This window comes from Cynocephalus volans, chromosome 5, assembly GCF_027409185.1.
Source record: "Cynocephalus volans isolate mCynVol1 chromosome 5, mCynVol1.pri, whole genome shotgun sequence".
NCBI lineage: Eukaryota > Metazoa > Chordata > Mammalia > Dermoptera > Cynocephalidae > Cynocephalus > Cynocephalus volans.
In genome coordinates, this window is record NC_084464.1 from 18,613,130 (window position 1) to 18,757,308 (window position 144,179).

At 42.4% G+C, this 144,179-nt stretch overlaps 3 protein-coding genes and 1 long non-coding RNA gene across 4 annotated transcripts; 1 reads left to right on the top strand and 3 right to left on the bottom strand.

Moving 5' to 3' along the window:
- The first annotated feature begins 24,952 nt into the window (after positions 1-24,952).
- LOC134377576 (tubulin beta-2A chain) lies at positions 24,953-28,964 on the top strand. The gene is made up of 4 exons (XM_063096072.1): positions 24,953-25,096; positions 26,348-26,456; positions 26,802-26,912; positions 27,713-28,964. Exons 1-4 carry the CDS (start codon positions 25,040-25,042, stop codon positions 28,771-28,773), a joined length of 1,338 nt encoding a protein of 445 aa, XP_062952142.1. The 5' UTR covers positions 24,953-25,039; the 3' UTR covers positions 28,774-28,964.
- A 464-nt stretch (positions 28,965-29,428) lies between these two features.
- On the bottom strand, positions 29,429-58,958 carry BPHL (biphenyl hydrolase like). Its single transcript, XM_063097635.1, has 7 exons — positions 58,833-58,958; positions 52,198-52,301; positions 49,387-49,553; positions 47,798-47,951; positions 41,231-41,362; positions 38,577-38,700; positions 29,429-29,800 (listed from the first exon to the last, which is right to left on the bottom strand). Exons 1-7 carry the CDS (start codon positions 58,937-58,939, stop codon positions 29,713-29,715), a joined length of 876 nt encoding a protein of 291 aa, XP_062953705.1. The 5' UTR covers positions 58,940-58,958; the 3' UTR covers positions 29,429-29,712.
- Positions 58,959-60,165: 1,207 nt separating this feature from the next.
- On the bottom strand, positions 60,166-89,601 carry RIPK1 (receptor interacting serine/threonine kinase 1). The gene is made up of 11 exons (XM_063098202.1): positions 89,513-89,601; positions 86,933-87,097; positions 86,050-86,206; positions 83,714-83,851; positions 81,911-82,139; positions 79,990-80,139; positions 74,546-74,622; positions 69,533-69,623; positions 68,064-68,633; positions 63,951-64,100; positions 60,166-62,240 (listed from the first exon to the last, which is right to left on the bottom strand). Exons 1-11 carry the CDS (start codon positions 89,599-89,601, stop codon positions 61,954-61,956), a joined length of 2,103 nt encoding a protein of 700 aa, XP_062954272.1. The 3' UTR covers positions 60,166-61,953.
- A 15,504-nt stretch (positions 89,602-105,105) lies between these two features.
- On the bottom strand, positions 105,106-107,964 carry LOC134378495 (uncharacterized). The gene is made up of 2 exons (XR_010023649.1): positions 107,697-107,964; positions 105,106-107,387 (listed from the first exon to the last, which is right to left on the bottom strand). It is a non-coding gene; the product is annotated as an uncharacterized LOC134378495 (long non-coding RNA).
- Between the last annotated feature and the right edge of the window lie 36,215 nt (positions 107,965-144,179).

Below are 144,179 nucleotides of genomic sequence, written 5' to 3' on the forward strand. Positions count from 1 at the left end.
GTGCTTTATACTTTATGGCAAGAATCAGCAGATTTTTCTTTTATTTTTTTTTGTAAAGGGCCAGATAGTAAATATTTTCCACTTTGTAGGCCATATGGTCCCTGACACAACTGCTCAACTCTGCAGGTGAAGCACAAAAGCAGCCACAGGCCACACATGAACAAACGGCTGTGGCTGTGTTCCAGCAAAACTTTATTTACAAAATCTTTTTTTGTGATAATTTTTTCTATAAATAAATGGGGACCTCTGATCTATTATATTAAAGTCCATTGTTCTATCTTGCACATGGAATGGATGATTTTGATCATAGAGATCCCTTGAAAGGGATCCCCAAGGGTCACTAGACCACACTTTGACAACTATTGCTGTAATGTTTTCATTATATGAGACAATTAGTCCCTCATTATTAAAGCCACTTTTAATCTGGTCTTCTGTTACTTGCAGCCAGAAGCATCCTAGCTGATAAACTCCTGGGCAGTCAGGCAGAGATCTGCATACTGGTTTCTCTCTTGTATCCTGTGAAATGGAACCCCCTCACCCCCCGTCTCCCTCCACACACACACACACACACACACACTCAGCCCCACCAACTTGGTGTGCGAGCTGTGGAGTAGAAATAGCAGGACGCATGTCCAGGCTGAGAGGTCCTGAGGCAGCTCCGGGAGCCGCACTGGGTCCCAGGCATTGCAGGAGAACTTTGCAAAGTTTCCCATGTTTTCACTTGGAAGAGCACAGAGTTGGCAGAGAGAGGAGAGAGGGCCGGCACAACCAAAGAACCTCATTATCTGGACAACAGGACAAGGCAGGATACGTCAGCACGACCTTTCCAATGGGAGACTCTAGGGGAGTGCAGGCATCTCCTCAGGCGCTGGCATGGACAGGTGACAGTGAAGCGAGGCGCAAACCACCCTCCCTCTACAGTTGCCCTGGTGTCACACACACTTTCTCTAACTCAGCATCAGCCTCAGGGAGAAGCTGAACCAAGGGTCTCCTGAACCGACAAAGATTAATCTGCATTGACTAAGTTGAAGTTGCTGTTTCTGCCAGACAGAATGGGGGATCTTGAGATAGAAATTAAGGTCAATTTTAGGAGAGCTTTGAAAATTTTTCATTCACCTGTGTTTTATATACTAAAAGTTCATATTTTCCTACAAGGGCCATCATCATATTTAAAAATTTTGCCAATCTGATAAAAGAGGATAGCTCATTATGAACTTTATATTTCTTAGTTACCAATGAGGGTGAGCCTCATTCGTACGTTATTGGAGGATATTCATTTTAAACTCACCACAGTGCTTTTGAATTCAGTGTAACTAACATTTACAGTTTAGGATACTCTGGAGTCTGCAGAGGAACCCATGTGCACAGAAACATCTGCTGCCACGTTTACCTTTGAAAAGAGCAGATTTACAACATGTCCAGCATTAAGTAGACCGCTTAAAAGGCATATTCCTCTAATCAGGTCGACCTCCTACCTTTCTTGCATGTTTATGCTGTTTATCATGGAAGTTATACTCTCCTTTCACCCGTGCACCTGCCTGCCCAAGCCTCCTGCTCACACAGGTGACTGGCTGCTGGAAAGAAAGCCAAGGCATGAGGCTCATTCCAGATCTTGCTACTTCCAGCATCTCTCTTCTCCTTCCCAACAAGCTAATGAAGTCAATGCATACTTCTCTCAACCTAGACTCCATGTGAACAGAGGCAAGCCATTCTCCATGCTTTGCTATTCCTTTTATGTATTCAAACAGCCTCTGTGTGCTTGCCTGCAGAGGTAACACCATTTATAAATTACCTTCATTAAAAACAAAATAATACACAGGATAAAGAAAGCTATCCCAAATCCCAGCGCTCTAACACAACTGTTAGTTTCATGTTGTATATCATCATCAACTACATAGATATTTTACATACATATATATCTGTATCAACAAAGCACCTCTCCCCAGCACTGGACATCAATCTGCTGTATTTAGTCTACAAACATCATACATCATAAAAATAATGACTTGACTGCTGTAGAATTCAAATATCATCATATTTCTATTTTCTACTTTTGTCATTTATTTATGTATTAATTCGTTCATTTATTTAACAAATATTTATCGTGCTAGGCACTGGGGTAAAAATATAAATAAGACACTGTTCCCGACCTTAAGGATCTTATTTTATGCCTGCGCGTGGAGATGAACATCATTATGTAATTTTCATGCACTTACCCATTTGGACGTGTATTCATATTATATTTGCACAATCATCACAATACAGGATACCTATTTTTTCATGCTAATCATGCACAAGTGCCCAGATGTGTGTGTTTTGGTGGATGGAGTGATTCCCTGCAGGCTATGCAAGGATCTGGAACACTCACGTCCATATCTGTGGTGTAATCTCTAGACGAAACGGGCTTGCACTTCCAGCCACAGTGCGGGTTGTCAGATGAAACATTCTCTTGAATGAGAAAAACAAGCAAGCATTGAAAATGTGAGAATGAGAAAACACAAGCTAAAAATAGAACTCACCAGCCTGCTTTATGGAACATATTTTTCACAGGTGGACTTAAAGGTAGCATTTTTACCATATTCCATCCTGTCGGGAGGATGAGAAAGCCAGCAAAATTGTAACTAACTATACACCACCAGCTCTAGTTTTGAACTCTAGCCAGTCATGGGGAAAGCTGTTTTATGTTTCAGGCTAGAACCAATCACTACCCCTTTTAGAAAAACTTCAAAAAAATTAATTTAAAAAAACCCTAAAAAACCTACAAGTTGAAAATAGTGCAGCCAGCCCTCGCGCCCTTTCTCCAACTTCAACACATATTAACATTTTGTCCACTTTGCCACATTTGCATGTATGCTTTTTTTTTGCTGAATTATTTGAAAAAAGATTATAGACATTATGGCACATTGCCCCTAAATGTTAGCACACACCTGCTAAGGACAAAGATATTACCTTATGTAACCACAATGCTGTTACCATACCCAAGAAAAGCATCGTCTGTATTCCACAGGATCCACACTATCCAGCTGTCCTTGTGAGGTCCTGGGATTGTGTGTCAGCCCCGCCCTGCTGCTTGGGCACTGAGCCTGTTCCTGCCCTGTCCCTGCCCTGTCCCTGTGTTTCTACTGTCCCTCTCCTGTCCCTGCCCTGTCCAGAACTAAAAGCCTGACTCTGTGCACTGCCATGTCCAGACTGTGCCAGGCACCTTTACTCACCAGCTCAGACCCCTGGATGCTGATGCCTCCCCACACCCCATACCCAGGCCCAGTCAGTATTCCCCACCCCTGTGGCCAACTCCTCAGCTAGGATGACGCCTCTGCCCTTGGCCTGTGACCATGCTCCAGCTGACCGTTGATATTTGAAATGGCAAGTGAAGATATTAACCATACGTTATAGGACTGGCCACAGACATTTCCAGCTTGTTCCTTGCACTTAACGCTACCAAGAAAAATGGCTTTCAGCAACACTCATGAACTTGAATTTCATAAATACTGGTATCAGAAGAGAGCTACTTATAAAAGCAAAGTATATTTCAGCTTCTCAGTAAAGGGCAAAGAAAACACTTTGGATCGACGAAGATCAAATTGTGAAAGGCATGGGAGGTGGACTGCTTTCTGCAACCCCTGGCCCCCTCACTTACTTGGTCCTGCAGCCTGAGCCCGTCTCCTGTAACAGGGCAGGGAGAGCAAGTTCTCTGAGTCCCAGTGGCCATCTGCAGTGACCATCACAGGATGAACACAATGAGCAAAGCCCCCGCACCAGGATGAACAGGTCACATGATACATGCCATCTCTGGTCTGCACCCTGGCCACCCTGCAGAGCCTTTGCCCATGGGGTGGGGACTGGGGGGCAGAGATCCTGGCATTTCTCAGGGGGCACAGGCTTATGTGAGTAAGGGGGACTCACTCCCTGCTGCAAGGACAAAAAGCCTGAGAGAAAAGGAAAAGGCAGGGAAGTGGATAAAAATAGAAACAGGTTCCACACTCTGACAGGCAAGATTCTCAGTGACTCTGGCCCCTCAGTGAGTGGAAGCAGAATCCCACGGACAAGATCTTGGGCTTTCCGTTTTCACCACAATAACACCCTGACAAAGGGCTGCGGCATCACTAAGGCAGGAGGGGGGAACGAGTAGCCAGGGTTGGACCCCCCTTCCTCCGTGTTCATGCAGGCAGTCCTGGGGCTGTGTGCTGTTACCTAGGAAACAGCCGATGTGAAACTCCAGAAAATGCTCTGTCAGGTGGCAAGAGGCCCAGTAGCTGGGTTTTCACCGGCACTGTGTGATACCGGGCCATTTTCTTAACCCCTCCGAACCGGCTTCCTTACATGTGAGGAAGAGATAATACCTATTTCATGTGCGTGCGCATGTGCATGCGTGCATGTGTGTGCATGTGTGTGTGTGTATCTGTGTAGCACTGCAGCTGTTGTAGAACCCAGGAGGCACTCAGTGTGGATTTCCTCCCTTCTTTACTACCCACCTCACAAGCATGCTCCATTTAATAGGCACCACTGAATACACAGAATATAGATATGATATAGAAACAGTTTGGGGAATGAATGAGAAATTAATTCAATTTTTGTAACTGGAATGCTATTTAAAACTTAAGAAAGTTCATTACATTGTGTTAGATGACCAACTTTTATGAGAAATCATTTAAGATGCAAATACTTCTAATTCATCACTTACGTAAATTTGAAAAAAATTTAATTGAATGTTATAGATTCTTTCTGCATAAGCACAGTCACATATTGAGGGTGGAGAGGCCACATAAAGAGCATTCCCTTTTTCTCTGCTTGGTACAGACCCAAAGGAGAGATGGATGTGGAATCAGATGCAGCAAGAACAAAGTGGCAGCACTATTACTGATAAAATCCATGTCACTGACCTGTGCAGCAGCGATAGGATTTTTAATGCCACACCCCGGACTTGGAGAGACTCCCCACTCGTATCATGGGCAGCCCTGGGCAACACATCCACTCCCCACTGTGCACCCACATCAGGGCTCAGTCCCACCCCCCACCCCCACCCCCCGCCAGGCTTGCTGCAGGTGTGGGCAGCGAGAGCGCGCTCTCTGCAAGCAAACCCCTGCCAGAGTCACGCAGTGTAATCACAAGTTGTTGACCAGGTGTGCATTAAAGACTTCAAAGGAGTTAAAACTAGTCGTTTCCAGTTTAATTAACGAAGTAGATGCCATGTGGACGGCCAGACTCCCCCACGAGCGAGGCACTCATTGACCCGCTCCTGGAAGTGCGAGCTGCTGCCCTCGGGGAGCCCTTTTGAGAGTTGCGTTCAGCTAAAGAGAGCGGCCTCACCAAAGTCACAGCCCCTTCCTCGGGAAGGCTCACATGCAAGGGCTGGGCAGTGGGGGAGGGTACAAAGGTTTAGTCCCCTTGCTTCAATTTGGGACATCTCTGAAGGGTCATTTGAGCTTCACAGCATCCCTTGGAATTGACTGAGACCATTATGGGACTGCAGGACTCAACTCCTGACTCCCCAGTGCTCTTTCCCTCAGTCTCGCACACGTGCTTCATATGCAAATCTCCCTCTGAGTGTTTTTCCCAAGGCACCAATGACATATCCCGCACTCCCCATCTGCGAACTCAACCAACCATGGATTGAAAATATTCGTAAAAAAAAAAAAAAAAAAAAAAATACAACAATAAAAAATAACAAGTATTTTTACATAGCATTATTTACATTGTATTAGGTATTATAAGTGGTCTAGAGATGATCTAAAATATGCGGGAGTGCATAGGTTATATGCAACTACTGCACTATTTTATATCAGAGACAAACGTCCGTGGATTTTGGCATCCGTCAGGGTCCCAGAACCAATTCCCCATGGACACTGAGGGAGGACTGTAACTGCATCATTTAGATTATAAGAAAGTGATGGACTCCACCATATAAAATAATATCTGGAAACTCATGCTCTTTTGTCATTTTTCTTGATATGTTTATACAATCATGTTTCTCCCTGGGTTTTTTGTTTTGTTTTTAATTATTTTCTTCAGAGTTTCTGTCCCTCTGATTTTGGACCTTCCAGGACACTCGTTTAACTTTCTAATAAGTTTTTCCTGTATTCCACCTTCTTCTCTTCCTACTGTGCTTTCTAGGAGATTTTCTTGACTTATCTTCCAATGTCTCAATTAAGCTTTCATTTGTCCTCTTATATTTTGTAGTTCCTAAGAACTTTTTTTATTCTCTAAGTTTTATTTTTCCTATCATTCTATTCTTAATTGATGGATTCATTATCGTCTATTATCTGAAAAGATTCTTCGTGGAATTTTTAAAGACATTTTCTTCTCCCTACACAATGTCCTCCATGTTTCTTTTTTTCTCTTTGCTTGTTTGGCTGTCTGTCTTCCACGAGAGAGGCTTTCTTCAGTGTCTGGTAATCGCTGGTTGTCTGTTCATTTTTAAGAGAGAGACACTAAGAAGCTAACTGTAAGTAGGGCTTTTTGACTATGGGGTTCACTGGATGAATCCTGAGTGATCCATCTAGCTGTTTCCTTGCGGAGCCATCAATGCCAGTGTACACCTTGAATGACAGCCACCAATTCCTCCCACCCCTGAATACCCACTCTGCCATGGTTAAATTTTATGTGTCAACTTGGCTAGGCTATGGGGCCCAGCTGCTTGGTTGGAAAAAAGTCTATATGTTGCTGTGAAGGTATTTTGTAGACATGATTGACATTTGCAATCAATTTGCTTTAAATAAAACAGATTGCTCCCCATAATATACATGAAACCCATCCAATCAGTTGATGACCTTAAGAATAAAACCTGAGGTTTCCTGGAGAAGAATTCCTTCAAGACGATAACATAGAAATCCTGCCTCAGTTTCCAGTCTGCTGGCCTGCCCTACAGATTTCAGGCTCTATTGGTTCTGTTTTCAAGAACCCTGGCTGATACATACTCCTTTGCCAGGTGACTCTGCCACTCCAGCCATCAAGAGGTGGAGTCTATTTTTCTCTGTCTTGAATCTGGGATTGGCCATGTGATTTGCATTAGTAAATGGGAAATTAACAAATATGGTACAAACAAGGGCAAGGAAAGCCCTTGTGAATGGGGGCCTGCCCTCTCCTGCAGCTGGAGACCCTTTTGCCACCATAAAAGCACATCCTGATGGATGACAAAAGACATGCGGCTGTTGTTCCAACTCACATCAAGCCAACCTCCAGACATGACAGCGAGGCTATCCTAGAACAGCAAGCCTCCAATGAACTGGCCTAGAACAGAAAAACCACTCAGCCAAGCTGCAAAGCTGTGAATAACATTCTTTTCTGAAACTGCCAAATTGTGGGGTGTTTTGTTACACAGCAAATGCTACCATTAGGTCTTTCTCCTGAGCTGATCATACTCCCCAGAAAAGAATAAACCAATGTCCTGCTCCTTATGCCTGGCTGCCAGTATTCTCAGAGCTGGGTAGAAGGCTGGGCATCCAGTATGTACATATTCACTTAATCCCCTCAATGGGTCAGGCCAACTATGAAGATTTAGAGGGCACACGGTGTCCACATAGAAGACTGCCCTCACTGCTGACATCACGTGCAAGTTTGGTGGATTCCCAAAACCACCCTCAGGTTCAATAATTTGCTAGAACTCACAGAACTTACCAAAAGCTGTTATACTCACAGTTATGGTTTATTACAGGGAAAGTATATGCACATCAGAATCAGCCAAGGGAGGAGACACGTGAGGTGGAGCCCAGAAGGAGTCCACATGCAGAGGTTCCAGTTGTCCTTTGCCTGTGGAGTCCTGGACAGAGTCAACTCCACAGGAAGGTGCATGTGTAAGCTGGCCCTTTGTACCTTTGTCACCTCCTGTTTTAGACAACAAATGTTTCAATTGCCTGTTTCAATTATCTATCAAACTTTTATCATAAGGGTGAAAGTGTTCCTTGGCCCAAAGAAATGTGATGCAGTGGTCCAAATAGGTAAGATATCTTTTATTCTAGTTCCTCTGTAATACGTGATATTGATGAACTATGTGAACATTTGCACCTTCCACCAGTCAGCACCCAGTCCAGAGTGTCTACTCTTGACAGGACCCATCTGCAACCTCTAGTATCAGACCAACTCAACAGTTTTGTGCAGGGCCTCTCCCTGGAGAACCTGCCTCACAGCGTCTGCAGAGTCTGGCCCTCTTACTGAAAGACTGAATGGCTGGTATTTTGTGCCTCAGAGGGTGCAAGAAGAGTATATCTAGGTCCAGCCCAGCCCCGCACTGCTGCAGGGCCCACGTGCTCACTTATTTCAGGGACACAGTGGCCATCTCAAGAAAGGGCTGCAGGATACTCACTTCTCAATTCCAACCACTTTCTGATCCTGGAAGGGGGTTCTTCTGATCGACATGGACATGTCCTACTTTAATGTGCCCTCAAATTCTCACATGATTTCCACAGAGCTCTGCCCCCTATGAACATCCCTTTCATAGGCCAATTTTCTATTGCCCTTGTGCCTGATCCTATTGTCAGGTCATTGGCCACTGCCCATGAGTCAGCAAAAACCCAAACACAGGGGCAAACAGCATGAGCCAATTTGTTTTTACCTCCTTCCATCAGAGTGGCAACCTTCCAAACAGGGTGCTATCTGTTCTCCTCGGAACTGCCGTCCACAAAGCAGCAGCTCTTTGTTGATCAACAGATAGTTGTCTCAAATGGCTACAGAGTCCAGCAGGTCCTCGGGTGGTTCCAAAGTCAGTGCTGGGGAGAAGACGCTCCCTGCTCACGAGCATCTCTTCTCTGCATCCCGCATGCCATGATCCTGTATAAACCATTTCCTTTTTGTTATGAAGCTCTTCTGAACACTCTCCTCCCCATTAGACTGTTTCTCTGACATTGCGCAAGACATTATGGGTATTTCAGGCTTCAAGATTATTCTATTTCATGTCCTTCAGTCATACGGCAGTTTCACATAGTGCAGTAGAAGGCTCGTAACTGCCTCTCAAATGGAAATTTTGTGGTCCAGAATCCCAGTGGTCATCGCTGGATGGCACTCACAATTTTTGTCGTAAGCTCATCTGCACTCCGCACAGGGATATTTTACAGAGATAATCTTTATGTTCCATCACTCCAGTCAAATTAACAACCTGTGTGGGCTCAGGTAATCTTATTGATTCCCATTTAGCATGTGCAACCAACACTGACTAAAGGGTAGATTTACATGCCTTTTGTTTTATAATACTAAGTAAGGGAAGTATTCCCCAGTCAGACTCAATATCCATTCCCTTCATAAATGCAGGTAAATGCACAAGTCTGAATAAATGCAGACTTATATAAAGTCTGTTCAAACACTCCAACTTCTATGCAAACTTTCCCTTAATCCCTTCAACAGGCCAGCTAGCTCAGCTGGTTAGAGCACGGTGCTGATGACCAGGGTTTGATCTCTGTTACCAACCAGCTGCCAAAAAATAAAATACAACAAAATAAATATATTAAAAATAAAAATAAATTAAAAAATAAATAAATAAAAATCAATCAATCAATCAATCAAAACAACCCCTTCAACCATTTTATTCCCATATCCTACCAATCTGTCACTCCTGCTAGGACCTCAATACGTTTTGAAATCACAGTGCCTGTGTCAAGATGCCTGTGTCAAGGAGTCCCAGAAATGTCTCTTCTCCACCCATTGACCATCTTACCCTCACATGTGGTTCCCAGCTGGGGACTGGGCCAAGGGACCTAGGTCCTTCTGTCAATCCTTACCCTGATTAGATTGTGGAACCATTGCCTCAGGTGATTTCAAATCAGGTTTCTCATTGCCGTCTTTGCTTTCTGGCTTTTAAAATTTTTCCAAACAAGAACGAATAAAGCAGATTTATTTAAAGCCCTTCAATGTTAAGGGATCAGCTGGGGCTCCCATCAGTCCACACAGTTTCTGAGAGTGCTGCATTAAGACCTTTATTTTGACTCCATCCATGTCTGCTTTATTTATCCCACTAATAACCACGGAAAGATTTCTACCCCACAGAGAGGCTCAAGTCCTGGCCTAACTCCACCCAGTCCACAGACAGTCATGTCTCTGATCACTCTTTCCACAGCTCAGAGATCAATGTCAGCCTGCAGAGGGCTAGGATGTGTCTCTCGACTCTCCTCTCTGTCTTTCCCTCCTCCTCTTGCAAATCATAATTATCTGCTGCTTCAGCTTAACTATTCCCTTTGGTAGTGGCACTGAGGCTAGTGGTTGTTGTTTGGACCAGCCTGAGTCCAAGTTTAGCTCAGCTTCAGTATCCATCCCAATACTCTCTTACTTTCATTTTGGCAATTACAGATAACAATAACCAAAGGAATGGTATTAGATTGTTGTTACTTTTCATTTCGTTATGTATTCAGTGAGCCAACTCCTCAGCATTTGGACCCATCATTCCTTTGGTAACTTTTGCCTCCAGTAACTTATTGTAGCACAGCTCCATCATCACCCCCACCCTGTTATCCTTCCTATTCTCAAACCACATTTCAGTCAGTCACAGTGGGTCTAGTGAATCCCACTTCTGACACCAACTGTGAAGCATTTGGGCCAACTATGAAGTTAGAGGGAATGGTCCTCAAGACCATCCTTATTTCTGACACCAACTGCAAGACCCAGGATCCCCAAGATATCCTTGGGTTTGATAATTCACTATAAGGATTCACAGAACTTAATGAAAGCTGTTATACTCACAATTATAATTTTTTTTACAAGGAAAGGATACAGATCAAAATTAGTCAAGGGAGGAGTGCATAAGGTGGAGTTCAAGGGAGTGATAAATGTGGAGTTTCTGTTGTCTTTTATTGGAGTCAGGACACATTACTTTCCCCATATCAATGTGTGACAATATGCATGGAGTATTACTAACCACATAAGCTCACGTGAGCTTTGATGTCCAGAGTTTTTATTGTGCCTTAGGCGTACATTTGTGGATGTCCCAGTCCACACATCCAAACTTCTACATTTCCTTGCCACCTCTTGGTTCACTAGGGGTGCACACTGCAGGCATGGCCTACCTTCAGGAGGACAGACTGGGGGAGAGGCCCATATAGGCCTTAAAAGTGGGTTCAGGGCAGTTTGAGCAGGAAATTCAGGCACCTTGGGATTTGGGACATGGTCTAGAAGAGTGGTGCAAACTTTGGGTGAAGACAACCTCTTGGAGCCACAAATTGTCTCCCATGGGGAGGGGACTAAACAGAAGAAAGAAAAGCATGCCTTATAGTCGGAATAGATCTTGTTATTTAGCTTATCTTATTAGCACTTATTAAATCTTTAACCAGGCTGCCTTCTTTTTTCACCTTAACTATTCTATTACCACTTATCTAAGTTTTTCAGGCACTAGATGATCCAAAAGGTCTATAAAAACTTTACATCTACAAGCCAAGGCACAGAATCCCAGCACCAGAAAGAGGCTGTGACCTTCCTTCCTCATCAGATTCTCAAGAAGCCATAGAATATACCAAGAAATTCTCACATGGGTTTTTAAAAAAAAAGATTAGAGGAAACTGAAAAGACTTAATGCTGCAGCAGATCATGGATGGACAAGCTTTGTGCCTGGAGCTGCTGTGTGTGGGCCACTCAGTAAACTCACCAGAACTTCCACATTTTCCAAGCTCTGCTTTGGGAAATAACCAGACCTGTGAACAATCTTACCAGAGACACTAACATCATTGCCAGAGGACTAAGGAACTCCAGTGAATAGTCCTCAACAGTTGTTGGCGTTGGACATGATCCTGGCTTTCCAAAGGGCACTTGTGGCTGTGCATTCAGAAGTGACTGCTATGCATGTGCTTCCATGTGCCTCTCTGATATCTGTGCCATCACCAAAAATACTCAGACTGCAACCCAGAAATCCACCTGATAGCACCATCATCCTCCCTCTGTTTAAGGATGCTCCAGGTCCAATATCTCAGGGTCTTCTCTGCTGGCTCCCTTCAAACCTCAAACCTTGGCTTTACACTCTAATTTACCCTTTAATAATTATTCCTTTCATTATTTTCTAGGTATACTTTTCTTTAAATGCCTGATCTTTAAAACCTTCTAAAACCTGTCAGTTTGACAACATGCTCAGCAAACAATACAGCCAGCTCATCAGGGTCAACAAGAAGCGGAAGGCCCACCCACCCCGGAGACCTAATTGAACCAACCTCAACCTCACCATGAAGAATGTTCCATCCTTCAGAGCATTTAATGACAGATTTTGTCGGTCTGCAAGATGAAGGAAAGGCTAAGTGCTCATAGTTGCCAACTTCTTACCCACCACTTTGGTTTGGCTACATTATCAGGCTTTTATCCTCCCCATGGGCCCCTGCTATGGTGTGAATGTGTCCCCCCAAATTTAATGTGTTGAAAACTTAATCTCCAAATTTGTACATTGATTAGATAAGGTCATCAGGGTGGGGCCCCCATGATGAGACTGCTGGCTTTATAAGGAGAGGAAGAGAGACCTGAGCTCACACGCTCCTCTCGCCATGTGGTGCCCTCTTTCATGTTATGATGCAGCAGGAAGGCCCTCCCCAGATGCATCCCCTTGACCTTGGATTTCCCAGCCTACAGAACAGTAAGAGGTGAATCTCTGATCTTTTTAAATCACCCAGTCTGTGGTATTCTGTTAAAGCAACACAAAATACACTAAGACAGCCCCTTCATTTCAGCTTGTCCCCAAGCACTCAGGTGCACATTGTCCCCCTTAGCAGCTCAGTCTCAGAATCTGCTGACCATAGAGAAAAATATTTCCTGTTGAAGTGACCTGATCTAGCCACCTGCTTACCCCACCCAATTGCCCTCCTCCCCCGACAAAGTTCCTGGAATCCTGCTAACTCCTCCTTATCAAAGAAAATTCTTTTATGTTTGACTTTGGAAGATTGCAGATTACTGAGACCAGAGCATTCTCCCTATTGCAATTGTCTGTTTGATTTGTTTCTACTTATCTAAGTCTCAATTTGTTTGTATTTGACCTTAGAGTTATACAGATAAAGGTGTTAGATAAATTCCCTTACACAGTTACTCTCTAGACGCGATGACAGGTAGCACGAAAGTCTTGTTTCCCCTCTGCAAGGCAGCAGGTGACTGAACTGGGTGGGACTCTCATTACTCACCACAGTACGGGAAGCAGCACTGGCATGGTACATGGGTGTGGGTGGGCGCCTCTGCAAGGACATGGTCTCTTTCAAAACTGCCATATTGCCTCCCCAACCCCCCCAACCCCTTTCTTGCTGCAAATTCACAATGGAGTCTGCGCCCTCCTGGTGGATGGCTCCTTCACTCGGGCTCCCGCCCGCCCTTCTCTGCTGTGGTTAGTGCCCGGAGGCCAATGTGTAGGTCAGTGACATAAATGTGCACCGTCGGAGGGCTGCCCAGGACCTGTGCCAGGAGACATGGATCCCTGCCGGCAACCTCAGACTGGTGTCCACCTGGTCCTCAGTCCTGCCAGGACCCATCCATCAGCTGGGATGCAGCGACATCAAGCCATGCCTCGGGTGACAGAGCCCCCCTGCATCCCTTGCTTCCCCTAGAAGGGGGTCGGCTGTGCCCCCCCTACTCCAGGGCCCCTCCAGCTTTTCAGTCTAGCGCCATAACATGGCGATGCTCTGTGGATTTCCAAGCCCCTCAGCAGCAGCTGCTGCAGGAGACAGGGCTGCACAGCTCTTTGGTCTCTTCTAGGACTCATTAACTGTCTGACCACATGGCTGCTGTTCCAAGGACATGCAAAAAAGAAAAGGCCTTCCTTAGTAACATTTGGGATGCCATGCCACGATGGGATTCTTTTTTTCATTTCAGTTCTGGGAGGTCATCAGCGATGAGCATGGCATCGACCCCACCGGCAGTTACCATGGAGACAGTGACTTGCAACTGGAGAGGATCAACGTGTACTACAATGAAGCCGCTGGTGAGTACCTGGTCATTCTACCCCAGGCAACCTTGCTTTCCATACTGTGCCAGACAGAATGTCCTGGGAACACACAAATGACAAAGAAATACTACTGCATTTCATTTTAAATGCCAGCTGCTAGAAAATGCTTCCTATGGGTCCTTAAGACTCCTGCATGTTTGCATGGCTAAGCATGCTCAGTATATCCTTTTTCTTAGAAGCAGAAAACCCCTTGTTCTGCCCCTTTGTCTCAGATGCTGGAATTTTCTCTAATGAACACTGCTGTGAGAGCCGTGTAGAGCACAACCCTACCTGTGATTCCTTTGCCAACCGCAGGTCTAAGTCAGCTCTTGTTCCCTGCAGGTAACAAATATGTACCTCGAGCCATCCTGGTGGACCTGGAGCCAGGCACCATGGACTCGGTCAGGTCTGGACCATTCGTCCAGATCTTCAGGCCAGACAACTTTGTGTTCGGTATGTAGTCATGATCAGCAGGAACTTGCCCCGATGACTCACCTTCTTCCTAACAACCAGGCAGATCACAGTTCTTCCCCTCCAATGCTGAGGTCAGACTGTGTCCACAGAAAGCCCCGAGTCCTGGTCTAACTCCACCCTGTCCATGGGTGGCCGCTTCTCTGGTCAGTCTCTGGACAGCTCAGAGATCAATGTCAGCCCACAGACGGCTGTTCTTGCCCTCCCTTTACAGAGTAGTCTCTGACGGGAAAGAAGAAAGAGCAGGAAAAACTTCAAACAGGGCTTAATAGGATACAGGTAATTTCAAAGGACTAGTGACAACAGGTAACCACTTCAAGGAGCCGATGGCCAATGCCTGCTGACCAGAGGTTTAGACAACTGCTTAGAGCCTGTCTCTCTCGTGACCACATTGTGTCTTCACCCTGGCCTGTTTAATTGTACTGAATCTGAGTATTTATAGGATTATCTGTTTTTAATTCTTCTTTGGCAGCTGGCCAGTACAGGGATCCAAACCCTTGACCTTGGTGTCATAAGGCTGCACTCTAACCAACTGAGCTAACTGGCCAGCCCTTATCTCTGTTCTTAATTTTAAAAGCAGTTGGATTTTTAAAAATCTATCCTCTTCCTCAACTTGCTTTCTACTTTATTATAATTTCCAGTGTTTCTGAGGGTCACTTACGCATAGAAAGATTTTTTGTTAAGTGAAAAGTTGGTGTCTAAAAGACAAGAACCTGCCACTCTAAGACTAGTGCTACCTTTTCTCTGTTTTGGTGTCTAATATTCTCCTTTCCCTCTGGCAGGCCAGAGTGGTGCAGGAAACAACTGGGCAAAGGGCCACTAACGGAGGGCGCTGAACTGGTAGACTCGGTCCTGGACGTGGTGAGGAAGGAGTCAGAGAGCTGTGACTGTCTCCAGGGCTTCCAGCTGACCCACTCTCTGGGGGGCGGCACGGGGTCCGGGATGGGCACTCTGCTCATCAGCAAGATCCGTGAGGAGTACCCCGACCGCATCATGAACACCTTCAGCGTCATGCCCTCGCCCAAGGTGTCGGACACGGTGGTGGAGCCCTACAACGCCACCCTCTCTGTCCACCAGCTGGTGGAGAACACGGACGAGACCTACTCCATTGACAATGAGGCCCTGTATGACATCTGCTTCCGTACCCTGAAGCTGACCACGCCCACCTACGGGGACCTCAACCACCTGGTGTCGGCCACCATGAGCGGGGTCACCACGTGCCTGCGCTTCCCGGGCCAGCTGAACGCTGACCTGCGCAAGCTGGCTGTGAACATGGTGCCCTTCCCCCGCCTGCAGTTCTTCGCGCCCCTCACCAGCCGCGGCAGCCAGCAGTACCGTGTGCTCACCGTGCCCGAGCTCACGCAGCAGATGACATGCCGTGCTCTAGAATCGCAATACTAACAGCAGAAGGGCTGAGAGAGGAGGTGCTTCTTAGCAGCTGTACCGAGGCCCAGGACAGCTTCGATGAGTTGCCGTGTGATGAGGCTGCCCAGCACTGGTGAAGTCAGACCTGCATCATTACAGCCTTCACACAAGGACCGGACTAGGCAGTGAGAACTTCTTTGGCCTTTTCATTCATTTTTGAATCCAGTGTCTCCCTACTTTATAAAGGATTGAAAATGCTGTTGCATTGAGGGTTTGGGGAGGAACTGGAAACGTTTAGCTGGTGAAGAGAGCACCCAGGCTGCATGAAAACTGCTGGTATGTGAAAAGCTGCAGGGAGAAGAAAGACGTGAGCAGCTTAGGGGCCACACCAGGACCATGGCTGAAGGCCACATGTCAGTAGATCTGGAGGAACTTTTTAACACTCCCTTTTATAGTGGACACAGCTACACCCACCTCCATGCCTTTCGCTTTGGCTCTTCCTAGACTTGCTTCTGCAAACAGCCGTGACCTGCCTGAGGTCTCCTTGTGCAGCCTTTGGAAGGAGGCACCATGCAATGTGGGTTGGAGGCTGAATAGCCCAGCTTCCCTGCCCCTTGAGTGGGACAGCTCCCAGCTTTGTCCTCCCTGGTCTCCTACAGATCCCCCTGGGTTGGTTTATGGCTGCTCACAGCAGTAACCTGGTCTCTGATGCAGCCTGTTGGCTTCCTTCCCTTTCCTGGCTCCATTTCCCACGACCCTTCTGGTGATTTCCAGGATGGAGACTGCCCTTAACTCCCACTTAAATCCTCATCTCAGCGCCTGCTTCCGGGGCCTAACCTAAGACACTCACCAAAGAAGAAATTGTGTACTAGTTTTCTATTGAGGTGTAACAAGTTATCACAAACTCAGCAGCTTAAAGCAACATGACTATCTTTCGGTTTCTGTGGGTCCAGAGTCTGGCAGGGGTGATGGGTTCTCCACTCAGTGTCTCATGCACTGACTAGCCAGACTGCGCTCCCATCCAGAACTCAGAGGTCCCTTCCATGTATGTTTCTGTGCTTGGCAGGATTCAGTTCCTTGCAGTGGGAAGCCTGAGCTCCCTGTGTTCTTGCTGGCTGTTGACCAGAGGCCATTCCTGGAGGCTCCCTGCTGTTCCCTCTACTTGGCCCTCTCCACAGCAGGGTAGCCATTCCTTCAGGGCCATCAGCAGAGGGTCTCTACTACTTCCAAACTCTGGCATCCTCTTTTGCCACCAGCTGGAGAAAATCTTCTGCTTTAAAAGGGCTCATGTAATTAGGGGAGGCCCACCCAGATAATCTCCCTAACTTAAGGTTAAATGACTTGGAAACTTAATTTCATCTACAAAATCCCGTCAGGACAGTACCTAGATTAGTGTTTGATTGAACAAGCAGGAAAAGGTATGTGTACACTAGGAGCCAGGAAATCTTGGGGCCCTCTTGTAATTCGGCCTGCCACACACAGACCATTGTGGGGTGGAAGCAGCACAGTCTTTGGAACCAGATGAACCTGTGTTCAAAGAGTAACTGATTTTTCTACATACTAGCTATATGGCCCCAGGCAAGTACTTCAATTTCTCTGAGCCTTAGCTTCTCTATCCAGAAAATAGTGATTGTAGTACCCACTTTCAGAGGGTTATTGTGAGTTTTAAATGAAATACATTTTTAAGGGACTGTCACATAAGAGTGCAATATTTGGTTCTGTACTGAGCTCCTTGTTTAAGGGTAGACAATAGGACTTCTTGTCAGGGATTCTGCAAAGGGACACCAAGATAGAGTAATCTTGGAATATCTTTTAATAGTTGAATATATGATTTTAAAGTTGTTTTTTTTTTTTAAAAAAGAAAAGCCTATGGCTTTTTGTAAACATTCTTGGAAGAGTTAATATACTTACACATTAGAATAAGGCCTTAATTAATTGGTATTAACTTATTTTCTAGTACAGATTTTAAGAGGGTGGAGCCTATGTGCTCAAAATAGGGGAATGGCAGAGGTGGGAAAAAATCAAAAAGGGAGACACAACCATCCTAACAGTCTCACTGAGGACTGCGGGTGGCTTGTACATCACAGGTTTGAACTACGCAGGTCCATTCATACACAGATTTTTTTTAACCAATTGCAGATTGAAAATACAGTATTTGTGGGATGCAGAACCCACATACACAGAGGGTGGAATTTTCATGTACAGGGGTTCCACAGGGACAACTATAGGAGTTGAGTATCTCTGGATTTTGACATACATGGAGGGTCCTGGAACCAATCCCCCTTGCATACTGAGGGACGACTGTAGTTCTGATTAAGTAAATTAAATTTGCAACTGCAGGTATCTACAATGGAAATTTCTGTCTTAAGTTGAGCTTGGAGTAGAAACCTAAGTTTTTCTGAGCCAGCCCTGCAGGGCAGAGGTCCTGTTCTAACTTACTTCGTACATATGCATCCTGGTTTCCTTGTCCTGCTTTCCTATGAAGGCTTTTCAGCCAGATCTAAGATTGTATCACAGATTCTGATTCTTGCCTTAATCTCTGGTCAGACTTAACAGCTCATTTGTTGACTCAGAGCCTGAGCCAGCTTGTCCTCTGTCCTCCCTCACTCTTCCCATCCTCAGCTTGTGCTCTCCACACTATGGATGGCCCCAGTCTGTGCACTGCTTTCAGCTTCATTTCTCCAACATCAGTAATGGCATCCCAATGGGATCCATAAAGCCTCATTAATTACAAAACTATCCAACCTTAACAATCATCTGCATGTCAGCTCAGTGTACATGAGTTAGCACATTTTTTATTTTCAAACACTTAGCACATAAAAATATCTGGTTGCACACATTACTTCTGTATTCCACCATTCACCAAAATGACGACCTTGCCCACCTTCCCCCCAACACACACACAGCAACCAAGCTGCCCTTGCCCAGCGAGCCATCTACTGGCCAATGCCGGGAATGACTGCCCAAGACCTCTCCTCACCATCTCCTCTGACTCCCTCCAAGGTCACCGGGCACACCACTAGCTCCTCCCTGCCTCCTTTCAGCATTCACAGATCCATTATATCTCTCACAAATGATTTCTCTCCCACATGTTTGTTTCCATCTACTTTCATCTTTTTTCTTCTTTGTTGTATTGGATTGAATTATGTCCCCCCAAAACATACTGAAGCTTGAATTGTGTCTCCCAAGTTTTACATATTAGAAAATTAGCCCCCACTGTGATTGTTAAGAGGGTGGGAAATCCTATTATGGTAATTGAACGATGGAGCCTTGAAGAGGTGATTAGATTGTAGGACTGTGCAGTAGTGAATGGATTAAAATGGTGGTCAGGGGCATGATTCTGAGGGCTTTGAAAGAAGAGGAGAGTCTGTCTCTCTCTGTTCTCTCTGCTCCCACCATCTTGCAACATGAGACTCCCGGGTTACTGTCGCCACCACCAGATGGACTTTGGACTTCTCAGCCTCAGAAACTGTAAGCAATAAATTTCATTTTCTTTATAAATCACCCAGTTCAGTGTACTTTGTGATAAGCAACAAAAACGGACTAATGCACTTATTAAAAAACAATTCTACTCAATTCTTCCTAAACAGAAGATGACACTAATCATGAGTGAGGAATAGAGCCAGCTTGAGATCTTTGTGGGTCCTAGCTGCTCTCACTTTTGGAGGAACTACCCTACGTCACATCAAATAGATTTAAATTCCTATTTTGTTAACTTTTACATTAATTATAATTTATATGTTATGACATAAAAGTTGAGTTGCCTTTGACTGATTGACATATGTTGTGTACATTTATTCATTTTACCATTGCAGTTTTCATATTTTGGAGTCATCACTCCCCCCCACCTCCCCATCCCAAGCGTTTTCTTAGATCTATAAAACTAGTAAGCACTGTGCTTATAGTGCCTAATGGTAAAATTGACCTTGCCGATGATCTTTAAAGGGTGAAACTAACAAGTGTTCCTTCTAGTTAACAAAATATATGTATACTGGCAGCATATTACATTAGCATCAAACTAGGAGTGTTCAACAAAATTTGGTGGAATCAAATAATAAATTTAACAAAATCAATTTATCATATATTAAAACAATTCTTACTATTATTTTTGTACTACATGACAATCCAGCATAAATAAAAACCGATTAGAAATAATATTAATAAGCAGCATTGTCGCTGCACAGTCAAATCAAGTACTTCTGAGATTTAGCTGGGAAATAAAGGAGGGAACTGTAAAAACCAGGAATGATTTGGAGTTTCTCTGAAGTTTCCTGGCCACACAATGGAGGAGGCCCCAGGAGACTGGATTTTCCTATAACTTAAATGTTCTAGGCCCAATAAATACTCTTTTAAAATGTACCTCAATATTCTTTTATAGCAAAAAAAAAAAAAAAAAAAAAAAATTAGAAAGAAAAGCACTTCCTATTTCGAGTGCACTTTCCCCCAGAAGAGCAGAGCTGGAGTCGTGCCTCCCCCACCCTGCCTGTGGCTCCTCGCCTCCTCCTTGCCTCCTCGGGCAAGTGTCTTCCCAGCACACTCTGAGCAGAAGGCAAAGTGATTAGGCTCTGCACAGGGGAGGAAAATGCTGACGTCAGCCTTTCCATAACTGCTGTTTGCTTTGAGAGTGAAACAGAACAGACCTAGAGGCTGGAGCTTCTGAGAGAAGTGACCAGCGCCCTTTCTGCACAGGCTTGGCCCGGTGGAAGTCAGCGTGGCCCGTCCCACCCACATTCCCTGGCAACCCAGACCTTGGAGAAGTGTGAAAAAAGCCTGTGTTCAGAAGCAGGTAGTGAGAAAGCCAGAAAGTTGGAAAGTGTGGGGAACAGGCTCTCCTGGACTCCTTGAGCCTCCCATGCAGGGCTCTGGGGGGTGCTTGGGCCAGACCTGCCCCGTGCAGTGCAGGGGCCCTTAGCGACTGCAGACCCTCGGGGTTTATGGTGGGGGAAAGAGCATTCAAATGGTGCCTCCACTCACTGCTCAGGATCCTGCAGTTTGTTCCTTTCTTCAGCACAGGCCCCCCTTGGTATCCCAGGTATTGGATGCTGGTTCCGGGAACCACCACCCCGCTCTGTGGATACCAAACTCCAGGGATGATCAAGTCCCGTACATAAACTGCAGTACTTGCGTATAACCTAGCACATCCTCCTGTGGACTATAAATCTCTAAATTACTTATAACATCTAATACAATGTAAATACGATGTGAATAGTGGTTATACTGTATGTTATTAATACTTGTATTATTGTTCATTGTTCTGTTGTTTTTTATTTTTCTCCCCTCCCCGGCCCCATGTGAATCTGTAGATTGGAGCAGGTGGATATGGAGGGCCTACTGTCCCACTTCTCCTTGCCAAGAACAACCTCACGGGATAGGGGTGAAGATTATTGCAGGGAGGTGTGATGCCTGACAGTGTCACAGAGAAAGTGACGTTGGGGTTGAGTCCTGATTTGTGAAGAAGAGCTCCAGGGAAGGAAAGGAAGAAGGGAGGAAGAAAGGAAGGAAACAATAATACCAACTGTAACAGCTAAGATTTATGTAACACTTACTATGGTGTCGGTGGTACTGCGAGGGCTTTCACATACTAATTCATTCAGTGCTTGCACAACCCCGGGAGCCAGGCACTCTGATCGTTCCCACTTTATAGATGAGGCAACAGAGGCACAGGCAGGTGAAGTAACTTGCCCCAGGTCATAGCATTCTAGAGGATAGCTGAAAAACATGATTATATATTTACTCTAAATTATTGTTACCTGATGCAAAAATTTGCAAACTTTGGTGGAGCTGACATTTTAAAAGTAAATTAACTTGAGGTTCAGACCATTTATGATTTAACCTTTTAAAAAAGGAAGCACCTTAAATGCTTTAAACAAAATTTCTCCATCATCATAAAGAGAGGCTTTTATTAAAAAGTAACAGGCAGGGCTGCTTTAGATGAAGTTGGTGGTGCCAAGTTCCCTGGTGCTGAGTTCTCTGAGGGCACAAATAGGATATGAGATTGTTTCATAAAAATTGAGACAATTTTATTGCTGGAATGGTTCTTGGGTTTTCATTGTTCTGCAGAGGAAACTGGTGTTTTCAAAATTTCAAGACCCCATTACTTGAACTAAATCTATTTCACCTAGATCATATTTGTCACCTGTAGAGATGACATCAATTAACAGTAATCACAAGTAATCACAGTAATCACCACATATTCACAGGGCACTTGTCACTAGAACATTCTCACTAGAATCCCTCCATTTGGGCCCTCTGAAGGCAGGAGAGGGGAACAGCAGGCAGAAAAAGCAAGATCCTACGTCCTTTTGAAAAAGACACAGCTAAGCTGTCTACAGGGAACACATTCTCTGGTCTGAATTTTGTCATCATCGCCCCACAGCACCTTCAGGGCAGGTGTGACGGAGCTCAAACCCTGTTGGTGAAACGTCAGGTCTATAGCAGGACGTAACCTGTGGCTGAAGAATGTCAGTCTCCCTTCCCTGCCAGCTTGTCCAACAGCCAGGAGAGCTGCTCCTTTTTAGCCACCAAGAAAAATAGATAAGGGGGGGGTGGACATTTTTTTCCCAAAGCTCCTCAAAACCCTAATCTAGGGGGGCAGAGAACGAGTTGGCTCCATTACCTCCTGTTACCTCTGCATTGTTGCTATACAAAATAGCATGGCTTTGTGACAGTCTGATGGGGTTTGGGATAGCTACACCGGGGGAGGACAGCAGAAACTCCCATCGCTCAGATGCGTCACCTTAGGTAGAGCAGGTGTTATTTTAAAATCTGCGTGTTTTTCTCTGACTATGTATCAATAGACAGCAGGGGCCGGTGCTAGGGTGGGGAGCGCCAGGGAGCAAGAAGCAGGGGTGGGGGGTGGGGGGTATGCTGGGTGGCAGGAGGAGGCAGACTTAGCAAGAACATTTGCTGCCAGTAGTCCACAAAGCAGACAGTCCTCAGCCCTAGTAAATGCTGTCATTTACTTATATATTCACAAATGTCCCGTTCACAAATGTTCCTCTCATCTTCACAACGTCACAAAAACACATTTCCATTTTCCGGATATGGTCATAGAGGCTCAGAGAGGTTAGGGGACTTGCTGGAGGACAAGCTAGGAAGCAGCAGAGTGGGCACACTCCTCGGGGGCTATCCAAGTGCTCCTCAAGTAGGGAAATGCCCAGTTGTTAGGGGTCTCCATGTCCCCAGCATTGTTCCTTCCAGGTCTCATCCTCTGCTCCTACTTGGCCCAAAATTTCCATCTTGAATTAAACAACAAAGGCCAAGAGGCAATTATCTTCAAAAACTCTTTGGGGAACCATGTAATCTGTGAAATTACTCAGAGCAGGGCCATTATCAGAGAGGTTCTGGAAGGCTCTGGCTGGTTGTGAAGAGCCAAAATGTGGGAGTTGGGGGTAGGGGTGGGGAGAGGGTGGAGGCCACACCTTGGGTATCTGGGAATAGCATCAGTGGGACAGGCTGTCCAGTGGGCCCCAGCAGCGTGGGGAGGGGACAGAGGAAGAGAATGTCTAGGAAATCCATCCCCAGCCTGACAGGAGGTGCCAGGCACCGGCCTGTATGCTGGGAGCACCTGGGAGGACCAGCTTCCTAAAGCAGGGGTGACAAAGACATGACTTGGCCCAAGAGGCTACTCACAGGGGACGTCTTTCACGTCACACCTCTAATATTAAAGGAGAAGTAGGACTCATATTTACAATGGCATCATCACCTCGGGTTTTATGGAGGCATTTTTGCTCCATAAACTCACTCTGCTTTCATATAGAGCTTCTCATTTCCTGCTCACAAAGCCAGCTCGGGGGGACTTATAATTATCCTCATTTTATAGTTGGAGAAACTGGCCCCAGAGAGGAAAAGGTGGATGTGCTGGCACAGAGCAGTCCCCAGGCCCGTGCTCCCCTTGCCAGTGTCCAGGACCACCTCTGAGAATAATTCAGGCTGGTCCTTACTACATCGTGCCCACTCCTTTAAAACTCACCTGAGCTTTGTAGGTTCCGTCACTTCCTAGCTTTGCGGCTTGTCAGGTCTTTCAGCCTCTCTTTCTGAGCTGTGAAATCGGGGTAGTCATGATGCTCACCCTGGACCAGCGCTGGTCAACAGGAATATGAGGTCAGCATCGCATGTGACCCACGTACGTAATTTTAAATTTTCTAGTAGTCACCTTTTTAAAAGTTAAAAGAAACAAGTGAAATTCACTTCAAAAAATATTTTATTTAACACGAGATACCCAAAACATTACCCTTTTGATGTGTAGTCAATATTCAAAACATAGTAATAGAATATTTTACCTCATTTAACATACTGAGCCTATGAAACCCTGTGTTTTACTCTCAGGCACATCGCAGTTCAGACTCACTTCAAGTGCTCAGCAGCCACATGTGGCCAGTGACTGCCCAGCCGCACGGCGCGGCGGCCTGCGGGGCGGGAGGACTCGGTGACCCTCCGCGGTGACCGCGTCCTCCTCGCTTTCCTCTGTGTCTCTCTCACACACACAGGCAGGATTTTCCACATTTAAGAGGCCTTTTCAAGAGCTCGAAGCTGCCATGTGACAGTCCAGCCGGAGCACGTCTCCGAGTCCCTCCCAAGCCGACCGGCCTTCTCACACGCACAGGTGAAGGGCCGCCGGCCGCGCCATCCTGGCGTTCCTTGACCACAGCTGCCAGAGGTCCCGGGGTCCCGCTCGTCCCCACGCCTCCCCGCCCCCGGCGTTCATCCTCGCGGCACAGAGTCCCAGGGCCCTGCCCGGACGCAGGAAGCCTCCGCGCACAGCCAGAGGGAGACCCCCCGCAGAGGCGCCTTCAGTTCCGGGCTTCCTGCTCCACCTGGGGTGTCGCCGTCTCTCCCCCGCCCCGGGAGCCGAGGACCCCGTTTGGAGGCAGCCCCTCCCCTCCTTCTGGGACAGGGTCTCTAGCTTCTCTCGGGGGTCCAGAGTGGGTGGTGTGGGGACCGCGACGTGACTGAAGGACCCAGCGCAGGAGTGCGGCCCCACCCGTGGCTCGGGGAGAGCGCGGGCGGCTGGCTGGGCCCGGGGCATCGGCTCCGCCTTCGGCCGCTGGATGCAGGGGCTGGGGGCCCACCTGGGGCCCTGAGGCCGCGGCGACGGGCCAGAACGCCCCCGCACTTCGCACCGCGCCCCGGCTCCCCCTCGCGGTGCCGCAGTCTCCGCCACGCTGAGCCCGCGGCCCCGCCCACCATGACGTCAGCGCGGGCGGGGGCAAGCCCCCCGGTATAAAAGGCGGCGCTGGGGGGGTGGCGGCAGGTCTCCCCGCTGCTCTGCTGAGTCCGGCCAGGCACGCCGCGCGCGCAGCTCCGAGGGCCAGCGCCTCCACCCGCTCCGCAGCCGGCACCATGCGCGAGATCGTGCACATCCAGGCGGGCCAGTGCGGCAACCAGATCGGCGCCAAGGTGGGCGCGCCGCCGGCGAACGGGCCGGGTGGGGTTGCGGGCGGGACCGCGGAACCTTTAGGTTTGGGCTGAGGCTGGGGGCCCAGAGGGTGCTGGCCGGGGCGGGGGCCGGGGCCCGGGGGAGGCTGCGGCGCCCCGGGCAGCTCGAATGGCGATTTCCGCAGCGAGGCCGCCGGGCGGGGCCCAGGAAGCCTCCCAACCTGCCAGGATGCGCGCGGCGACGCAGCTGTGCGTGCCTTTAATCAGGCCCTTTAAATTTCCTTGGACCGCAGCCCTTCTGTGGGACGCCGTTGGCATTCCCCTGGGTGTGTTAGTTTCTGAAATGTGGATCGGGGCTCTGGTCATATTTCTTCAGAAGCTTCATGTGAAATTGTATATTTTTGTATACCATTTGAATGAAATAATGCAATGTCATTGGACTGGCAGATGTTATCGAGGCTTCTCTTCGGGTTATACAGACGAGGGTGTTTAAATTCCCTTACACGGTTACTCGCTAGACGCGATGACAGGTAGCATGAAGGTCTTGTTTCCCCTCTGCGAGGCAGCAGGTGACTGCCCTGGGTGGGACTGTCATGACCCAACGCAGTCGGACACGCAGCACTGGCATGGTGCGTGGGTGTGGGCGGGCGCCTCTACAAGGACGTGGTCTCTTTTAAAACCGCCATATTGCCCCCCAGCCCCCCGCCCCCTTTCCGGCTGCAAATTCACAATGGAGCCTGATGGACGGCTCCTTCACACGGGCTCCCGCCCACCCTTCCCTGCTGTGGTTAGTACCCGGAGGCAAATACGTAGGTCAGTGGCATAAACCCGCACCATCGGAGGGCTGCCCAGGATCTGTGCCAGGAGACATGGATCCCTGCCGGCAGCCTCAGACTGGTGTCCACCTGGTCCTCAGTCCTGCCAGGACCCATCCATCAGCCGGGATGCAGTGACATCAAGCCCTGCCTCAGGTGACAGAGCCCCCCTGCGTCCCTGGCTTCCCCTAGAAGGGCGTCTGCTGTGCCCCCCCTTCTCCAGGGCCCCTCCAGTTTTTCAGTCTAGCGCCATAACATGGCGATGCTCTGTGGATTTCCAAGCCCCTCAGCAGCAGCTGCTGCAGGAGACAGGGCTGCACAGCTCTTTGGTCTTTTCTAGGACTCGTTAACTGTCTGACCACATGGCCGCTGTTCCAAGGACATGCAAAAAAGAAAAGGCCGTCCTTAGTGACATTTGGGATGCCATGCCACAATGGGATTCTTTTTTTCATTTCAGTTCTGGGAGGTCATCAGCGATGAGCATGGAATTGACCCCACCGGCAGTTACCATGGAGACAGTGACTTGCAACTGGAGCGGATCAACGTGTACTACAATGAAGCCGCTGGTGAGTACCTGGTCATTCTAGCCCAGGCAACCTTGCTTTCCATACTGTGCCAAACAGAATGTCCTGGGAACGCACAAATGACAAAGAAATACTACTGCATTTCATTTTAAATGCCAGCTGCTAGAAAATGCTTCCTATGGGTCCTTAAGACTCCTGCATGTTTGCATGGCTAAGCATGCTCAATATCTCCTTTTTCTTAGAAGCAGAAAACCCCTTGTTCTGCCCCTTTGTCTCAGATGCTGGAATTTTCTCTAATGAACTCTGCTGTGAGAGCAGTGTAGAGCACAACCCTGCCTGTGATTCCTTTGCCAACCACAGGTCTAAGTCAGCTCTTGTTCCCTGCAGGTAACAAATATGTACCTCGAGCCATCCTGGTGGACCTGGAGCCAGGCACCATGGACTCGGTCAGGTCCGGACCATTCGGCCAGATCTTCAGGCCAGACAACTTTGTGTTCGGTATGTAGTCATGATCAGCAGGAACTTGCCCCGATGACTCACCTTCTTCCTAACAACCAGGCAGATCACAGTTCTTCCCGTCCAATGCTGAGGTCAGACTGTGTCCACAGAAAGCCCCGAGTCCTGGTCTAACTCCACCCTGTCCATGGGTGGCCGCTTCTCTGGTCAGTCTCTGGACAGCTCAGAGATCAATGTCAGCCCACAGATGGCTGTTCTTGCCCTCCCTTTACAGAGTAGTCTCTGACGGGAAAGAAGAAAGAGCAGGAAAAACTTCAAACAGGGCTTAATAGGATACAGGTAATTTCAAAGGACTAGTGACAACAGGTAACCACTTCAAGGAGCTGATGGCCAATGCCTGCTGACCAGAGGTTTAGACAACTGCTTAGAGCCTGTCTCTCTCGTGACCACATTGTATCTTCACCCTGGCCTGTTTAATTGTACCGATTCTGAGTATGTATAGGATTATCTGTTTTTAATTCTTCTTTGGCAGCTGGCCAGTACAGGGATCCAAACCCTTGACCTTGGTGTCGTAAGGCTGCACTCTAACCAACTGAGCTAACTGGCCAGCCCTTATCTCTGTTCTTAATTTTAAAAGCAGTTGGGTTTTTAAAAATCTATCCTCTTCCTCAACTTGCTTTCTACTTTATTATAATTTCCAGTGTTTCTGAGGGTCACTAACACATAGAAAGATTTTTTATTAGGTAAAAAGTTGGTGTCTAAAAGACAAGAACCTGCCACTCTAAGACTAGTGCTACCTTTTCTCTGTTTTGGTGTCTAATATTCTCCTTTCCCTCTGGCAGGCCAGAGTGGTGCAGGAAACAACTGGGCAAAGGGCCACTACACGGAGGGCGCTGAACTGGTAGACTCGGTCCTGGATGTGGTGAGGAAGGAGTCAGAGAGCTGTGACTGTCTCCAGGGCTTCCAGCTGACCCACTCTCTGGGGGGCGGCACGGGGTCCGGGATGGGCACCCTGCTCATCAGCAAGATCCGTGAGGAGTACCCCGACCGCATCATGAACACCTTCAGCGTCATGCCCTCGCCCAAGGTGTCGGACACGGTGGTGGAGCCCTACAACGCCACCCTCTCTGTCCACCAGCTGGTGGAGAACACGGACGAGACCTACTCCATCGACAACGAGGCCCTGTACGACATCTGCTTCCGTACCCTGAAGCTGACCACGCCCACCTACGGGGACCTCAACCACCTGGTGTCGGCCACCATGAGCGGGGTCACCACGTGCCTGCGCTTCCCGGGCCAGCTGAACGCCGACCTGCGCAAGCTGGCCGTGAACATGGTGCCCTTCCCCCGCCTGCACTTCTTCATGCCCGGCTTCGCGCCCCTCACCAGCCGCGGCAGCCAGCAGTACCGCGCGCTCACGGTGCCCGAGCTCACGCAGCAGATGTTCGACTCCAAGAACATGATGGCCGCCTGCGACCCGCGCCACGGCCGCTACCTGACGGTGGCCGCCATCTTCCGAGGCCGTATGTCCATGAAGGAGGTGGACGAGCAGATGCTCAACGTGCAGAACAAGAACAGCAGCTACTTCGTGGAGTGGATCCCCAACAACGTGAAGACGGCCGTGTGCGACATCCCGCCGCGCGGCCTCAAGATGTCGGCCACCTTCATCGGCAACAGCACGGCCATCCAGGAGCTGTTCAAGCGCATCTCGGAGCAGTTCACCGCCATGTTCCGGCGCAAGGCCTTCCTGCACTGGTACACGGGCGAGGGCATGGACGAGATGGAGTTCACCGAGGCCGAGAGCAACATGAACGACCTGGTGTCCGAGTACCAGCAGTACCAGGACGCCACGGCCGACGAGCAGGGGGAGTTCGAGGAGGAGGAGGGTGAAGACGAGGCTTGAGCTCCTGGCCCATAAGTCGTGTGCACTTAGTGACCTTCTGTTGTCCCCAGCATGGTCTTTCTATGTGTATACTATGGTGCTCAGTTTTGCCTCCGTCAGAAATACACACTGTTGATGTAATAATGTGGAACTCACTTCTGAATTACAGTATTGTCTGTTAATATATCTACACTAATAAAAAAGCATGTGTATAAAACCGTGACGGCTTTATTCTCACTTCAAATCATTTTTATTCTTTCACTAAATGTTTTACGTATAAAGTTTCAGGGTTTAATTTTAAGTGGCATAGAATTCCTGCTTTAGTGGTTTTAATTAATAGCATCCCTACCCTTTTAGTAGGAGAGAAGAACATACACTTTTTTTCATCTTCAGGGCCCCAAAGCATGAAATTAAGGGATCTCTGAAAAGTGATCCAGGAGTGGAGACTGTCCTTGGGATAAGGCAAAGCTTCTTACCTTATTTGCTGCTGTTCCAGATACTCTATGCATCTGTACAACTGAAGACCTTTGGTTAGGACTGTCTTCTGTTTCTCCACTTCTCTTTGAGCAATGTGATAAATAGAAATAGAAAGGTAAATGAAGCTCATACCTCTCAGATAACAGGTACAGTGTAAATTCAAGATGTCCTAAAATGGCAAACATCAACACTACAAATGTTCTACCTAAAATTTATTTGAAAGTAAATTATGGCAGGAATTTATTTTTTAAGATAATGGTAGAAATTCACAATTTAATGTTCAGAAATCAGATTTAATTTTTGTAGATAGTGAAGCTAGAGCTCTTTTCAATATGTCAGATTATAGGGAGGGGCAGAAAGCATGGGAAGGAGGTTAGCTGAGGTGTGACACAGGGAGGGAGGTTTAAAGGCATCAAGGTAACACAGTACCATGATCAAGCCCATGGTAAGGAGCCACCAAGACTAGATGCTTCCGGGATACTTTCACCGTAGGAAGTCTTCTGCTAACTTGTTGAATTCATCTGCAAAGCGTAAATGCAGGTTATGTTTGCCTTCTGGCATCAGATGCAACCTAAAAAAGAAAAAAGTGTTTGATCAATGACACATTTAAAAACCTCTTACCTTCCCCAATATTTCATAAAACTCTAAAATGAAAAACTGCCTCATTTTTTCCCATGACTGCTACTGGGAGGAAAATGTAAGGTAACAGCACCAACCTTCCATGAGTACAGACACGCATGAAACCCCTCAGAGGTGATGAGCACCCTGGAGGCGACTGTGAGGCACCAACCTCACAGCAACAGACGCGCATTACAGTTACAATCACGTCAGGAAACAAATGGTTTGACGGGAAAACTGACAGTGGGTCAGGTGATCTGGTGGTTACTTTTAAAAAGTCCATTTTAATGAAGCTGATTTGAAAAGAGAAGGTTGGGAAGATAAGAAAGGGCAGAACTCATGGGGTGGGGCAGGTGAGTTTCTTGGGGCATCTGTGTAGTGGGAAAGTGAAGATTGCAATTTGCAGCCACCACCAGTTTGCTGGCCTCAGTTCTGGGTCGCTCTATCACATTGGGAACACTGAACAAGTGAGTCTGAACATGAGCCACCAGCCAAATGGGGAAGCCCGTAGTCCTTTGGGGACGGCGTTGGCAGTTCTGTGCCCGGCGGGCACTTCTGCAGCTGCCACAGTTGCACACCTCACAGTCCTTGCAAGGCTTCTTCCTTTCCATAGGATTTTGGTCAAATGGGACTGGTTTGCAATTTATCTATCAAAGGCAGCCTTCTCTCAGTTCTATATTTTATTGGTTAGCTATAAAAGTATAGATATAGTAAAAGTTTTAAACAAAGCTTCCAGGATGTGAGCACAAGTTCAAGCCATTTTGTCTACAATGAAATTGGACATTAAAATGACTGCACTGGGGCATGCCAGTTACCACACTGCCTAATTTTCTGATCTTTCAACACCGGGCGTAAGAGCTCTCATGTGCTGGGCACTTGGGAGGACTGTGGGGAAGGGGGATGTCCCTGCAGGACGCTGACTCTCGTGACTCAGCCATGTCGGGCGCGGGGATGGGGCAATAAGATCATCACCTTGAAAGGAAGAGATACAGTTGGCATCTTTCTGAGGTGCTTGGAAAGTTAATAACGCTATTAAGGATAACTAGAACATTCTAAATTCAATTTTAATGTTGTTCAGAAAAGGAGGATTAGCTGCATCAACCCCAAAGGTAGGATCCCAGTTGCCCGACAGAAGGAACAGGCTTGCAGAGATGCTGAAGGCCTCCATTTTTAGGAGGCAGAAAAAAAGCAACTACCAAGGATGCTAAGGGTCATGGGAGGGCATGCCTAGGTAAAATGCATCCCCCAATCTGCACTAAGCTGGATTTTCAGGCAGGGAAACCCGGACCTGCCAAACTTGAAGTCCTCTACCTTGTTTTCACAATATACTCGTTCTGATAAGGAAGGAAAGACACCAGCTGTGAATCCCTTCTTTTTAGCCATTCAGTGCTGTCCGTACTCTTCCTATAGGAATCTCTAGATCTTGGGGAAGTAAAAACTAGGTTTCCTTTATTAAAAATATGGGATAAAGAAAACTGTTCTTGACACCTTTCTGGAGTCATTTCAAGGTCCTTTGTACACCTTCCTCCTACAGGTCTGACATAGGATTTATTATATCTAAAACCTACTTGTGTTCCTTCTTGGGATAAGCAGCATAATGATCAGATGTAAATATCAGCTGTCAAGGCAATGCAGCCACCATGTCTGCCCTGGATTCTCACCCAAATAAGCAAAGGATCTAATCACTTGTTCCATGGAGAGTGGTTTTCAAACAACCACATTCTCCAGGAAAATTAGTAGGAAGCCCCTCACTGCTAAACATATGGCACAGGTGGGAATGAGGGGGCTTCTGAGAGGGTAAACACAGGTTCCTATTTGCTAGGGCAGATTCCTCATTCCATCTGGCTCCTTCACAAAAAGAGATCTTTTGAGGCATGCAAAGCTGTCTAATCCCATGGTATAAATTCAGTGGTTACTTTACCTCTGCTTGATAAAGTCCTGCTGGGTCAAGGTGGCACAAGTGAGACGCTGGCCTCATGATGCTGGTCTCTTTCCTCATGTGAACCTTTTCCAGCTTTCACAGTAAAAGGCCATGAGTGAGGTGCCGCAGCACACTTGCACTTTGGATCAACGTGATAAAACTCTAAATTATTTATGAACCCATAAAGTAAAGCTGCCAGTAAGTCTGTGAGCACTTTTGTTTCAAGTGGAAGCCAAAGCAGGCTGGTTGCTGCTACCAGAATCTCTTCCATTATGAAACTGGAGCAATGAGGCTGATGGGGAGGCTTTCAGGCATTCCTTTTGAGGCCATTCTAACCTGGTTGTCATCAACAGCCCCTTTATATTCAGAAATTAAACGTTTTATTTTTTCTTTCTGCTCCTTCTAGAAAATGCCACCTAGGAAAGAGGTAACAATGGGTGAACCACAGGCTCCTTCCAGAGGTAAAGCCTGGGGGAGCAGGCCCTCAGCCCATGCCCTGGCCAGCGGGCTCTCCCCTCTCAGCCTGATGGCCGGCCGCCCAGGCACTTGAGAATGGGGGACAGACTTCTCATAGAAAAGCTCCTTTTCTCAAATGCAACCATGTCTCAAGCATAGAAAGAAAGAAAACTGCCTCAGAGGCTGCTTTTTTGGCAATGCTACAGATTGGAGCAGGATACTGCTGGGAAGTCAGGTTCTGCTGAATTGATGCTTTAAATGGTACGTGCAGGATGAAGCCCTTCCGAGCCTGCTGGGACTACAGGAACGTGGCCAGGGCCTCTGACCGCAGTGAGCATCTCCTTCCTGTGGTGGCTGGATGTAGGTTGGAGGTGCCATCACAGGGTGAAACGCAAGGGCTTCATGGAGTCAGGACATGTCTGGTCTAACCAGTGTGGGATCTACCCTGGCAAGTTATATCATCTCCCTAAGCCACAGTTCCTCACCTGGAAAATGGGGATAGTAATAGTATTTCCCTATGGGATTATTCTGAGGATGAAATGAGATCATGCTTTTAAGGTACGCAGCACAAGGTCTGTGTGCACACAGTAAGCACTTAATAAATGTCTGCTATTATTTTATTCTTCTATTGTATTGCACTTCATGGTGTGCAAAAGTCTTTAGGAAGGTTCTACTTATGTGCAGCATATTAAAGGAATGCTCCAACTTGGGAGCAGTTTCTTTATACTTGTTGGCTAACATAATACCTCCAATCGAAAGATCTGTCCCTTCTGAGAGTTTCTACAAAATGTGGTGGGAAAGATTTGTCTAGAATGGGTCAGATCCCTCTCGTTTTGAACTGCAAAAGACTTGACTTTGTAAACACTGGCTAATTCTATTTGCCGTTAATCCTGTAATATGACCACAAGCAGAGTCTGGAGCTGTTTTCCCCTCTGCCTGAGCAGCCAGTGGGCAGAGAGGAGGCTCTAAAGTGGCACCGGGAGGGCGGATGGTGAGTGGTGGGGCAGGGCCCTGGGGCATTAGGAGAGAGGGGCACTCACTGCCGGCCAGGCTGGAAGTGTCCAGAAGTGGAAGCTGCAGCGCCGCCCTCCTTCTACCCTAATGCCCTGGCCTCACTTTTCTAGAGCTGAAAACGAATCTTTGTCACTAGTATGAATCCTGTTCACCTAGGTCAACTGATGTCACTCCAGCTAGTGGACAGCTCCTACTGGCTGGCCTAGTGGCCAGACCTGAAAAGCCAAGGAAGCCACAGAAAAGGCCCTTTCCTCCTCCTGTCATCAGACAGAGGACAGTATCCAGTCCATTACCTAGATGGCTCGGTCTCCCCCTCACAGCTGGCCTGCCTGCACACTCTCTGCAAGCCCACCACAAGGCCAAGACCCTTGTGGACAGAAGCAGGCACCCAGTGTGATGGTTAATTTTATATATAAAATTAAAACTTGACTGGGCCATGGGGAGCTCAGTATTTGGTCAAACATTATTCTGGATGTGTCCGTAAGTGTGTTTATGGATGACAGTAACATTTGAATCAGTAAGCTGAGTAAAGCAGACTGTCCTCCCTAATGTGGGTGGGCCTCGTTCAATCTGTTGAAGGCCTGAATAGAACAAAAAGGCTGAGTAAGAGGGTCTCTCTCCTGCCTGATGGCCTTCAAACTCGGATATCAGCTTTTTCCACCTTTGAACTCCAGCTGAAGCATCACCTCTTCATGGGTCTCAAGCGTGCTGGCTTTCAGACTAGAACTAACTATACCATCGCCTCTCGTGGGTCTCAGGCAGCTGGACTTAGACTGGAATTACACCATCGCCTCTCCTAGGTCTCCAGCTTGTTGATTCACCCTGCGGATCTTGAGACTTGTCAGCCTCCATAATTGTGTGAACCAATTCCTTATAATAAATCTCTTTCTACACACACACATTCCGTTTCTCTGGAGACCCCTGATCTGCCCTACACTAGTACTACTATGATACTAATAATGCTACACTAATACTGCTAATTCTACACCTACAGTAATAATGGTCCTGAAAGCTGGGGCAGAGGGCAATCTGCCCTACTTAATATCAAGCTATACCCTGATGCCTCCTGGGGGCCCTTCTCACCTGAACCCACACTGGCATTCCATCCACAAAAGCAGCAGCTACCATGTGTTGAGCTCTTACTAAGTCTTAAATGTACAAATACCTCCTCATTCATTCCTCAAAAAAATTCTTTGAGATGATAGGTATCATCATTTCCATTTTACACATGAGGAAACAGTACAGAAATATCATGTGCAGTGCTCAATGGCACAGTTAGGGACCAAGCCAACCCTCGAACCTGGGTCTGTCTGAGTCCCCTGCTGGTGCCCTTAACCTCACTGCTATGAATGTTGCTCAGGAACCCAAAATACCAACGCTGGTCTCCAGGCAAGATGCCGTTCCCCACCTCTCCCTTTTAGCTGACACAAACCCAAGGTGCCAACTCTTTGCACACACAGCCTTCACCCCTGGGTTCTTTCCTGCCTGGCCTGGCCCCAGTGCCTCGGCCCATCCCTAGAGACTCGCCCTCTGCATGCCTCCTGCTCTCGCCTTCTCTTTCTTTGAGCACGCACCGGGCACTTGAAGATGTTCTGGACTACTTCCTGGGATTGGGCTAAAGCGTCCAACAGGAAGAGTGTTAGATTCACTTGCTGGCAGCTGTAAAAAGGCATGGACAAGGAGCCACGTGACCTCAGAAAGATGAGTGACTGTAGGGTGAGGTGGAGTCAAGGAAGTCTCACTGAGGAGCAGTCCTCTGAGCTGAACTGAAGGAGCGGTGCATTGGGCCAGGCCACAGAAGGAAGGGATGAAGGGATCGGGGGGGAGTCCAGCAAGGGCCCAGTCCTCTGCACCTGGTCTGAAATCGGACACGGAACTCTGCTGGGCCTCTAATTCCTGAGAGCTGAGCACCTCCTCGGAAATACGTTATGGGCTGAATTGTGTCCCCCCAGATTAATATGGTGAAGTCCTAACTCCCAGTACCTGAGAGTGTGACCTTATTTGGATATGGAGTCCTTAAAGAGGTAATTAAGGTAAAATGAGGTCATAAGGATGGGCCCTCATCCATTATGACTAGTGTCTTCAAAAGAGGAGGAGATCTAGACACAGGTTCAGAGAGATGTGTGAAGATACAGGGAGAAGACACAATCTACAAGCCGAGGAGAGAGGCCTTAGGAGAATAACCCTGCCAACTCCTTGATTTTAGACTTCCAGAACTGTGAGTAAATACACCTCTGTCTTAGATAAGCCCCCCAGTCTGTGTACTTTGTGACAGCAGCCCTAACTCACTAATAAACACCGTAGCGCACATGCAGCTTGACCCAGCCATGCAGTAACATTCTCTCCTATCTCCCAGGGCCCACCCATCTCGACTCCAGAGTCCAAGGGGTGCAACCTGTGCTCAGCAAGAACTTTCTAGATGCAGCTGGGGTTGGCCTCGTGGGTGATGCCATGCCTGGGACCAGGGACACCCACACAAAGTCTGGCAAGTCAGGCAGGGGGAGGGCTGGGCCAGGGCAGCAGGGCCCGAGGGCAGGGTCTGCTTCCCACCCTGCTGTCATCAGAGCAGCTCATATTTTGTATTTCATATCTCAGACTTCTGCATAAGAGTTTGTTAGGAGAGGGGTTCAACTGCCTAAAAACAAATTTTTAAAACAGTGAAATTGAATGATCTCTAAGGCCTCTTTGATTCCAAGAGATTCTATTATTCTCCTACAAAGAAAGGAAAGAGAAAGAGACAAAATAACTCCTGAGACAGGAAAGGCAGTTTGGTATCTGTATTACACACAGTACGTATTTCTTGGTAAAAATCTGTGAAGGGACAGATTGTGCCTTTAAGTCTAATTAAAAATGCACCTGGCAAGACAAGGAAATGCCTGCTGATCGGAAGCCTGTGCACTGAGTTGCTTCCCTGTGTTCAGACAGCCTGGTGCACAGAACCATAGGAGACTGTGGTACTCAAGGAATCTGCCTTCCTTTTGCGAAGCCCAAATAAACTAACCAGCCCAACATAAAGGGCTTCTTTAGCAGAGGAAGGCAGTGAGTGGAAAATACCAGCCAGTTTTGGACAAGCATTGCTTACAACACTTTACCTTCAACCTATCTGTTCCAGAGAATATTCCTCTAAGAAAATGTCCTTCCAGAAAACAGTCTACTGAAAGAATTAACATCTGCATGGTAATGGTATGTTTTTCTCCCATATTGATGCATTTTGTTGCTAGGAGATGGGTCTGGAACAGAATTCCTAAATTAAACTTTCCTGCAGACTGGCTTTTATTGAACCTGGCTCTTCAGGGGAACACACTGCATTTACCGTGCCTGTCGGTGTGAAAAAACCTGATGTTTCTGAAGCTGGGAGACAATTAACCAGGTCACCTAGAATATTATTCCAGGCATCTTACCATCATAGTAAGAGTATGTTTATGAGAGGCAGCTGTGATGTGGTGGAAACACACTATATTAGGAGAAAAACAATCTAGGATTTGTCATTTTACTAGCTATGCAACCTTGAAAAATTGCTTAATACCCTCTCAGCTTTGATTTCTCATATCTTTAAAATGGATAATTTTTTTCATTGTTTGTCATGAAGTATAATTAGACATTGTATGTAAAATAATTTTTAAAATATAAAATGCTATATGGAAACATCACCTTGTACACTGTAAATGCTAAGATTGTATAGATTATATAGAAAACTTTCAGAAGGATTAATAAAAAAGTATACTACTTGAATTTTAGTATTATAATTTTATTAAACTTGAGTATAAAAATACCTTTTATTGGCTACTAAATCAATTTAAGCTTTATGTCCATCCACAGTGTAATCCTAACCTAACTTCTACCTTTATTCCTCACTTTATGTTCCAGCCAAACGGATTATTCATTATACATGATCATGTATATTTTTTGGATTCATGATGGAAATGATACAGGAGGAAATATGTGGAGTAAAAAGATGCCTTTTAATTTTAAAAAATGCTATATGGGTACAGGAATTATAAATGTTTATGGTAATTGTATTTATTATAGAATAAGAAACATTTTCCCCACATTTAAAAATTCTCAGAGGAATCTGTTGTTTAATACAGCATGTTAGAGAGTCTGACTGGGAGGCAGTGGAGCTGCTTCTGTGCCTGCTGTCCCTGCTGGGTGGCAAGGCTTTGAGGACAGGGACCACTAACAACCATGTTGAGCAGTGCTGGCCCTCAGGAGGCATCAGAAATTGGCTTCTGGAGGGAAAGTGGTGAGGGAGGGAAGATTTTCTTAGGTCACTAATAAAATCCAATTTCAAAAGAACTTCATAGAATTCTGAAGACATACTGAGTAATTCAGAGATGTCCAAAATGCATATATAGTCTCCGAAGGGGTCCATACTCACTTGAATATTTTCTATACGTTTGTTTAAGGGTCACACCCCATTCTCACCTCCAGGATATGCATCTGCTGCATGTAAAGGAGGTGATGAATTTATTCAACTCTGAATTTCCATCCTGATAAAAGTACTGGCAAAAGCTGGCCCTTGTGTCAGCCAAAGTATCTAAAATATAAATTTCTATTACATACAAAAATTGATGGGATTGAGTAACAGAATTTCTGCTGGCATATCTTATAAGGTTTTCTGACGTCTAAGGTCAGTTGGCAGAAATAAAGATAAAAAGAACAAGTGATATATGCCTGCATTTTAATTGATGGAGCCACCAACATGGCTTGGTATACGTTGGTGTTTTGTGCTTCGGAATATGGGTTTCTCATTATGGTGTGACATATTTAAGGCTGAAATAACATGAAAAGTTTACAAAATAATTTTAAGTGGGAAAAAAAGGATTCAGAGTTGAATATAGAATGATATCTATGTACAAAAGTGCTAATAATGATAGTAACTAAATGGGTTGCAAGCAATGGGTAATTCATTTTCTTTTTTCGGTTTTCCAAATTTTTTTACTGAGTAGACAGTGCTTTCATATAACAAAAAACTGAACTGGAAATTTTCAAATTATATGAAATCATTTCAGTTTACAGTGGTTGATATAAATCTAAACTGTCACCAATGTTAGAGAATTTAGTACCTATTAGCACATTTGTCATTTGCTATGACGAGAGACATTTATCTGAGAGCACCTTCCCTTCCTATTATTGGTCACCCACAGTTCAGGGCTCCTGTCCTGCAGGAGTCCATGGTATCCAAAATATAGCAGTACTATTTACCGACATTAGCAAAATGGGGCAGGGATGTGCACCCTAAAATCCCAACTCGTACTGCTCCTTGTTCTTCCTGTAGCTTCTCCCATTTACTTGATGCTTCCAGGGCAGGGAATGCCGATGTGGTGCCTGCACTCACCGTGACCCTCGCACATGCTTGTGTATGAAGTCGGCATGAAAACGCGGGACCAGAAGATCCTTCTCACCATGCAAGATCAAGGTGGGGCACTGGACCAGGGGCAGCAAGTGCCGACAGATGCCACCTGAAAGACAGCAGCACGAGGACCTGCTTTAGTGCAGCCGTGCTCCAGGCGAGGAGACAGAGAACTTGGCAAGTCATGTCCCCCACCGGACCTCAGTTTCCCTGTCTGTGAAAACAGTGTTCTGGATTTGACCATGCCTGGTCTTACTTCCAGCTCTAATGTTCTTTGGATTTCCTTTTCCCTTTCTCTGCTGTTTTTTGTTTGTTTGTTTTTAAACTCGAGTAGTAAACAAGCAGCTTTGCCCAATTTAAATTCATATTGCATGTAAAATAGTGGGAAAATCAAAGACCCCATAACTCTTTATATTGCATGGGGCGGTTCTTGACAGCTGGATATTATGTCTCCGAGCCCTCAAAGCTTATGTGCCTCGCAAGAAGTACAATTCACAGGTGGTGGAGAAGCTTCTCTTCATCACTTGTGCCTCTGTGACACTCCTGACTTACATACTTTTGAGAGACTGACTGACTTTAGGCCCTAATCCCGTTTATAACATTGTTTCTAAGGCTATCATCACAGCACCATCTGGGCTCCAGTCCCTGCACTGCACTTCCTGCCTCTGTGAAATCCTGGTGTTTCCGTAACCACTTTGAGCTTCAGTCTCACACAGGGGCAGTTGTCCCCTAGGGCTGTCGTGAGGCTAAAGAGAGAGCCTGTCTAAGGTTCCTGGCTTCCTCATCCTCCCTTCCTTCTCTGCCTGGGTGGAGAGGAGAGTGCGGCAGCTCACTGAGAACGCTGGGGGCCTGAGCCCAGGCCGCTCCCCTGCTCTTCAGTGGAGGATCGCTGCCTGCTAAAGGAGAAGGGGACCTGTTGACTGTTAATTACTTCTCTGGGTCTCTGAAGCTTCCCTCTCCTGTCCCTGGGAGGACACACACCCGCCAATTATAGAATCAAATGATGGTGATTAAAGCCAACGTTACTGAGTGCTCGCTATGTGTCAGGAGGTGTTTCAACATTTCACACCTGTGAAACACTTAGCGTAGTTACATGTTTTAACTCATTTAATACATAAACTTACTTGAAAATTAAGAACTTTTATAACAACGGTAATAACAACCTTTTATTAGACACTTTGTACTTAGTTCTATACCAAAGCAGAACATATATTATCTCATTTAATCCCCACAACAACTTTATGAGGTAGTTATTAGTATTTCCAGGTCACAGACAGGAAACTGAAGCTTAGAGAAACCAAGTCATCTGCCCGAATCCATTCTAACAGCAAGCCAAGCGGCAAAGCCAGAATTCAAACCCAGGCCTGTCTCACTCCAAAGCTGGGCAATTAAGCACTATGCTAAACTGAGTGTCCATCAGTGTGAGGGCACAGTAGTGAACAGAAAGCTCTGCCAAACTGGCACAGAAGCAAGACAAGCTATTAACAGTCCCGCTGTGAGATGATTTACACACTGTTAGGTCCTCTGTACCATGATGTATTTTTGAATTGCCGATTTAACTCTATTTCTGTCTTTGAATCTTCCAATCTTTCCACTGATCTCTTTGATAAAACATAAAAGTTTACATTTCACAAACGTGCGCTCTTTAATGGAGAACTATCTCAAACACTACTCTATGGTATCTTTGTTTTAATAGCAGAGGGAAACACATTTCAAGGACCTGTTCCTACGGGTGCACACTGCCTTTGAACAAGATCATTATAAGGCATGCATTTGCTGTTTTGAACTTAAACCAGAAAAGTAACATTTCCAAAAGAATTTTTCATTGTGCAAGTTTTGATAGATGACTCATGCTGGAAATGATTACCTAACAGATCAAATTGGTCCTTCGATCACAACCAATTTATGACAATGTGCTCCAAGATCAGATCATAGCTACTCTATTCTTTCAGCAATTAAAAGGATGTTTGAGAGATTACAAACATAAACAGCTGTACAAAAATAGACTTTAAGTTAGAATTTTTCTTAAAGATGTCAGTTTCTTAAGGTTAATGGAAATCTTGTTAAGTTTTCAGATAAAGGGAGGGAGACTTCTGTTCATGGCTGAGGTCATATAACTTAGCTCTGAAGATGGAAAAATAACTGAGCCCTCTCTTCTTCATATGGATTCTGCTGGTGTTGAGGATCATAACAGACTTCCTCCTTTCTTCTACTAACAGAGGATGTAGAGGGATGACACATTTAAATGTGTAAAAAAGGAAAAAATATTGTCTATATTGTGGCTTGTTTTTGAATGACCCATTCTGGAATTAGAAAACAAACTATTCGAAGCTCATGGAGAATTATTTTGTCATCACACAAAGGATTAGAAGGAAAAAGAACAATTTGCTATTACAGACTCAATAATACATGCAGGAATACATGCTCCTTTACACATGCAGTCCTGTCTCTAGTTTAGGCAGGTTTATTATACAAGACTTTGTATTGTATACAATAACTAGTATTCCCTGTGCACACATCAGTGTGGAAGGATAACGGGTGGATTCATTAATCATGAAGGAATTCTGGAACATCAGGGGAGGAATTCAAACATTCTCTCTAATAGACAAAGGAACCATTAAATAGTCCATGCAACCTACCATCTGGTAGATGTGTGAACTGTCTTATGCCATCCACCCACTTATCACAGGTTTTGGCAAAGTAGTCATACCCATACAGGGCTTCTAGTGGCTTCCTTGTCCTCTCACTCCATTTAGAAACATCTCGAATGCCTGAAAAACAGAAGTGTAGATGAGGATAGGTTTGGTCTCATACTAAAGTACTATCTTTAAATATTCCAAGCACAGGCCACTTGCAAGTCCTTATACTCACTGTTCCATCTGCCTGGAATGCCCCCTGGCCCCTGGCCCTGGGTGTTCACGTGGTTCACTCTTTAGGCATCCAGGTCTCTGCTCAAATGTCGGTGACCTTCCTGACCTCTGCTCAGCACTCATCACTGCTTTGCAGGGTCTTCTGTGTCCACGGCTGACTGTCTCCTCCCACCAGGATGCGCCCCTGTGTAAGGGGCGTGGCTCGGCTTCCCACTGTGCTCCAAGGCCTAGACCGGTGTCTCCCACAACACAGGCCCACAAGAAATACTTACTGAGTGAATGAAATGAGACCTGCACTTAATGCTTTCTGTTAAAGGTACAAAAGAAAATATTCCTTTAATTAGGGCTGCCTGAGTAAGAGTGACATCATTTATAAAGCAGTTTTTTCCTAAATTGCATTTTTATGTACATTGAGAAATGCATACAGATTATTCATTCTAATTTCTGCTACTGAAGAAACGGGTATAAAAGACTATCTGCTAATTTCAAACTGTATTATAAATGACTCACTGGTAGGAAAGAAAGACTAGCTAGAAACTGCTTTTAAAATGAATCAACAAATGCAATTACTTAGCCCCATCTTTTCTGTATTTCTTTCAACACACTGTGATAATTTAAAGATTCTAATGCTCTTGAGCATATTAAATATTGTTTATTGAGATCTTGTAATACAGCACTTCTGCTAAACCATACACCTGAAAGACAACATGACACTAATGACATGAACTCATATAGAATAATAACCTACACAAGGCTCTGGATAGTGCCAGGCGCTTGGAAGGCACTAAGTATGTACTCAGTGAACTGACATAGCTAAATGGAGGAAAAACTGCTATTTATGACTACGAATGCCTTCTGAGGAGGGTGGATCCCCTCACAGGAAGGTGACTGCCTCTGTTGCTGCTGATTGGTTTAAATATGCAGAGGTAAGCCTGAGTGCAACACTGGAAATGAACCTACTGTCCACCAGTAAAAGAATGGGTAAATAAAACCTGACATATCTGCCCAATGGAATACAACAATGAAAAGCAATGAACTGCAGCTCAGAAATGAATGAGTCTCAGAAATATAAAGTGCAGGGGCCGGCCTGTGGCTCACTCGGGAGAGTGTGGTGCTGATAACACCAAGTCAAGGGTTAAGATCCCCTTACCGGTCATCTTTAAAAGAAAAAAAAAAAAAAAAGAAATATAAAGTGCATAGAAGATGATACACGGTATGAAATCATTTCTGTAAAGCTCAAAAACAAACTATACATTGTTTAGGGACATAAGCATATAACAAAACTGTTTTCGAAAAGACACAAGGCTGATTTGCAGGGCTCAGGCTGGGGTTGGGGTGGGCTGGGGAGAAAGAACACAGATACAAATGTGTCAGCAGCAATCGATCCTGAGTAACCTGGTGGGTTCATGGGTGTCATAATTCAGACATGTCACAGGGGTTGCATTATACATGTTACATATTATTAATAAAAAACTTAAAAATCAATTAGGAAAAAAAAGTTGCTTGTGATGTGAAGGCCCAGACCTTTTAAAAACTAAGTTGGCTGATGTTCAACAAGAAGATATTTTTCTTGCTAAAACAAAGTCTTTGTCATGGGACAGGCAAGAGATCCTTTAAATGAATTAACTCAGTAAAAGCGGGCATTTGGAGCAAGAGGTATCTATGGGAATGTCAAATCTGGGGGAAGGCTTTGGACTCCCACAGGAAATAGTATTTAAATCTCAAGGGGCAAAAGAATCCAGCTGTAGCTGGGGTAAGCCAAATGTTCATATCAAACACAGGCTTAGAAGTCAGAATGCCTGGGTTTGAATCCCAGCCCCAGCACTTAATAGTTCTATGACACTGAGAAAGTTGCTTAACCTCTCCAGGTCACAGTTTCCTCAACAGAAAAATGAGAATTAAAACACCACTCTGGAATAAAAAGTAAGTTAACACATGAAATATGAAATATGCTAACAACAGTGCCTGACATATAACAAGCATTCAAAAATATTCTTTGTATTTATATATTTACTTCTGCTAATTTACTTTAAGAGGAAACCAGTTTTGCCCCAAAGCTCAGTTATGACCACCAAAAATTTAGAATATTTTATAGCTAAGTTCCCAAAAGAACCATTTGTATCAAACTGTTTGCTGATCCAAAGCAGAACTAACCTGTACCTCAAAAAGAAACTGATATATATTTTTTGAGCATATAATTTTGCTAAACATTGGAACGGTAATGAAGGAAACTCATTTGTTCATCATTAATTAGTGAATTAATCCAGTCAACATTATTTGAAGTCTGCTGTGTGTTCGTTACCGCATATATAAACTTGAATGAGATACGGTCTCTGCCTTTTAGGGCCTTATGGTCCCTGTCTTTTAGGGCCTTATGGTCCAGTCGAGAACCTGCAGACAGCAGCGGTAGTACAGTGTACTAAGTGTCGTGGGAGACGCTGGAAGCGGACAGAGGAGGCTCAGTGGGTGAGCTCAAAGGGCAATGGGAAGGGAGTGGCTGAGGGGGGCGCTTGAGCTCAGGCTGAGTCTGGGAACCCGAGTCAGAAGCAGGCGTGGGGGCGGGCAGGGCGCCTACTGTGGGTGCAGGGCAGAGAGCCAGTCCGCCCGCTGCAGCCGCGCAGGTGGCTGAGGCGAAGGGGGACGTGTGGGGTGAGGCCGAAGTGCTGGGAGGAGCACCAGGACAGGCAGGTCCTGGGCCACCTGCTCGCTGGGCGTGAAGCTGAGGAGTTTGAACAATTTATCCAGCAAGTTATGGGAAGTCCTGAAAGGATTTTTTGTTTGTTTGTTTGTTTTGTTTTGTTTTTTTCTGACTGGTAAGGGGATCGCAACCCTCGGCGCGGTGTGGTCCGCACCACGCTCAGCCAGTGACCGCACCGGCCATCCCTATATAGGATCCGAACCGGCGGCCTCGGCACTACCAGCGCCGCACTCTCCCGAGTGAGCCACGGGCCGGCCCCTGCAAGGATTTTTAAGAGAGAAACAATGAGATTCACAGTGTACCAAATAGCTATCAGAGCAGTGTGGAAAGCAGACGAATGAGGGTAAGGACGTGGGTAAGGACGGGACCGGCGGGAGAGGCGCGGGGTCAATGCACGCACGGAGAACGCAGAGGGTGGAGGCTGCGGCGGGACATAAAGCGGAGGCTGCACGGTGCCACAGTGCTACCCCTGCCACGCCATCACAGTACGTATCCATACCCCTGTGAGCCTGCTTCCTCACGGGAGAGGCAGGTTGAGCAGCAGTTACCTTCAGGGGCTCTATAGGGTTAAAAACCTTAGCCCACAGCAGGTATTCAATATATAGTAATTAAAAATATTATCTTGTGAAAGAAACAGCATAGTCCAGTATATCATTTACCAAGACAAGAAATTGAGCAGGAGACACAGGTTTAGAGGAAAAATGACCAGGTGAAATGTAAGGTACATGTAGAGCAACTGGGTAAGAAAACTGAGTAAAAACTCCAATGTCTGGGATTTGGGGGTTGGGTGACACCAGGGGATGAGTGAAGCTACTTGGGCATAGGAGAAAAGGATCAGAGCACGCAGATGGCGCCTGGAGGACCCCAACACCACCTACCCCGTGGAGAAGAGCGGGCACATGTCACAGCCAGAAGCAACCAGAGAGGAGGGGGAAGTGGAGAGAACAGGGCAGCAAGAACTTCAGGACAGAGAAAGCTTCAAGAGGAGGGTGTGGGCACTGTCACACACATCATGAGTGCATTTTCAAATGCTGCAGAAGCAAAGGGCAGTGAAGTGTTCCGTGGGCTTGGTCATGTGAAGGCACTGTCTCCACTGCACCGGTGGGTCAGAAGCCATGTGTCACAAGTTAAGGAGAGACTGGGGAATAAGAAGGAGAAACTGTGGCTGGTAAGGGCAATAAAGGTGTATGGGACAATAAAGAGAGGTGGGAGACTGAGTGGAAGTTTTGTTTTCACAAAGAAAGCAAAGTCAAGCCAGCCGCTCAGCTCAGCCGGTTGGAGTGTGGTGCTGGTGACACCAGAGGTCCAGGGTCCAATCCTGCCCCAGCCAGCAAAAAAAAGAAAAGAAAAGAAAGGAGAGTCAGAGCCACTGCATGTGGTAAGTCCACACTGCAGTGACTGGGGACAGGAGTGAAAGGGTGCCAGTGCCAGGACAAGGCAATGCCCCAGCGTCCAGCAGGGATGAGCACGCACCAGGCCGAGGGCTCCAGGTACCTTCCCAGAAGCGGTACCCCAGGAGCTGGGTACTGGGTGGAGATGTGTTTGCTGAGGAGGACATGGCTGGAGGGGAAGGCCACACAGGCAGCACAGCAGCAGGGGCAAGGGCAGAGGGGCAGGAAGGGGCAAGCTTGTTTCAGGAACATATTCAACATGGGAGATGCACGGCAGCACCGGGGAGTGGGCGAGAAGAGGCTGGAAAGGCTGGGCAGGGCCAGACTGGCAGGGGCCAGCCATGGTGCTTGGACTTTATTGAAGTTATTGGAGAATTTTAAGTAGTAGAATTAAATGACCAGGTTTTTGCCTTAGAAAGAAAACTCTCTTAAGGAAGGCCAACCACCTAAGAGGCTAAGGGCCTAAACTGGAAAAATGGTGCGAAGAAGGGAGAGGGGGTAACTTGAGAGGTGTTATGAATGTGGTCTCAACAGAATGCAGTCACAGTTCAATGAAGAGGGCAGAGGAAGATCAGCCCTCGAGGAAGGACTCTGGGGTTCTGGCTCAGATGCCCCAGTAGACTGCAGGCCACTAACTGAGATAGTGGGCAGGGGCTTAGGTGTGGGAAGGGTCATGAAATAATGAATTAAATTTTAGATGAAAGCAGACCATACTCTGGTGCATAAAACAAACTTTACCAAATTTAAAAGAATTGAAATTATACTAAGTATGTTTTCTAAACCTAATGGAATTAAGCTGGATACCAATAATAGAAAGGTATCTAGGAAACCCCAACTATTTGGAAAGTAAATAAATTCTAAACAAACATGGGTCAAACAGGGAGTCTGAAGGGATATCAGAAAATGTTTTGAACTGAATGGAAATACAACATATCAAAATTTGTAGGCTGCTTAGATGAAGCAGCGCCTAGAGGGAAATTTACAGCATTAAATGCCTATGTTACAAAAGAAGAAAAGTCTCAAATCAATAAGCTAAGCTTCTACTTTGAGACTATGAAAAATAGCAAATCAAAACCCAAAGCAAGGGCCGAGCCTGTGGCGCACTCGGGAGGGTGCTGCGCTGGGAGCGCGGCAACGCTCCCAGCAGCCGCGGGTTCGGATCCTATATAGGAATGGCCGGTGCACTCACTGGCTGAGTGCCGGTCACGAAAAAAGAAAAAAAAAAAAAAAAAAAAAAAAAAAAAAACCCAAAGCAAGCAGAAGGAAGAAAATACTAAAGATAAGAGCAGAAACAAACCTGAAAACAGTAGAAATAAATCAAGAAAACCAATAGCTACTTCTCTAAAAACATCAATAAAATGGATAATCCTCTAGCCAGACTGGTCAGGAAAAAGAGATGACACAAATTATCAATATCAGAAAAAAAGAGGAGATACCACCACAGACCCTACAAACTCTTAGAGGATAATAAGGGAATACTGCAAAACAACCCTAAAAGTATTCATTGGCTTTGACTGGCCCATGTGTAGGGGCCACCACCCAGCCTGGGAAGCCACACTGGGGGCAAACAAGGAGATGGGGAAGGGTTGGGGAGGGGACACCCCAGCTTGGTCTCCGTGATTCACAGCACTAGCCTCCCCAATTGGTGCCCAGGCCTTAGAAAAGCAGGAGGCAGGCTGTATCTGATCTATGGGCTGCAGTTTACTGGCCCCTGTTCTACTTAGAGCCTCTGAAACCTCATAGAAAAGCCTGAAGGACAACCTTAAAAAATGCAACTTAGTTCAGTTGATTAGAGCTTGGTGTTATAACTCCAAGTTCAAGGGCTTGGATTCCAGCACTGGCCAGTTGCCAAATAAAATAATAATAATAATAAAATGCAAGAAATTCTTTAAATCAAAATATGAGGTTTCATATTTGAATCCAATGTTCCCTTTTACCTTCATCATTTTAAATGAGGTTATTAATAACACCTCACATCATCCCCTCCTTCCGTGAAGTTCACTATAGGTAGTAGTAAATGTAAATATCAATTTTACTTATCCTTTTCCTGAGCCATAATAGTTCCACAGTTTTAAAACTGAGACTGGATAAGCTGCATTACTTTTCTGAGAGCTCATTTTTCTTCCCACCTTAGGGTTGAGAACTGGAAGCAGATGAAATGTGACTTGATATATATCAAAATAAGAGATGAGAAGGGGAGAGAAGAGAAGGATCGTTATCACACTGCCTCCAGTTTGCAGAACCTACCCTCATAAATCTTGACGTCTGTGTCCGTGACGTAGGTGTTGGCTCCCCAGATCACCATCTTGTTGATGTAAGATGGATACTTGGCAGCAGCAATGAGGGCCGTTATGCCGCCATCACTCCACCCCAGCAGGGAGACCTTCTGAAACTTCAACGTCTGTGACAAATATAGTAAAATGAACAGCACAGGTTATTGCTGCTCTCTGCTAAAAGAACCTTAGAGTCAATAACGATTAGAATCAATACAGAGGTGGGTCCAGAGCATCAAACATTAATAAAGGAAAAATCCTAGAGTCCACCGTTTGTGTACCTAATGTTTTCTCCCAATTAGTTTTGATGTAAATATAATTGGCATAAAAATCTGAGTGCATAATATGGGTTTGAATTATGAGGGAATGACATCTTCGGGCTGGATAAAATCTCAAAGGACTAGAACCAGTGGAGATCAACTGTACTTGGATATGACAAATACAGTGTGCGTGTGTATGTGCACACACACACGCATGCCTGAGTAAGTCATGTAGACTAGAGAGGGGACCTTGAGATTTGCTGGATGAAATGAGGTAGGACATCTAGAAAAGCCAATGACTTCAACTGAGGGAAGAACTGGCTAGAGACAGGCTGGAAGAGAAGTGTCATGGGAGGTTATGTTAGTCCCTGGGTGAATCAATCAGCGTCTAAAAATGTGTTTGGCAGGGAAAACAGACAAAGATTACATCTGAGAGATGCTTCCTAGAAGTGAAAATAAAATGACTGAGAAAATTAAAGAATTAACTAATATTAGTCCAAGACATTTGCTGATAGGAACATAAATTGACATAACTACTATGCATAATAATTTGGCACTATCTTATAAAATGGACATTTGCATCTTCTATAACCCAGCAAGTCATCTCCTAAATTCACATGAAACTCTCATGCATGTGTACCAGTAGCTAGGTCCAGGATGCCCACAACAACATTGTTTATAATAGCAAAAGGGCGGGGCGGGAGGGGCAACTTAAAAATTAAGTTAATAGCACCAAGGTCCAGGGTTTGATCCCTGTACCAGCCAGCTGCTCCTCCCCCCTCCTAAAAATTAATTACCATTAGAAGATGGGTGAAATAAGACACAGCACATCCATGTAATGCAATACTATGTGCTTATAAGGGTACTTCAAAAAGTTCCTGGAAAAATACAAAGATAATACAAATCTTTCCATGAACTTTTTGAAGAACTCTAGTATTATAAAACTAATGTAAATGCATATTTATTGACATGCAAGTAGTAGCTCCTTGACAAATTGTTCAATAAGAATAGTAAGCTGGGAAAACGTTAGGTATAGCATGATGCCATCAATACAAAACTGTATGTATATATGTAATGAGACTGGCCAGAAAGGCGGAGTCTTCAAGTCTCATTAGTGGTGTCCCTAGATAGTTGCACTGTGAGATATTTTTACTCTCTTCTTAACACCTATTTAAATTATTTGAATTTTCTATAGTAATCACATGGTATCACCTTTGTAGAAAGAAAGAACAAAAATTAAACAAAGTAAATGAATCAGGCCCAGCCATTCTCCTTCCCCAGGGCACTTCCCTAAGACACCCACCTTCATCAAATCAACAGCATCTTTCGCATCCCTTTCAAAAAAGTCCACTGGGAAATCTCGATCAGGGGGCCTGGAATGTCCATATCCTCGAGGATCCCAGGCGACCACAGTGAAGAGCTCTTTACTTAGGTTCTCAAGCTGGGGTCCAAAATCAGTCTCTCCACTACCTGAAAACAGCCAGTGGTAACCCTCAGGTGAAAGCGTGCATTATATCAAACACATTACAGTGAAAACAGAGCAACAGCAACCTTCAAACAAAGTAGCTGTATCTACTGGAAGTTAGCCAACAGAATGTAATCAGGAAAGCAGTCTTGCAATGATTGGATCCATTTACCCTGAGGCCCACCTCCCTTCCAGGTGGAGTTCAGACCTGCCTTCCATTGCCCTCTAGTGGCTATTTTGAGAAGGACAGAGGCCCTTATTGTTTATTTGGTCCTGTATTATTTCAGCCCTTTTTTTTTTTTTTTTTTTTTTTTTTTGTCTTTTTTGTGAACGGTAAGGGGATCGCAACCCTCCGGGGTGGTGTCGCGCACCGCGCTCAGCCAGTGAGCGCACCGGCCATTCCTATATAGGATCCGAACCCGCGGCGGGAGCGCTGCTGCGCTCCCAAGCGCTTGCACTCTCCCGAGTGAGCTACGGGGCAGGCTCTATTTCAGCACTTTTGATATCACTTCAGCTTAATCTTCCTTTAAAAAAAAAAAAGAATTAATGAAAATGTATAGAAATAAACTTAAAGATATGATATGTTTCTGGGTTATTTTTTCTTTTTTTTTTGAAAAAACGATTTACAAATGAGATCGATCGCAATATATGTAAATAAATTTATAAGATTTGGTCCAAGTTATTCAAAGTATAATTCTAAAATTCCAGATTTTTTTATTAAGCTAATGTGAATAGTCCTGAAGATTTTATTTTGAAGTTATAATTAAAAACTAGAAAACTAAACTAAAATACTGAAATGGGGCGGTGGAGAGAAAAAATCAAATTAGTTTATTTCATCAAAACAGTATAAACAGCCTATGCCAATGAGTAGACTATATTATTGAGCCTGGGGTGGACTTGACCAGCAGTACCCAGCCTGCCACGTGGTTACTCTAGGTGTGGTGTGTTCACACCTACTGTGCACAGCATGGAATGCCACTCTCAAAGAACCTAGTCCAGGGGCAAGTCAGCATTTGACTTGTAAAGTCCACTTGATTTTTAAGGACTCATAGCTCAGGCCACAAATGAATACTAGACAATGAACAACAGAATGTTCACTGCACTACTATTTATAATTGAAAAAAAAAAAGGGTAACTTAAAATTAAGCTGATAACACCCATGTCCAGAAAATGTCTTTCAAGGTGGTACAGGATCATTTAACACTATCAGGGTCCATCATTTTTCCTGGCAAGTTACACTTGACCCAAGATCAGGTAAATCATTCAGAAAACCCAACCGCAAAACAATTCAGTGGATTTCCAGCCTGTGTTTCCTGCTGTGACCCACGAAGCCTCTCTTAGGTCCCTGACCTGGAGGGACCTTTGCAGGAGACCTGACCGGAAGGAGGGGCAGGAAGGAAGAAGATGGGAATAGGGGACAGTCTAAAAGAAATTTCAGAAATAATAAGACTTTTGCTCTCTGGCACATGTGTATACATTCAAAGACCAGTGCCAAGAATATTAAAATCTTAAAATAACATTTAAGGAATAAATGTACACAGTTACTAGTTTATGATAACTGTAAGGCCTGCGAGAGGGGAACTGGGTGCTGGGGACAGGACAGGAGAAAGAATCTCACTGCTCCACTTTTTTATTTTGGAATCATCCTAATATTTTACATAAAAATTAAATTGGCAAGAGTTATTGATACCTGGATAATGACTGCAATACTGAAATAATGGAAATTTAAACTGGTAAACTGTTCACTGTTTTTATAGATGAGTTTAGCTCCACATCAGCCATTGGCATAAAAGTCCTCCTTCATTACAATAGCTTAAGGAAGAAAAGGTACCAAATACTCTCTAGACAAAGATGCCTCACAAGCTACAACGGCACCACGCTCAGCTGAGGCTCAGTCAAGTGGAACCATCAATCAACTGGAAAATATTTAGCACTTTACTTTTAGGAGAAAGCAGAAAATTACAAGGAAATAAGTATATACTGGAACTATTTAACTAAATCAAAAATAAAGCAACAATACTAAACCTCTTAAAAATAAATTTGGGATGTTCTAGGATCACTGAAACTTCCTACATCTGAACTACTGTTCCATAAAATGAGACTGAGGTCCAGCGAGTATTACTAAGCCCATACATCGAGAAAGGGTAATATGCTAACCTAATCTTGATTTTTAAAAAACCTTTAGGTTTTTTTCCTTACCTCTTATTTTAATTGAATGTCACATCAGGGTGGTTAATCTGGCCTGGCTTTGACACTGAAAGTCCCACATCCTAGAAAACCCCTCACCACCAGGCAACCTGAGGTGGTTGGTGACCCACTCACCTTCCTCCCTTATCTACCTCTTCTTCAGCCACTGCCACCTTCCCAAATTGTAGGCAATTTTGGTGGCAACTGTAGGCAACTGTAGGCAATTATGCAGTTTCGGTGTTAACTTGCATGGGACAAACTGGGAACTTTCGGGCATAAAAAATACATACAGTAGAAAGTTATCTACTTTTCTAAATCACTTAAGTTTGATTGTAGCAAATATTAGTTAAAACGTTTCAACCAAATACTAAAATTAATAATCAATATTTGGCCTTTATAATTGTAAATATATCACAGAGGTTGTATAGCAAGCAAAAATATTCCATTAAAAAACGTCCAGACCCAGCATCCCAGGAAGTAGCAGGACTGCGTGCTCCCCCTCTCCGGTCCGCTGATAGTGCAGGTGGACGCCATTCACAGCCACTTTGGCAGAGGTTACTGAGGTCCTAGAAGAAAAAAAAAAAAAAAAAAAAAAACCCACCCCCAAAGGAAAATTATTTAGCAGTACAAATTTAATATGACAAAACTACCTTTTTATATGCATGAGTCAGCACCAGTACTCCTCTCATGCTTCTTGGATTATTTTGACCTGAGGCTCACTTTTCCAATTCTCAACAATGACATGATCTCATATCTTCCTTACTAGATTGCAGATCTGAACTGTGTCTTCACATGTGGAAATGCTACAGCACCCAGCTGGGGCCCAGCCATCAGAAGCACTGGGCAGTTTGCTGAAATCAATGGCAATCTAGGCCCATGAACAAGCATCCAGTGACCTGAAAGCCCGTGGTGCCCACATGCAGGCTGGTGCAGGAGCTCGCAGAGTGAAATATGACGGCGGGCATCAGCACAGACCTGGGAGCCCTTTGTCCGCATCTCAGCAGGCATAGAGGAGCTACCTAGGTCTTCAGCTGCCTTGGTGGCATTCCCAGGATGAGGTTGGTCCCAGGGCTCCAGAGGGAAGGTCTTGATCTCAAAGCCAACCTTTAGGTGTAGGGCTTCTTGTGTTGTCTGGCCAGCTGCAGGAGGGCTATAGTCAGGAATGCCCATCTGCACTGATATGGCCCTACCAGGTTTTAAGATGTTGAAATATTTTTGTGTTGACTGTTAATTAGCCATGTCCATAAGCCCCCATCCCAAGAGCCCTCCCTCCTGTCACTGACCCCTTGACCAAAGATTTCCCATGATCCAGCACCTGACTGGATGGTGCCTAGCACAGGACAAGGCCTTGGGACAGGGCTACTGCAGTGTCTGTTCTGCCTGGATGATGTGTGTGCTGATTAGCCTCTCCTCAGCTGCTCTCCCAGAAGCTCCAGAACAGCCTGTCCAGGGACATCCACCAACAGAGCACAGACAAGGCCCTGGCACCAGCCTCCAACAGCCTCCCCACCAATTTACCAGGCAGATGACTGAATGATGCACAGAAAGGACACTGGCTTGCCAGGACAGATGCTAGTGGAGTGTTAATAAATTTAAATCAGCCACTGCCTCCTTTTTCTTTTACATATTCCCTACCCTTGCCTCTGCCCTTAGAATGATTATTGAAACACTGCACTTTCAAAAAACCAAGGTCCTATTTCCTCTTTTGGTTTCATCTTATTTGCCAACTTCAGGTAAGAAAGAATGCAGGAACAAGTATGTTGAATACAGGTACATCTAAACTTAACACAGAATTTCTGGAAAAAATACAAGACAGAATTGGGTAGAAATGAAGCCTGATATAACTATGACCTCAACATCTCCAGAAATATTATTAGAGGAGCAATAAAAAAACTACTGAGCAATGATAGTATAATGCTGACACTGTCGACGTACTTACTAACACTCTGTTCCTCTGATATTTTTATTAAGATAGATTTAGATCCTTAGGCTCAAGACAGAAGCAAACAAATGTACTCCACTGGCCAAGGCTCATTTCAGTCCACATTTAACTGGTGTACCTCCTCTGATCACAATCCAGTAGGAGGAAAGATAAAGACAGAGGATTCATTCTGCAAACCCCAGGGACAGGTAACTTGTGACTGAGGAAAAGAAGAGCTTGAAGCACGTGGATGGAATAAAAGCTCTTATTAATATTTCCTATGTTCACTACATGAAATGTGGCAACTCTCTAGATTGAGATGACTAGCCTTTACAGGCTCATGTTAGTGCTAACGTGCACTGTACCATCATTTCCCTTTACTACTCCTTCAGCCCTGGAGATTTGTTGGGGGCTCCCTTCCCTGAAGTGCCAAGGACAGGCTTGTAAGTCATTTTGCATTGGAAGGACATTACATCTCATGAGAGCCTCTACCCCCACCTTTCTCGATGTCCAAAGCCAGTTTCAGGACTAGGTGCTGCTGATTTGTGCTCTCTGCATCTCTCCAGGGCCTGGGAGCCCATCCTGGGGCTGGCTCACACCACCTTCTTTCCTTCAGCTTCAAAGATCATTCCCAAGTCTCTTCTGCAAAAAACCCCTAAGTTCCCTCTGTACTTTGCTGTATCGATGTTGTGATTTCCCATTTCAAATTTCTTTTTTATAGTTATTACCATCCCATATTCTTTTGATTGCCTAAAAAGAATACAGAAACAAAACCAGGTAGTCTAGAGTTAGGCACACTGGGATCTCAATGTCGGGCAAGAATTCACAGAGGCAGAGGCTTGGAAGGTGGTTTTAGAGGAGAGACTGAGAGAGATCATACCAGGTTTGGGGAGAGGTATCTTGGAAGAGAGAAAAAGCAGCATTTCAGATGAACTTTCAAAGATGGATAAAATTCTGAAAAAAAGAATGTGGTGGGGAGGGCATTTCTGCCAGAAGAAATGCATGAATCAATGGCCTGGGAGCAGGGGCATCCCTGGGGACAAGACAGTGCTAGCCCCGCAGGAGTGTGAAGGCAAAGAGCGAGCTAAGGTTGGGGCCGAAGCAAAGACACATCCCTGGTGCTTTGTCATCAACACCCTGTCTGTCCTGTCACCAGGGGTACCTGCCGTTATCACACCAGCCTCCCCCTGGGTTAATGGAAGCTGGCTGCCAAAAGCCTTCCAGGAAGCTCCAAGTTGGGGAGAAAGGACAGAAGACTGTTGATGAACAAATCAACTTCAAACATAAGAAAAAAGGTATACTTTTAAAGATAACAGAGTTATTGAATGCTGGCTTATTTTCAGAGAAACACAAGATAATTGAAATAAGTTCCAGAAGGAGAGAACATACCTTGAGCTACAAAATAGGGTGTGGGGTAAAGGGGAAGGGAGAGGGAGGGTAGAGATAAGTGGTTGGGGGATACGGGGTACAAATACAATTTGTGGTAATGGGTATGCTGCCCGTTTGAATCTAGCCCTCACACCATGGGCACGAGGGGTGACAATCAGCTTTGTATCTCAGAATATTCATAACCAATAAAAAAAAGAGAAAGAAGTACCACGCTTCTGCTCCAGCTTATCAAGAAGCCTTTAGGACAAATTTATTGTATGTTCTCAAATGGCTGGAAGAGAGGAGTGCAAATGAAAATGAATTTTCATGATGATGAATATGCTAATTACCCTGATTTGATCATCACACATTGTATACGTATTGAAATAGAACTCTGTGCCCCATAAATATGTACAATCGATACATGTCAATTAAAAAATAAACTATTGTTTTCAAAAAGAGGCCTCTCAGAGCAGTAGTCAGGCCTCAGGTCAGCACTGTTACACGTATGCCGTAAGAAAATCAGATGCAAGGACCAGACCTTCTACAGCCCTAACATGTGCTTATTACTTTAACCACATTCAAGATACCTAATTTCCCAAACTCTCAGGTAGAAAAAAAGATAGAAAACTTCAGAAAATGTAAAGAACAAAACTGAATCCTTTTCCCTTAGGCTGTCAATTTGTCTTTTCCACCACTTTCTCCCTTCCTAATAGTCCCTTCTCTAACCCAGGTGTTCTGAAACAGATGTGTTCATTAGATCACCTGCGGAGATTTAAAAACATACACGCTCAGGACAGTCCTGGGAAACTGTAATTCAGTAACTCTGGGGCAGAGCCCTGGTATCTGGTTTCAAAAACACCAAAACTCTACCCTCCCATTCATTCATTCATGTATTTCCTGAAAACCTACTTTGTGCCAAGCATTAAATGTATGCCCTCCTGTAGCTTGGAGGCTGGCAGAAAAGATGGATAAATAACCTGCTACCAGCAGTTACCAGGCAGTGTACAGAGTCTTATGAAAGAGAAGCTGGGGACAGAGGAAGCCCTGGGACTCAGGTGGAAGTGACCAAGCTCACCACACCTTCACCTGCCCTTCTCATCAGGCTCTTAACATGAGCATTTCCTGTCCTGCCACCTTAGAGGGGTTCAAACTTAGATTTGACTCATCTGGCAAACATTCAAATTTCTGATACCCAGTCTGCACTAAATCAAAACCTCTGGGGTGGGATCCAGGCGTCTGTACTTTTTAAATTCTTCAGGAGATTCTAATAGGTAACCAAGGCTGGCAATAATTGTATTGAGTTAATTTCTCAGAGGAAAAAAATCCTGTCTCCCTTTTAAAGCATGCCTTCCTACCTCGTAATTTTGTGAAAGGGAAGGAAGAAACAATATGATGGTATAGAGAGGGTCGAGCTGCTCCCCTCAAAGAGGGAGAGTTTACTGTGGGGGAGGCAAGGATAATAACAGCTTGGGGCAAATAAGCAAAATCTAACATTTGTTACCGCATGTCATGCTCTCTGCTGAGAGCTTTACTTATTCTCATTCATTTCACTCTGAGGTGCATATGCTACTTAACCTACTTTTACCATTGAGGAATTTGAAGATCAGAGGATCAGGTAATTTGCCCCAGTCACACTGCTAGTAATCTGCAAAGCCAAGATGAGCATCAGAGTGTCTGACCCCGGAGCCTCAGCTCGTCAGCACTTTGCTTAGAGATAAAAATGGGGGCTATTTGGCCAACCTGTGGTTCACTTGGGAGAGTGTGGTGCTGATAACACCAAGTCAAGGATTAAGATCCCCTTACCAGTCATCTTTAAAAAAAAAAAAAAAATGGGGGCTACTTAACAAGACACATCCTCACTTTGAAAATCCTAATATAGTCCTACATGTTCAGTTAGTTCTTTTGTGCATTTTTTCCAAAGTGACCATTAGCTCAATAAAGTATTAGCTAACACCAGGGCATCCATTCACATGAATTTTGCTGACTTGCTTTTACATCTTTTATACACTTATTTAGATATTCATTCTTTGTATCATTACTAATTGCACCTACTAATTACTTAATATTTATTATTATGTCCCAGGCCTTTTACATTCATTGCTCCAGATCTTCACAAAAACTCTGCAAAGAACGAGGCTCAGAGAAGTTAAGTAACTTGCCCATGTTCACACAGTTAGGAAGTGACAGTATGGCCACCTGAACTCCAGAGGCCATGCTTTCTCTCTAACCTCAGGGGTGAACAGAGTCCCCAACAGAACACTAGGGCCACACTCTGACTGCCAGAGAGAGTGTGGTGTCAGGCACTAGGGGAAGCATGGTCTCTGATTTTCTGTCTGGGTATCCCAAGGTTGAATTTGGAAAATATTTTTCTTCAGGAAGATTGTTAGGTTCTGTAAATTATTAATATTGTAACTGTACATAACACACAATTTTACGTAGAAAAGGCTTTTTTGACCTGACCCAGAAACAAACCACCTTACAGATTATGAAATTAGGGTCAAAGTTCCAAACAACAGACTTAAAAACAAGTTTTTGGAACACAATGCAATTGTAGGTAGTGTTCTGCAGCAAAGGTTTTACGTGAGTGCTTTTACCTACTCATATTGGCCTGTTTCAGGATTAACCAATACCACAGCTTGTTTTCCCAGATTACATGTCATATCAATTTGCAGTTGCATTTATAAAATTACAGTACAAAATCCAGAGAAACCTGTTTTTCAGAGATATTTTAATATTTTAAGAATGATCGGCATTGCAGCCAGGATAGGGCCTTCCTGCAACTATTAAATAACCTACCGTAAGTATGATATTCAAACAATCACAGCAACCTTATTTCAATCCCTTTCTGCAAACAGAAAACCAGATACAATGCCCATTCTTCACTGTTGATTTATATAGCTGTAGCCATTGACATATTTTTCCACCTATAAAAATAGTCCTGAAAATCTTCTAATAATTCTAAAATAATAATAAAAGAATCTAAATCAAATATGAAACTCAAGAGCAAGTCAATCACAATAGGAAAATTAAAAAGCTGTTCACATTTTCCCTCCTTTCCTCTTCTTCCAAACTAAGTTTTCAAATTAGAAGTTTCCACATTAGATCAGGTGAAATTCTCAATGTCAGGTATCTATTTAGCATTTGACTTTTCCTCTCTATCCTGGGACCTACAGCACCCATTTTCAGGACAGTAGGTCAGAGATTAATCTGGTTTTGGATTGTCATTGTTGTTTTATCTAAAATGGGAGGCGGGCAGAAGAGAAAAAGGAAGATTCCTGGGCATTTCCACACACCTACATCAGAACTTCTGGGACCGAGGTCCGGGATTCTGAATTTTCACAGGTTCCCAAAATGATTATTTGCACATTAAAGTTGGAGATGGGCAAAGAGAAGACTCCGGCACTTGGGACCCGGGCCTTATCAGTGCTATGACAGCTCACAGTGAGTCACAGACATTCTCAGGCTGACTTCTGTAAGAGGCAGGAGAGATGATGGTCCTCGTGCCCCTACGGTGTGGAGGGTCTGGGACCCTATTCCGTGCTCCTCACGAGCGCGTCCGTGACTTGGAGCAAATCTACCTCCCGGGGTCTCCTGCGTCTGCACACTGAAGGGGCTGCACTCACGACCCAGACCTTCGAAGGCTGCACTCACAGGATGGAGGCCGACGCACGCCGAGGAGCTCGCGCGGCGGGTCCCGGGGATGGGGCTTCCCCGAGCCGCCGGACCCACCTGGGCCGTGCGCCCCCTCCCGCCGCCCCCCGAGAGCGCCTACGGGGGCTCCCGGATGCGGGATGGGCGCCATTACCCGAACGCGGCCGCGGGCCCGGCCCGGGGAACGTGGATCCCCGGATTCAGCGCTGAGAGGAGCCGCCGCAGCCGCAGAGAGCCCCGACAGCCCAGCGTAGCCGCCATAGCCCCAGGTCGCGCGGCCGTCGGGAGCGCGCAGGCGGCCCGCCCCGCCCCCGCCCCTCAGGCAGCGCTCCGCCTCGGTCTGCCCCGTAGCCCCGCCCGCAGCCCGCGCGACGCCACGCCCACGGCCCCCTCCATGCCTCGCCCTGTAGCCCCGCCCCGTCCGCCCCACCTCTACGCCGTGCCCCGCCCCACCTCGGCGCCTCTCTCAGACCGTCTCCTTTCTCGGCGCTCGCCCTGGATCCCGGGGTGAAAGTCCCCGTGGCCAATCCGGAAGGCAGGTCCCCCACCATCCTGCCTTCATCGGGTGGGCGTCTAGGCGGGGGCCCCAGAGCACTGGGTCGAGATCCCGGCCCCATGGCTGGCTGCTAACGGTGGGATAAAGTGCATTTGCTTTATGGGTGATGGGACCTATGAATTTTTTTAGGACCCCTCACACCCATTAGAATGGCTACTATCCAAAAAACCAGAAATACTGTTAGTGAGGGTGTGGACAAAATGGAGCCCTTTGCACTGTTGGTGGGAATGTAAAATGATGCAGCTGCTGTGGAAACAGAATCGTGGTTCCCTTAAAAATTAAATATGCAATTATCATATGATCCAGCAATTCCACTTCTGACAGACCCAAAAGAATTGACAGTAGGGTCATGAAGAAGTATTTGTACACCCATGTTCATAGAAGCATTATTCACAAGGGCCAAAAGGTGGAAGCAACACAAGTGTCCACTGATGGGTGGACAACATGGTGTACACACACAATGGAATAGTACTCAACCTTGAAAAGGGAACAAAATGACACATGCTCACAAGGATGAACCTAGAGCACATTATGCCAAGTAACAAATGCTGTGTGATTCCACTGATATGGGTGCCTTGTGTTCTTGTGGAGCTTGGGCCTTGGATCCAAACTCCTCACAGGCAAATTTGGATCTTTTCTGCATGGTGTCTAGAGTGGGAGGCGAAGGAAAGGCCTCTGAGCCATGTGGGAAGAAGAGTGTGGCAGGCCTCTCATCCTAGGGCCAAACTGCACCCTTTGGGAGCTTTTCTTCTTAGCATCAGCTTCCTCTCTCCTCCAGCAGCAGGAGAGTGTGGGGGGTGCACACAGCAAATGCCAACCTATGCGGTGGAGTCACAGTGGAGAATCCCAAACCGTTCCATTTGTACAAACACATGCATCATTTCAATGGCCTATATTCCAGGTATAAAATTTTATTGTAAAAAAAGTCCATTAAAAATACCTTCCATTTTTGGCTCTTCACATTGATCATTCAACATCTTTGGAATTTAAGAGAATTTAGCATACCATTAGGATGGTGGTACAAAGAATACATTTAGAAATGAAATCATCCAGGCCCCTCTAGCAAGGCCTGGGCCTTTTCCCTCTTCCAGTTTTCCTTTTGGTCTGCATGACCCAAGGCTAGGTGGCAGTTAAGTAGTGAGCCTGGACATGTGTGGATAGAATGGAGTTATTACAGCAGCGCTCTCCTCAATGCAGGTAATCTTGCCTTTCCAAGTAACGTTTGTCAATGTCTAGAGACATTTTTGTCACAACTGGAGGCAGGAAGAGGGCAGGAACATTGCTACTGGCATCTAGTGAATAGAGGCTTCCAAGAATCCCACAAACACAGGAGAGCTGCCACAACAAAGAATTATCCAGCCCCGAATGCCAATAGTGCTGAGGGTGAGAAACCCTGCTTTGCAGCCCCACTTCAGAGGTATGTGTGTAGTATGTCTGCTGGAGTGGGAGGGGATGCAGAATCAGAACCAAGACTGTTATCAATCCAAGACAGCAGAATCTGTCCTGACAGCCAGACTGACATCAGTCATCCTCCTTTCTCTCCCTCTTGGAGAGCAAGACGCAATGGCATACCCTCTCTGTTTAGCAAAATACCAGCAGAGATGCTGGATGGCCTGGTTGGCTTCAGTCTTCCGCTCTTCGAGTTCCTCTATTCACACCTAGGCTTCAGGTGGGCTTTGGAGGGTTGAGTGCTAGAGGTACAATTGTCAGGCTCTGAAGCTGTCCTTTTTTACTTCATGGCACACAGAAAAAAAATGAAAATATTTCTACAGCACAGTGGGGTAAACTGAGGAAGCAGCTCAAGACTGATCAGCCCTGAGGCTCCAGTCATACCAAGGGTGAAGAGATCAATATCCCATGCACATATGTTCCCTCTTCGAGGCACCCAGGCTGGGTGGAAGTACCAGAATGCTAGGAAAAAACTTAAAAAATGAATCAAGAATTTTTGTAGTAGTTACAATTAGTAGCGATTCTTTGCAACAATTGTCTGGGAAATTTTGATGGGTCTTCCCCACACTGCTATTTTTCCCCTCCTTGGTATACCTTAAAATACCTTCAGGTAATATAAATTCAATTAATTTATAAATTAACTTATAATTTAATATAATGCAGTGGAGACTATATATAATTCTTAAAGCCTGTAATGACTGATACAGCATTTGATACTGAAGTTAACAGATACTGCAGTTTGGGGATGAACTATGGTTGTGATACAAAAAACCTATTTGAACAGAACTTAAGAATTTTACTGTACTTGGGTTATAACAGGGGCCTAAGTGGAGAAGAGATCACAAATTAAGAAAGTTGATTTATTTTATGTTCTCTGAATTCGTTTTTCTCACTCAGACGAAACCAGGAAACAGAATGAATAGCATTACTGAAGGTTATGGCATGATCTACAAGAAAATGATCATCAAATATCTCTTCTCTCCCTTTCAAAACCAATTAGGTTTTTTTTTTTTTTTTTTAATTGTTGCAGGACCATTAAGAGGTCTTTTCTGCTTATACTTTCTAGAAAGTGGGGTGTTTGCTGCAGATCTCTTTTCCCATTCTCCAGCTAAGAGATGCAGAAAATGATATTTATGCAGACACTCAATCCATATCAGTGAGGACAGAATTCTGAACGCTCTGAGACAGCACCCTTTCCAGTGGGTTGTCCACTAAGTTGTCCAGTGGGTTGTCCACTAAGTGCAGAGTTTCTTGCCGAAGCCCTCCAGGCTTAGTTCTGGGTGATGAGCATCAAGCGGTGCAGGAGGTCTATTCTGGAGCACTGGAACAGCGCATGGGCCAGCTTTCCCACCGTGGCCCCCTTGTTGCCCTCCCTCATCAGCCACTTTTGCAGCATCTGGTAAACCTTTTCATTTAGTCCGTCTCGCTCATAGTCATGGTCAATTTCATCAATCTGAGATTGAGTGAATCCCAGCTTACGAGCACAGCTTTTCCACTGCCTTCCCAGATTGTCCCTAACGGGGTCCAGGTGTTTATCAGTCAAACCAGTGGTATTATCTGCCAAATGGAGAAGAGAAGGAGATATGAAGCCAAAATCCATTTGAAAATTCCAGCTTCCTGAACTGCTGAAAACCCTGAGTAAAGTGAACACCAGAGACAGTGAGAAAGTAACTTCCTCGTTGCTCAGTTGTTGGCTCGTCAGGTGATGCCTGCCTGACATGCCTGCTGGCCCATACCGAGTCTGTGTGTTAACCAGAAAAGGACATTCCTTTCCCCCAGCAGGTGCAGCCCCGAGCCACAGCTAATGGCTTTGTGGACAAAACCCCTATGTGGCTACTAGGGTATTCTGTCAACCTTAGCCAGCGGCCCTGTTTATATGAGATCTTCCTGGATGTAAAGAGAAAAACACCACTTTTGCTCCTTTTGGACATTCTCCACTCACATCTGGCCAGAGTCAAGGTTACCCAACTTGTGACCCCCCTCACTCAGCAGTTCACTTTCCTCTTACTTAATCACGGAAATTAAGCATGAACTCACTTGGTTACAATGCCTTCCCCTGTCTTTCAAGGGATGAGGTATCCGCACTCTTCAAGGTCCATTTTCAGACCCATCTTTACACTTACACCCCCCCCAACTGCTGTCCCCTCTACTCCTATAGCCATAACCTCTTTCTATTGGTTCCTTCCCATTAGCCCTTCATAAACATAATTAGTAAAAGGAAAAAAATAAAAATATAAAACCACCACAACAAACCAAGCATATCCCTTGATCCTCATCCTACCTCAGTAAACGGAATATATGGAAAAAGACATCTGGTTTTCCCCCCTCAACTCCTATTCTTTCCTCAGCCCACTGTAATGCACCTTCTCTTGCCTCCACTAGATATCAGCAGTCCAAGAACCTCCCAAGATATTTGTCAAATTTTGTCAGTACCTCTTTAGGAGAGGAACCCTGGGTTTCATTAGAAACCCTTGGTTCCTCAAAAGCTAAGAACCTCTGGCTAGGTATTTTAAAGACTATCCTTCAAATGGGTTCGACCAAGGTTTGGCAAACTATGCCCTATGGGCCAAATATGGCCCCCTGCCTGTTTTTGCAAATAAAGTTTTATTGGAATACAGCCATGCACATTCACGCACCTACTGTCTATGGCTGTGCCTTTGCACTACAAGGACAGAGTTGAGTAGTTCCAAGAGAGACCTCAGGGCCAGCAAAGCCTAATATATTTTACTATCTGGCCCTTTTTAGAAAAAAATACTGTCAATTCCAGTGTTAATCAAATCACATTGTTTTGGCCTTATGACTGTTTTTTCCAGACTTGTGCTTTAGGATTAATGTTATGAACCTGTTCTTAAGAGGAACCCTGTAAGAGACAGCTCTCTTGTTTTTATTACAGAAGTGCTGTTGAGGGCACAGTCTTTTACCTCTTACAGAATCCCCTTTGATGAGGACCTGAAGGAGCTGTTTCTCCCAGGTCTGAGTGGTAATACTGATGATGATGATGAAATTTTAACACTCTTATAAGTTCTTTACGGCACTTTACTCATTTAATTTTCACAAGAAAACCATGAATTAGATACTGTGATTATCCCTATATTAAAAATAAACTACAAAGGAATTATATGGAAATTACAGAGACATTTTACAGATGAAACATGGGACAACTTTTGGGGGAGAAGAATCAGAGAAATTTTAAGATTCCACTATATTCCTCTCAACAAGTAAGAAAGTTCAAGATTGCTAGACACTGGGTACCTCAAGGCATCTTACCAAAGATATCTTGGTACTTGGCTGGCTCTTCCTTCAAGTGCATGCATGCATTGTCTTGTAGTGGTGAACTCATTCCTCCAATCTCCATATAATTATAGGTTCCAACCTGAACACCAGTGCTGTTGTATATGGTACAATTTATAGACTCTTCTGATTAGAGAGAAACACACAGGTAAGTACATCTAGATCAAGAGCAAGAGAAAAAATACAGCTTGGTAAAAGAGCAGGGCTTTATTCCAAATGTTTAAGTTAAATTAATTTATCCTATTCCACCCTTTAAAATTTTCTTCTTTAAAATATGGCTAAACCACCTCACACCCATTAGGATGTATACTGTTAAAAACAAAATAGAAAACAACAAGTGGGGCCGAGCCCGTGGCGCACTTGGTAGAGTGCTGCGCTGGCAGCGCGGCGACGCTCCCGCCGCGGGTTCGGATCCTATATAGGACTGACCAGTGCACTCACTGGCTGAGTGCCGGTCACGAAAAAACGACAAAAAAAAAAAAAAAAAAGAAAACAACAAGTGTTCTTGAGGATGTGGAGAAGATGGAATCCTCATGCACTACTGGTGGGAATGTAAAATGGTATAGTCACTGTGAAAAACAGTACGGAGGTTCCTCCGAAAATTAAAAATAGAATTACCATATGATTCAGCAATCCCACTTCTGGGTATAGATTCAAAAGAACTGAAAGCAGGGCCATAAAAAAATATTTGTACACCAGTGTTCATAGCAGCATTATTCACAATAGCCAAAAGGTGGAAGCTACCCAAATGTCCATTAATATTGATGGAAACCAAATGTCCATCAATAATAAACGGACAAACAAAATGTGTATCCATACAATGAAATATTATTCAGCCTTAAAAAGAATAAAATTCTGACACATGCAACACATGAATGAACTTTGAGGACATTATACTAAGTGAAATAAGCTAGACACGAAAGGACAGACACTGTGTGAGTCCACGTACGTGAAGTTCCTAGAGTCGTCAGATTCACACAGACAGAAGTAGAATGGGGGTTGCCAGGGACCAGGGGGAGAGGGAGTGGGGAGTTAGTGTTTAATAAATACAGATTTTCAGAAGATAGAAAAGTTCTGAAGATGGACAGTGGTGATGGTTGCACAACAATGTGAATGCAGCACACATAAAAATGGTTAAAATGGTCAATTTATGTTATGTGTATTTTACCATAATTTTAAAAAACATGGCTGCCACCAAGTCAGCAGTGGAAGTGGATGAAGAGCACACTAAGGCTCAGCTCCACTTCCCAGCAGGATCCTACTCCCCAAACATCTGCTAAGGGACCTCACCTCTATGCAACAAACCCGAACCTGTTGGTCCAGCAGGCAAAGCCAGCTATGGCTTTGTCGGGCCTCCCTCCGATCTTCCGTTCTCTCTCTCCTGCTTCAAGTCTCCAGTCTAGAGACTCTGCCACCAGCTTTCCCACTGATCCACTCATATGATGATCCTGCCTTTCTTCATCCCTCTGCCTGGACGTCATTCTCCTCACTTGTTCTCCCTACTGGCCAGTGTCTAACACAGGTCCAGCTCGGATTCTACCTCCTTCCATCAGCCTGCACCATAATCCTGGACTCAGCACTCTGCCCTCGGCTGTTCTGTGTCACAGCACAAAAATACCATTTTTGTATTCCTGTTACTCCCCAGCCCAGGACTTGGTGCTAAGTGACATTCATGCTGAGTTGAACTTGTCAAACATTAGTACTGCTACTAAAGAGCATTTAGCGCATCTTTGGAGGAGAAAGAGGTGGAAGACAGCTCTGAGGAGGGAGGTAAATGAAATTTAGCTCTAGGTACATCAGTCAGCACACCAGGCCCTAAAGTAGGCAGTCCAGCTGGACCGGACACCTCTCTTGCTTTGTCGCATTTTCTCTATTGAAGCCAAGGAAAGTAGGGTCCTCTCTACCGAAAGATGTGAGAAATGTACAGTGCACACACTCAGATCTATGTATAATTCTGGGTGGTTCATGATTTGCTGAAACTGAGGTCTTTGGGATCCTAGGAAAGAATCCCTGGCTACAGTCTCTAAGATGGCCTCCAGCTCTAAAGGCTTTGTATTTTGTAAACGGTCTTTATTAATAATAGTAATGATAGCGATAACATAAGCATTCTCAGGCACAGTGCTAAACTGCCTTACCCCATTCAATCCTCATAGCCCACCATCTCCAGTTTACACTGACACTCTGCATTAACTAACAGCCTGTGTTAACACTGACTAACACAGAGGACGTAAGACAGCATGTGACTTGGTGCCAGGATTCTACCCTGCACCTCTCCTATCCAGAAGCGTGCGTGTTTTTGTTTGTTTTGACAGCTGGCTGGTACAGCGATCTGAACCCTTGACTTTGGTGTTCTAACCAGCTGAGCTAACCAGCTAGCCCTAGAAGCCTGTGCTTTTTAATGGGTGCTTTCAGCTGCCTTCCTGCCCAAATCTGGCCACTAGAAAACCCACTAAAGTTGTACAATGGTGAAACCAATGCAATATTACACACATGAGAGCTAGCAATGTGTGAGCTTTCAGATGTAACATTTTCATTTATAATTGAGGATGATGAACTGTGGAGAGGCAAAACCACTTGCCCAGAGACATGCAGATCATGAGTTGCACAAATAGGACTAGAATTGGGGTCTCCAAACTTAGTCCAATGAGCTTTCCTTTTCTAACCTCACCTAAAGATGTACACTAAATAAAAAGGAATGGAATTTGGAGCTATTTCATCGAAATGAAGAAGTATTTATTTTCCTTTTGTTCTTACTGGTTTAGACACACACTTCTTATATGGCATGGGACACTAGAAAACTCACATTTGGTGCAAAGTTAGGGTTATCTGATGATAAAAGCAAGCAAAAAAATCAGTTAAATTTGCAATGATAAGCTCAACTTGTTCATTTACTAACTCAGTACTTTGCAGGATCATCTTTAGGGACAGAAACACAGATAATTCCATTAGTTATTGTAGATTCAAGTCCCCCTTTCACCACTGAGAGCATCTCTGAATCATTAAGGGTCTGGATCCCTGTGTATCTGTTACCAGGTACCAGAGAAAGTGAGAACAGATTTCTGGTACCAAGTCAGTGTGCTTGGGTTACTCATGTAGAGAAAGGATCAAAAATGATGCAATAAATACTGGTTTATGGTCTGCCTTCTGTCTACCAGGATTTACACTCCATGAGGGAAGAGACTCAGGCTGTTTGTTAACTGCTGTATCTCCAGGGCCTAGAAAACTGCCTGGCACAAAGTCGGAAATACAACAAAAATTTTTATTGAATTAATCATCAATGAATAAAATGATATTGCAACACTAATGAAAAATTTTATTCCCAGTCACAAAGGAAACAAAGGACATTTTCACTCATACGATTATGTATGACTTGCATTCTGTTTAATGCCTAATCCAATATTTCACATACCATAGATCTTATAATAAAACCTATGGAAACAATCCAGAATGTTTCCACAGGAAGTTTTTGGAGAATTTGGCCTCTATGGTTCTCAAAGCGTCTCCCTAAGCTGACTTCAAGATTTCCATGACACAAGTATGGGTATCATTGACAGAGGTCATTCAAGTAGTTGAGATGGTGTTGGTATTATTTGAGACTGATGCTAGATATTAAATTAAATCACGTCCACTCTAGACAGTCAGTAACTACTATCAACTTCCTTTTAGTCACCTAACAGAGACATGGGAATTTAAAGAAAATTTTAAAATACCCAATACTTATCTTTCACCTTCAGAAAATAGCCAGCAAGATAAAAGAATATAAACAGATATCTTCCCATTTATTAGAGACTGGGTATAATGGGATTATTATGCAATTCAGGTTAGAGCAGAAGATGCCTACCACTGATAAGGACCTGCTGCCCAACACCTGTGGGCAGCTGTGACGAATCATAGACCAAAACTGAAATATCCCAGACCGAGTGATCTGATGGAGACCATTCCATGGTGGCAAGTGACACCCGGCAGGTGAAGTCTCAGAACTTGCCCTTTGTCCTCATCATAGTGTGCAAACTACAACAGAGCTAATGGCTGCTCTATTTTTCAAAAAACAAAAAAAGGTAAGATTGTGACTATTAAAGATCGGCTCACCTGTTGGTGACATGGAGCTGAATTGGAAGGTGGGCGTGTTCCCCACTAGGATGGTCTCGGGCACTGGAGTTTTATACGGACTAGGCACATGGCTTGGACTTGACCCATACCAACCTCTTGAACCTGCTGTTCCTGGATCCACTGGTCTTGTTCCAAAACCATATGGACCATATAACCCATTGTTCCAGTATGGCATGTGAAGCTGGCTGGTCAGCCCCGCTGGCTGCTGTAGTGCACCACCATGACTGGCTGCGCTGGGATAGGCAAGGCCTTTTACCCCTGTGTTCTGAACATTCTCACAAGGTCTCTGCTGGGCAAAAGGGTCATGGGAGACCCTTCGCCTCCTTTCCTCCTCTCTGTTGTAAGCCACATTTTGACTGGGCTGCTGTTTCATCTGCCTGTCCATGCGGCTGCCAAAAAGATGGTAGTTGGCTTCTTCCTGGAGTTTATTCTGCAGGATGGGCTCACTCTCTTCTTGCTGGTGCTCTAGGGAGGGAGAAAACCAGGACTCCTCCACGGGACCCATCCCAAGTCCCTGGGAACTGTGCAGCGAGCCTGGCTGTTCTGTGGCTGTGGAGAAATGATCGACATTGGAATGGGTTTCATGAAACATTGAAAAGAAAAATAAAACCTGAGCACAAGCACCAATCTATGATCATCAGAGTAACACAGCGAAAACAAGTAAGGGACAATCTAAAAGCATTTACTAGGTGGTCCTCTTCCTACAACTTTTATGGATAATAAGTGGGAGCCCCTGGCTGACAGCGAGAGAGCACTAGAGAAATTATAACAAGCCAGAAAAGTGGGTGTCACAGGAATGACCAAAGAAGAAAGGGACTTGGGTTGGAGCAGAGAAGGTGGTTGTTTACTTGGAGCAATTCAGGGTGGAAAGTAAGAACAGCAACAGCTCTGTGCTAGCACTTCCCATGGGTTCTTTCATTATTCAAATGCCCTATAAGCACAGGAGCAACTACTATCACAATTTGACGGATGAGGTTTAGAATGGGTTAATTTGCCCCAGGTCAGAGAGCTAATAAGTGGCTTCAATATCCTATACTCTGCCTTTCCTTTTATTATAATGAAAAAAGTATTCTGCTTGAATCTGAGAGATGCCTCTCTGCTTGTGCTCCAGATCTAGTCACCTCTGACCTTCTCAAGGACTTTGCTCCCATGTATGTCCCCTTTTTCCTGAACTGTCACTTTCTCCTTATCAGATATATTAGACCTCTTATTTTCAGGACAGTCTATGATTTTGGTGAGCATACTGATGCGCAGTATTTCAAACACATGTAACTTGACTCCCAAATATTATTATAAACTCCTTTAAGGCAGGAATATATTATAATAATATATAATTTTATAGTTTCTTCCATTTCCCATATGGTCTTGAATAGTATTTTAGAGAGTAGATGGAATGAAAGAGCAAACAAATAAATTCATAAATCGATTTCGACCAAGGTGTAAGTTACCTGAATTTGACCTGCTTGGAGGTAATGCCACGCAATCCATTTGGAGAGACTGCATTCTCTTCACAACTGCATCTTGGTCCGGATACTCTTTCTATTTTTAAGAGCATAAATACACATTTTAGTAAACAGCAGAAAATATTCAGTCCTAGAAAATTTTTATGAGAAGAATAAATCTTTTCAAAAGGTAGAAATTTCACACAGATCTTACTAGTAAATATTAAAAATCAAACAAACACATTTTTCCCAAATAGCCAAAACAATCTTGAAAAAGGTGAACAAAAAAGTTGGGAGAGTCACACTTCCTGATTTCAAAACTTACTACAAAGCTACAGTAATCAAAACAGTGTGATACTGGCATAAAGATAGACACTTACATCAATGGAACAGAACAGAGAACCCAGAAATACACCTTCCCATATATGATCAGTTGATTTTAGACAAAGTTGTCAAGGCCATTCAATGGGAAAAACTGGATATACAATTACAAAATAATAAAGTTAAATCCTTACCTTATACCACATACAAAAATAAACTTAAAATGGATCAAAGACCTAAACTTAAGAGCTAAAACTTTTAGAAGAAAATATAAGAAAAAGCTTCATGAAATTGGTCTTAGCAATGATTTCGTAAATATGACACCAAAAGCACAGGCAACAAAAGTAAAAATAGATAAATGGGACTACATCAAAATTAAAATCTTCTGTGCATTAACGAACACTACCCAAGAAAGTAAAAAGACAACCTACAGAATGGGAAGAAACATTTGCAAATCATATATACCTGATAAGGAATGACTATACAGAATATATTAAGAACTCCTACAAGTAAACAACAACAAAAAAACAACCTAGTTCAAAAATGGGCAAGGACTTGAATAGAAATTTCTCCAGGGCTGGGTGGTTATTCAGTTGGTTAGAGCATGGTGTTTTAACACAAAGTTCAAGGGTACCGATCCCTGTACTGAACAGCTGACAAAAACAAAAAATTTTTTTTCTCCAAAGAAGATATACAAATGGCCAAAAAAGATGCTCAACATCATTAGTCCTTATTTTTTAAAAAAACATAACATATGTGGATGGTAATCTGGAGAACTCTCAGTTACACAATAGGCCCCTGACACAAGCAGATTCATCTATATGTGTTTATATATAGAATTAGCTCGTAACACTTAGGAATTGTTCGAATTTGCTTTGGGCACAGTTTCTGTCTCCAACCCCCAAAATAACTATGTATTTTCTGCATTTGACCAGTAGATTAAAAATAAACAATAATAACACAGTGATTGTAAAGTCAGAGAAATTGAACTTGAGTTAGTTTAATTCTTTCATTTTAGGTGAACACTTGGAAGTTTTTATTTATATTTAAATTTTCTGGAATTTATTGTGAAATGGGATTTTTATGAATCTTTGTCAAACTTATCCTTATGTTTAAGACTTTTCTTAACTATTTGTATATCTGTTGCTTCATGTGAAAACTTTTTGAAATGAAATTTAATAAAAGGTCATTTAATCAAATAAGACTGATGACTGACAAATCTGGTTACATTCTCTATTGAATATGAATATGCAAAGATTACCTTTGATAAATTTACAGAAGTTAGAGATCAAAAAATGAAACTGTAATGCTCATCACTCAGACAGATCAATATGTAGATATAAGTTTGACTCCTTTTCTCAAAAAATACAATAATGTACTTAAGAAGTATTAATCCATTACCTATTTGTTTCTTGATCTGTAGTATTTATTTAATTAAAAAATGTTAAGTATATATATTTTTTATACTGGCATGATTATATCTACAGAGTTCAATAAAAAATATTCACTGAAAAAAAAATGGTATATTCATTTATTTATTTATTTATTTATTTATTTATTTTTGTCTTTTTGTGACTGGTACGGAGATCACAACCCTTGGCTCGGTGTCACCCGCACCACGCTCAGCCAGTGAGCGCACCGGCCATTCCTATATAGGATCCGAACCCACAGCGGGAGCGCCGCTGCGCTCCCAAGCGCCGCACCCTCCCAAGTGCACCACGGGGCCGGCCCTATATTCATTTATTTTTAAGTGTTGCTTTATGTCTATTAATAAAGGTTTATTTACACTTTCAAAATTACTTATCTTTTGTAAGATTTATTGCTACTAATTAATTTTTATGCTTTTCTAAATGATATCTTTTTAGGACTTTCATTTGCTAACTATTTGTGGAAGATACACAAGATATAATAGATTTTTATGTGTTGATTTTATAACTGGATAAACACTATTATTGATCAAAAATACTCTTTTGAATTTTCTATGTGCATATCTTATCACTTCCAAATAATGACAGTTTTGTTTCTTCTTTTCCAATCCTTCTTGTCTTCTTTCTTTCTCTTCCTCTACTGCAATAGTTAGGGTCTCCAGTACCATGCTGGCCAGAAATGGTGATGGTGAGCACGCTTGTCTTGCATCTTATCTCAAAGAAGTGTAATGTTTTTACACTTTTTCTAACAAGTGTAATGTTTGCTGTGGTTGTTTCAAGAAACCTTATTATCAGATAAAAAATTTCTCTTTTCTGGGTTGGTAGTATTTTTAATCATGAATAAATACTGCATTTTATCAACTGATTTTTTTTTGCATCTACTGAAAAGACACTTTTTCCTCCTTTGTTAAGATAATGTAATGAATTTAAATGACAGATTTTCCTAAAGTTCAACTAACTTTGCATTCTTAGAATACATCCAACTTGGTTTTAGTCCATTGATGGATTCAGTTTATATTTTATTTAGAATTTCTGCATCCATACTATTAAGTGAGATTGGCCTGTAATTTTCCTTTCTTGTACCTTTGTTTTCAGGTTTGAAAATCAATGTTATGCTAGCATAAAATAAGTTTGAGAGAGTTTTCTCTTCTCAATTATCTGGACAAATTTATATAAGATTGAAATAATTTCTTCATTGAATATTTGGTAGAAATCACTGATGAAGGTACCTGGTTTTAGGTTTTTAAAATTTTTTTTCCTGTAGGAAAATTTTTGATCCCTGATTCAATCTCTTTTAATAGTTACAGGAATATTCAGGTTTTATATCTCTATTTGAGTCAGTTTTGCTAAGTTAAATTTTTCCTAGAAATTTGTCCATTTTATCTAAATTTTAAAATTTAAATGAGCAAAAAGTTGTTCATAGCATCCCCTTAGTACCACTTGATGTTTGAAGGCCCTGTAGGGATGCCTCCTTATTTGTTATTTCAATCTTGTCTCTATTTTTCTTGATCGTTCTTAATTAGTCAATTTTATTAGTCTTTTCAAAGAATCAACATTTGGCTTTTTTGACCCTCTAAGAGCTCTTTTCTTTGTCACTAGTTTATGCTTTTTCACTTATTATTGACTTCTTCCTATTTTTCTCTAGGTTTATTTTGCTATCTTCTTCAAATAATTGCTTGGCTAATTAATTTGTAGTGTTTCTTCTTTTCTAATACATATATTTAAGACTATACTTCTAAATACTCCTTTTAAAGTTCATTTTATAATTTTTAAAAGGTAGTGTTTTTGTTAGCCATCAGTTCAAATCCATTGTGATTTCTTTTTTTGACCCAGCGGTATTTAAAAGTATATTTCTCAGGCTGACTAGTTAGCTCAGTTGGTGAAAGTGTAGTGTTTTCACACCAAGGTCAAGGGTTTGAATCCCCATAGCGGCCAGCCGTTTAAAAAAAAAAAAAAAAAGGATATTTCTTAACTTCTAACCACATGGGATTTTCTAATTATATCTTTTTATTAATTTCTAGTATAACTGAAATATAGTCTGAGAACATGCTTTACACGATTACAATCCTTTTAAACCCGTTGAGACTTGCTTTATTTCCCAGTACATGGTCAATTTTTGAAAATGGTCTGTACGTTCTTAAAAAGCCTTTAAAGTAGGTATTTTGTAGTTATCAGGTGCAGTGTTTTACGTTTCCATGAGATCAAGTGTGTTAATCATATTCTTCAAATCTCCTATATCCTTATGGTTTTGTTTTTTGTCTCTTTGTTCTATCAATTAAAGAGAGATTTGTATTAAAATCTCCAACTATGACTGTAGATTTGTCTATTTCTCTTGGAGCTCTGTCAATTTTTGCTTTGTATATTTTGAGGCTATGTTATTAAAGATATAGCCATATTTAAAGTTGTTATATTTTCCTGGTGAACTGAAACTTTTGTCATTATAAAATAGTTCTGATCTCTCAAAAGTCTGGCAATTATTGACTATCTGATTTTTTTCTTTTTTGTATTTTAAAATCTCTGTTTGCCTGACTGTTTTACTTATTGTAGTCTCCTTTTCATGATTATGGGGGTACGTTGCTGAAATAGTTATGGCAGTAGCTTGATTCTTGAGTGTGTACATGGAGGAGGTCTCTGTTACTCTTAGTTGGTTAGTTGGTAACTCAGCTTTGACATACCTCTCTGACCCCAGACATCAAACTTACTGCTTCAGCCTCAGGCTGCCATCTATTGCTTAGCACAAGGGAAGTAGGTAGAGGAGCCAACTTTCCTAGATAGCATAAATGTGGTTTCCAAAAACTCTCCCTGTAAGTGTCCATGCTGTTAATTTCCATAGTCAAGGTGACCATGCTGTTACTTCCATACACTGACTCAAGACTTGCTCCTCCAGTAATTCTTTCTCAGAATTATATTTCCAGTTAGCATTTTTTCCTGTTATGTATCTCAGAAGATATAATTCTGCTGTTTTTCTATTTTTCAAGAATTCCTCAAAATGACTGATCTTCTTATGATACTTCCCATTCCTTTTCAGTGACGCTGTGCTTTTGCTTCCATATTGCTATACATATTTACTCTCATTTCATGACTTTTGATGGGGGACTGGGTACAGTATGCCAATGTGATAATATCTGCAAACAATCAATAATTTTGTTTTATGTGTTCACCGAGTTACCTCACCTTAAATCTCAGTAACAAATTCTATTGCTTTAGTTCTCAAGATTAATAATACATGTTATGGTATATTAACATTCTGAGCATCTGCTATATTACCTACCTTTAAACTCTTCACATCTTCCTCTACATTTTCATTTAATTGACTTAAATAAAAAGGCATAAATTCTTTTTCAATGCCTATATAAAAAAAATAGCACCATAAATTTCTTAAGTATTTTCTAAAATAAAATTAAAATATTAGCAAATATTTGAATTACTTACCTTAATACATGGGCAAAGCAGTAAAATAAAAAATTAAGCTCCAAATCACTGACTCTGATGAAGTGACTAACAAGACTAATAATCAGGAAGACAGAGCAAGGGACAGGATAACACTGGAAACCTAGGGCTCTTTCCTAATAGCATGTAATTTCTCTGGCTGCAGTACAAAGCCCTGCCCGATGTAAGTTAATCTCCAAGTGAACAAGGATGGGTGAACTCCATGTTTCCATTCTTCTGGCATCAAATTTATTACTGGATGGGATACTCAGAGTAAGGATTTGTTATAAAGGGTTAGAGCTGCTAGCCTTAAAAGAAAATTCAAATCTCCAGTTCTAGAAAGATGGACTGGACATACTTTTCCTTATCCTTCCTGTTAAGTACAACAAAAAGCCCTAGATGTTATATATAAAACAAGCATATGGCAACCCTAAAAGGAGGAAACAGGAAAGCAGACCAGCTGTGGACCCTGGGATCTGAGGAAGCACACAGCAGTGGGTTTTTCAGATTTTCTCTTTGCCTCATATATCCCAGACTTGGTGCTGAAAAGCTGGCAACCAAGAATCATCAATGCGCCCAGACAGAAAGAGCCCCAACAAAAGCTTTCTCTTTCTAGCCAGAGGACTAAGCAAGGGGCAGCCTACCATGACAGAAAACCTTCAGTCAGTAACCACTCTACTCTAGGCAAGCACCACAGGAAAAGACTGTGGCTCCACCTCCACTCACACCAGCTAAGGCCAAGTGGAGAACTAGACTTCCAACCTCATGAGACAGTAACAAAGTGCCCCAACACCACCATCAGAGTGATGTCAAAGAGGGCCAAACAGGAAGACAGAACTTTCCTGCCTACCAGCTGATAATGAACCCCTCCATCTGCAGACCACAAGGGTATCAGTAGACCACAAGGGTAGCCTGGATTTGCACCCCAAATGGCAGTAACAAGAAATTCCTTTCCACCCCACTGGTGAAGTGTGAGAGGAGGCCTAGTGGAGAGGCAGGACTTTCACCATTGTCCAGTGAAATGAAACACACCTTTATCTCAATGTCAGTGGAGACCACGTGGTCTCTGTTAGAACTCCCACCCCTCACCAGTTGTAAAGAGGAGTCCCTCCACCTTGGGTGTTGATGGGGGTCAAGTGGAGAACTTGGACTTCTACCTCCACCAGGCACTAACAAGGTAGTGACCACCTTTTCCTTGCCAGAGCAATATAAGAAAAGTTCAGCTAAAAGAGAAGGCTGAAAGAAGATCCGGAATCTTATAACATAGGAAGAAAATGGATAAGTTTCAGTAGAAAAATCACTCATTATACTAAGAACTGGAGAGATCCCAAATTGAATGAAAAAAGACAATCAACAGATGTCAACCGAGATGAAAGAGATGTTAGAATTACCTGTCAAAGATTTTAAAACAACCATGATAAAAATGGTTCAATGAGTTACAAACCTGACTGAAACAAATGAAAAAACAGAAAGTCTCAGCAAAGAAAGAGAATATAAATTTTAGAGCTGAAAAATACAATAACAAAAGTAAAATGCTCTGTAAACAGGCTTAGGAGCAGAATGGAGGGGAACAAGAAAAATGAATGAACTGGAAGACAGAATAGTGGAAATTACCCAATCTGAATGAGAGAAAATTAACTGAGAAAAAGAATGTACAAAGCCTCAGGAACCTGTGGGACTGTAACAAAATATCTAGTATTTATGTCATCAGAGTTCCAGAAGGAGAGGAAAACAAGTATGGAGCTGAAAATACTCAGAAATAATGGCTGAAAACTTCACAAATATGACAAGAGACATTAACCTACAAATTCAAGAAGCTTAGCAAAGCCCAAACAGAATAAACCAAAAGAAATCCACACCAAGATAAATAATAACCAAACCTCTGAAAAATAAAGACAAGAAAAAAAAACCTTAAAAGCAGCTAGAGAAAAGTAACACCTTACCTATAAGGAGGAAAAGAACAATTAGAATGACAGAGAATTTCTTGATCAAACCTTGGAGGCCTGAAGAAAGTAGCACAATATTTTTCAAGTGCTGAAAAAAAAAAGAACTGTCAATCCAGAATCCTACAACCAGCAAAAATATCCCTTAGAAATTAAGGAGAGACCAAGACATTCTCAGAGAAAAACTTAAGAGAATTTGTTGACATCAGACATACTAAAACAATGCCTAAAGATAGTTCTCTAAACAGAAAGGAAACAATAGTAGAAGACACCTTAGAAAATCAGGAAGAAAGAACATGTATGGTATAATAGAAAATAAATATATTTAGTCTTTGTTCCCGTTTAGGTTCATGGCAGGCAGCTCCTAAAATCCTTGGAATGTCCTTGGTGGCAGGAGTGCCTTTTGGGGAGAGAGAATGAGACAGCTTTAGAATAGGGGCTGGTCACCAAAGAGACCAAGCCATGATTAGAGGGTTGAAACTTTCAGCATCACCCCTTGACCTCCAGGGAGTAGAGAGGGACCAAAGATTAAGTTCAATCACCAATGATCAATGATTTAATCAATCATGTCTTTGTAACGAAGCTTCCATAAAAACTCCTGAATGGTGGGGTTTGGAGAAGTTCTGCATTGGAGAACACACAGAAGTGCTAAAAGGTGGCGTGCCTGGAGAGGGCATGGCATTATTGCACACATACCACTTCTCATACCTTGATTTATGCATCTCTTCCGTTAGGCTGTTTCTGAGGGGGGGTTGTGAGAATACCCAAATTTGTAGTCAGGTGGGCAGAAGTGTGAGTAGCCTGGGTACCCTATTTGCAGCTGGTGTCTGAAGTGGGGACAGTCTTATGGGACTCAGCCCTTAACCCTGTAGAGTCTGTTGATAACTCTAGGTAGTTAGTGTCAGAATGGAATTGGATTTTAGTACACCTAGACGGTGACACATTTGGTGTCAGAAAAGACATGACAACACAGTAATAAAAAACATGGGTATATACAATAGGCACTCTTTCTGCTCTTGAGTTTTCTAAACTTGTGATAGTTGAAGCAAAACTGTAACCTTGTCTGATGTGTTCTAAAATGTATACAGAGGAAATATTTAAGGCAATTATATACAGAACATGGTAAGGGGAAGTAAAGAGAGGTAAGATTTCTACACTTCACTCAAACTGGTAAAATGATGACATCAGTAGACTTTGGTAAATTACGTATAGACAATGGAACACCGAGAGCATCCATTTAAAAAAACTAAACAAAGAGATACACTCAAAAACAGTACAGATGAATCAAAACAGAATTCTCAAAAATGTTCAAGAACCTACAGGAAGGCAGGAAAAAGAAAACAGAGAAGTGAAAAGCAGAAAACAGAAACAAACAGAAAACAAAATAAAATGGTAGATGAGGACTCTAATATACCCTGCATATAATAATTACATTAAATGTAAATGGCTTAAAAACACCAATTAAAAGACAAAGACTGGCAGATGAGATTTAAAAAAACATGACCCAACTGTATGCTGTCACAAGAAACTCACTTTACATATAATGATACAGGCAGCTTAAAGTAAAAAGATGGGAAAATATACATTTGCAAACATTAATCAAAGAAAACCAGTTTGGCTGTATTAATATTCAATAAAGTAGACTTTGTAACAAAGAAAATTGCCAGACACAGAAAGGAACATTTATGTAATTATATATTTAGATTTATATAATCAATCCACCAAGAAGACATAGCAATCCTAAAAGTGCATGCACCAAACAATAGATGCAAAATGTGTAAAGAAAAAGATGAGAGGACTAAAAGCAGAAATAGAAAAATTCACAATTATAGCTAGAGACTTGAATGTCCCTCTTTCAACAACTGAAAGAACAACTGGACAGAAAATCACCAAATAAAAACTCAACACCACCATCAATAAAAAAGTAATTGAGATTTATGTAAAATTCTTGAAATGAAAATATTACAAAAATGGAGAAGAGATTAGTGGTTGCCCAAGGTGAAAGAGGGAGTGGGGACAGGAGGGAAGAGTGTGTGTCTACACGGGGTGCCACACACTGATGGAAATGCTCTGTATCTGACTATGTCAATGTCCATCTCCTGGTTGTGATATTGTCTACAGTTTTGCCAGAAGTTACCTTTGGGGGAAAGTGAACAAAGGGTACACGAGGTCTCTTCATATTATTTCTTATAACTGCATATGACTTTATAACTACCTCAAAATAAGGACTTTTAATTTTTAAAAGTGAAAAGACATGGAGAAGAGAATAAATCAAGCTAGGAGAAGGTTAAGGCTGATTGAGTGCACAAGAAAATGGGCAACCAGATCAAAGTGCTCCTCTAATACTTTGGTGGTAGAGGTGGGCAGGGCTTTAATTCTGTTTTGTCATAGCAGAAATATGAGGGCAAAACTCTTCGTAAGCTCCTTAGTCCCTACCTACTATATCTTTTTTCCTCACCTGATTTACTTCTTTCCTTTGCCCCTTCCACAAGATCCTAGGTAATACAGGGGAGTGGGAAGAGGCCTGAGGATGTGGCAAAGACCCATGTCCCTCTCTTTCTCCCTCTTTTACAAGGCCAAACTAAATGACAAGACACATTTCTAAGCATGTCAGCTAAACGAGGGGAGGGAAAAATGGTCAAAGAAGCTAAGAATCAAGAAGTCTGGTGGAAGCAAACCAGGTGTCCACAGATGGATGGATAAACAAAATGTGGTGTATACACACAATGGAATATTATTCAGCCATAAGAAGGAAGGAAATTCTGACATGTGCTACAAAATGGATGAACTCTGAAAAAACTGTGCTAAGTGAAATATGCCAGACACAAAACGACAAATACTGTACACTTCCACTTTTATGAGGTACCTAGAACAGGCAAATTCACAGAAACAGACAGTAGAATGGTGGTTACCAGAGGCTGGGAGGAGGGGGAGATAGGGAGTTAGTGTTTCGTGGTTACAGAGTTTCAATTCTTAAAGATAAAATGTTATAGAGATAGATAGTGGTGATAGTTGCAAAACAATGTGAATGTACTTAATACCACTGAACGGTACACTTAAAAATGGTTAAGATGTTAAGTTTGATATTACGTATATTTTAACACAATAGAAAACGTTAGCTATGAAAAAAAGAGAAACAAGAAGGTCTCATACACCTTCATGCTTTTGAGAGAAATAATATCTTTCTGTTGAACAAAATGTTTGAAATCTAGAAAACCAGTTTGAAATCACAAGTAAAATGAAACTCACTTTTCTCAAGGCTCAAACCAAGTTACTGACAACATCTTACTAGAAAACTAATCACGTAGGGTACATTCTACACAGTTACAAAAGATGCTCTTACGAGGAAATGTTGGCCGAACTTCCGGATTCGCCTCCCAGCAGAGCTTCATGAGGTGGATAATCTCCTTTGGGCAGTGCTCAATGATGTCATCCACATCGGGCCTGTTCCCAGACTTTATGCATATTATCAACTGCTGCTCACAGATAGCATCTGTAAGGCAAAGAGGAGCTTATGTTGAGACTTTCTTTCAGGTCCTGCTCCTCCCTCAGGCAGAAAGGTGACGGAACTTGGACAATACAGCTAATTTGTTGCTGCCTAGGGTATGCCTTTCGGACAGCTGCCTCATTCCACAGGGGCAGAATGGCCTTGTGACCAGAAGCTCACATAGTCCATTGTAGAGGTGATCAAACAACATTCTCATTTCTGCAGATAAATGACAAAATTTTCCACTGAGCTGCCTGCTGGTAAAAAAAAATGGATTATGTAGGTAAAGCCAATGGCATTCCCAGATTTTAATACAAAGATAAGCCCTGTACAGTCCTTGTCTTTGAGGAGCTCAGTTTAATGAGAGTAACTTAAAATATAGTGATAATTGCTATACAAGAAGTAAGTAAAGGAGTTCTGGTAACACAACCATGACTAGGATAGAAGGTCTGAGAAGGCTTTATTGAGTCCAGAAAAATAAGTGGGAGTTATCCAGGTAAAGAATGGGGAAGGACGACTCAGGTAGGAGGATTCCAGGCCAGGGAAGCAGAACATAAATGTATTGGAAGACACAAAACTCATGATGCATCCCAGACGTTACTAGTTCAGTACACCTGGGCATACTGACAGAGGAGGCAGAGGCAAAAGTCAGATCACAAAGGGCCTTGTATTCCATACGAGGAATTTGAACTTTATAGTAAAGGCCATGGAGAGTCTCAGAAGTATTTTAAAAAGGAGAGTGAGATGGTCCTCTTTGCTTCTTAGGATGACCATTTTAGGTGCCACATGAATGGTGGACCACACAAGGAGCCTGCAGGAGAAATAAGGAGGGTCTGAACCAAACAGAGGCCAGTGGGGAAAAGAGAAGTGGACAGATTAAAGATACTTCTTGAATTCATAGGTTTTGAGGTCTGACTGAACATGGGAGATGAGGGGCAAGGCTGAGTCTGGGATAACTCTAAGGTTTCTGGCTGGGAAACTTGGGTGACAGATGGTGACAGCGTTTTCTGAGCATGTGAAAAGGAGCAAAGCTGGGTGAGCACACAAGATGACTCTGTTTGGGGAATGTTGCTTTGGAGGTTCCTCTGGTACATGTAATAGATCTAACAGGCAAGTGGATACCCAGGCCAGGGCCAGAGACAGAGATTTAAGAGGCATCAGCAAAGAGATGATCACTGAACCATGGGAGTGCACAGTCACCCAACAGGAATGTTTAGGAAAATGTTTGCTCATTTACATACTTAACAAACTGAAGAATGACTACTTATGTATCTGTTCTCCTGCCCAAACCATGACTTACTCATCTTTATGTTTCTGGTGTTGACTAATGTACCCATGGTAGGTACTGAAAATAAATTTTTTTGAATGAAGGAGTAAGTGAATGAGCAAAAGTATGGAATGTATGCCTTGTAGTGTGAGAGGCTGAATCCTCATAAGCAGACACCAGCAAACGTTCCTGTCTGGGGAGAACCCTGGGGCTTTACAGCACCTCCCAAGCTGTAAACCAAGGCTCTTCCTAAGCGGGGATTACTCATTCATTTAACAAAAATTTACCAAGTACCTGCTCAGCACTGTGTGTGCAGATGCTGAGGAAACAGTGGTGAATATATCAGATATGGTCTCATTTATTTATACCCTCACAGAACTTACAGTCTAGTGGGTAAAACTGATGTTAAATGAATAAACAATTATAAATCCTAACTGATTCACTGAAGGCCACTATTTGACATAACAATTTTAAATGACATCAAAATCCCACTCCTCTATAATGACTTACTTTCATATGGCTCCTTATTTGCAAATATTGCCCAAAGTACTATAGCAAAGCTGTACACATCCGACTTCTCTGTGGGCTTTGCGTTGATGTCACTCAGGTGCTCGGGTGCCATGTAGTACAGGGTGCCACCATTTTTCTTAGAGGTGCTGTTTACTTTCCTCTGCTCATTGTGTTCCTCCTTGGTCAGCTTGCTCCACGTCTTAAAGGACGCTACGCCAAGATCAGCTATCTGCAAAAGAGACCAAACCAATGGGATTGTTCTGTGAAGGCTACAAGCAAACCAGAGTTAGCTTTCAATTTGGAGTCTATCCAATAGAGGATAAACAGTGAATTTTCCAGAAATGAATGCAGTGGGCAGGTTTACAACAGCAACCTCTGAACAGACTCATAGATACTTTATGTTTCTGCAGCCATCTGGGAAATCTCCCCCAGGAAACATTCATGTGAAATTCTGGTATCTCAACTCTTACGCAATAAAAGGGAAGGAGAAAAGCAGAAGACATTTCTGACATGAATACTGTGTGTTTATTCTAATTCCTCATTTACTCTGCTTAGGTTTTTCAGCTATTTCTGGGGCTAGGGGGAGAAAAGGTATTTTCTTCTCTGGGGGTGTATGCAGCAGATGACGACTGGGTACCACACCTTCTATTTCCCCAAATGGCATCCCGAGGCCCATGGATGCAAGTTTCCAAGGATCACAAGGACACACTGAGGATAAGGACTGTGCTTGTTTTGAGTTGGTGGCCTGAACCTAAGAGAAGGTGGGATGGGAAGGAGGAGAAAAACGGACAAAGGGGGGTGGGTGGAAAAAATGACAGAACGATACAATTAGGAAGAAATCAAAAGTGACAGCTCCACTTCTGCCTCTAGGAATCCAAGCAAGCATTTGGGGATGAATTTTGGCATGTGATTCTCTAAAACTCACATATTTTAGCCCAGAATAAAAGAGATAAGTCATTAATTTACAGAAAGAAACTTGTTTTAAGACAAAAGAATAAAGATCTGCCCAAGACTAGAAGAAAATGTTAAAGCAGAATCTTCCTGTGGAGAGGACCTCCTGTGTAAGCAGGTCCTGAGTTCTTCCCCCAATGCCGCCTCCCCTTCCAGAGTCTTGTGCTTGGATTCCTTGCCAAAGCCAACTGGGTGTGATGCTCCACCCCATTAAATATTGCCCTTGAATGGATAAAAGAAAAATCCCTTTCCTTGTTCCCTTGACTACAATGGAAAGAGTTTTCAAAAAGAAATGAGCTTTTAAAATACAGATGGAAGTAAACAAACTAATAAAAAATATAAATCGGCCAAGTTGCAAAGGATTTTGAAAATTTTTGAAGCCAAAATGGCCAACTCACTGCTTATCTGACTCTCATGCCACATCTGAATTCTGAGGATTTTCTGCACATACCTTCACATTTTCAAAGGTGAGGAGTCTCAGTTACACAGATTTCTTGGGAAAAAATGATGGGGCAAATGGCCCATTCCAGAATGAGGCAACCCTTAAATGTTTCCATCTCAAAGTCTAACAGAAGAGGAAATCAAAATCTAGGAAGGAGGTTTCTCACCTATGCCCTTCAATTCCAGTCCTCCCAAAAAAGATATGAGTTACCTCCCTACAGTTAACTCCCAACTCCATCATGCCTGCATCTCTCCTTTCAAACCCTGAGTGATTCTTTTGGCACCAACATCACCAGTCATAAACTGGACTAGTTTTTCCTTTATCATCTACCATCTACAAGAAGGGATTTACAGTGGAGAATTAAAACTAAAATTACCCAACCTTCTAGAAGCCTACAGATTATGGTTTACCTTAATGTGAAAGTCATTATCAACGAGGATATTCTCAGGCTTCAGGTCCTTGTGTATCACACCTTCTCCATGTAAGTAGCACATTCCTTCAACGGTCTCCGCAATTATCCTTCCTTTTACAGAAAGTGGGATACTGACCTAAAACAAGTGATATTGTTTATGAAACGGAAAGGTAGTCAAACAGGCCAAAGCGACTGTTTCATTAGCCTGGTGAGATCCAAACCTGAGGAGAGGACAGCGTTACCAGGTTTCCCTCCACCAGATGCTCGGTGGCACTACTATCACTGTGAAACAAGCCACCTTTCAAGGAAGAGTTCACCCAGGGACTGAGGATATTAATGCTGGACTTAATCAGTGTAAAAACAGAAATTCCATGCCAATTTGGTAACAAGTAAAAATGCTATAAAATTAAGCTCCTTGAGAATAATATATTAATTATATATTAATAGTAGTTGTATTTAGGATTGTATCCTTAGTACGGAGGATGGTGCCTGGAATGTTTGTTGAATCAATGGATGAATAAATAAACATTTTCTATGGTATACTCACTCGTATAATGTGATACTATATTTATATGAAATACCTGAACAATGTCATGGAATGTGTTCATGTGAAATAATGTTAAGAGGAAAAAGAATACAAAGGGATGTGTTCACACTGATTACAACATGTAAAAATTAATCTGTGAGATAAACATGATGCTAAAACTATGCTGAAGCAAATCAGTATCTCTTTGATGATCTGATATCAGATACTTCAGGTCTTTGTAGAGTCTCAGGTCACTCTTTCTTACAACTATATTCTAGTTATATGAATATCAATGTTAATATAAACAAATTCCCGTTTCTACTGTAGTGGTTAAATACTAGTTTTGCTTAACAACTTAGAAACAGTATGTTTCCTAAAAAGGTACTTTGGTTGCTGCTTATCAGGAAAAACATTTAAATGATGGAAGCTAGATTCCCAAGTCTACCTCTCAAATCACATTTTATTCATAAGGTAGCTGAACTAAAGAATTAATAGCCTGATACCCACTGTCCAAAAAAAAGGCAGAAGACAGTTTTTCCCAACTTCCTTGGTATGTGTTTTGACTTAGGAAAAAAACGTGAGCAAGCAAAGTTGGTTCCCCTCCCTTCCCTCTTTCTGTTTTTCTCTCTCACATCCTCCTGATTTTCCTCCTGAGCCCCAACTGGCCTCCTTATTTTTGCCCAATCCTGCAGAATGACTCACATACCAAACGACTTATGTCCTGGTCAAACACCTACTTCCTGGGAGGAGAGCAATCTGATCAAATTACAACACAATGTATCTAAGCGATCATCTTCCATCCTTCCCAAAGGTATTTTAGAGAGAGGCCTGTGGACCTTGCAGTTGGGGGGTGGGGGAGAAGATGGAAAAGGGGGAGTATTTTCCATAAAGGCAGCCATAACCCACCACTTCACATGCAGTCTGTGCCCCGGCCAAGCCCAATGATTGCGGTTCCCCAGATGTGGCCCTCTTCTTCCTTTGCACACGCCATTCTCTCTGCTTGGATCACCTACTCCCTAATTCTGTGTCACAAAGAATACTTGTCCTTCAGACTGGAAGCTTTTCCTGCCTGTCCCAGGCTGGCTTGGATGCGTCTCCTCCGCACTCCCACAGAGGACCATGAGTGTGGCTCTCAAGACACTGTCGCACCCCGCCCTTCGCTCGCTCATCTGCTGTCCCTAACCTAACTGTGTTGTATCAGCTATTGATTCCTGAGCAACTAGCCCAAAGCTTTGATCTTAGCAGGCAGATAAACTTTAAAAAATGTTTTAAAATTATTTGGTTTTGGTAAACAATTTCTATTTTCCTGTCTTAAATTTTATCCAGTGCTGCTGCTGCTTACATTCTATATCTAACCTACAATAAAAGTTTCTTAAATGTAATCAAAGTGCAATCATGAACATTCCATCTTCTCTTACAGTCATGGATAGTGACCATGCTGTCATCAGTCAACCCACATTTAATTTTTATCCCTCCTGCCTCTACCCAACATCAGACAGATGCTGCATGAAGATGGGGCCTGTCTATCAATTGTGGATTGCACAGTGGCCGACAGGGATGGTAAAAGGCCAACCACAGTGCTAAGACACACACACAGAGGGGCCCTTCCAGGTGAGTGACACAAGGACTTGGGTGGGACTGAGGGCAGGGAAAGGTAAGGAAGATTTAACAAGAAACTGATTTCAGAAAATGGAAACTACAGAGCAATTCACATAGGGATTATTCGACACCAGCAAGCTACAGACACATGTCGCCACTGCAGTCACAAGCCGGCTGTGCACAGAGGGCACTCGGCTGCCATCCTCTACCTCAGCCTTCAGCACACGCATCAGGTTGCCCTTCTCCATGTACTCCATCACCAGGGAGTAGTTCCCTTCTTCCATGATGATACCCAGCAGCTTCACCACCCGGCTGTGCCGCAGCCTGTGCATCATCCTCCCCTCCTCCAGGAGGGCCTCGTTGTACCTGCGGGTGGGAAAGGCACTGTGCTAAGGGGGCAGAGCCAGCCCTCCTCCCTTGCCCCAACCTTGGCGAGCACCTGTAATGCATCACACCACCCGTGCACTGTCACACCCGGGTCTGTGGCAGAGTGGTTTCTCATTCGTCTTTACAGTCCTCCTGCCCATAGCTGGCAGTGGGTGCTCAAGATGAACAAGTACACGAATGGCAGCAATGCAGCCTGAAGAAAAGATTGTGCCGGAAAGCACAATAAAAACCTCAGCCTCTCCGTAACCATTCTGACAAGGAGGGAGAGTTAAAACCACTGCGCTGACTGCTCCACAGAGACAGGTCTTGGAACCTCTCATGACTGAACCACCTTCTTTTCACACTGAGGGCGGCCCTCACCACACTGTGAAGCAAGCACACACTGTCTTCACTGACCCTCCCATTTTCTTTCCATTGCCTCCCTCGCCACCCTCATCTTTCTCTTGATTTCCTTCCCCTTCATTTCCCAACTATTATTTACTAGCTGTGAGCTTTTCACTAACCAGCCTCAGAATCCTCACCAGTGATAATAATAGGAGTTATCATTACCCCTGGCATAGACTTGGGGTACTGAACCACCCACCATGCCTGTCTCATTCCAAAACCTTTGCCGCCCTTATCCGCCACTGTCCCACACGCCTCCATACTGGCCACTTCCTGTGGCCAGCCCGGAGCCTGGCCCACCCGCCTCCACTCCCAACTCACTCAGTGCGGTTGGGCCCTGTGTACACCTTTTTCAGTATCACGAAGCCATGATTTCTGTGGAAGCACAAGGAGACCTTCCCAAAGCCTCCACTGTCCAGATCTTCCTTCTCCAGTAAGTCATTGGATTTCATCTTAATGTCATCCAAGGACATGTCTGGTTGCTTTCTGAATGCTCAAAATGCCCCAAAATAGGTACTCCACTTTTTTTCTTCCTCAGTGCTGTGCTCTGTAAAGAAAACAGAAGATGTCTTGGGGCAAAAACATCATTATTCAAAAAACTTTTGCAAAGTTCTACCATATGCTTGGTGTGCCTTTGCTTTTGAGGATAGACTTATAGTCGCTAAGACAAGCTGTTTTTCATATTTCTAAGAATCACCAAAGACCATAATGTTTATTCCTTCAGACTTTTCATTTCTGGCAACATGGAACACTAGACAATTTAAAAAACCTTCCTGCTACAAAGGACCTATTACATATGTTGGATAACATAACACAAACATCCATTCAAATGTAGAGCTGAGCTCAGGGAAAGGAAAAGACCTCCAGGGACAGAAAACACGCAGGACACTGGCTGAGGGGCAGAGGCCCACATGGTGGCCCTATGGGGCACTGTCGACCTCGCCATCCAGAGCTCAGGGTTTAAAGCCCGGCCAGGGACAGGAGTTGCAGTCCAGGCATGCAAAAAAAGAGGGCAAGAACAAAGACTCTCCCCCTTAACATAGCACCCCCTCGATGAAAGGATGGCCTAGGAAAAGAGCAGTCCACTAGCAAACAAACTGGACATGGATATTAAAACAAGAAAAAAAAAGCCTCTGTATGAATTCTGGATTTGGGCTTTAAATTTAGATGATCCTGGCCATCCTCTTATGGCCAGGATCCCCCAAACTAAGAACTTTTTTATAGAAAGTGGTTACAGGCTGATGACATCCTCAGGTTATAAGACTAAAGCAGACAAAGCACCCTCAAGCCAGGCCAGACAGCAGCCCCACAGATGAATCTTAATTTAACCTCAGCTCCCTTTCCAAAACTATGAAATGCAAGAAAAATAATTCACCATAAGCCAGACCCTGCAGATACAACAAATAGCAGAACTAGGCACAAAAGAACTTCAGGTAATTAAACTACTGAATAGCGTGAGAAAATAAAATAGATTTATAGTAAATATGAACAAAAGAAGGAATCTGAAGAATATGAAAAGAATGTGAAAAAAGATGGGATCTGGAGAATTTCTCCATCTGTGCTGTGAAGTGTACAATGTCAGATCTCTAAACAGAACTATCTGCTTCATCCTTCTTGCATTCTTTTCTTCCATTCATTTATATTCACTCATTTTCTCCAAACTGAAATGAAGAATAAAACTGCATGGTAAATCACATGAAATACCACTACACACCTGCCAGGATATCCAAAATTAAAAAGACCGATGACACCAAATACCGGCGAAAATGGAAAGCAGTTGGAATTCTCATATGTTTTTGGTGGGAGTATAAAATGGTATAACAATTTGGGGAAAGGGCTGGCAAAGAGCTTGATGGCAAAACAGAAGCTCCACATATACCAGGAAGACACAGACACACTGGTGTGTGTGCATGTGCACGCAAGCACGCACGTGTGTGCATATCTGTGTTTTGAATGGGGTGTTGGCGGGGGGTTACAGATGTTTCATATCGCAGGAATACCTGCATCACAGTACAGACAGTGAAAAATGGCCTTTAATAGGGTGTTAAGCACTCATTGAAATTTGAGAGGCCATCAAAACAGTACCTACATGGTTTGTAGTTCCTAATGTATACATTTTGTTTATAAAACAAAACATACACCTACACCATGACCCAGTGGTTCCAATCCTAAGAGAAATGAAACGTATGTCCAAAAAGACTTGCACAATGTTCTCGGCAGCTTTATTTATAATAGACCCAAACTGGAAACAGCTGTCTATCCACAGGAGAACAGGTAAACGAACTGTAGTGTGTTAATACAATGCAATACTATTCAGCAATAAAACGAATTGCTAATACATGCAACAGCATGGATGAAAGGCAAAACATTCTGCTGAGTGAAAGAAGCCATATACAAAAGAATACATACTGTATAATTCCATTTATATGACATTCTAGAACAGTCAAAACTAATGTTGGAAAAAGAACACTGGTGCCTAGGGGCAGGGTGAGGATTGAGTGGGATAGGGCATGAGGGAACTTACTGGGATGATGGTAATGTTCTATGATATCAGTGGGGGTTAGGGTTGCACAGGCATATGCATTTATCAATATCTGGCAAATGTAAATTTTACATCAAAAGAAAAATCTGTAAACATATTGAAATGTAGTTAGTAATACACATGCTGAAGTATTTAGGGGGATATGTACTGACATCCGCAATTTACTTTGAAATGCATCAAAAATCACATAGACCGATGAGTAGACAGAGGGAAAAGGACACAGCTGTGTGATAAAGCAAGCAGTGTAAAAAGACACCAATGGCGTATATATAGCCATTCACTGTAAAAAAAAAAAAAGTACCTTGAGGAGAGGGTTTCTGAAAATGCTAGGTGGCCTGCGGTCTGGTGCAGTGGCCTACTGCAGACGACTCAGGCAGCCAGCCTTCCACACCTTGTGCAGAGGCTGCAGGCCGGCCCCATCTACCCAGACAACACCATTGTGGGCCATCCTCCCCATGACTAAGACATTGCCAAACAAAGGCAAGTACCTTTGGGAACGGGGCTAGGGGTGGGTTGGGGAGGCTGCCTGGATAGTCAGGGGGCAAGGCAGGTGCTGACAGTGAGATAACAGGAGCCCTAACGACAGAGCAAAGAGTGGGGCCCTACCTCTTGTGAGTCTGAACTCCAGCTCTGTCATTCATTATCCCTGTGACTTTGGGGAACTTAAGCCTCAATTTCCTCGTGTGCAAAAGGAAACAATAACCACCGCCTCACAGAACTGGTAAGGATTGTGTGAGAAAAAATGGGTGCAAACATGTTTATTGACAGCGTTATGGTTCTGGTTATGGTTGCCCTGTCTGCCCAAATTTATTTATCCTCATTGATCCTGTCTCACTGGGCTCTGAGAAGGCAGCGTGCAGCTGGGATCACTCTGCTCAGCAGGTCTCTACTGACCAGTCCTCATGAGAATGAGATTGAAGGGGAAGGTGGAGGTGGGAAGAGACAGAAGTCATAAAAGACAAAACATTTGTTTTAGGCCTCTTTTTTCATTTATTATTGCTGTGGCTTGAATGTCCCCCCAAGCTCAAGAACTTAATCCCCAGTATGGTATTTGAAAGGTTGGGCCTTTAACAGGTGATTAGATTGTGAGAACTATGCTGTCGTGAATGGATTAACCCATTCATGGGGTAATTCATTAATGGTTTAATAGGTTATCGTGGGAGTAAACAGGTGGCCTTATAAGGAAAGCAAGTGAGCACATAAACGCTCTAGGCCCAGTACTGGCCAGCCACCTAAATAAACAAATGAACAAACAAACAAATAAAGGCTCTAGGGCTGGCCAGTTAGCTGTAGCAGTGCTATAACACCAAGGTCAACAGTTCAGATCCCTGTACAGGCCAGCCACCAGCAAAAAAAGCTCTCTTGCCATTCTTGCCATGTGATACCCTGCATTGCCTAGGGATTCTCACCAGATATACCCCTTGGACCTTGGACTTCCCAGCCTCCAAAACTGTAAGAAATAAATTTCATTTCTTTATAAATTACCCAGTTTCAAGTTTTCTGCTACAAGCAACAGAAAATGGATAAATGGATTAATACACTACAGATGCACTGGAGCATGCGGAACTGTAAGAACTGTAAAGTCTTCTCTATCCTGCCACCCTCTCAGGGAACATTCTTCTCCCAACCTTTTGGTCTTGGCGACATGTCATTTCCTGGGGGAAGCCATCCTAAGTCTTCCCATTAGACATTTTCATACCACCCTGTACTTCTCCCCTGGAACAGTTAAGTCAGCCGAAACTGAGTAGTTGAATTATTCCTAATGAAGTTCACAGAAGGCAGGAAACTCTAGTGCACTGTCTCCAGTGCCTAGCAGAACCTGGCATATGGCTGGTCATTAAATGGATGGATATTTTTTAAAAGAAATACTTAATTGTCCAAAAATAAAGGATATCTAGTTAAATGAATTATAGCACATTCATGAGACAGAAAGGTAACATTACAACGAACAGCAAAAGCACATAAAACAGTTTACATGTATAGAGGAGAGAATAAGTTATGGCCCATCCATACTCTGAAATATATCTGGCAGTTTTCAAAAATGATGCTGTATAAGAATGTTTAATAACATTTCAAAAATGCTCACAGAGTAAAAAATTATGAAGGAATTACAATCATACCCTGAAATATGCTCATCTGGGTATAAGATTTCAACTTTATGAGGAGCTCAGAGAAAGGAAACCTCCAGGTGGGTCTGCTGCACTTTGTGATCCTGGGTCCTGACCCAAATCATTTCCTCTTACAGTCTTGCAGTCTGCTAGTTTACTCTAATCTTTCTCATACATCTTTTACATGATTTCCGATGATTTCTTTTGTTTTTACTGTCCTTTCCCCTTTTTTTCCCCATGTACGATTCTTTATAAGCACAGACTATCTTAGGAAGGCATTGTGGTACAAGTAGTTTAGTGAGGGATGTTACAGAGTAATTAATGAAGGCCTTTTGAACTGTTATAACAAACTAATTTCAACTAATGTAATTTGTGTCCATTTTAATGGGATTTGTTAATGTTTTTAGATGAGTGGATATTAATTCAGGGACTCATGGAAGCAAATTATTTCCACTGAAATTAATAGGAAAATCCAAGAAATTTCACAAATTACTTTATAAGGTGGGGTAAGTCTATATACCAAAACATATATATTTACCTTTCAGTGGTAGGACTATTTTTTACCCTAATTAATTTTTCCCCCTATTTTTCAGCGATCACCATACACAACATGAGTGTCACAGAAAGGTAGGTTAGCTGCCTACCTGCCATTGCCACCTTTCTTCCCTGCTAACAGAACTTTGATTTAACTCAGGTATCCAAGTGACCAAAGGACTTCTCTAAACTTCATTGATTATAAAAGCCTGATGATCTGCCCAGATACAAAAGAGATTGAGCAAGTAAGAGCCAAATGACCAGCAAGAGACAAGACTAAAATAGAGTTTAAATCATGCATTATCATGTACCTTATCACATGATGACCTGTGAAGTAAATTTTATCATCATTTAAATTTCCAAATGAAGAAATTAAGATCTGAAGTTGAATAATTCACCTAAAGTGGCAGATCTTGGAATCAAACCTTTGTCCCTTCACTCAAACTTCCACAATGTGTTCACTAACACGTGCTATTTCTGTAGACAGAGAACAATAATTTGCTTTTGGAAAAATCTAGACGCAACCAGCCAATCTTAAAACCTTGCTCACCTATATTGAACGAGTATCCTACAGTTAGAAACACAGGAAATGGAGGTCAAATTTTTAAAATATATGAAAATACGTATAGTCAACTACTTTTGCCAGAATATAACATCCAATCAAAGCATGGGAAGCTATATTATTTTTTCAGATTCCCAGATCCTACTGGCAGCATTAACATGTTACAAATTAATAAGCACCAAATAGTAGCTTGCCCAGTTTGGAAGTTGATGTTTTAGAAATTTTTCTTAATATTCATTAATATTCACAATCCTGAAAGTACAACATACCTCTGGGGCTCAATATAGTGCAGATAGAAGAAAATGAAAACTAAAGCTAATCGTTATTGCTGTTTTATCAGTAATAATGATGATACACTCCAAATTTCATTTTAAACAAGCCTAGTCTTCGCTTTTTGTGTATGGAAGAGCCACAGTATTCCACATTTCTAATTGATCACAATTTCCTCCTTACTCAGTGCACCTTCCTGGTGGTTACAAAATGTAGATAAGTACTAAGTCACTCTACATTTCAAAGTTCACTTCATGCCTTGGTTTCTTGAAGTGTGAATCAGGGAAGAATTAATAATGGTCTAAAGACCAAAAGACTTCTGCAAAATTTGTTGATTTGAACAGCCTCATGCTTTGCCCAAGATAAACAAGAGCTCTGGACAGGGAAGAGCCAACTGGTCAGCAAGAGACCAAGAAATGAACAACCCCGGACCTCCCCCCCCTCACCCTTGTGAGACTTTGCTGGAGAAGGACGCAGCTTATCTTCTTCCGAACCCTGAAGAGCGTCTGCAGCACTGCATACAAGCAAATACCACTGATGACAGAAGAAGCCTCCTAGGGTTATGACATTCGTCCCTTCAGTGCCTGTTGACCGCTCTTTTCCCACTTGCCATCTCACTTCTAACCTGCAGCGACCCCAAGGGCAACAACCAAAGGCCCTTTCAAAGGGCTGAGAAGCCCCACCCAGGGACACATAATCCTGTTAGGACACGAGCACGCACTACTTTTTCTTGATAATGCAATAACAACCCTTTATCTCCACCAAAACAAAAATGAGTCCATTCCACCTTCACACCGTAACTATGGCCTGAGGGCAGGTCTCCGCCCTTGTCCTGACTTGCGCTAAACCTCCTGGGCTCCATGACTAAGGTCCGTGCCAACTCGCGCCGGGCACTGGACTAGCAACCGGCCGCCCGCCGCGAAGCCCGGACTTCCAGGACCTCCGGAGGCCCCGCCCACTGCCCGACTTCCGGAAACGGCGCAGGCCCCGCCCACCACCCGCCCGCAGGGATCAGGCAGTCCCGCCCCTTCCGGAAGCCCACAGACCCGAAGCTGGCGGCGGCCACGGCCTCCGCGCAGACGCGCCCAAGAGTGAGTTACTTTCGTTTCCGTGGCAAACTTCCTGAGGCCCGGGTGAGGGAAGAAGCGGCCATGGGGGAGTCGGGAGTTGCTATGACACCACGGCGGCCTCGCCGGGGTGGCCTGCGGGAGGGCGCCCGAGCCCCGACGAAGGTGTCACCGCAGCCAGAGCTTGGCGGGCTCGGGAATGGCCACCCCGCGGCCCCGCGCCCGCCCGCTCACCTTGTCCGACTCCGTGGTCCCGCCGTCCAGCCGCGTCCAGCCGCGCTCCCTCGGCCGCGCCGGGGCAGCCGCGCTCGGGCGCCCCGAGGTGTGAGCCCGTCGGGACGGCCGCACTCCGGGAGGCCGGTCCGGTGGCCGCTCCGTCCGCGCGTCGAGTGCGCTCAGCGGGAGGGCGTGGACTACTGGCTCTGCCTCTTCCCCCTATCCCTGCCGGGGGGAGGACGAGGGGGAGCGCCCGCCCCGCCGCCCGCGCGGCCTTCTTCCCCGATTGTGAAGCCCGGAGATCTGCCAGCTCGAGGATTGCGGCTATACGTTGTTTTCAGGCGAGTTGGAGGGGCTGAGGAAAAGAGGAAACAGGAGCCTCCGCCGCGGAGGAGAGGCAGCCTGGCCTAGCGGAAAGCACTGGCTGGGTTGAAGTGGGGACACTACCCCGGGGATTCCGACCTCTGGGTTAGAGGCGCTGGAACCATAGGCAAATTACCATTCATCTCCCTTTATCTGTAAAGGATGCTGCTATCGAGGAGGAAAGGTGCAGCTCTTTGAAATGGTAATTGTGAAGTCTCAAGCAAAATGAGAAATGTTTGCTATTAGACTCATATTGAAAACGCAAGTTATAAAGTTATATGCACAACCTGGTACATATTGTAAAAAGATGTACGAGTAAATGTCAAGAGAATGAAAAGAAAAGCCACAGACTGGGAGAAAATATTTACAAAAGACATATCTGATAAACAGATGTTAACCAAAGTATACAAAAAACATTTTTGTTCTTATAAACAATAAATTTATTTTCTCACAGTTCTAGAGGCCATTAGCCCAAGGTCAAGGCTTCGGCAGGTTTGGTGGCCAGTGAAGGCCCACTTCCTCATAAATGGCTGCCTTCCACTGTAACTCATATGTTGGAAGGGGACCCAAAAAGCTCTTAAAATGCAACAATAAGGAAATGCACAACCTAGTTAACAGAAGGCAAAGGAACTAGACAGACACCTCACCATACATATAAGCAGATGAAAAGATGCTCCACATCGTAGGTCATGAGGGAATTGTAAATTAAAAAACAATGGGATACTACTAAACAGTTAGAATGTGTAAAATACAAAACACTGACAACACCTAATGCTGGTAAGGATGTGGAGCAAGAGGAACTCTCATTCATTCCTGGTGGGAATGCAAAATGTTGCAGTCACTTTAGAAGACAGTTTGGCCGTTTCTTACAAAGCTAGTCTTACCATATGATCCAACTTTGTACACCCAAATGAATTGAAAGCTTATGTTTATACAAACACCTATACACGAATATTTATAGCAGTTTTATTCATAATTGCCAAAACCTGAAGGCAACCAAGATGTCCTAAGGGTGAATGGATTTCTTAAAAGGCTGTGGTATATCCATACAATGAAGTATTATTAAGCTCTAAAAAGAAATGAGCTATCAAGCCACAAAAAAAAAGAAAAAAAGAAATCTTAGGTGCATATTTCTAAATGAAAGAAGCCAATCTGAAAAGACTGCACAATGTATGATTCCAAATATGTGACATTATGGAGAAGGCAAAACTAGAGATAGTAAAAAGATCAGCAGTTGCCAGCGGTTTGCAGGGAGGAAGGGATGAATAGGTGGAACATTTTTTAGGGCAGTCAAACTATACTGTCTGACACTACAATGGTGATACATGTCATGATACATTTGTCAAATGTGCTTAGAATGTACAGCAGAGTGAAACCTAATATAAACTCTTGACTTTGGTTAACAATGGTGTATCTATGTTGGTTCATCAGTTGTAACAAATGATCACACCAGCAGGATGTCAATGGTAGGGGAGGCTGTGGGAGCTGGAGTGGGGGTGGGAAAATCAGCTCGATTTTGCTGTAAAACTAAAACTGCTTTAAAAAATAGTCTATTTTAATTATTTTTTAGAAGATCTATACATGTGAAAAAGATGAAGGGGATAACTATTCATTCAACAAACATTTCTATCAACTATATGCCAAGCAGGTACTAGGTACAGGAGTAGCTGGTAGTGGTAAGACAAGGGATAAAAAAAGACATTCATTCATTCAGTAAATATCTATTGAGCACCTGTTGTAGGCACTGAAGATTCAGCTGTGAGTTAAACAGACAAAATCTCTGTGTTCTGCTCATGGAGTTTACATTCTAGTGGGAAAGACAAAAAAGGGAAAAGATGTATGAGGAAATGCATAGTAAGTTAGTGATAAGTGCTAAAAGAAAGAGCACCAGAGCTAGGTAGGAAATGTGCATGGATGTGTGGGGAGTGTATCACAGTTTTAGGTGGAGTGGCCAAGAAAGACTGAGGTGACATTTGAGTAAAGGCCTAAAGGAAATGAGGAAGGAAGCCATGAGGCTATGTTGGGGACAAGCAGAGAGAGAGAAGAGCAAGGGGCAGTCTCAGAGGTGGGAGCCTAGCAAGGAAGTCCCTGTGGAAGGAACAAGAAGAAAATAGTAATAGAAGATGAGATCAGAAAGGTGAGGCAGGGAGTGGGAATGAGTGGGGCAGATCATGTGAGATCTTACAGATGAGTTTAAGAAGTTTGCCTTTTACTGAGAGTGAATTGAGGAATCACTGGTGGAGATGTCAAGTAGGCAGGTGGATATACGAATTTGGAGTTCAAGGAAGAGGACCAGGTTGGAAATATAAATTACGAAGTCATCAATACATGGATGATATACAAAGGTATGAGGCAAGATCATCAAGAGAGGGAATGTAGATAGAAAAGAGAAGAGGTTCTCCCATGTTTAGAGGTTGATTAGATGAAGAGGAGCCCCCAGGGGGGGTGGGAGGGGGGATACTAGGCCAGTGTGGGGTCCTTAAGAGAGTGATCAGTTGTACCAAATGCTGCACATATGTCAAGAGGTAGACTGAGAATTCACCAGTGGATTTGGTAACATGGAAATAATCAGTGACCACAATAGTCTTAAGTCCTAGTGGCATGGTGGAAACAAAAGCATGTTTGGAGTAGGTTCCAAAAAAAGTTGGAACAGAGGGGGAGAAAAACTAGAGACTGTGAGTATAGTAAGGTCATTAAAGGCACTTTTCAGAAAAGGGAATGAACAGTAGCTGGAGGAGGAAGTGGAGTCAGGAATTGATGAAGACCCCATTTTTGTTCCAAGAGACTTTAATGTCCAGTGGACAGGCAATCTTTCCAGAAAAATGGAAATGTTTAATAAGGGTTATGACAGAGGTATGTGCCAGGTGCTGTGGCAACCAGATAAAATATTAGTAGTTCTACTCAGGAGGAAGAGAATCAGGCAAGATTCCACAGAGGAAGTCACACTTGAGTTAAGTCTTAAAAATGAGTAGAAGACTTCCTATTCTGGTCCTGAGAGAACATAAAGGTTGAATACTCTCATTGGAAACAATAATGGAAGAGCTGGCCAGTTAGCTCAGTTGGTTAGAATATGGTGCTGAAAACACCAAGGTTCAATCCCTGTATCAGCCAGCCACAAAACAAAAAGAAAATGATAATGAAAAGTGGACAAAATATATAAAATGACTGTTTGAAGGCACTGGAGAGCAGGGAGGACTCAAGAGGCTACTGTCCTTGAGTAGAGGAAAAAATGTGAAGTGAGCTTTATATTCTTTCACCATAGCTTCTCCTTTGAGGACAGTTCTAATTCTAGGCAAAGGAGAATAGAACTCAAGCAGAAAGTAGCAGTCTCACTTGTTGAGGAGGTCAGAGTTTGGAACTTGAGGAGTAAAATCTCATAGACTATAGAGAAGTGACCACAAAAATATCCATTGAGATTATGCTCCAGTGATTGTGTGATGAGTAAATTGCACATATACATGTACAGACTCCAAGAAACCAAATAGGCAAGAGCAGCTCAAAGGCTTAAAAACTGAGCAGGACTTTAAGTAGCTTCACAGTGCGGGGAAGATAGAGGTTGGAGATTAATCCCTGCCAAGCTGAAGGGGCCGTGAATACACCCCAGGCTTCACACTGATACCTCAGAGAAAGGACAGGCCATAGGAGCCGGGACCATGCCTGTCTTAGCTCAGGCTGTCATAACAAAATACCATATAGTGGATGGCATAAACAACAGACATTCATTTTCTCACTGCTCTGGAGACTGGAAGTCCGAGATCAGGGTGCCAGCATGGTTGGTTTCTGGTAAGGCCTCTTTTCCTGGTTTGTAGGTGGCCACCATCTTGCAGTGTGCTCACATGACCTCCTCTCTATGTTCATGGAGGAAGAGTAAGCTCTAAGGCGTCTATTTTTATAACTTCTAATCCCAACATGAGGGCCCACCCTCATGACCTCATCTGAGCCTAATCATCTTCCAAAGGCTCCATCTCCAAATAGGGGGTTATGATTTCAACATATAAATTTGGCGGGGTAGAGACAATTCACTCCATAGCAATGCCCTAATAAAGTAAGAACATGACCCCCAGGAATAGGGGCAAAATTTAAATAGCCCAGCTCTAACCAACCTAAACAGGTGTAAGGTATACTGCTAATAAACTATCTGCTTGCCAGAGCAAACTTAACCCTTTTTGAAGGTAGACAACATCATTCAGTACTTCCATGCTGTTTCATAATACCTGAAATCCAATAAAAAAAATTAAACATGCTAAAAATAGTAAAGATGCTCAAAAAATGAGAAGATAATGGAAATAGCACCACAGATGATTCACATAATAAGTAATCAAAGACAAAGTAATTATGATAAATATTTTAAGCCAAATAAATTGAGATGGAAACTGTCAACAAAAATCTGGAAGCTGTTTAAAGACAGTCAAGTGGATATTCTAAAACTTGAAAAATAATCATACTTGAAGTTAAGAATCAAATAGGTTTTCTAGCAGAAAAAAACCAGTATTAGTGAACTGGAAGACAGGTCAGAAAATATCCAGAGTAAAGAAGAGAGAGAAGAATTGATATAAATAAGAAAAAGAGCACAAGGACACCTGGAACATTTTGAAAAGGTCACATGTATGTGCTATTGAAATACCAGAGAGAGAGAATGGGATTGAAGAAGTGCATGAAAAATCACTAGCCAAGGATTTTTCAAATCTGATGCAAAGTATTAAACAGCATACTCAAAACACTCTACAAGCCCAAACAAGATAAGGACAATGAAAACCACACCTACTTACAGAACAGTCAGACTGCTGAAAATAAAGGCAAAAAGAAAAATTTTAAAAGCAACTGTAGAGAAAAGACATTACCTTCAAGGCAGTAACAGCAATATAGACAGCTGATTTTTCAACAGAAATTAAAGCTAATGAGTTGTCATCTTTAATGTGCTGACAGAAAAAATATATGTATGCATGTATTCCAATCTAAAATTCTATAAATAGCTAAAATACCCTTCAAAAAATGAAGGCAAAATAAACATTTTTTTAAAAGACAAGCAAAAGCCTCCAGAGTATATTGCCAGAAGAGCTAAACTACAAGATACTGAAGGGAGATCTATAAGCTGAAGGAAAATTGTCTCAGAGATAGCACAGAGTGACAGAAAGGAACAAAGTATACTTGAAAAGGTAAATACATGTAGATAAATATGGCTGAATGTTGAATATTTGCAACAATAATAATGTGATGCATTGTGGGTTTTAAAACAAATGTAGAAGTAAAGTAGGTGATAATTGTATAAAGGTAAAAGCTGAGCAAATGGAAATAAACTTTTTAGTTTCTAGCATTGATTGAGAAGTAGTAAAAATACTAACTTGTGGTAAACATAGCTCCAAATAAATAGTACAACTCCTACAAGATCAATATAAGAATGTATAAGTAAACAACTAATATAGTAGGAAATGGAATGATATAAAACATTTGAATAATCCAAAATGAAGCAAAGAAGTAAAGGAACAGTGACAGGTCAAATAGAAGACAAACAGTAATGTGGTGGCCTTAAATTATAGCAATAATAACATTATATGTAAATGGTTTAAACACCCCAGTTATAAGAAAGAATGTCATACTAAAGGAAAATACAGAAACCAACTATATACTGTTCAAAAGAGCTACATTTTAAACATAAGGACAAAAAGTTTGAAAGTAGAATAACGGTTAGTGAAAACACTAACCAGAATAAAGTTGGTGTAGCTATTCTAACACCAACGTAGAATTTAAAGCAAGAAACACTGCATAATAATAAAAGGGTCAATTCAACAATTTATCACAGTTCTCAGTTTGCATATACCTAATAATGTAAAAAAGATGTTGACAGAACAAATATAAGAAATAGATTCACAAAAATAGTTGAAGATTTTAACAAACTTCTGTCAGTAATGGATAGAAAAAGCAGACCAAAAAAAAAAATCGGTAAAGATATAGACATTTGAATCCAAACAACCCAACTCACCCAACTGACATATACAGAAAACTAAATTCAGCAACTCAAAATGTCCATTCTTTCAAAGTGCATGTGAAACATTTACCAAAATAGACAATATCCTGTGCAGTAAAGCCAAGTCTCAACAAATTTCCAAGGATTAAAAGCATACGGAATATGTTCTGTGGCCACAGTGAAATTAAACTAGCTAGCATTTAAAGAAAGATAACTAGAAAACCCCAAATATTTACAAATTAAGCGTCACAATTCTAAATAACCAATGGACCAAGAAAATATTAAAAGAACAGAAAATGTTTTTGACTGATAAAAAGAAAGGTATGACATTTTTGTGCAGTGGAACCAAATCAGTGTTTTGAGGGATATTTCTGGCTCTAACAACATGTACGTTATCTGCAGGTTCACATTCCATGGTTTTAGTTACCCACAGTCAACTGCGGTCCAAAATATTAAATGTAAAATTCCAGAAATAAACAATTCATCAGTTGAAAATTGTGTGCTGTTCTGAGTGGCATGATGAAATTCCACACTGTCCTGCTCCGTCCAGCCCAAGATGTAAATCATCCCTTTGTCAGTGTCTACACTATCCACCCATTAGTCACTTAGCCGTCTTTGTTGTCTTTGTTATCAAATCGACTGTCTCCAATATGAGAATCACAGTGCTGTGTTCAAGTAGCCCTTATTTTACTTCATAATAGCCCCAAAGCACAAGAGGAGTGGTGCTGTCAATTCAGATGTGCCAAAGAGCTAGAAAGTGTTTCCTTTAAGTGAAAAGGTGAAAGTTCTCAATATGGAAAGAAAAAAATTGTAAGCTGAGATTGTTAAGATCTACTACTGTAAGAACAAATCGTTTATCTGTGAAATTGTGAAGAAATAAAAAGAAATTTGTGCTAGTTTTGCTGTCCCACCTCAGTCTGCAAAAGTAATGGCCACAGTGTGTTACAAGGGCTTAGTTAAGAAGGAAAAGCCATTAAAGTTGTCGGTGGAAGATATGAACAGAAACATGTTGTGATTGAGGGCAGTCAGGTTCAGTACTACCTGCCATTTCAGGCATCCACTTGGGGGTCTTTGAATGTATCCCCTACAGATAAAGGGAGATTATTGTATCATAAAATAAGAAAAGTTGAAACTCAGCTATTTGAGTTTTCATCTCATGAAGCTGGAACAAAACAAAATTAAATTCAAAGAAAATATAACAGAATAAGTCATTGAAATAGAAAACACACAGCAGAGGAAATCAGAATATATAAATTGGCCCTTTGTAGAGATTAAAATTGATACACCCTAAGCCAGATTGACCCAGTTTGAGTCAATATATCATTTCTGATATATACTAATATCAGAAATGAAAAAAAGGCATCAATTTAAAGGATTAGAAAGAAAATAAGGGTTTACTCTTAATAACTTTATCTAATTTAACAATGTAAATGAAATGGACAGATTTTTTGAAAATTACAAAACTGACCCAAGAAGAAATAGAATATTGGAATAGTCCTATAGCTGTTGAAGAAATTGAATACATCATTAAAAATCAAAAAAACTTTACACCCAAATGATTTCACTGGTAAAATATTCCAACCACTTAAAGATGAAATAATGCAAATCCTACACAAACTGTTCTAGATAATAGAAAAAGAGGAACCTTTCCAAAAGTATTTTAATAAAGCCAGATTAATTTTCATAGCCAAACCTGACAAGATCAGCACCAAAAAAGAAAATTATGGACCGACATATCTCTTTAACGTAGATGCAAACAATCTAGATATTCTCAAATTGAATCTAGTGACATATTAATAGAACAGTACATTGTAACCAAGTAGGTTTGAGGGGAGCAGGGGAATGGCTGGTTCGAGAATCCGAACCAAGTAGATTTTATCTCATAAATTCAATGTTACTTTAACATTCAAAAATCAAAGTAATTTACTACATTGACAGAAGAAGAAAAAAATATCTCAAAAAAAGCAGAAAAAGGACTGATAAAAATTCAAGACATGTTCATGATAAAAACTCTCAGAAAACTAGAAATAGAAGAGAATTTTCCTAACTGGATAAAGAGTATTTACAAAAAACTACAGCTAGAATATATGTAGGACCTCTACAAAAAGAACTATAAGATATTACCAAGAGAGATGAAAAAAGACCTGCTTCTGGATTGGAAGATTCAAGACTGTTGTCAATTCTCCACAAACCAGTTGTTTTATGTTATGGATTGTGCTTTTGCTGTCATGTCTAAGAAGTCTTAGCTCAGATGATGATAGTTTTCTCCTGTATATTCTTCTAGAAGTTTTATAGGTTTATGTTATACATTCAGATGTATGATTCATTTTGAGTTAATTTTTGTATGAGGGAACTTCAAAAATATCATGGAAAAATAGAATTAAAAGATAATACGAATTTTTTCATGAACTTTTTGGAGACCCCTCATATATGGCATAATGTTTAATTTAGATCAAATCTCCCATGATCTAAATTTTCATATCTGACTCAGATATTATTAGATAAGGAATTTAAAATAACTGTGACTAATGTGATAAAGGCTCTAATGGGAAAACTAGACAACATGAGAGAACAGATGGGTAATTTAAGAGATGGAAACTCTATGAAAGAATTTTTAAAATACTAGAAATTGAAAACACTGTTACAGAAATAAAGAATGCCTTTGATGGGTTCACATCGGTAGATTGGACATGACCAAGGGAAAAATCAGTGAGCTTGTAGATATGTCAGTAGAAACTTTCCAAACTGAAATGCAAGGAGAAAAAAAAAAGTGATTAAAAATAAAACGAAATATCAGAAGACATACTTGAGATAATAATGGCTGAGAATTCTCCAAAATTACTTAACAGACCTGGGAAGCTCAAAGAACACCAAGCAGGTAAAAACACACACACAATAATAATGGCTGAGAATTCTCCAAAATTACTTAACAGACCTGGGAAGCTCAAAGAACACCAAGCAGGTAAAAACACACACACACACACACACACACACACACACACACACACACACCACACACACACACACACACCACACACACACACACACACACCACACACACACACACACACACACCACACACACACACACACACCACACACACACACACACACACCACACACACACACACACACACACACACACACCCAGGTATATTATGTTCAACTGTAGACCACACACACACACACACCACACACACACCACACCACACACACACCACACCACACCACACACACACACACACACACACACACACACACACACACACACACACACACACACACACACCCAGGTATATTATGTTCAACTGTAGACCACACACACACCACACCACACACACACCACACCACACACACACCACACCACACACACACCACACCACACCACACCACACACACACACACACACACACACACACCCAGGCATAACACACACACACACACCACACACACACCCAGGCATCACACACACACACACACACCCAGGCATATTATGTTCAACTGTAGAAAACCAACCAAAGGCAAAGGGAAGAAGAAAAATTACGTTAAGTGAAATACACAAGGCACGGAAAGACAAATACTGCATGATCTCACTCATGTGGAATCTTTAACAAAAGTTGACCTCATAGAAGTAGAGGGTAGAATTGTGGTCACCAGAGGCTTGAGTGGTTAAGGGTGAAGGAGGATAGAGAGAGACTGGTCAAACAATATGAAATTATAATCAGATAGGAGGAATAGTTTCAAGAAATCTATTGTACAGCATGGTGACTGTAGTTAATGATGTATTATATGCTCAAAAAACATGAAGTGAGTGTATGTTAAGTGTTCTCACCACAGAAACAACTATGGTAACTATGTAAGGTAACACAATTGTTAATTAGCTAGATTTAGCCATCCCACGATGTATACGTGCTTCAAAACATCATGCTGTGCACTATAAATACATATAATACAATTTTATCTGTCGAACTAATAGAAGCAGAGAGCAGAACGGTGGTTGCCAGGGGCTGGAGGTGGAAGAAGGGAAGATGTTGGTCAAAGGGTAGAAACTTTCAGTTATGAGATTAACAAGATCTGGTGATCTAATTCTGTATAGCATAGGTAGAGATGGATGTGGTAATTGTGACAACAATTCTACCCTCTACTTCCATGAGGTTAACTTTTTTTAGATTCCATATGAGTGAGATCATGCAGTATTTGTCTTTCTGTGAAAATCATTACACAATGTATACATATATCAAGTCATCACAGTATACATCTTGAATATACACAATCTTTATTTGTCAATTAAATATTTTTACATTAAAAATTTTTTTAAGTAGACAAGGGACCTGAATAGATATTTCTCCAAAGAATACAAAAACAGCCAACAGTTATATGAAAAGATGCTTAACTTCGCTATTCACCAGGGGAATGCAAATCAAAACCATAAAAAGATATCTCACACCTGTTAGGATGGCCATTATCAAATTAAGAAAAAGATCAATGTTTTTGAGGACGTGGAGAAATTAGAACCCTTGCACACTGTTGGTGGGAATGTAAGATGGTGCAGCTGCTGTGGAAAACAGTACAGAGGTTCCTCAAAAAACTAAAAATAGAATTACCATATGATCCAGCAATATCACTTCAAAGAATTGAAATTAAGATCTTGAAGAGAGATATATGTACTTATGTGTTCATTGCAGCACTCATAATAGCCAAGATGTGGAAACATCCTAAATGCCCATCAAGAGATGAAGGGATTAAGAAAGTGTGGTATATACATGTGATGGAATATTATTCAGTCCTAAAAAAAGAAGGAAATCCTGCCATATGCAACAACATGGATGAACCGCTATAACATGCTAAGTGAAACAAACCAGTCACATAAAGACAAATACTGCATGATTTCACTTATATGAGGTTTCTAAAATAGTCAAACTCATAGAAGCAAAAAGAATGATGGTTGCCAAGGGTTGGGGGATAGGGGAAATAGGGAATTGTTGTTCAATGGGTATAAAGTTTCATCTATGCAAGATGCATAAGTTGTAGAGATCTGCTATACATTATGCTTATAGTTGACAGCATTGTAACAGACTTAGAAATTTGTTGAGGGGGTAAATTTCAAGTTACCTGTCTTAACACAATTTTTAAAAATAGTGTTACCCATAGAGAAACAAGCCTTAAGAATGCCATCTGTAGTGGCTTCAGGAAAATGGCAGAGTAGGGAGCTCCAGGTTCTTACCCACCGTTTCCCCCAGAAAAACATTAAAAAACAAGCAGAAACTGTCAGAACCAGTTTTGTGAGAAATATGGAAAACAAAGATTTACAGCATCCAAAGGAGGACGAAATCCAGAAGAGCGAACTTCAGATTGGTCGTAAGGTTTGCTGGATGTTTTGTGTGCTCTTCTCTCACCCCTTCCCTCAGCAGCCTTAAGGCCAGAGCAGTCTTGAAGGTGTTAAAGGGCAGTAGTCTTACAGCTATAGTAGTCTTAAAGTGGCTCCGATCTTAAAGCAGCAGTAGTCTGAGGCAGCAGCCTTAAAGTGGACACAGACACAGAAAACACAGCTGGGTGCGGTGACCTCCAATCTCTTCCCATGAGGACCAGCTCTTCCCCTCTGAGGAGCAGGAGAACGGGTACCCAGAGTGATGAATGTCTAGTTCTCTGGCCTGGCCTCGCCAACACTGCTTATTCCTGCACACATCTGTGAAGAGTCCTTGTGAGATCATCAGTTGTACACCAGGCCGTGGCCTCCCTGTCTCAACTGGTAGACATGAGGTGTTGAGATGCTGAATGGCACTCAGAGACAGGCTGAAGTTACTACAAAATCATCTGTGAGGCAAGGAACGTTCCTCTGTGGTGGCTGCCCAGTGGGCCGTCTGCCTCCTGCTGAGCAGCCCTCACTCCTGAGGATGGCCTGGCCCCAGGTTGGCATCTCCTGACGTCACACAACCCAATTCAGAGTTCCTGCACCTCGCTATCCTCTGATATCACGTGACCTTCCAACATTAAAAGTGAGGCTGAGACAACTGTACATTGTTTTGGCTCCATTTTTTGTTTTCAATTTTCTCGCTAAATCAGAAACATAGACTTGGGAGCTTTCCTCATGTGTCCCAGCAAAAGCCATGAGAGTGGCCTGAGCGTGAGAGGGAGGGACTGATCCCTGCAGATGCCAGAATGGAAAGGCAAGGAGGAACGGAAGGGCCCCAGAGAGAACAGCCAAGAGGAGGACAGGAAACGGCCACAACAGGGAGGGCGGACCTGGGAAGCTAGTGGACACCAAAGTGGGAATGCCAGCAGGCAGGTGTGCTGGGCACATGCCTGAAACCAGCGCAGCCCCCAGGAAATGAGACCCTCACTCACCCAGCTGCTTGTCTAAGACCCTGGAACACCTCCCTGACTCCTTCCCATCTCTCCCTGGTTCCCCCATCCCCATCACCAAGGCCTGCCGCTGTCCCCCTGAAGCTCTCTCCCACCTGTCCGCTTCTCCTCATGCGGTGCCTGGTCCATCCCACCTGGACTCCTCTCCAGCGCTGCTGATCTCCCTGCAGCCTGCCCCACTGTAATGAGCCTGTGCTCACTAAAATGCAGATCAAACCGCTGAGAGCCTCTGAGCAGTGAACAGCCAGCTTCACCCCGACCGCAAGACAGACAGACAAACAGACACAAACAGGACATCCTGAGAGGAAAGTGGGGTTTCTTCATCCCCCTCCCCCTCAGGATGAGCTCACAGCTGGTTCATTTAAATGGCTCCTTACCACCTGCCCTCTCCCAGCCTCCACCTCCAACCTCCTGAACCCTTTCAGAGTCACCTCACGGCCTTTGCAAGCCCCGTTTATCCCACTCAGAAGGCCTCTGACCCATCCTGGCACCTGGTTGACCCCGCTCACCCTTCCCATCTCACTGGCTTCTGATTCTCCACCCGAGAGGGGGCTTCCCTGGACCCCTCCTAAGCACCCCCCGTCGCTGCTCATTGCGAGCCCTTATCTCATTGATTGAGGCCCCCACCAGACTGGACGTCCTCTGAAGGCGAGGGCTGTGTCTGCCACCGCTGATTCTAAGGACCTGGACGAGAGGTCAGGGGACAGGAGGGCTCGTCACTTTATGTTGAATTATTGAAAGAACGGCAATGGATGAGAGTGGTCGGCCTTGCGACAGGAAACTGGTGCTTTCAAAAGGACAGAGAAGGGGGAAGACAGACGTCACTCTGCGGGTCCCTCAGGAGGAGGGCCGCGGCCAGGTGGGGGGCGGCTAGGAAGCCGGGGACAGGCCAGCGGAGGGCAGTGAGGAGCGGCAGCGGCTGCTGGGGAGCCGCCGCGCGGCTCTGGGACCAGCCCGAGACCGAGCCCAGCTGCGCCGCCGCCTGGCGTTCGGCTCTGCACTCCGCTGCCTCCCGCGTCCCGGGTTCCCGCAGCCCGGGGTCTGCAGCTCCCCTCTCCCGGTTCCCCGCGCCCGCCCTGCGCAGAGGCGCCCCCACCTGCCGCCGCCAGCGCCTCCGTCGCCGCGCCCCGAGCCTGGACGCCGGTCCCCGAGCTGCGCGCGCCGCGCCTTCCCACTCGGCCTCGGCCACCCGCGGCCTTTTATCCCCGCGGGCCCCGGGACTTCCCGTCTTCCGGCCCGGGCGGCGGGGCGGGACCGGGAGGGGAGGTGCCCAGGGTAACCGGACTCCCGGCCAGGCCGGGGTGTCCCCCAGGGATCCCCGCCCAGGGCCGGGGTCGCCGACGCCCGCGCCCGTCCCCGCGCGCCTCCGGCCACGCCTCGCCTCCGGCCACGCCTCGCCTCCGGCCACGCCTCGCCTCCGGCCACGCCTCGCCTCCGGCCACGCCTCGCCTCTGCGACCCACGTGGACCCATGGGACCCGCCCCGGATGCGGGGCGGCGGAGGCGCGCGCCACCCCCGAGCCAGGGAGGCTCCAAAACAGGGTTCTGAAAAGGAAAGCGACCTGAAACTAACAGCGGGGAGCCGGCTGGGAGCGGCGTCGCCGGGGCCTCGCTGTGAGTGACACAAGGGCGGCGGGGGGAGGGAAGGGCGAGCTCGGAACCCCGGGGAGTGACAGGCTCCGATGTTAGGGTAGAAGGTCCCGTGGGGCTGTGTTCCACGCCTCTTCTCTTACACACACGAGGGATTCGGCTGGAAGCAAAGCGATCTTTCCAGCCCCACTCACCAGTACCAGTCCCGGGCCCAGATGCAGGACCCTGGAGTCCTGACTTCTGGTACCCGAGCCCTTTGCGACCTCGGCTGCTTGGGCTGCGGCGCTGGTGTGCGAGCGGCTGCCAAGGGTCACTCACGTTCTCCGGGAAGGTGACACAGTGAGTCAGCCTGGCTCAGGACGTTTCTGTATCCTCCATCGGGGGATCAGAGGCAGCTCCCGCTTCAGGTGATTGAGCAGTTCGGGATGTCATCGGAGACCTCACGCCCCATCCTTGCCTGCGCCGGCTGCATCCTTAGGCTGCGAGACGTGGGAAGCTTTTCATTCTGTCACCGTGATGTCCAGAGGAAGGAACAGACCGGAGGACTTTCTCTCTGAAGCAGGGAGCTTTCACCAAAAGCCTTGTCCGTCAGCAGATTGCCGCTCCCGTTTCAAATTCACCGGAACTAGTGCATTCTCGTGAGGGCCTGAAATAGGATGAGCGAGCCTGGTGCCTCACGCGCAGCATTGAAGGAGGCGCCCCCTAAGAGGTGCCAACCTCGCGTTTGCACGACCCTTTGTAATTTGCACCCTAGGTGCCTAGCTCTTTTATTTATTTTTTTTAATATCGCCTTCATTAAGATGTAACTCACATACCATAATATTCATCCTTTCAAAGAATACAGTTCAGTGGTTTTTAGTATATTCACAAAGATGTACAGCTCTCACCACTATCTAACTGCAGAACACTTCATCACCTCTAAAAGAAATGTGATACCTATTAGCAATTCCCCATTCCCTCTTCCCCCTTGCCCCTTGCAACCATTAATCCATTTTCTGTGTCTATGAATTTGCCTGTTGTGGGCATTTCATGTAAATGAAAACATACAATAAGTGGTCTTTTCTAACTGCCTTCTTTCACTTAGTATGTTTTCAGTTTCATCCTTCATGGTTCAAGATAGCATTTATCAGTACTTTATTCTTATGGCTGAATAATATTGTGTATACATATATCTATTTTGTTTATTCATCAGTTGATAGACGTTTGGTTGTTTTTGTCTCTTGTCCTCTGTGAATAATGCTGTTATGAACACTTATGTACAAATTTGTTTGTAGACAAACATTTTCTGGATTATCTTGGGTATATACCTAAAAAGGGAATTGCTGGGTCATATGGTAACTCTGTATTTAACTTTTTGAAGAACTGCCAAACTGTTTTGCAAGGCTACTGCACAATTTTACATTCCCACCAGCAACATATGAGAGTTTCAGTTTTTCCATTTCTATTGCCTATCTTTTCTTATTTTTGCCATTCTAGGAGGCATGAAATTTCTCATTGTGGTTTTGAGTTATATTTCCCTGGTGACTGATGAAGTTGAACATCTTTTCATGTTCTTATTGGCTCTTTATATATATTTTCCTCTGAAAAATGTCTATTCAAATGCTTCTGCCCATTTTTAAAATTGGGCTATTGTTTTTTTATTGTTGAATTGTATAACACCACATTTTTACCAGCGTGAGTTCTGATTTACTTCCTCATCTCTACAGTGAGTTCTAAATCTTCCCAGGGGTAGGTGCTTACTCACTATGTAAATTAAGTATATCTTCCTGGGTAATTTGTAACCCCCACTGTCGGTTGGCTTGCTCAGTCTCCACACATGCCCTTTCTGGTATGTCTTCTATGGAGGCTGAAAAGCTAAAAGCACCTTAAGATTCTTTTGTAGCTAGCTGTACATTTGATTGGCTTCCACCAAGCTCATTCATTCCTGCAAAACTCACAAGGTGGAAATGAGATGACAGTTGTGGGGAAGGAGATAAGATTTTTGGTGCCTCACTCTTATGCAGACACTCACATTGATAAGGTGACATCTACATAGGGACAAGAATAGTACCTATTCCCTTCTGCCAGACTGGAAAACCTTGTAATTCACAGGGCATTGGGTAGAGTACTTGAAATGATTTTGTCTCAGTAATGGGGAATAATGAGCCCTAAATAAGTCTCAGCTCTGCTCTTGCCTATCAAATCTTGGAAGCAAGACTGGAGAAGATCAAGTTGTTTCTGAGTAACTTAACTGTTTTTGAGAACAAAGCTCAAGAATTTTTATAGGAATACAAAAATATCCAGCGTCTAAAAAGGGAAAATTCACAGTGACTGGCATCCAATCAAAGATTACCTGCAATGCAAAGAAGCAGGAAAATATGGCACATAATGAGGAGAAAAATCAATCAATTGAAATCATGACCCAGAACTGGCACAGATGTTAGAACTAGCAGACAAAGATGTTTAAAAAGTTATTATAAACTGTTCAAAAAGCTATGGTAACATATATAAAGTTTTTGGAGATGAAAATGAACTGCTAGAGATGAAAACTACAATGTGAAATGAAAAATACACTTGATTGAATTAATGGCATATTAAATATTGAAGAAGAAAAATTAGTGACTTGAAAGAGCAATAAAAACTTTTTGAAAGACAAAACAGAAAAAAATTTTAAGTGAGAAAAGTGAACCGTAGGACAACTTTAATCAGGTTCATATGTATGTAATTGGAGTGCTCTAAGAAGGAGAAAGAAGAAATATTTGAAGAAAAAATGGCTGAAATTTTCCCAAATTTGATAAAAACTATAAGCTTACAGATCCAAGAATCTCAACAAGCCCCAAGCTCAAAAAAAAAAAAAAAAAAGTATAAAATATACTCCAGGGCACACCATAATAGAATTGCCCAAAAGTAATCATAAAGAAAAAATCTTAAAAGCAATCAAATGAAAAAGGTTGGGTTCAGAAAAACTAAGATAGGATGACAGAAGATTTCTCTTTGGAAACAACAAGAACATAGTAGAGAAGTATCTTTAAAGTACTACAAGAAGAAAAAGAAATCAAACTAGAATTCTATACCCTTCAAGAACACAGATGCTCCTTGACTTACAACAGGGCTCTTCAACTTAAGACTCACTTCAAGTAGTGTTAAAGTAATCCTTTAGGCAGGCAAAAGAAAAATGTTACCAGATGGAAATAAGGATCTACCCAAAGGAAGAAGAGCATTAGAATAGTGACTCAAGTTTATTTATGACTATTTTTCTTGTCTTTAAAAAATAACTTTTAATAACAAAAACTCACAAGGTATTGTAAGGTTCATTACACATATAAAAATAATAGCATAAAGACCTGCAGAGGGGAAATAGGAGTATACTATTTTAAAGTCTTATACTATATATGAAGTGATATATCATTTGAAAGTAACTGTGGTAATTTAAAGATGTATACTATAAACCCTAAAGCAACCAATAATATAAACCAACCACTATTATAGTGTTATAGTTTGAATATTTGTCCCCTCTGAAGTTAATGTTGAGCTTAGTCCGCAGTGTGGCCATATTGAAAGGTGGAGCCTTTATAGATGATTGGATCATGATGGCTATGTCCTCAGGAATGGATTAATTCATTCATGGATTGATGTGTTAATAGATGAATGGATTATCATGGGAGTGGCACTAGTGGCTTTATAAGAGGAGAAGAGACCTGAGTGAACACATTAACACACTTCAGCACCCTTTCCAAGTTATGCCCTGTACCACCTTAGGACTCTACAGACAGTCCCCACTAAGAAGAAATCTCTCCCCAGATGCTGAGCCATGGACTTCTTGGCCTCCAAAACTATAAGAAATAAATTCATTTTCTTTATAAATTACCCAATTTCAAGTTTTGGGTCATAAGCAACAGAAAACTGACTAAGACACACAGCAACACAGAGAGCTAATAAGCCAACAAAATGGATATGAAAGAAACAATAAAAAATACTCAATTATTCCAAAGAAGGAAAAAGAAACAAAGACCATATGATAAAAATAAAAAAGAAACAGTGAGATGATAGACTTAAACCTAACTGTATTAATAATCCCACTAAATGTAAGTAATCTAAATAATCCAATTAAAAAGCAGAGATTGAGCTAGAAAAAAAAAAAAGCAGAGATTGTCAGACTGGATAAAAAAGCAAGACCCAGCTATATGCTGTCCGCAATAAATACACATTACGTATGAAGATATAAATAGATTAAAAGAAGGTAAAAAGATACACTATATACTAATCAAAAGAAAGCTGGAGTGGCTATATTAATCTATATCAATATCACACAAAATAGATGTCAGAGCAAAGAATATTACTGGAATGAAAAAGGTCATTGCATAATGATAAAGGGGTCAGTTCATCATAAGGACATAGCAATACTAGATTTTTGTCCACAAGCAAAAACTGATATAACTGGGGGGGGAGAAATAGACAATCCACGATTATAATTGAAGATTTCAACATCTCTCTCTCAATAACTGATAAAACAAGTAGACAGAACATTAGTGATAATATAGAAGACCTGAACAACATTATCAACAAACTTGACTGAATTGACACTCATAGACATATAGAATGTCATATGTAAACATTCATATAGAAAGGTGCACCCCCAAATAGGAGTCTATGCTTTCTTTTCAAGTGCACATGGAATATTTTTTATGTGAGATAAATGTTTTATGTGAGGCATAAAACAAATATCAACATTTTAAAAGAATTTAAGTCACACAAAATGTTTTTTAACTATACTAGAATTAAGTTAGAAGTCAATAACAAAAAGATCTTTGAGAAAAAAAATCCCTTAATTGGAAACTAACACAGTTCTAAAGAATCCATGGGCCAAAGAGATTAAAAGACAGATTTAAATGTATTTTGAACTGAGTGAAAAAAAAAATTTTTAAATACCAAAATTTGTGGAGTCCTACTAAATTAGTACTTAGATGCAATTTTATAGCACTAAATTTCTATATTAGAAAAGGAGAAAGGCTTCATATCAATGACTTCAGATTCCACCTTCAAAAACTAGAAAAAGTGGAGAGAACTAAATGCAAAATACATAGAGTAAAGGAAATAATGAAGATCAGAGCAGAAATCAGTGTTATAGATAATGTCAAAACACTACAGAAAATGATTAAACCAAGAGCTGCTCTTTGACAAAAATTAAATTGATAAAGCTCTAGCCAGACTGATCGGGGAAAAAAAGAGAAGTCACAAATTACCAATATCAAGAAAAATCTCTTCCAGAAAATTGAAAGGGCAAGCATGCTTCTCAACTCATTCAGTGAGGCCAGCATTATCATAATACAAAAAACAAAGACATTACAAGTAAAGAAAACTACAACCCAATGTCATTCATGAACACTGATGAAAAATTCTAAAATAACTTTAGCAAATCAAGTCTAATAATGAATAAAATGATAATAGTTCATGATAATAATAAATAATAAAATAAAATATTATCTAAAAATTATTTAGATAATAAATCCCAAGTGGGATTTATTCCAGTAATTCAAGATTGATTTAACATGAGAAAATTTAACAATGTAATTCAGTGTTAACAATCTAAAAGAAAATGTAATCATCTCAAAAATACAGAAAAAAGCATTTGACAAAATTGAACATCATTCATGATTAAAAACTGTCAGCAAACTAGAAATAGAAGGGAATATCTTCAACTGGATAAAGAGCATCTATGAAAACCTTATAGCTAACATCACACTTAATGATGAAAGATTGCATGCTGTACTGTTGGTTCTACCCACTGCAATTAGGCAAGAAAAAAGTTTGGAAATGAAGAAGAAAAAGAAGAAAGATTCTCATTATTAGCAAGAGATACAATTGTTTATGTAGGAAATCCAATGGAATCTGCAAAACCTGCTAAAATAAATGAGTTTAGCAAGTTTGCAAGGTTGAAATTCAAAATTCAATTATATGTCTATATAAAAGCAACAAATAATCAGAAATTGAAATTAAAATACAATGTCATTTATAATAGCATCAAAAATAGGATATGCATACAACTGACAAAAGATGTGCATATACATCTATATACTGAAAACTGCAAAAAACAATGCTGAGATAAAGAAGATGTTAAAAAATGGAGAAATATTTCTTGTTCATGGGTTGGAGGACTCAATATTGTTAACATGTCTGTTCTTTCCAAATTGATGTTTAAATTCATCACCATTCCAACAGTTTTTCTTACAAGTGTTCAAGCTAATACTAAAATTTAAAGGGAAATACAAAGGACATAAAATAGTCAAAACAATTTTGAAAAATAAGAATAAAGTTGGAGGACTTAACATTACCTCAAAAGTTATTCTTAAGCAACAGTAATCAAGACAGTGTGGCATTAAAATCAAAATAGACAAATATACAAATGGAATCAACTAGAGTCCAGAAATAAACACACATGTATGATCAATTGATTTCCAACCAAGGCACAAAGGCAATTCAGTAGATGGATGGTCTTTTCAACACATGCAAAAACATGAACTCAAATAGATTATAGGCCTAGAGGTAAAATTTAATACTATCACTTTCTTGGAGAAACATAGAAAATAATTGTTATGACCTTTGGTTAGGCAAAGCATTCTTAGATATGACAACAAAAGCATGATGCATAAACAAAAAGATCTGATATATTGGACTTCATTCAAATTAAGAACTCCTGCTCTTTGAAAAGCACTGTTATGGAAATAAAAATTCAAGCCACAAGCTAGATAAAAATATTGGCAAATCTCATATCTGATAAAGGACTTGATATGTATTATATAAGAACTCTCAAATGCAATAAACAAATAAAAACCAAAAACAAACAAGCAACAAAATATGGGTGAGAGACTTAAAAAGACATTTCACCAGAGAACATATATGGATGGCAAAGAGCACATTAAAAAATAAAGAAAAGTATTGGTCTTTAGGAAAATGTAAACTAAAACCTCAATGAGATACCACTACACAGCTATTAGAATGGTTAAAATAACAACATTGACTTTACCAAATGTTGGTGAACAGGTAGAGCAACCAGAACTCTCATATATATGATCTACTGGGAATGTTAAATGGTATAATCACTTTGGAAAACAATTTGGAAGTTTCTTAAAAAGTTAAACATAAACCTTCCATGTGACCCAGCCATTCCACCCCTTTTCCATGAATGTTCACAGCAACTTTATTTGCAATAGTTAAAATCCAGGCAACGACCCAAATGTTCATCAACAAGTGAATGGATAAGCAAATTGTGGTGTATCTATACAATGGAATATTACTTAGCAATAAAAAGGAATGAATATTGATGCATGCAACCATGTGAGTTAATTGCAGAATAATTATACTAAGTGATGGGAGCCATATCAAAAAAGTGCATGCTGTATGTTTCATTTACATGAAATTCTAGAAAATACAAACTAATGTATAGTGTAGTGACATAAAGCAGATCAGTGAGGACTGAAGGTATGTTGGTAGGGAAGTGAAAGGAGGGGTGGAAAAAAATGTCTGCAAAAGTACAAGAGGAAGGCTGGCTGGTTAGCTTAGCTGGTTACAGCATGGTACTGATAACACCAAGGTTCAGGGTTCGATCCCTGTAACGGCCAGCTGCAGGAAAAAAAAAAGTTCAAGAAACTTCTGGGTATGATGGATATGCTCATTATCCTGATTGTGGTGATGGCTTTACTGGTGCATACAATATCAAAACTTGTTTAATATGTGAAGTTTATTGTGTCAATTATCCCTTCATAAATTGTAAAAATAATTTTTTAGTTAGAGGAGGAAAAGAAATTAAAGCTTTCAGATGCCTGCTTTCCAGTCCTGTGGGTTAATTTATTGCCAAATTCGCTTTGGAAAGTGTGTTTCCTGACATGAATGTGGTCTAACAGAGAACAGAATCTAGCTTGGTAAGTAAGTTTCAAGTAAGTGTGCTATGAATGGCTCACGTAACAGGCCGATGAACTGTGAACCCCAAATAAAGCCAGGAGCAACCACTGTTCAGTCCAAGTCACAAAAAATAACCCAGGCAGCACTTAGTGGTGGTGATAATGGTTGTATAAGTGGGAGTGTAAATGATAGTCTAAGAGGGAGCATACATCAGTGCAATGTTTTGGAAACCATCTTGGAAGAAGCCTCAAAATGTGTCCAACTTTTATCTCAACGGCATCATTCTTAGGAATATTTCTTTTAAAATATTAAGGATGTAAGAAAATATTTAGGATATTCATAACAGTCTAGTAAATAATAAATAATTTAAAATACCGAAGTTGTCTACAAGTAGATTAAACAGATTATTGAAAGTGTGGACAATCATACAGTGGAATATTATGCACACCAAAATCGATGATGTGGAAGGAATTATCTGGAGGAAGATTTATAGTAAGTAGAGATGGAATCAGGCCTCAGAAGTATATGAAAATATGTTTATAAGTACACATCTGCATACATAGCATAGGGAAGGATACATATCACTGTTAACAGCACTAATTGCTGAGTGGTGGAATTCTGGGTGACTTAGATTTTCTTTGCATACTTTTCCATAGTTTTCAAGTTTCTGCCACAATACGTATTCTCAATCAGAAAAATATATTAATTAAAAATGTATTAAAATAGTAAAGATGTATTAAAAATATGAATGTACTTTCTTGGGCAAGGGTGTGCCTGAGACAGGTCTGAACATCTCTGATCTACAACTACACCTGCATCTCGCTAGAGGACAATTGCTCCCGGGAGTTGTTGAGTGTGAGGGTCCCTTTTGGGCTTTGCGTATGCTTCAGAGGGAGAGGGGAGGTCTCCATCTGTATGGCATCTGTTTCAGAGATCAGCCTCCTAGCCCAGTCCCAAAGCTCATTGCTAAGCCCCTGGTCTTGAGGCAGAGGTTTATAGAATGAGGAGCTGCAGGAGTTGTTTTCATGAGAGACTCAGAGAAATGTGGGGTGTGCAGGGCTGTGTACATGAGGGAGAGACACTTTATCTCAGCTGTTTAGGAGACCTTGGGTGGCTGCAGGGTGGATGTGTTGAGATCTCTGGCTTTGCCAGCCAGGGGCCTGGGCACTGGTATCTCCTGGTGAGCCTGGCAGTGGTAGAGGCAGAGCTTTGAGATGATCCCAGGACACAAGAGCATATAGAGCCCCAGTCCATGAATCTCCAGGAAGCTCTTGAGGATGCCCACCAATAATGGGCACAGTCTGGAAAGGCACCTGGCTATCCTAGGGTATGTGGGTGAGGGCAGAGCCACGAAGGGGCACCTCAAATGCTCCAAAACAAGTGTAGCCTTATTGTCCCCAAACTTTACCCATCTGAGCCTCAGTTATTCCCATCAGCTGTATAATGCTCAGTACAGACATTCACGAACTACCCAGGTCACACACTTTTTTGGCCACCGAGTTGATCCTATGAGATTTGAATTAAGGGAAGGTAGTCAGAAGTGAGAGATGTTCCCAGGCTGTCCATGAAATCTTTTGAAATCTAGGTAGAAGAAGCCATGCACCTACAGCCCTTGGATTCTGCCTGCCTGAAAAGTTAGCATCACATGAATACTGCAAAGGTTTACAGCTTACACCCTCAGAAGTGGCAGCCTGTACCACACCTGAGCCTACTTGAGCCACAGGCAAGGAACACTGCACCAGAATGCAGGGAGCAGAGTCCTGAGGTGGTCCTGGACAGGAAGCCCATGTAGGGTGCCCTGGACTTGTCAGGCAAAATCATTCTGCCTTCCTAGGGTTCTAGGCTTGTGATGGAAGGGACAACCACAAAGATCTCTCAGAAATGCCTTTGGAGTCATTCTCCTATTGTCTTGATAAATAGCACCTGGCTTCCTTCTGCTATGCTTATTTCCTTACCAAACGGTGTATTCTCTCCCAAACAGACTTTTTCATCTTTTTGTGGTCAGGTTGTGAATTTTTCAAAATTTTCCATTCGCTTCCTTTTTAATTATATGCTCTGTCTTTAAATAATCTCTTTCCTCCTATTATCTCACTGTATGCAGTTAGAAGCAGCCACGCAGCAGCCTAAGTGCTTTGCCACTTAGATATTTCTTACCCATTATCCTAGTTCATCACTGTTAAATTCCCCTTACATAAAGCCTTCAGGGATGGATACTGTTCAGCCATGTTCTTTGCTACTTTATAACAAGGATGGCTTTTGCTCCAGTTTCCAATAGGACTCCTCATGTTTATCTGGGATCTCATCAGAATGGCCATTACTGTTCACATTTCTGTCTACAATCTGATCACAATCACTTAAGTAATTTGTAAGATTTAAGACTTTCCTTAGTCTTCTTGTCTTCTGATATGTTACCAGACTTGCCCTTTATGCTCCATTTATGGCAATCTAGGCTTTTTTTCCTAGCCTGTTCCTCCAAATTCTTCCAGCCTCTGTGCATTACCCAGTTTCCAAGTCACTACCACATTTTCAGGAATTTATTACAGGAACAACCCCACTTCTTGGTACCAATTTTATTAGTTTGTTTTTTTGTTTCTTCTGTAATAGAATACCACAAACTGGGTAACTTATAAAGAACAGAGATTTAGTAGCTCAAAATTCTGAAGGCTGGGAAGTCTAAAACCATGGTGCTGGCATCTGGTGACAGCCTCATGCTGCTTCATAGCACATGGTGGAAAAATGCAAGTGGAGAGAGAGCATGTGCATGTGAGAGCAAAGGGGGCTGAACTCCTACAAAAACTAGCCCACTCTCATGAGAACTAACACACTCCCACAAGAACTAATCCACTACTACTAGAACAGCATTAATTCATTCATGAGTCCAGTGCCCACATGACCTAATTACCTCTTAAAGATCCCACCATTTCTCAATACCATTACATTGGCAATTAAATTTCAACATGAACTTTGGAGGGGACAAACCATATCCAAACCATAGCACCACTTGACCTGTACTTCAAGAAATATTAAAGAGAGTCCTTTGGGTTGAAATGCTTATTCAAAGCAGTCTGAATAGATAAAGATCTCCAATAAAGGCAAATATATGGGCAAATGTACAAGAAGTGTTGTATTCTTGGTTTGTAATTCTACTTTCTGTTTCCTACAGCATTGAAAAGACAAATGCATAAAAATTAATTATAAATCAATGGTATTGGGCACATAATGTATAAAGAAGTAGTTTTGAGAAGAAAAGAAATGGGGTAGGAGATGTATAGGAGCAGGTTTTTGTATGCATTTGAATTTAAGTTGCTATCAATTCAAAATAGATTGCTTTAAATTTAGGATGTTAAATATAATCCTCATGGTAATCATAAAATATATTAAAAGGTACACAAAAGGAATTAAAAAGAAATTTAAATGGTTAACAGAAAATATCAACTAAACCTACAAGAAGGCAGTAATGGTGTAAAAGACAAACATAAAAAGGTATAAGACCCACAGAAGACAAATAGCCAAATGGCAGAAGTAAGTCCTTCCTTATCAGTAGTTACTTTAAATATATGAATCAAATTCTGTGATCAAAAAGCAGAGGTTGACAGAATGTATTAAAAAACATGATCATTAGAAATTGGTAAAGGGCCACAAAAAATGATTACGTTGGGTAATGATGAATGTACTAATTATCCTGATTTGATCACCACACATTGTACATAGCTATTGATATTCAACTCTATACCCCACAAATATGTATAGTCAATTATGTTTCAATTAAAAAAAAATTACCCAACTGTATTCTCCCTGCAAAAGACTCAAGTTAGATTCAAAAAAACAAATAGATTGAAAGTAAAAAGATAGAAAAATATGTTCATTCAAATAGTAACCAAAAGAAACTAGGGTAGCTATACTAATATTAAACAACATAGACTTTAAATAAAAACTGTTCAAAGAGACAAAGAAGAACAGCAAATATTAATAAAAGAGTCAATCCATCAAGAGAATTTAGCAATTTACAAACATATATTCATCAATAACAGAGCCTCACAATATATAAAGCAAATAATGACACAATAGAAAGGAGAAATATTTCTGCATTAATGGTAGAAGACTTCAATGTGACACTTTTAATAATGGGTAGAACTTCTAGGCAAAAGATCAAAGGAAATAGAGAACTTGAACAACACTATAAACCAACCAGACCTGACAGATATATATATAATATACTCCACCCAACAACAAGAGAATATAAATTTTTCTTGAGTGCACATGAAACATTCTCCAAGATAGACCATAGTTTAGGCCATAAAACAAATCTCAATAAACTGAAAAATATTAAAATCATATGGAGTATCTTTTCTGATCGTGATACAAGGAAGCTACTAATCAACAGTAGGAGTAAAACTGGAAAATTTTCACATAAATGGGAATTAAACAATCAATGGGCCAAAGAAGAAATAACAAGGGAAATTAGAAAATTCTTAGAAGCAAATGAAAATAAAAGCACAGCATTTCAAAATTTATGGGATGTAGTGAAGGCAGTGATCAGAGGGAAATTTACAGCTACAGATGTCTACATTAAAAAAGGTAGTTCTCAGCTAATAACCTAACTTTATACTTGAGGACCAAGAAAAGAAGCTCAAAGCTAGCAGGTGGAAGTAGATAATAAAGATTAGAGCAGAGATAAATAAAATGGAGAGTAGGAAAATGATAGAAATAATCAACAAAACTAAAGGTTGGTTCTTTGAAAAGATCCACAAAATTGACAAACTTTTCACTAGGTTGACAAAAAAGGAGAAAACCTTAATAACTGAAATCAGAAATGAACTTGGAGACATTACTACCAACCATATAGAAATTTTAAAAATTATGTGAGAATACAATGAACAATTGTATACCAACAGATATTGGATAACCTAGATAAAAGGGACTAATTCCTAGAATCACAAATTAACTGGCTTCAGATGAAATGGAAAATCTCAACAGATCCATAACAAATAAAGAGATTGAATCAGTAATTAGAACCTCCCAACAAAGAAAAGTCCAGGACTTTATGGCTTTACTGGTGAATTTTACCAAACATTTAAAAATGAATTAATGCCAATCCTTCAGAAACTTTTCCAGAAAATTGAAGAGAACACTTTCTAACTCATTCTATGAGACCAGCAATGCCAAATAAAGACATAACAAGAAAAGAAAACTACAGACCAATATACTTGTGAAATTTGATGCAAAAATCTTCAACAAAATACTAGTGAACCAAATCCAACAGTATAGTAAAAGGAGAATACAGCATGACCAAGTAGTATTTTGCCCAGGAATACAAGAGTGGTGCACCATAAGAAAATCAGTCCTTAGAAGATATCACATTAATAGAACAAAGAGAAAAAAACCACACATGATCATCTCAATAGATGTATAAAAGGCATTTGACAAAATCCAGCACCCACTTATGATAAAAATACTCAGAAAATTAGGAATAGAAGGGAACTTCTTCAACATGATAAATTACACTTATGAAGAACCCACACTAAAATCATACTCAATAGTGAAAGACTGAAATCTTTCTCCCTAAGACTAGGAACAAGGCAAAGATGCCCACTTTCCCCATTGCTTTTCAACATTGTACTGGAAGGTGTTTCCACAGCAATTAGACAAGAAGAAATAAAAGGCATCAAAATTTGAAAGGAAAAAGTAAACCAATCCCTATTCATAGTGAAACTATCCTATATCCAGGAAATCCCCAAGAATTAACAAGAAGGCTATTAGAGCTAAAATGTGAATTCAGCAAAATTGTAGGATAAAAAATCAACACACATAATCAGCTGTGCTTCTATACATGTGCAATGAACAACTCAAAAAAGAAATTATAAAAATAATTCCATTTACAATAGCATCTGAAAGAATAAAATATCTAAGAATAAGTTTAACCAAAGAAGTGAAAGACATGTACACTTAAAACTACAAAACATTTCTGAAAAGAATTAAAGACCTAATCAAATAAAAAGACATCCCATGCTCCTAGGTAGGAAGACTTAATATTTTTAAGACATTAATACTACCCAAAGTCTTCTATAGGTTCAATGTAATTCCTATCAAATTCCAAGTCTTTTCTGCAGAGATGGAAAACTTGATCCTCAAATTCGTATGAAATTTCAAGGAACCCCAAATAGCCATAATGATCTTGATAAAGAAGAACAGAGTACTCACACTTTCCAATTTAAAAAACTTATTACAGGGGACTGGCCCATGGCTCACTTGGGAGAGTGTGGTGCTGATAACACCAAGCTCACGGGTTCGGATCCCTATATAGGGATGGCCATTTGGCTCACTTTGGAGAGCATGGTGCTGACAACACCAAGTCGAGGGTTAAGATCCCCTTACTGGTCATCTTTTAAAAAAAATAATAATAATAAAATTAAAATAAAAATCTTATTACAAACTTGCCATAATCAAAACAGTGTGGTACTGCCATTAAGGATAGACATATAGATCAATGAAATAGAATAGAATTCAGAAATAAATCCATATTTCTGTGGCCAACTGAATTTTGGCAAGGCTGCCAAGTCCATTTAATGGGGTAAATATAGTGTCTTCAACAAATGGTTCTGGTACAACTATATTTCCATATGCAAAAGAATAATTTGGGCTGCTACCTCAAACCATATAAAAATTAACTCAAAAAAGGATCAACAATCTAAATATAAGAGCTAAAATCATAAAATTCTTAGAAGAAAATATGAGGGTAAGTCATCATTACCTTGAATTTGACAGTGGATTCTTAGATATGACACCAAAAGCATGAGCAACAAAGGAAAAAAATCTATTTTTTTCATCAAAAATTAAAAAATTTTTAATTTCATCAAAATTTAAAACTTTTGTGCATCAAAAGACATTATCAAGGACATGAAAACACAGCATACAGAATGGGAAAAGATATTTGCAAATCATATGTCTGATGAGGGTCTAATATCCAGAATATATAAAGCACTCCTACCATTCAACAGCAAAAAGAAAAACAACCTAATTTAAAAATGGGCAAACAACTTGAATAGACATTTCTCCAAAGAAGATATACATATGGCCAATAAACACATAAAAATATGCTCAATATAGTCACTAGGGAAATGCGAATAAATACCACCATGTGATACCACTTCATATTCATTAAAATAGCGATTATTTATTGAAAAAACAAAAACAAAACACCAAAAGAAGACAAAATCACAAGTGTCGGCAAGGACATAGAGAAATTGGAGCCCTGATCAAATGGAATTCATTCCAGGTATGCAAGACTGGTTCACATTTGAAAATCAGTGAATGTGATTCACCATATTAACAGGCTAAAGAAGAAAGATCTTTTTTTTTTTTTTTTTTTTTTTTTTTTTGTGACCGGTAAGGGGATCGCAACCCACCTGCGCTCAGCCAGTGAGCGCACCGGCCATCCCTACATAGGATCCGAACCCGCGGCCGTGAGCCACGGGGTCGACCCAGAAGAAAGATCTACTGATCATATCCGTTGACACAGAAAAAAAATTTGAGAAAATCCAACACCTATTAATAGTAAACTATTGGCAAACTAGGAATAGAGGAGAACTTCCTCAATTTGATTAAGGACGTCTACAAAATCCTTCAGCTAACATCATACTTGGTGAGAAACGGTATTTTTCCTTTAAGAGAAAGAACAAGGCTAGTCCCCTCTCAACACTTCCATGCCACACTGTACTGGGAGTCCTAGCTAGTGCAACAGGACTAGAAAAGGAAATAAAAGGTATAGGGATTGGAAAGAGAGAAATAAAACTGTTTTTGTTAACAGTTGACATGATTCTCTACGTACAGAATCACGAAGAATTAGTAAAAAACAAAACAAACCCTCCTAGAATTAATTAGTGATTACAGAAAGATTGCAAGACACAAAGTTAATATACGAAAGCCAATTGCTTTCCTTGATACTAGCAGTAAGCAACTGAAAATTTGAAATGTAAAACATAATAGCATTTACATTAATATAAAAAAATGAAACGAGTATAAATCTAACAAAATATATAGAGGATGTATATGTGCAAAATTACAAAATGCTGAAAAGAGAAATCAAAGAAGGTCTAAATAAAGAGGTATTTCATATTCATGGGTTGGAAACCTAAATATTGTTAAGATGTCAATTTTTCCAACTTCATCCATAGAGTCAATGAAAATCCCAGCAAGCTACTTTGTGGATATTGACAAACTGATTATAAAGTTTATAGAGATACAAAGGTCAAGACAGTGTGGTACTGGTGAAAGAAAAGGCACTTAGATCAATGAAACAAAATAGAGCATCCAGAAGTAGACCCATGCAAATATATTCAACCAATCTTTAAAAAAAAGAGCAAAGACCATTCAATAGAGAAAGGATGGTCTTTTCAACAAATGATACAGGAATAACTGGACATGCATATGCAAAAATTAAAAAACAGTTGTAGGCACAGACCATACACATATTTTCAAAAATTAACTCAAAATGAATCATAGACCTAAATTCAAAATTTGAAACTAGAGAAAACATAGGAGAAAGTCGAGGTGACCTTGTATTTGACAATGAGTTTTTAGATACAGTGCCAAAAGCATGATCCGTGATGAAAAAGTTGATGTTAAACTATTAAAATGAAAAACTTCTGCTCTGGAGAGACATTAAGAAGAGAATGAAAAGAGATTTCACAGACTGAGAGAAAATACTTGGAAAGCACATACCTGGTAAAGAATTTGTACCCCAAATATTTTTTTAAGTGTTTTAAAACTTAACAGTAAGAAAACAAACAATCCAATTTAAAAATGGGCAAAATATTTGAATAGACATCTCACCAAAGAAGACATACCGATAGCAAATAAGCATATGGAAATATGCTCAACATCGTTTGTCATTAGGGAATTGCAAATTAAAACAACAGTGAGCTGTTTACCCCTTGTACTCATCACTACACACCTATTAGAGTGGCTAAAATCCAGAAACAGAAACAAAAAAAACCCCAACAATAATTGCTGGAGAGGATGTTGGTAAAAAAACCTCTCATTAATTACTGGAGGAAATGTAAGATGGTACAGCTGCTTTGGAAGTTTGGTGGTTTCATACAAAGCTGAACAGTCTTACCTGTGATACAGCCCTCACACTCCTAGGTATTTACCCAGATGAGCTGAAAACTGATGTCCGTAAAAAAAAAAAAAAAAAAAAAAAAAATCCTGCACGTGAATGTTTAGAGCAACTTTATTCATAATCGCCAAAAACTGGGAGCAACCAAGACGTACTTCAGTAGGTGAGTGGATAAATTGTGGTACATCCATGCAATGGTATATTGTTGGACAATAAGAAGAAATGAGCAATCAAGCCGTGAAAAGATGTGGTGGAACTTTAAATGCATATTACTAAGTGAAAGAAGCCAGTCTGAAAAGGCTACATATAGTTTGATTCCAATTTGGAAAAGTTAAAACTATAGAGATGGCAAAAGGATCAGTGGTTAAAGAAATAATCAGTGTTTAAAGAAATAGTCAGTGGTTGTCAGGGGTTTGGGTGGAGAGGAGAGGGATGACCAAGTGAAGCATGGTATAGGGGAATTTTAGTATGGTGAAGCTAGTCTGTATGATATTGTAATAGTGGACTCATGACATCGTGCATTTGTCAAAACCTATAGAACTTTACCACACACAGAATGAACCTTAATGTAGGCAAATTAAAAAATTGTAACTAGGAGGTCTCATTAAGAGGTTTCAAGTCCCAGGAAAAAAGTGTAGACTGTGACAGGAGAATGACTGTATTACAAATGTATGAAACAACTTCACTGAAGGGGATGAGGTAAAATGTGCTGACCTAAGTAACTCTGGAAGTAAGTGGAGTCTGTAAGACTAAAGGCAAAATGAACTGCACATAAGTACTGTGCTCTAGTTGATTCAGTTGTTTTCCACAGGCACAAGTTAACAATTCTGATACTGTTAATATATGCATACTGTAATTAAACAAGTAAATGGACAGGGCATAGTGGGAGCCAGGTTTCTTATCACTGGAGTGAGAATTTACAGATAAGCAAGGGGGGTGGCTAGAATGATCCATGTGGAAGGGATTAGAGTTGGAGACATCAGTAAGAACTTAATACAGATACAGATGGCTACATACAGAAATATTTATAGATATGTGTATATACATGGATTGGTATACACACCAGTATATTAATATTTCTTTGCTCTGCCCGTGGAGAGCCTGGAAGAAACCACAATACAGTAAGTAACAACAGGCACACCTAGTGACCTATCTTGGTTTCTACTGCCATTCTCCAATAAAAGAAACAGGGGCTCTTTGGAGAAGTGGCTGCTTTCAGAATTGGGTCAGGAAATAGACAAGATATGCCTGGAGCATGTTGGAGTGCCAGAAAGTAAGAAAGTGCTTAACAAGACAAAACAAAGCCCCACCTCACACTGATGGCAGCAGTATTTCAAAGGGGCACAGGGGCCAACTGAAGGGGTTCCCGATGGCCAAAGCTTGAACGTTTTGAGAAAAGCATAAAGTAACACTGGATTGTTAACTAAAGTATAAAGTAGATATCCATGAGTCCATACAGATATAAGTAAATGATTGAATGAACGGATGAATATTGAATAAGTAAATAAATGGGGAAGAAGAGACAGATCTCCCACGATGACGAACTTAAAATAAATTATGTAGATATTCCACTCTAAAGGAGGGAGAGCATAACTCCCATTCTTCAAGTGTAAGATCTGCAAAGTGCCTTCCTTCCAAAGAATACAGTGTGGAAAGAAGAGAAAAGTAGAGAAACTTGACAACTACTTCAGCCAGTGATGAAAACGGCACTTTACCTCTGTGATCTTCCTCCTGAAACCTGTCCCTACTCATGAGAAAAAAAATCAGGCACATTCCATTAGAGGGACATTCTGCAATATACCTGATCTTACTCTTCAAAACTGTCATGGTCATCAAAAATCAGAAATCTCTGAGAAATTGTCACAGATAAGAGAAGCCTACGGAAACATGACAACTAAAGGTAATATGGTATCGTGGATGAAATCCTGGAACAGAAAAAAATACATTAGATTAAAACCAAGGAAATCTGAACTAACTATGGACTTTACTTAATAATGATGTATCAGTACTGGTTCATCAATTGTAACAAATGTATAATATAATAATAATAATAATAATAATAATAATAATAATAATAATAATAATAATAATAATAATAATAATGTGAGATAATAATAATGTGAGATAATAATAGAAGAAACTGTGTGGGGAGTATATAGAAAGTCTCTGTATACTACCTGCTTGATTTTTCTATAAATCTGAACTATTGTAAAAATAAAGCCTATTAATTTTAAAAAGGGTTAAAAAATCAGTTGGTTGTACTTGTGTGGGTCTAGTCCTCTCTCTCCTCTCTCTACTCAGTTTCTTGGATCTTGCAAATACCACATTCCTCTGCCAATGCCACACTGTTTGTTGGTAACTGTAGCTTTAGAGTAAATCTTTAAACTGTGCAGTATGAATCCAACTGAATTCTTCTTTTTAAAAATTGTTTAAACTATTCTAGCCTCTTTACCTTTCTCTATAAATTTCAGAATCAACTTGTTTGTATCTACCAAAAATTCTATGGGATTTTTATTGGATTGTATTAAATGTACGTATAAATTTGGGGAGAATTGACATTTTTACAGTATTGATTCTTCTGATGCATGAACATGGTGCATTTCTCCATTTATTTAGATTTTCTTTAATTTCTTCTGTCAACTGTTTGTAGTTTTCAGCATAGAGAGCATGTATATGTTTTGTGAGATTATTTCATTTTTGGATCTATTGTAAATTTTATTGTTTTAATTTTGGTTTCCAGTTGTACATTGCTAATATATAAAAACACAATTTACCTTTGCTCATTGGCCTTGTATCTTGTGACCTTGCTAAACTCTCTTATTTATTCTGGAAAGGCCTTTGTTTTTGTTTTTGTTTTGTAGATTCCTTGAAATTTCCCACATATACAATCATAAAATCTGCAAGCAGGGATAGTTTTATTTCTTCCTTTTTAATCTGTATGCCTTTTATTTCCTTTTCTTTTTATTGCACTGACTAGGCAGGACTGGACATCCTTATTCCTGATTTTATGGGAAAAGTATAATGTTAGCTGTATGTTTTTAGATACTCTTTATCAGATTGAGGATATTTCTTTCTATCCAAGCTTGCTGAAAGGGTTTTTTGTTTTTTGTTTCTCTGTGAATAGACATTGAATTTTGTCAAATGCTTTTTCTGCATTAATTAATACGATCGTGTGGTTTATCTTCCTTAGTCTATGTTAGATTATGTTGATTAATACTGAAATATTGAAGCATACTTGCATTCCTGGGATAAACCCCACTATATCATGCTGTATTATCCTTTTTATACATTGCTGGATCTGATTTGCTAATGTTTTGTTGAGGATGTTTGCATTTATGTTAAAACAACATATAGTGGTCTATAGATATAATGGTCTATAATTTTCTTTTTGTACTGTCTTTGGTTTTGCCATCATGGAAATGCTAGTCTCATAAAATGAGTTGGGAGGTATCCATCTTCTATTTTCTGGAAGAGATTGGGTAGAATTGATGTTTGTTCATTTAAATAGTTGATAGAATTCACCAGTAAGACTGTATGGGCCTGAAGACTTCTTTTTTGAAAGGCTTTTAACTATACATTTAATTTCTGTAGTAATTATAGGACTATTCAAGTTGTCTGTTTCATCTTGGGCATGTTTTAGTAGTTTGTAATTTTTGAGCAATTGGTACATTTTACCTAAAGTTTAAATGCATAGAGATGTTCTTGGTCTTCTTTTATTGGCTTATTAGTTTTTGAATGTCTACAGGTCTGTAATGATATCCCCTCTTTCATTCCTAATCAGTAATTTGTGTCTTCTTCTTTTTCATTTTGTCAGTCTTTCTAAAGATTTATCAATTTCATTATCTTTTCAAAGAATCAACTTTTTAAAACAAATGTTTTGTTTTTATTGGTTATGAATATTCATGGAGTACAAAGCAAATTGTCACCACTCTTGCCTAAGATGTGATGGCCAGATCCATTCTGGCAGCATGTCCATTACCACAAATTGTGATTATACCCTATGTCCCCCACCCATTTCTCCCCTCAATTATCCCCGACCTCCCTCCACATCCCCCTTTCCCCACCCCACTTTGTATCCCTAGGCATGTTCTCTCCCTCTGCAAGTCCAATGCACCACTGTGCTCTTTTCAAGGAATCAGATTTGAATATCATTGATTTTCTGTACTGTTTTCTTTTGTCAGTTTCATTGATTTCTTCCCCTATCTTTATTATTTCCTTCTGCTTGTGTTGGGATGTTTTACTCTTCTTTTTATTATTACTTAAGGTAGAAGCTTATATTATTGATTGAAGACCTTTCTTCCTTTCTAACGTAAGCAATTCAATGCTATAAATTTCCCTCTAAGCACTGCTTTAGTTGTATCTCACACATTTTAATATGTTGTATTTTTATTTTGCTCAGTTAAAAATAGTTTCTAATTTCTCTCAAGACTTCCTTTTTGACCTATGGATCATTTATAAGTGTGTTTAATATCCAGGTGTGTTGTGATTTTTTTTATTATCTTTTAAAAATTGATTTCTAGTTTAATTTCATTATGGTCAAAGAATACACTGTATATGATTCCAACTCTAAATGTGTCATGACTCAGGATGCGGTCTGTCTCTGTGAATGCTTCCTGTGTACTTGGAAAGAATGTGTACTCTAAAACTGGTGGATGGAGTGTTACATCGGCATCAATTCGATCTAGTTGGTTGGTGATATTTTTCAGTTATTTCATCTCCTTGATGATTTTGTCTCTAGTTCTATTACCGAGACAAGTGGTTTCTGGTGGGAAATGTGCAGCCATATGAATTGTTGTTTTCCTGTAGCTGATACTTTTTTTCTTTCTTCTTTGCTTTCAAGAGTTTTTCTTTGTCCTTAGTTTTTAATCGTTTCCTCATGATATACCTGGATTTGTATTTCTTTCAGTTTATGCTGTTCGGAGTTTGAGACTGCATTGTAGTTACTTTATTTTTTCAGTTCTAAAATTTCCATTTGTTTCTTTTTTAAATCTTCCATTTCTTTACCGATACTTTCTACTTTTCCATTGATTTCTAGAGTATTTGCAAGTGATCGGTGGAGTTGTGTGTATATTTCCCCTTAAACAACAGAAATGTATTGTCTCACAGATCTGGCCAGAAGTCTGAAATCAAAATGTTGGCAGGGCTGGTTTGTTTTGGAGGCTCTGAAGGCAAATCCACTCCATGCCTCTCTCCTAGCTTCTGGGGTTGTAGGAAATCCTCTGTGTTCTTTGGCTTAAGGCTGCACCACTCTAGTCTCTGCCTCCATCCTTTACGTGGCTTTCTTCTCTGAGTCTTCTCGTCTGTGTCTCTGTCTCAGATATCCCTCTACTTTCTCTTATAACAGCACCAGTCAGTGGGATTAGAGCCCACCCTAAATCCAGGATGATTTTATTTCAAGATCCTTAACTTACATCTGTAAAGACCCTATTTCCAAATAAGGTCGCATTCTCAGATACTACTAGGGGTTAGGACTTGAACATAACTTTTTAGGGGGATACAACTTAACCCACTACAAGGAATAATTTACACATATTAAAACTGACCAACTTTAAATTCGATGAGTTTTGACAAACATATGAGGTAGCATAACTACTACCACAACCATAATGCAGAACACCTCCATCATCTCGAAAAGTTTCCTGCCCCTTTGCAGCCAGTCTCTCCCCCACCTCTAGCCTCTGGCAACCACTGACCTGCTTTCTGTCACTGTAACTTTGTCTTTTCCATAATGCCCTATAAATAGAAACACATGTAGTATGTAGTCTTTTGTGTCTGGCTTCTCTGACTTAGCATAACGCTTCTGAGATTCACGCGTGGGTATGTATCAACGGAATCAATAGATATGAAAAATTTCACGCCTACAGAAAAGTTGAGGGAAGTACAATAAATAACCTTCACTTAAGTTCACAGCTGTGAACATTTTGCCACATTTGCATTATCTCTCTCTTGCACCACACACACTAGCACACATTTGCTAAACCATTGGCTACTAAAGCTTGCATCTCCTGAGGACAAGAACATTCTGTTAGAGCACTTTTATAACAGCTCCTGGAGAGCTACTGGGAAGTTTTTGTCAGATCATTCCAACATCTGTGTTGTCTGTGTACACTGTTGTGTGCCAGAGTTGGGAAAGAAGAAACAAAACTATCACTATTCAGAGATAAATAATGCCTAGCTAATATATGTATTACCGTCTCTTGATTTTCTTTTCCATGCAAGTTGAGATTTTCCTGCTTGTTCGAATGCCAAGTAATTTTGGATGGTATCTGAATATTTTGAATATTATGTTATGAAACAGTGGGTTTTATTTAAATCCTATGAAGGGTATTGTTATTTTTGTTTTAGAAACATATCAACCTGGATAGGTACAGGTGACAAGTTCCAACATGCTTTTAGTGGGCAGTGGTTCCCATGTCAGCTCAGGTCTAAAAGTCTTTGCAGTGCTATTCAGCCCTATCCCATGTGTGTGGTACATGTCCCACTGGCCAGTCTGTGACCTTAGCAGTAGCCCATCTTTTAGTTCATTTCCGAATGTCTTCCTTATGCTAACTGGGATCAGTTCCACACATGTGGGGCTTGGAGATGAGCCCAGGCATACACATCCGACTTCACGGTGCTGTTTTCCTGCGCTTCTCTCCAGTACTTTCTGGCTCTATGGGACTTCTATTCCCAGGCTGCAGACAGAAAGCTGGGACGTTTAATTGCTCACCTGCCACATGCTTCCACAAGTGCACTCCTGTCTGGAGCCAAGGGATGGGAGGACAGAGAGAGAAAGAAAGCAGTGGGATTTGGCTCCAGTCTCTTGCAACCACAGTGTCACTGATTAGATAGGAAGTTTTATTTCTTTGGGGTTTTGGCTCTTGCAGGCTCCATCTATTTGTTACCACTGCAGGACTGCTTGCAGACTGGAATGTGAGAGAAAAGAAAAAATGAGGATTTCACCTCTTCCCGCACATTAGGAATTCCCATTCTTGCCATTCAAGCCAGAACTAGAGGGCTTCTCCTGGAGTCGTCTCTGTCTTCAACCCATGCTTACCACAGGACTTTGTGCTATGTTGAGTTCAGGCTGGGGGATACTGGAAGGAGGTGGTACTTTGAATTCTGGTCTTCTTGCTCAATTTACCTGCTAAAATTTACTTTTTAGACTCTTGAAATAACTGCTCTAAGTATTCTGTCCATGTTTCACAGCTGCATTCAGTGGGAGAGACAAGAGGATTATCCCATCTAATCCAGAACCAAAGAGTAAGGACTTTGTTTTTATTTCCATAAAACCACACAAAACTTCACATCCAGATAGTTTTATCGGTGAGTGCTACCAAACATTGAAGAAACAAATGATTTGATTCTTAATCAAGTTAATCCAGACTATAGAAAAAGAGACTGTACTTCTTAACTCATTTTTTGAGATTATGCATCATATTAAAATCTGAAAAGGACAAGAAGAGAAAGAAAATTACAGACTAACCTGAATCAGCATAAATGCAAAACTTTTGACCTAACTATTAGCAAACAGAATTCATCAGGATATAAAAAAGATAACACAAAATGACCAAAGTAGGTTTTCCAGGGATGTAAGATTAGTTTAAAATTAGTAAAGCAGTCAATAAAATTTACTATATCAACAGATTAAAATTAAAAGTATGAATATCCCAATATGTGTGTTAAAATATTTGATAAAATTAAACTATTCATCACACTAACGGTGACTCTTTAAAAGCTTTCACATTAAGATTAATATCGAGATAAGGGTGTCCATCACCATTGTACAGGAGGTTCTTCTAAACACACGAAATGGCAGAAAAAAGTACAGGAGTTTGAAAAGAAGGAACAAACCTATCATTATTCACAGATGAATAATGCCTAGTGGACATGGGCACCCCCAGAGCTGTAAGGTCACAGGTTCTCCATGGAGAGGTGCAGAGCTGCAGCTGCCACGGGGAACATACAGAGCTGAATGCACAGTCCTGTGATCTGCAGGAAGGACAGGGACAATCTGAGCGGCATCTCTACAGAGGAAGGAAACAGAGATGGCAGCATCAGGAAGAGAGAATTCCCTTCCTTAGTTTTCTGAAAACTGATAATGGACTGTGTTCTCTACCCAGTGCTTGTGTATGAATACACACACACACATACTTACATATGCAGATGACAAGAGCAAAGAAGAGACCAAAGAAAATCTTCCCGCTCTTAATTGTATGTGCTTTTTCATACTTCTTTTCAGTCTTCATGCCTCCCATCTAGTTTTTACGCTGTTGTTGGGAAAGGCAGTCTACCCCCAGCTCTGGGCCTCCCTGCCAGTACTTGCTGGGTATGATCACATTTGAGTGCTCTTTAACAGGCTCTCTCTCGGGTTGCGGTGGGCAGCCTCAAGGATGTCAGCATTTATCCTCAGCACACAGCAGGCTCACTTCAGCTCTTGTAAAAGCATGAACGTCCAAGCTCAGTGTTCCCTTCCTGTAGTGCAACCTTCCATGTGCAGGTGTGTGCTCTTCCAGCACAACAGTCCATACAGACGACTTCTGTGAGCAAATGTTTGGGGGTTTCTCCTCACCAGTAAGGAAGCAATTAATTCTGCAGCAGACACCAGCTGGGTGTCTTCCAATTAATTACGACACTATCTATCCGGAGGTAGCATCAAATCACACAGGGTGAGAGCTCAGTTCCACAAGACTGAGCCTCACTGTCAATGCCAATTGCAAATCAGAGTTTCCACAGCCGTCTCCTTGAGTTCTATTAATTTGCTAGAGCGGTTCACAGAACTCAGGGAAACACTTACTTATGTTTATTGCTTTATTATAAAGGATATTATAGAGGATACAGATGGAGAGATGCATAGGGCAGGGTATTGGGGAAGGGGCACAGAGCTTCCATGCCCTCCCTGGGAGCGCCCCCTTCAGGAACCTCCATGTATTCAGCTATACGTAAGCTCCCTGAACCCTGTGCTCCTGGGTTTTTATGGAGGCTTCATTACATAGGCAAGAATGATTAAATCATTGGCCACTGGTGATCAACTTAACCCTTAGCCCCTTTCCCCTTCCCAGAGGTTGGGGGATGGGGCTGAAAGTCCCAACCCTCTAATCCCACCTAGGTCTTTCTGGTTACCAGCTCCCATCCTGAAGCTACCTAGGGGCTACCAGCCACCAGTCAACTCATTAGCATACAAAAAGACACTTATGACTTTGGAGATTCCAAGGATTTTAGGACTTGTTTGCCAGGAATCTGGGACAAAGACCACATATATATTTCACGGTATCACAGCAGTGATCCATGATGAGCCTTTTGCATCGCCTCCCTGGGACTTGGAAGGCGTGAGAACCCACAAAAACGGTGTGATAAGCTCTAGTGACTGCTTTGCTGCAAGTAATGAAGTCCTTTGTTTCTGACCAGAAGTCTTGTGTCTTCTTGCCAGTATCCATGAAATAGGATGTAACAGGCTAGCTTGTTAGCATGTAAGTAGCATAAAATCCTACAACCTGCATAGTACTTGATGATTGTGTAGTCCTAGTTTACATACTTATTATGTGAAACACTTTTCATGATAGGGTTTTATACCTTGTACATAACACTGCACTATTTTTCCTATTATTTTTATGCTGTAACATAAAGGTGATACAATTTGCTTAGTCAAACCCAGATTTAGGACTCTTTTCTTCATTTTAAAAAATCTATAAAATTTTTGGTGATTTTTAATAATTTCTCTAGGACAAATTATCAAGAATTAGGTTAAAGTATTAAATGTATGTAATAAACATTTTCATCATAAGTTCTCTTATTACTTTCTGAAAGAAAAAAGTTAGTAGATGAAACTGTACCTCCAGGATCATACCTATGATTAAAAATAATTGTAAGTGGAGAATATGCTTCATGAAAGCACAGATTGTATCATCAGGATATGAATCCAGGTATCTTCAGTATAGACTCTGAAGACACAGTAAGATTTGATTTTGCTGTCTTAAATATGAAACACATTAGCTCATGGAAGTTATTTACCACTTGGGTTAATTGCTTATCACGAAGTCTTTATGCACATCATTAAATGTAGCAGTCTGAGTCCAATCAGGAGAGAGAAACCACACAGAAGATGGTTGGTTTTTAACATTTGTTTGCTTTTTCAAGGGGCTGGTTGGCACAGGGATCCAAACCCTTGACCTTGATGTTACAAGGCAGCGCTCTAACCAGCTGAGCTAACCAGCCAGCCCCAGAAGGTAAACAGAAGTTTAACATAGAGAATTATTAACTATGATGACTGTAAGTGACTGTAAGATAAATGGAAGTCTTTAAGGTATGCCAGGGCTGAGGAAGAGCACCCAGGGAAGTTCAAGCGTAGTAGGGCTCAGACCTGTTGGAGAAGGCATCACTCAGCTTACAGATGGTTTGCTCAGCTGGAATTGGCCTGGAGTGGCCAAGCGAGCAAAAGACCACCACGGAGGGTGCAGGCTGGAGAGCAGCATCCTGCAAGGGTCATCCTTGCAGGGTGGTGAGGTCAGAGGCCAGTGGAGCCCACATGCAGGGAGGGTGCCGCAGCTGCGCAGATGTCTTCGGGCCCCAGGTGGCATGTGCAGGCCAGGGCCCCCATGTCCCTGCAGGGAGGGTGGGCTGAGGTCAGGTTCTGCCAGGCCCAGGCTTCAAGTGGGCTGCGTGTTTGGTCCGCGGCTGGGTAGGCTCCCACGCACTAGAAGCCGCTCTCTTCCTCTGCCTGTCCCTCCAGAGCCCCCACTGAGGAGGCTGAATTTCTGCTTGCTTAGAGGAGACGTGCTTTAAGGAATTTCATTCTTCGTCACACAGCAGATATGAGAGGTGGGATTCAGAGCCAAGAGGCAGTAGATTGATAACTGACAAATTAAATACATTCAGCCAACTCTTCTGTACGTCTTAGTTAACTACAGTCCTATCTGACCACTCTTTGGTGGGCTGAGTGTGTTGAACGTTACTCTTAAGTGTCAAGGGGGTGGGCAGTAGACTGGCTCTTTCCTCCAGGGGGTCTGCAGCCTCTGCACTCAGGAGCCACACACACAGCGCTTTTCCTTTTTCTGATGCAGCCTCCTCTGAGAGGTGAAAATTTTAAAACCACAGAAGTACACCAACCAGTGCCACAGTCACAAAGTAGGAAAGAACTGGCTGGAAACTGCTTCCTTACATGTAAGCAGTGCTCGAAGTCCTTTAAGTGAGGATTAAATACCAGTTAACTAAAAACAAACTCCTCCTCATTGCAAGGACAAATGCATGGAATATAAAATTTTTCCTGTAATTAAGATACCTACCACTTTTCTGATTTCTGATTGTGGCAGGGACACATTATGGTGGAAGTAGAGGAAGTGTTTATTAGTAAAGAAAGAAGGCAGTTTCCTTTCGTAACAAAAGCATAAAGCTCCTCACTTCCTCTGGAATATCAGTTCTTAAAACCAATAACCAATCACCTCTCTAAGTAGATTCCCCTTCTACCTGTGTTTCGTCCTGTTAGCCCATCTTCACCCAACAATTCCAGGACAGCTGCACTTTGCTTCAGACTCTGAGATACTGGACTTTTCCTGGCATTTGTTACTTGTGCCTAGGCGACCATTTGCCATGCAGCAAAAAACACCGTGCAAAAAGTTTGTCTTTGACTCCATCTGAAAGGATTCATTAGTCAGCTCTTGGAAGGCCCTGTTAGAAGGCATTGTCAACTATTCAATCTTTTTCACGGAGTGCGAGAGTGAGAGAGAACAATCAGGGCAAAATATGTTCTGTTCTCCCAATTCTGGTTCTATTTCTATGTTAAGGATCAGCTCTGAATGACTTAATGACCACCAATGACCCAGTGGTTGCTGCTTTGCACAGAGGTGGGGGTGGGGGAGGTGAAGAGAGGGTTGGGTGCCAGGAAACTGCCAGAGAGACACCCCAGCGGATTAAATATGAGTAGGGGCCCCAGGAACTCACAGCCTCCTCCAGGCCCTACTTGGGTGGACAACTCTGCTGGGCGCCCCTGGTGGATGAAAGGAGGACTAACTTATCCTGGGAACAGGTAACATGTGGGCGGAGGGGCGGAAGAAGGGACTTCCCCAGGAGGTGGTTACAATAACTGGGAGGGAAAATTCAAGTCAGTGCCCTCCAGCGACAGAAACAAATACAGCATTTCCTGCCAAGTATTATGGTTATTTGTTTATGTGTCTGTGTCCCTTCAGGTTTAATAATTTATTTAGAACATGATTCATGTTTTTCTCATACTTTTTCACTCAGGGTACCCAGCATTGCACATAATTGCCTAATAAACATTTGTTGAATAAAAAAATAAATAAAACATCTACTAGATTGGAAGTCTAACTTGATAAGTTGGAAAAATCTTTAGGAAGTCTAAAGTTTTAATGAAACTTCTCAACTCAAGAAGTCTATTTCGAAGCACAAATCTGAAGGAAGCCAGATTCATAGTATTTTGATGGCTTAAAAGAAAAGTCTTGGCACAGGTTTCTCTCCATTCAGCCCTTCAAAATAGTTGCATGCTGATTGGCACAGCAGGAACCGGGCACAGCAACACTGGGGAGACCCAGTCAGCCAAAAAGAGATGAGTACTTCAGTTTGGTACACAGAGCTGATCTTTATTCTATCTAAAGATAAACTGATAATTATTCAGAATGAATCCAGCCATCTTGTTTCACCTAGAAGCTTACACAGTTCGACATGAATTGGGCTTCTTGCCCTCCTCCTTGTCTATGGGGTTCGTGTCCGATGTGGTTGCAGTAACGGGATCCCCTAGCCAGAGCCTCTTTATATTGATGTTCAAGGAGACTGGTAGCCCTGCCAGGCACTGGCCCTGTGGGGCTGTTTTCCTCTGATCCATGGGCCAAATTGAGGACCAGTCAAGGGAGAATCCATGACAGAGTGAAAAAATGCTCTTTCCTTTTTCATGCCTGGAATGATATGTTTCTGGCCATCCTGATCTGAGTCAGGTTCTAAAGTGTTATGGATTCTGACCCATGCTAGAGGTTGTGTACCTGTATAGGCTCATATAGCTGGCTTAGATGGTTTTTTGTGCCCACAGATGCCTCCGCCTAAGCATCTGCACGGGCCAACCTACAGCCTCCCTCCTGGGAGCTGGCCATGCTTTGCTCTCTGTTTCCAAAGGGGCCTGTGCATGTGCATTCAATGGATGCACACTCAGCTTGTGCTGTGGGAGGCAGGGCAGCAGAGGGGTTGAGAGCTTGGGCTCTGAAGGCAGGCAGACCTGGGATCTGGTCCCAGCCCACAGCTTTTAACTGGGTGCTTTCCTTACTCTCTGGCATGCCTGCATTTGCTCCTCTTTCTAACAGGAACGCTGCCACTGACATCTGCTTCACAGCCTGTTGTGGGGATTAAATGACATGCTTCATGTTAAGCATGCAGCACGGTGCCCATCAGTGTTGCGTGAAAAAATGAGCTAAGCTTCTGGGCCAGTGTTTAGGAATGGTCTGGGAGTAGAGTCAGGAGGCAAACAAAAGCATTCACTGATTCATCCCAGAGTTAGCGCAGGATGCTGAGCCCCATACATGAGCTGGCCTGCATCTCACCCTGAATCTGTGGCTCACTCCAGAACCTGCCAGCAGAGGGAGGCCAGTGCACAGCCTGACTTGCTAGGCTCAGCTCCAGTCCTTGGGTGCATCCAGTCCTCGGGAGCAGGTGACTGTTAGACAGTGTCAGTTCAGATTCTAGAGGGCCCTGGGCAGCCCACCAGCTCTTCTGCAGACTCACACACAGAATGGGTGTACCAGAATATATATCTTGGGCTTGGACTGGCCAAGGCAGAGAGATTGGAATCAATACCTTGGGAAGGTGTGGACTCTCTCAGCGTATTTATCAATTTGTGAACCATGTCAAAAAAAAAAAAAAAAAAGTGGCAATCATCAGGAAGAGAGTGAGGATTTTCCTTAAATTCTGGAGACTCATCAGGCAGATGGCTTGGTAATCCCCCTGTACACACTCCCTTAGATGAGTATTCAAAGCGCATTTTTAGGACTCTCTGCATATGTCTTGGGGGAAGGAAATAAAAATCTCGAGCTCACACTTGAGGGGAGACCACATACACGCGTACATGGTTGTGGTGGCCCGTGCTCGCTGACAGCAGGAAGAGCCGCTTTGGGTCGGGCCCAGGGACAGGTCTGCATGGTTTCCCACGAGAGAGCGGTGGTGGGACCAGGTGGGAGGCCCTGATGCGCTCAAGGCCCCTTATGGCAGGTTCAGGAGTCTAAACTTGATCTGTTGTCTGGAAAGCCATCCCTTGTTTTCACCAAACGTTGGATGCCAGTCCCTTGGAGTTTTAGGAAAGTACCATGGGCTACTGTCTGGTGTGGAGAGGAGCTGGGAACCTGTGAGCAGATCACTGCTGTAGGCCAGTAGCTGCCAGATGCAGAGGAAATGTGTGCCTTGGAGAAGCAGGACGTAGAATTGGCAGGCCAGGTGAGTGGTCACATAGGCTAGGGAGCAGGAGGAGGCAAGGACTCTGCTGAGGCTCCTCGCTAAATTTACACTTAGGGCGGCCACGGACCACAGGAAGTTCACAGGAGGAAGGGCTCCCAGCGGGGAAGGAGACACACTCCATTTGAGATATAAGGACATCCCCACTGAACCATAACCAAAGACAGCCATAGCATAATTAAATACAGGTAGGGACTCACATGAGTAGCAGTTCCAGAGAGAGGAATTGGAACCACCAGCAGCCTGGTTCCAGCAGATTGTATGTGAGTGGAGATTACTGGGAAGGTATAGTGGAGGCCCATGAGAAGAGACCCACCCACTTCCAGAGAATTCCAACTTTTGTAGATGAGCTGGGGAACTGGGAGGGGGTTGGTGAGGAGCAGCGAGGGCCGGGGCAGGGGAAGACGGGGACCCCTTGGTGAGGCCTGGCTGCACGGTGGGCGCAGCGGAGGAAGCTCATTGCGAGTGGCCGATGGTGAAGGGATGGAATGTTTTTCAAAGAAGAAAAAGCAAGAACAGGAGAGTATAGGCTGCCGGCGGTGTGTGCACTCCAGGCCCGCCCGTCTCCCACCCGCTGCCCGCCTGCTTGTCCCAGCTTGGAGGCACAAACCCAGCACTCCTGTCACTTAAGGCCCCCCCACTGCTCAGGGGCCACCTGGACCAGCAATGAGCCCCCTTTCCCCCCCACGGCCCACCCCGCGGGGAGGGCTGCTCTGCCCCAAACACCGGCATGGGGATGTGCCAGGGGAAGGCTCCTGGGCGGAGGCGGGGCGACCCCCCAAGCGCAGCTCTCCATCATCTCCCTGCCTGCTGGCTGGACCTCAGTCCCCTCTTGTTCCCCCTGCTCAGCCTGAGTCCTGGGGGGAGGGCTCAGCCCTGGGACATTGAGGGACTCGTGACTCCGCAGCCCCGGGAACCAGGGGTTCCTGCCACAAGGGCCACTGTAACTACACTACATGCACTGCCACTACGTGCACTGCCGCTACACACACTACCAGTACACCACACCACCACTAACTACACACACTACCACTACCAGTACACCACACCACCACTATCTACACACACTGTCACTAACTACAGACACTACCACTAACACTACCACTACCACCACACCACTGCTACCATTACACACACCATCGCTACCACTACTGCTGCTGCTCCTACTACCAGCATTGGTGATGCTACTGTTACTGTTAGTGCCACTACCTCCACCATCAATACCACTATTAATACCATTATTAATTATACCACTATTAATACCACCATTAATACCACTATTGCTGCTACCACTACTAGTACTGCTACTGCTGCTACTGCTGCTGTCATTAGCACTGTCACTACTGGTCCTACCACTTCTGCTTCTTCCACCACTACCACTGCCACTCTCTCTACCACTATTACTGTCACCACCACTGCTCTGCTGCGGCTGCTACTGTTGCTGCCGCTACTATTGCCTCTGCCACTACTGCTTCTGCTACTAGTATCACCACTATTTTCACTGCTTCTGCCACTACTGTTACCATAAGTGCTGCTACCTCTCTTGCTTCATGGGTGCTTTGCATGTGCCTCTATCCTCTGAGCACAGAAACAGAAGTCTTTGCCCAAAGGGGACTATTTTTTCCAGGCAGTATTTGTGCTTGATGTGTGTATGCAAGAGTAGTTTCAAAATTGTGGCTTTACTATCAAAATTAAAAGCAAAACGGGAGATTAAAAATTCCTGAAGCCAAGAGATCGATACAATATTTGAGCACCCATCCCTAATTTATCTTTCTTAAAGTATATGTGGTAATGTACTTAATATTATGATGGCTACAAAATACATACATAGGAATTTTAAAAGATGAAAAAACAAAAACTTTTTAATCAAAAACACATTTCTGTGATGACAAAAATTATCAAAAATTCGATGAAAGCAATATGATTATGTATTTATCTTTTTTAAATCTTGATTTAACACAATAATTTCAAGATCTAATTTTAAGTTCCCCTTATTTCTAAACTTGAATTAATGACTCTCACAGGGAAACGGTTTCTTAGGAAGATGGATTGATTTAAATGGAATAAAGGCATCATTAATAAAGGCTTACTAAGCCTTGATAGTTGATCCAGGTGCTAATTGTGCAAAAGTTTTTGGTTAAAATCCAGCTTCATTTATCATTATGAATATCAATTATTTTAAGCTAATTTTTTAAATGTATTTTTATATTTTTTAACTATTTGAAATCGACCAAGACTCTTCTTTTTGGGAGAGTTTACAAAGTTTATAAAATTACATTTCCAAGTTTTTAAAGTGTTTGTAATATGAGAGTTTTAACATTACTTTGTAACAGTAAAGTCACCTAATAATGAAAAAATTTTCAAATTGGTATTTTCAAAATGATCGTTCCACATTCTTTCAAAAAGCAGAGGGGGGTTGTTTTTTGTTTTTGTTTTTAACTCATAGGTAGGATGTACCTTTTCCTACAGGGACAATCGATTATAGTTTTTAGAAAATCTTTGCTAGGTCTTCTACTGCTAAGAGCCACTTATCCCAGAAAAGGTCAGCACATTTGGAACACTTGCCTTTTTAAAAAGAAAAAATTATGTAAATGTCTATATTAGTCCATTTCTGTTGCTTATAACAGAATACCTGAAACTGGGTAACTTATAAGGAAATTAAATTTATTTCTTACAGTTTCAGAGGCTGGGAAGTTCAAAGTCCAGGGAACATACATGGTGAAGTTCTTCTTCGTGATGGCTCTCTACAACAATGCAGGGCATCTCATGGAGAGAATAGAACGAACAAGAGAGAACCTCGCTCACTCTCCTTATAAAGCCATCAGAACTACATTCACGACCACCCTTTAAACCATCAGCCCATTACTGCATGAACGGATTAGTCCATTCAGAAGAGCACAGTAGTAGTAGTAGTAATCACCTCTTAAAGGCCCCACCTCTCACTATCATAGTTGGATTTCCCACCCTCTTAATGCTGTTACAATGGGAGTCAAGCTTCAATGAGATTTGGGGAGACAGTCAATGCATAGAAATATCTAATGAACCCACCACCCCCTTTTTTAAGGTACCTCGATATGAGATAATAACCACACCTGGGTGTTTCAAAAGGCATTGCTGGCCACAATTGTGCTTATTACCAAGTATTGTAAAAGTCTAGTCCTAAAGTGTGTTTTTGTTTTTTCACTTACAGTGATGCACTGCTGCTGAGTGCAAACACCTGAAGATGCTGCTGTCAACCCTATTTGTCATGAAGCAGTGATCGTTAGTGCCTGTGCAGGGGTGGACAGACCAAGGCAGGATTAGAGGGCTGAGACTTTTCAGCCCCTCCTACAACCTCAGGGAGGGGAGAGGGGCTAGAGGTTAAGATGGTCACGAGTGGCCAATGATTTAATCAGTCACGCCTATGTAATGAGGCCTCCATAAAACCCTAAAGACTGGGTTTGGAGAGCTCCCCGATAGCTGAACACGTGGGGTTCCTGGACGGTGCGCCCCTCCCCCACACCTCGCCCCATGCGTCTCTTCATCTGTACCCTTCGTAATATCCTTTATAGTAAACCAATACACTTAAAAGTTTCCCTGAGTTCTACCAAGAGCCCCTCTACCAAGTTAATCAAACCTAAAGAAGGCGTCTTTGGGAGGCCTCGGCCGGCAGCCGCGGGCGCGAGCACAGGTCTGGGCCGGACGCCCGCTCCGCGCTGGCGGGGCCACTGACTGTGGCCTGCAGGTGGTGGCCAGAGCCAGGGCGCGAATGCCCCGGCCTCGGACGCACTCGTCTTGGGTGAAGTCCTTGGAATTCCTGTGATTGTTCCTGGAGCTTTGATGCGGAGTCGCATGCGCGGGGACGCTGCCCCCACCCCTGCTGTCGCTGAGGTCCTTTGCACCTGGGGGAACAGCGCAAGCCTTGCAGTCAGGTGGCACCTGCTGTGAGTGTGAGTTCATCGCAGGAATACGAGGTGATGCAACATGGCAAACTTAGTGTCATCCATCTCATGTGCAGAATAAAGGAGCAAAATCGTGTGGTCCTGTCACTAGATGCTCACAGCTGTCTCTCCCTAAAGCCATCTCCCCCTAAAGGATTCCCCTAATGGGTCTGTTACTGGTGTCCTGGCTGATGGACACCAGTAACAGACCCATTTACTGATGGGTTTGGTTTTTTATTCAGCCAGGCCAAACGCGAAGCCCTTCCATTCGTGAACTAATCTAATTCCACAGCAACCTTCTGAGATAGATTTCATTTCTACTGTTGTTTTCAATCTGTAGACAAAGGTTTGGATACATATTCTTATCCTTAGAAAAGTGTTCCCAGACTCATTAAATAACCTTTTTCTAAAAATAGTCATTTAGATTCTTTTTTAGAATATCAAGGACAATTCTGTTGCCAATTTTCTTGAAATTCACAACTGTAAAATCATAAACATGGCACAGAAAACATACAGTTTAAAGAAAAATATAAAATAAACAGTAAACTTGGATTCACTTATCTGTAGCCCAGCTTTCTGTTGTCGCTCCAATTTTTCCTCAGATATTTTGAGATGTTACCTATACCTGGGGCCATTTTTACAGCACTTTC

Excerpts from the sequence above, each read along its gene's own strand:
- LOC134377576 (XM_063096072.1), top strand. The coding sequence starts at position 25,040 with ATGCGCGAGATCGTGCACATCCAGGCGGGCCAGTGCGGCAACCAGATC. Across the intron at positions 26,457-26,801 it reads GTACTACAATGAAGCCGCTG|GTAACAAATATGTACCTCGA; the intron begins GTGAGTACCTGG and ends TGTTCCCTGCAG. Across the intron at positions 26,913-27,712 it reads GCCAGACAACTTTGTGTTCG|GCCAGAGTGGTGCAGGAAAC; the intron begins GTATGTAGTCAT and ends TCCCTCTGGCAG.
- BPHL (XM_063097635.1), bottom strand. The coding sequence starts at position 58,939 with ATGGCGGCTACGCTGGGCTGTCGGGGCTCTCTGCGGCTGCGGCGGCTC. Across the intron at positions 49,554-52,197 it reads GCTACTTCCTGGGATGCTGG|GTAGTGGAGAGACTGATTTT; the intron begins GTCTGGACGTTT and ends GGCTGTTTTCAG. Across the intron at positions 29,801-38,576 it reads AAGCATGTGCGAGGGTCACG|GTTGCATCTGATGCCAGAAG; the intron begins GTGAGTGCAGGC and ends TTTCTTTTTTAG.
- RIPK1 (XM_063098202.1), bottom strand. The coding sequence starts at position 89,601 with ATGGCCCACAATGGTGTTGTCTGGGTAGATGGGGCCGGCCTGCAGCCT. Across the intron at positions 80,140-81,910 it reads AAATAAGGAGCCATATGAAA|ATGCTATCTGTGAGCAGCAG; the intron begins GTAAGTCATTAT and ends TTTGCCTTACAG. Across the intron at positions 74,623-79,989 it reads AGTTCGGCCAACATTTCCTC|GCATTGAAAAAGAATTTATG; the intron begins GTAAGAGCATCT and ends TTTTTTATATAG.